Raw genomic sequence first — 144,179 nt, 5'->3', positions numbered from 1 at the left:
AGCTGTATGGTTGAGAAACTTTCTAATTGAACTGGAGGTTGTGGAGCATATAGATCTGCCTATGACGCTTCATTGCAATAATAGCGCGGCTATAGCCCAAACCAAGGACCCAAAATTCATAAAGGAACAAGACACATTTAGAGGAAATATCATGTGGTTCGTGATATAGTAAAGCGAGGAGATATACTTATGGCCAAGATTGCATCGGAACACAACCTTGCTGATCCATTCACAAAGGCTTTACTAATCAAGATGTTTGATCGTCATATGGAAAACATGGGAGTTAGATGTGATTCGAATTGGCTATAAAGGCAAATGGGAGCTATTGGGATATGTATGCCCTAGCATAGCAAATTCTTATTTGGATTGTAAAAGTCATGGTTTCTTATCTGAATATTATTATTAAGGCATTATACAATTGGTGAATGGAATGTATAATAATTATTATTATTATTTTCGATTCATTATGGAATTAATTGCGTCCACTTGATTACAAAATGTAATTTATATATGTATGTAATGGCAATTAATATTAAGTTATAAATTAGTAATCATAAATGGTTCAAAGTTAGTAATTATGGATGAACATTTAATTAATTAAGACTTGAACCAAGTGCACGATAGGTTGAGATATATTGCGAGAGCCGTCGTATGCAATTACTCTCTATCACAGTTGTGGCTTTTGACTCTCAAGCATGAGAGAAGTATAGACTTTTTTATTAATTAATAATTACTTTGATTTGTTCGGCGGATACTACGTGATCCTTATATTTATTTTGTATTGATTATGGTTGATCACAAAGTAAATTCGAAAGCCTTCGTATGTTTTAGACAAAATGTTTTCTATATATTTATTTAGTAAATTATTATTTTTGTCAAACAAATATTTTATTGTGATCAAGCCGAAAATAATCAAAGGTAACAAAATAATTATATTAATTATGTTGTCGGATTGATGGTTTTATTATCCGATAAATAATTATGCATAGAGGGGTTAAAGTGCAATATTGACTTAGAGGTTATTTACTATTTAATTGGAGTGCAATTAATTTCTTTTGGTTGAGTAGAAATTAATTTATGAATTAATTGAATTGGATCCATGGTTTAATGGACCAGACCAATTATTGATTTATAGTAGCCAAGAAAATAGTAAGCCTAAATGATTCTCATCCATAACCCAAGTTGATATTGGAGTCCTATTAGAATTGAGATATTTGAATTAGAGATGGAGAATGATTTATTATTTCCTTTTCTTATCTTTCTTTTGCCTATATATACATGGGTCCATGTATATTTTAGGTGTGACTTTTAGAAAAAGAAAAAAAATATATTTTCTCTCTCTAGTTTTTAGGGTTTGTTATTTTTTCTAAAGGAGGCTACTACAAGCCTTGACTCCAAGGTCATTCATCGAGGCATATTGATTATTCCTAAAGGGAAGATTACCATCAAGAAGAAGGAGAAATGATCTTGCTAAAGGATCTACAATAAGTGAGAATATACACTTTAGAGGAAAGATTTAAAGGTTTACTCAAACCTTTGATGTAAGTTCGATCTGTTAATTGAATGATATATCATATTTTATTTTTGTATAAAACTTGTCTATATGTGATGAATCAAGATCTATGTATGAAAATCCTTCAAAAAATTTTTAAAACTTACGCGTTTCCGAACCATATATATATAGTCCACTTTGAATATATATATATATATATATATATATATATATATATATAGTACTGTAAAATTAATTTGCACTAGCTGCCAACTTTGCATAAAAAAGCTGCAGCTTATTATTACAGTCACCTCATCATCAAAATTTGAAAGGCTCTCTCGTAGTCAACTTATTCAATTAAAGAGAGGAAGGGACAAGTCCCAACATATCAAGTCATTGTCATTAGAATTATATACAACTGTTATTACTACTCCATAATACTTCTCAAAATTTCACCACCAAATTACAATTTTCATCAAAACTCAAAGAGAACCATAAATGGTGGATAGGGATTTCATATCACACAAGCAGCTAATTAATAAAGTAGCCAAAAATGGCAAATTATTATTATTATTATTATTTTTCTAGTTGGTACTCACTTACACATACTTGTGTCTTCTGAAACTTGAACCCTGATTTTCTTTTAAGAAATAAGAGACTGACACCGCTAGGCTATTGACCTGACACAAATAATTATTAATAAAGAGATGATGAATTAAAACAAGATATAATGGGAGAGAACTTATCACGATGATCACCCATTTTGGCATTCAAATGGCCACCATTAATTACTCGCCGACTCTCATTTTTCACTGTCAAATGCTATTATTATCTTCACATTTTTAGTTACTGAGGGGAGTCCTGTGTTAAAGTTTTTGGCAACTTTTGTACCTACGATTGTGATGCCTAACAATTCTATGTGAGTCACGATTATCAAAGACGACATTAATTTTGAGACGCAGAAAGTATTAGTGTAACATTTTGATACAAAATAACACTATCAAATGACATTCGCTCATGATTAAATATATATATTTTTGTGTCAGATCGCAACAATTCGAAACAGAATCAATCTCTCTGTTAAAACTTAAGTCTATAGTCTCAAATGGCTAGTTTCCTTTGTAGTTCTCACCTCTATTTATAGGCAAAGGGCTTTACACAAATGTGTCACTGATCCAACACCTAGAAAATTCTGGAATATAATTTTATATAACACTCTCAAACAATATTTAAAATATCTCACTACAATATAAGATCAATTTTGAGAGTTCTCTAAACTACACTAAAAATCTATACAGCTCTAGATATTCCACAGAAGTGTAGAGAAGAATAGAATGTTTCAGTAGCAATTTTTATTTATTTATTCTGGGATGTGTAAATAAGAATTCTAACTATTTTCAGAGCCATTTTATAATGAATCTTTCTAATACTTTATTTCTAAATATATTAATTACAAGTGGACGTAATGAAGATTCGTTGCCACATCTAATTAGTGAGTGATTACATGGGGATCATTTTATAGTGAGGATGCGTTTATTTTATATTGAGGGTCGGCCCTGAGGCAATGCTAAAATTATCACAATTAGGAAAATGGGTTTAAAAAATTATTGACTCTTGTTTGTGTGCCATATTGTATATTTATTAAGAGCATGTATGAATATATAACGAATTTGTATAAGATATAGAGCCCAAAACCCAGAGATTTGAAAAACTCATAAAATTCAGTCTTCAACATTGTAAATGAAGATTCAGAGGCCTCCTTATGCCTTTTGAGTTGCTTGCCTTATGGAATCAAACGTATGTCCCTCTCTCATGTAGAACTAAGGGTAACAAATGAGCGGGCTCGGTCGAATTTGGGCATGGTTAAATATGGATTGGGTGAAAATGGGTTAGATCAACCTGTCTTGACCGGCTAACCCGTTTTAGGGAGAAAAAAAAAGTTATTATTTTAGATAATCTCATTATTATTATTATTTTTTAATTTTAGATGGATAAAAGCTTGAAAAAATATATATGGATAAATTGTAAATCCTCTAATTTATTTTGAAATTTTTTTAAATTTATATTATTTTATTTTGTGACTAGACATGCACGAAGATAAGTATTATATATATATATATATATACACATATATTATATGAAATAATCTGCTAAGCTTTTTATAGAATATATATATATATATATATATATATATATATATATATATATATATATACATATATTATATGAAATAATCTGTTAAGCTTTTTATAGAATAAATAATTAAATGAATAAATTAGGTCGTCCTATTTTGAAATACAAATGTAAACATAGGTTTCTTTCGCGTCGTAATATTACATACACGAGAAGTCCATGATGTAGAGAGAATTTTAAAAAGAGATAGTGGGAGAGAGAGAATTTAGGGTCACGTGAGAGAATTTTAGAAAGAAAAATATAAATTTGAGTCAAATAGAGGTTATGAAACTAGGTCCTTATATAATGGGTGAAATATGGGTCAAAATAGGTGACCCATATTCAACTTATTTAACCTTATATAAAAATGGGTTAAATATGAGTCATTTATTTTAACTCATATTTTAAAATGGTTCACCTATATCTATTTTAAAACGGACAGATGTGGACATGTTAGTGGGTCATGACCCACTTTGCCATCCCTAAGTAGAACATTTTGTAGGAACAATTGTGAAAATAGCAAGCTTAAAGACTCTGAATGGTTTTCACAAGAAAATTAGGTAGAACACTTTAAGGTTGGTTTAGTTAGACGTAAATTAATTATGGAGAGTGAAGGTGAAAGAAAGTGAAATGTAGAAAAAAAAAAAAAAAAAAAAAAAAAAAAAAAAAAAAAAAAAAAGAGAAAGTTTTCACCATACATTTAAATTAGAATGGAATTTTTTCAAAAAAATTCCAAGAAAATATATTTTGTTAGTTTGGATAGTAAAAAATGAAAAAGAAAATAATTATAGTTACCAAAAATATCCTTATATTGTCAAATATTAAATTAATAGATAAATTTGTGTTGGATCGGAGCATTGCTATCGTCGTTGCCGGTGATAATAGTATTCCTAGCTCATATAGGGCACTGAAATTCCTTTACTAAAAATTTTGTCATACAACACACTAGTAAAAACCACGGCAATCAAATTTTATTTTATAATTTTAATTAAAAATTATAGAGAATTATCAAAATAAAATTTATTTTTAAATAATTAATTAGCAACTTGTTTGAGTAATTACAATTTTAAATATTAATAAAATCAAATGTATTGTTTTTTTTTTTTTTGCATATTCATGAATCATGAACAACAAATACGATTCTAAAAGTAAAGATTAAAATTTAAGGAGTTACAAATTTTTACTAAAATATTTATTAACTATGATTTAAATACTAATTTTAGATAAATATAAAAATTCTTAGTTTTAAACAATTAATCATAATTGTAAATCATAATAGGTAAAACTTATTAATTATTAGGTTCACATATGAAGAACTTATATCCTAAAAATTATTTCAACTAAGTGTATAAAATAGTTCTAACTACATTTTTGACTTTGGGTGTGAAATTTTAATAGATTTTTTATTTTTTCACTTGGAGAAGGTAGCGCTAGCGGACTTTTTATCACAATATATGTTTAACAATGGAGTGATATTGGTGGTAATAATTTAAACCCACTATTTGTGAATGTTGAATTGTGAATAGCTGAAAAATATAGAGTGTGAGACAAATATTGTGAAAAAATCACAAATATAATTGAATTTGTGACTTTGTGTAGTTTGATTCCTACACATAAAATGTAATTAGGATAGTATGGTTTCTTTTTTGGTTAGGAAAGAATTCGATTTCAAATATAATTATTGATTAAAATTTTCATATAAACTATAAATATATCAAATTAAAAAAAAAAAGTTCCGACACAAAAAGTTTGAAGAATATTGAAAAGAAATATATTGATTTTAGTGAACTATATTTTATTTAGTGAGAGATTAAACTTGTAACAGTAGAAAATATCATTACTTTTTAGATTAAATTAAGTAAAATCATATAGAAATAAATAAAAACTTGTGTCATAGTTTAAAAATCTATATTTTCTTTTGAATAAAGTAAGTTTATATTAATTACTTGGTGAATGAAAAAATCAGTGGAAAAGAATATTTGAGAGATATCTAATATTTGAGATTGGCATGATTTATAGTAAAAAAATAAATAAAAAAACCTAAGAGGAAATTGAATATATTATTCGATCAAACTTTATGGTCTTGAGTACATAAATGATATGCCATATTGGTGGAAGGAATTCTCTTGTTTAAGAAGAGTTTCTTTAAGTAAAATTTGGGTTAAATTAATAGTTAAAAAAGGAATAATATTAGTTATCTTATGTAATTCATATAGACATTATAATAAATGAAGAATAGGTTGTTGGAAAAGTAAATCGTATTAGAGAAGAAAATTGGTAGGAAAAGAAGAAAGTTAGTAGGAAACTTTTAGAGAAGGAAATCAGAAGTTTCCGTGGAAGGAATTCTCTTTTTTAAGAGTTAAAAACTCATTATAATTAGGTATCTTTGTATACTAATAGTATAGATCGATTTATTTTAGTTAGACTTTGTTTATTGATATTTTCTTTAAATTATTTTATCAAATTAATTATAAATAAATGATTTGCAATTCTCTAACCCCCTTTACTTTTAAAAATAGTATATATATATATATACCGAACTCTCTAGCTAGCGCTTCTTTTTTTTTTTTTTTTTTTTTACCATACAAATTTATAATAAAATAATTTAATCAGAATCTTAGTCTAACCCTAGAAAGAGTTGAAATTTATAATAAAATAATATAATTAGGATCCTAGCCTAACCCTTCTATCTCTTTTATGTAATAAAAACTCTTTATTCTATATTTATTTATTTATTATTATTATTATTATTTTGTGAAATCTTATTCTAAACTTTGTCTCTTTTATGTGATAGAAATAATTTCTTTTTAATTTTTCTCTCTTTTATGTGTGTGTGTGCGCGCGCGCATGTGGTTGACAACTTTTCCATATATATCTGACAGCACATTTGCATTTTTCTATCCCATGTTATATGATCTGTTTCCCCCAAAACAGGAACTCTGTGGGGTTCGTTTTCGTAACACAATAAAATACATATAAATGGTGATATCATACATAAATCTGAGTGATTCAGACAATATAATAGAATTTGAAGTAGATTGAGAGAGGTGGAAGTACAGACAGACTCGAGAGAGAGGGTGAAGATGGCAGTGTAATAGTACACCATTAACTCCATTGATAAGGGCGCATTGAGAATGCAAGAGAAATTATTTACTCCTCCCCTTTTTGCAATACCTCCACTTGGTCCTAGAGCACATCCTTATATAAGCATATGACATCATATGTGGGACCCATTAACATTATAAAATAATGTTAATTAAGATGGATCTAAAATGTATGGGAGTCAAAATGTTATCTCTATCTCTCTACGAGTCAGGTCGAGTGTCGACTCGATGAGCCTTGAACTTCATATACCAAATCAAAAACCTTCTTGGATCCAAAGTAATCATGAGTCCTACTTCCAACTCAGGTCCTTAAGTCTTCGATTTTCTGTTCGAGGTATACTGACGTGATAAGTGTCACGTAATTTAGATCGTTTGACCATTTGTCTTGTGGGCCATCGTTTCTAATGTGGTATCGCTTGTTGACCATTTGACCAAACTTTTTGGGACATTATTGATGATGTGGCATAATCCTTCAGGTTTTATTTATTTATAAATACTATGCAAATTTATAATAAAATAATATAGTTAGGATCCTACTCTAACCCTTCTATCTCTTTTATGTAATAGAAACTCTTTATTATTTATTTATTATTATTTTATTTTTATGTAAAATGTATAAATTAGTTATGTATTAAATTATGGGAATAATTTATACAGAATTATATTAAACTTTAAAAGGAATTCAATTATTACACTTTTTAATAGAAATTCATTATTAAACTTTTTATATATTCCCTTATCTAATTAAATAAACTAAATTATTTATTTTCTTTATATAAGTCCTTACCTAATTCAGTCGCCTTTTATTAAAAAAACTCATAATAAATACGTGATTTGAGTTTTATAGAAATTCATATAAACACCTTATATTAATTAAAAAATAAAAACTAATAATAAATAGGTAATTTGTGTTAAAATTTTGAAGAGATAAAAATAATAATTATTAATTAAATCTTTTAATAGGAATTCAATTATTAAACTTTTTAATACGAATTCATTATTAAACGTTTTATATATTTCCTTGTCTAATTAGAGAAACTAAATAATTTATTTTTTGTATATAATTCCTTGTTTAATTAGGTTTCCTTTTATTAAAAAACTCATACTAAAAATTTCTTTAATTGTGAAAATTGAAATTTCTTTAACTTTGTGTCTCACTCTATATAATTTTTTGATACTAAGTTTTGATACTATATTTCTTTCTGATGCTCATTATTTTTGTCTTTTTTTAAAAAGTTAAAACAAATGTATGGATATAAAAAGTATAAAAAAATGTATAAAGGCAGGCCTTAACACCATTTTTCTCTTTCTTTTTTTCTTTTTTTTTAATCACAACTAAAAGCAGTTCGTTCAATTCATAGATGTGGCGCCCTTTGGTAATGGTCAACATAGCTGCATCCATGCATTCATAGTTTTTTGAATTTTTGGATGAAAAAATTATATGATTTAATAAGAATAATTTGATATTTTAAAATAATAATTTTGAGAGTATTTTAGACGTTAATAATGATTCTTGATGTATATGTAATTATTTTATTTAATTCAACTAAAGTGAAAAATAAAGTTTTAAAATTGACTAATTTGCTATTTAAGACTCGTAACTATACTTATGTGTAGTTTTCCAATAATGTAATACTGAAACTCTTTACACTTTTATCTCTTTTATGTAAAATATATACATTGGTTATGTATTAAATTATGGGAACAATTTATAAAGAATCATAATAATAATTTTAATAGTAATTCAATTATTAAATTTTTTAATAGGAATTCATTATTAAATTTTTATATATTTCCTTGCTAATTAGAGAAACTAAATTATTTAATGTCTTTATATATTTCATTGTCTAATTAGGTTTCCTTTTATTAAAAAAAACTCATAATAAATAGGTGACTTGAGTTTTATAGAAACTCTTATAAACATCTAATATTAATTAAAAAAATAAAAACTCATAATAAATAGGTAATTTGTGTTTGAGTGTTATTGAAACTCTTATAAAAATTCTTTTTATATTAATTAATAAATATTTTTATATTTAAGAATGAACCAAAAATAAAAAATGGGAAAAAAATAAAATTTTGTACATACCAACTAGACTCAAAACAAAAAATTATGATTGAACAAAAAAAATAATAATAATAAAAACTGAAAAATAAGTAACATATAAAAAAATTTCAGCAACAAATTCAATTCAAAATTAAGTCCAACCCAAACTCAAAAAACATTGAAACGACTCAAAATATTAAATTAAGAATGAACCAAAAAAAAAAAAAAAAAAAAAAAAAAAAAATTGGAAAAAAAAAATTATAATCCAAAGTAAACTTACAAAGAGTAAAATAAAAATAAAGACTAAAGAAAAAAGAAGAATGATACTTCTGAAAAATAAAAAGTAAAGAAAAAAATATCTCACAAAATAAATTGCAAAATAGTTCCTAAGGCGAAAAATAATTAAAAAACATAATTACACAAAGCACCACAAAATGCAAGAATGTTTCCAGAGAAACTATGCATCTATGCCCTTACGAGAAAAGTAAACAACTATCTTGTTTTTCTACAAAAGAAAAGATACGTATTTCTTTAAAATGACATGAAATAGATGCATGCAAAGTCGGAGTCAAATCCGAGCACAAAACCCTAACTCTGTTTCCTAAAACCCTAAGGCACGGGAAAGGAAACGATAAACCAAAAAGGTAGAAATAAAAGGAAGAGGAAGATGCCGGAAGATAGACGAAGATGATACCGTCATCCCAAGGACGAAACAAAAATCTAAAAGAAAGTCTCGGGAACTATTCCTGAGCACCCAAAATGACTCAAAGGAACAAAACTCGAACTCAAAAGAATAAAGTAACGGAAAAAGAAAACCAGCAAAAACAGGAAAAAGAACCGGTCATTACACTAAGTGTTTATGTAAAATAATATATTCAAATCACTTCTCTCTCTATACTTGAAGGGTACAGTATGTAGTGTCTTCTTTCACAAGAACGTGCTGGAAGAGTAATGATTTGGGACCTTACAGGCAAGGACTCACAATAAGACCAATGGGCGCCCCCACTCGATTTTTTATTTTTGCATTTTCATACTTCAAATTTATGAAGATGCTCAACTAAAATTACAATTTGCCCCCACGGGATATTTTTTCTTTTGCATTTTATACTTCAAATTTTTGAAAATTTATGAAGAAGCCCCCACTATAGTTATAATTTGCCTCCAATGATTTTTTTTTTTTCCTCACTGATTTTTTTTTTTTTTTTTTCATTTTCATACTTCAAATTTTTTAAAATTTATGAAGATACCCCACTAAAATTACAATTCACTCCTATGGGATATTTTTCTTTTGCATTTTATACTTTAAATTTTTAAAAATTTATAAAGAAGCCCCCACTAAAGTTACAATTTGCCCCCTATGAAATTTTTACCTTATATAGAAAACATAAACCATTTGATCTTCCATCAAAGATCTTTAGTTTTCCATCAAGAATTACATTCATTAAACTCTTTATTAAAAGGAGATTAACTCCAACTTCATAATAAAGTATTAATCACTTAGGAATTACACCTTTACATATATTTCTTTAAACTCTTCATTATGTGAACATAAACTCCAACTTTATAATGGAGTATTAATCACTTAGAGTATCTCCAACGGTTGTGTATATTTTTTTGTGTAAATCTGTTTTGTTATGATGGATTTATATAAAAATTTTGAATTATTTAATTTTAACTCCAACGGTTGTTTTATACCTTTTGTGTAAAAATATATCTTTCAATAACAATCAATCATGTGTCATGTCAGGACCCACAAAATTTTTACAAACTTACTTAATATGTGGTTGATTCTTTAATGGAATGAGAAAGAAGGATGAAAAAGGAAATATGTTGATTTGGCCGTGTAAAAAGGTTGTGTAAAATACACAACTCTTTTACACATTGGTGATGTGGCAATGTATCTTAACAGATTGCTGGAGATGGAAAAAATTTACACATTATAGGTGGCCGTGTATATTTTACACAAAAAAATATATTAACATAAGGCTAGAGATGCTCTTAAAATAGATGAAGAGTTTGTAACTCAACTTATACTAATAAGTTGGTACACTAAATAATTGGATTACTTTCCAATCAATTCCTTAAAATTATATTCATGGAATAATCTAGTACATAATATGTAAAATCATGTAAAGGTCACATTAACTCCAGAGGTATATTTCAATTATAATAACCAATAGAATTTTACATATACTATATGACAACGAAGTGATTTGCTTTTTGAATTCAACTAGAATTACAATATAAACAACTATTTAAAATATGGGTATATATAATAGGTATTTAAAATATGGATATAATAGGTATTTAAAATATAATCATATAACTTTCGTGAGAAATAAAATTTCCTTGCGTATTATGCGGGAATTGTTTCGTGGAAAATTGCAACTCGAGAAAAATTGCAACTCTTGGTAATCCTTGAAAAATTTTCTTTTCATCCTAAATAAATGTGCATAAATTTTAAATCTAGTTTCATTCTTTTCCTGTTACTTTCGTCTAACCAAACGTACTTTTAATTGTTTTTCTCTTTCAAAGTTTAATATAACCTATCATAATATAATCTCTTTTGAATTTTCAAAAAACAAAAAAAAATCGATAGAGGATAACACATTGATTAATTTTCTAACCAGATCAAATTAATTTTGTGTAGTAGTTGTTAGAGAGCTTGAAATACATTGTTGGCCTCATTCCTTAATTGTATCTTTTGGAGCAATTGGTTGTTGAACAAGATGGTTTTCAAGCCTTGATTTTGGGAGGTCTTGCATTCAAATCTACATCTTTTTTTCATTTTGTTCCACGATTTGGTGTGCAAGTTTGCACTTTTTATGAACTTCGTTTGATATGTATGCTTTTGGTAGAGTTTGACATACATTATTGAGCCACTCTTTCATATTTTAAACTTTTGAAATAATTAAGGCAAAAGATTAATACCCAGTGAAGTAAAATACCTCTCTGAACTAAAAAAAAGACGTAAGTAACTTTAGTCATGGTAGTTATGAAAGTAAGCATTTTGCCCCCTACAGACGTCGAAATCCTAGGTCATATGCTTTTGCACGTGATTCACTTAATTAGTTTAATTCCATAATTTTCCTCAATTATGACCATTATACCCTCTACTCTTATATATAAAGTTTTGGTCAATGAAACTCATTTCAGCCCCTCTGCTCCCTCTCTCTCCCCCAGGTCAGTATATATTTGTATTGCTATATATTGACATGTATATATGTTTGTATTGATATATATAGATAGAAATATATATTTGTATATATATATATATATATATATATATATATATATTTTATCTCTCTCTTTTCGGTGTCCATATTCATGCCTCCTAGTCTTAAATAGTATGAGGCATATATACAGGGCAACAACTCTCTATAATATATCATATATATATATACACACACACACACACATACAGAGATCAAATTGATCCAGCTGTTGGGATTTATATGCCCTGGCATAGCAAATTCCTATTTGGATAAAAGTGACATAAGTTCATGACGTTTCTGAAATATTTATGTTTTTATACAATTGGTGAATTCAATGTATTATGTTTCGATTCATTATAGAATTGATAGTGTCCACTTGATTACAAGAGATATTTATATATGTATGTGATGGCGATCAATACATGAATATAAATAGTAATCATAAATGGTTCATAGTCGGTAATTATGGATGGACTCATAATTAATTAAGACTTGAACTGGATCCGCGTTAGGTTGAGATATATTGCGAGAGCCGTCGTATGCAATTGCTCCCTATCACCGTCATGGCATTTGACTTTTAAGCATGAAAAAATTATAATATTTTATTAATTAATAATTACTTTGATTTATTAGGCGGATTCTTCGGGATCTTTAGACCGACACTTTGGATAGTTATGTAATTAATAGTTAGAGGGTTATATTTTCAATATTTGCATCATTGCTACTTGTATTTATTTTGTATTGATTATGGTTGATCACAAAGTAAATTCGAATGCCTTCGTATGTTTTTAGACAAAATGATTTATTATATATTTATTTATTTAAATTATTATTTTTGTCAAACAAATATTTTTATTGTGATCGAGTCAGAAATAATCAATGGTACGAAAATAAATATATTAATTAAGTAGTCGGATTGATGGCTTTATTTATCCGATAACTAATTAAGAATAGAGGGGTCAAAGTGCAATATTGACTTAGAGGTTATTTATTATTTAATTGGAATTCAATTAATTTCTTTTAGTGGAGTAAAAATTAATTTATGAATTAATTGAATTGGGTCCATGGACTAGGCCAATTATTAATTAATTGTAGCCAATAAAATAATAGGCCCAATGGATTCTCACTCATAGCCCAACTTGATATTGGAATCATATTAGATTTGAGACATATGAATTAGAGATTGAGAAGGATTTGTTGTTTCCTTTTCTTTATTTTTATGTTGCCTATAAATATACATGGTCTATGTATATTTTGGGGGTGATTTTTGGAAGAAGGAAAAATGAATAAATTTTCTCTCTCTAGAAAATTAGAGTTAGTGTTCTCATCTAATGGAGGCTCCCACCAGCCTAGTTTTCCAAGGTCATTCATGGAGGCTTATGAGTGATTCCTAAAGGCAAAACAATTACCAAAAAAGATGGAGATCCAAGGAGAAGGTATCTTGCTAAGGGATCTACAATAAGTGAGAACATTCACTTTAGAGGAAAGATTTAAAGATTTACTTAGACCTTTGATGTAAGTATTCAATTTGTTAATTGAATGATACATCATATTTTAGTTTTACATAAAACTTATCTCTATGTAATGAATTAAGATTTATGAATCAAAATCCCTCAAAAAGTTTTTAAAACTAACACGTTTCCCAACAGTGGTATCAGAGTATGGTTTGATTCATTACTAGAGATCATGTTTTTATGAAAACCATCATTCATGGATCCAAATTTATATATGCATATGTTTATATTATTATATGATTATGATGTATGTATAATTATGAATGAATGATGATGTATGTTTGGGCCATAGATGAAGCTTATAGGTTAATTGAATGTAATTTTATCTTTGGATGAATGTAATTAAGGCTTTGATTTAGCCGTTTGAAAGTTCAATGATGTAATTTAATTTTTTCCATTGTATTTCAAATTGTAAATATTTTTAAAGCCATGTAATTTTCATCAAAGGATGATATGAAGCTTCAAGAAGGTCCAAGAGGGTTAAATTAGGGTTCAGGAATTTTCTGAAATTTTTTTAGAATTTTTCGGAATTTTTCTGGAATTTTTAATGCCGGATTTAATTTCTGGAATTTTTTATTTAATTTCTGGTATTTTTCGGCACTTTTCCAGTGACCGGAGGCTCGCCGACGGCAAAAGGTACTGCCGGAATATGACAATGGATCAGGTGTGATGCGGTACACAGCCATACTATGCAACCTGATCTTTTACTGCTGACCAAGTCAAAGAGAAAAAAAAATAAAAATAAAAATAATAAATCTGGCGCGTGAGGAACACGCGCCAGAAGTGGCAGCAAGAAAGGGCATGCTGGCGCGTGTAAATTTGTCCCCACGCGTATGGAGGCACGTGTGGGCGCAACCCAGCCCGTGGGGGCGCGTGTCTTGCCCTGCAACCTGCTCCGGGCGTGTGCGAGCACGTGTGGGGTCCTCCGAGCGCGTTCCAAGCGGCGTTTTGCTTCTCCTAACGCGTACAAGTCTCCTGCAGGTGTTTACAAGCTGATTGAAGATTGTCGTGCAATTATTAGAGCAATTAAATGTTAAAAGCTTAATCCATTGGCCATTTAATTTGCTTTTGTCTGTTGTTTATTGATGTATGTGATGCATGGGATAGATAATTGTTGATTAATTATTATTCATGTATTGGATCTATGATATTTAATTCAATGACTTGATTTATATTATTAAATTATGAAAATTAATTGGATTTGATTACTAATAAATTTGAGAACACTTATTGGGAAACGAAAATTTATTTTTGTAAATTATTTTTAAAGTGTGCTTCAAATTAAATATTAGTGAATCATTTAAAGTCCAAATATTTTCTAAATTTAATTGGATTAAAATCAAGACGTTTAGCATGCATCATATCATGTATTTGAATAAAATAAAAACCCTAATTATGAATGATTAAAAATTGAGTGGGAGCGGGGATTTTTATCCATTGCCTCAGGGCCTTCGTTATTAACACCATTGTAATTAGATCTTCAAAAATAAGGCCCCACGCATGATTTGAAGAGTCTTAATATTACAAGAATGGTTGTCTCATGAAAATAATAATATTAAATGTTCATTGTAATTAGATCATTAAAAATAAGGCCCTACGCATGATTTAAAGAGTCTAGATTATAATGACAAGATATTTAATGTTTTATTTTTCATTAGAGCATTTATAACGTTATACACTCAATCTAAAATCAATAGTGTTAGCTCCCCAACGGAGTGGTCTACACTAAGTGATTTTAGAAAGGCTAAACATAATCGGGAATCATTTCATATAGATAGACAAGGCATTGTCTTAAGATATATGGAGATGATGGGATTTGCCCGCCAATAGTAATAATGAACTTCGTCAACCGAATAAGTTATTGGCGTATTGATTATCCGATTTTTCATGCAGTGGTTAAGGGACCCACATATTATTATTTTAATGGAAGTGCTCATCAAATAGCAAATGAATCCCAACAATAGTAATAATGAACTCCTCTATTAGGATAAGTTATTGACATATTGATTGGTTGATTTATTATACTACAGGGTTGAGGGACTCGCATTAATTAAAATGGATTGTTTACTAATAATGATAATGATCTCTTATTTTATTGAGATTTATTATATTATGTGGTTAACAAACTCATTTTAATTTTAAATATGCATTATAGTATTAATAATTTACCTTGCATATTGTATGAATGCATTTATATTCAGATATTATGTCTAGTCCATTTTATTTGCTTGCTTACATATTTAATGTATTTTGACTTATTTATATTGACTGGAAAAAGGAACTTAGATATTTTATTCACAACGTAAGGGTACAAAATGTATTTAATACTTCTATACCTCATTCCTTTACTTTAAGATACTTAATGAGATGTTTTAGTGAGATTAGATAGGGCGTATGCCTACGTACTATGTCAGACTTGAACACCATCAAGATAGCATAATGAACTCCAGTATGAAATTATATTTTGAAAATGATTATTTATTATTTAAAAATTAGTTGGAGATCAATAGGGCTAACTTGGGTGGTAAGTTTCAAGTTGACATGATTATTACCTTGTTACCAAACTCGTTCGACTCTTTTAGAGTGAACTAAATAAGGAATCAGTTTGAGTTCACACTCACTGATATTCTTATAGAATTGGTAACAAATAAAAGGATAATAAAAAAGTATTGGCATTCCTATCAATCTAACCTAGTCTACTTCTAGGCCCAAGTGGAAGGGCAAAGCAAAGAAGAAGGATGATAATAGGACTAGGCTGGCACAAAACATGGGTATCTAAAAGGTTAAACGGAATAAAGCAGTGTATGTTGAGGGCGAAGGAAATTTATTCTTTTGCCGCTAACTAAGACACTCAAGGACGGACTGTCTAAGCAATGACGTGGCATAGGAAAATATATATTTAATCATTGAGCCATGTTATGTGATTGTATCTATTAATTCCTGATGGATAGATTCTGGAGCTACTAAACATGTTTGCAATTCGTTGCAAATCCAGAAGCCTCGATGATATGAAATATATTTGTATTTGACCTAATGTCAAGATTATAGCTAAGTCAGTGGGAGTATTACATCTGAAATTAGAGAGTATGAGGATATTAGTATTAGAGAATTATGTTTATGCACAGAAGTTAGAAGCAATCTAATTCTTGTTTTACTTGTGGTTTATAAAAACTGTATTGTTATTTTGTAAAACTGGTTTTATAAAATTGAATAGATATGCGATTACTTCTAATGCACTGAAAGATGGTTAATGTATTATACTCACAAACTCTTAAGATTGCAGGATGTAGAAACTAATGTTGCATCTTCTAGATTGAATGTTAAGAGAAAAATTGTTATTCCTGACCCATTGTATTTTTAGTGTCTATTTTTGGGTTGTAATCAGTCAAAATGAGATTCAAAGATTGGTCAAAGAAGGTTAATTACCTAGTGAGGCAGAGGAGCCTAATCCAAACTTGTGAATCCTGTTTTGAAGGATAGATAACTCTAAAGGCTTAATCAGCCAGATGAAATAGACATAAAGGACAATTGGAGTCGGTACACACAGACACGTGTGGTCTTATGAACATCCAAGCAAGATTACTCACGTTTTGGATAAATTTATCTGATGCGACATAAGTCTTAAATTTTTGGTATATTCCGAAAGTGTCAAGACTGACGTGGAGCACAGATTAGGTAAACTTATCAAAACACTTCGATCTGATCGTGGATATGAGTATTTCTTGGGATAGTGCAAAGACTATATAGTCAATGAGGGTATTGTGTACTAGTTTTCTGCAATTGACGCTCAATGGACTGATGTGTCAAATAGGAATAACATAATTTCTACTTAACATGGTTAGATCTATGAACAGTTATGCTACATTGTCTCTTTCATTTAAGAGTTTAGCGTTAATGATGTCGATGCGTATTATGAATTGCATTCCATCTTAGTCTGTCTCAAGGATACCGTTTGAGCTGTGTTTTTTGACTAAATATTAGTTTGAATCACATGCACATATGGGGTAGTCTTGTACATGTGCGCTTGATATGGACAAGTAAGTTGGAAGCAAATCATAGGCATGCTAGATTTGATAGCTACTCTAAAGTCACTAGGATGGATTATTTTATGATCTCAAAGATAAAAGTTAATTGTTTTCACTCATTGTTTATCTATAGGAGAATCATATTATGAATCACATACCTAGTAGCATAATGTTAGAGAATTTGGTATGAGTACCCGATGTACCACATGTGAACACACTTATTATAGAGATTGTGAATAATATATGAATTCCCTATTGATGCGTTAGCATCATCTAGTACACAGATTCCTGCATTGGTACATTGATGTAGTGGGAGGATTATCATCCAATCCGACAAAATCATGTTTTTAGGTGAGACCATTATGGACATCCCTGTTAAACATGAGTTGGACCCAGTAAGCTACACGGAAGCGTGAACCGATATGGATACAGATCGTTTTGGCGAGTTACTATGAAATCAGAGTTGGAATCTATGTATTCTAATAAATTCTGGGATCTTGTAGAACTTTCTAGTAGGGTGATTCCTATGGAAGGCAAGTTAATCTACAAAAAGATACCAAAAGATTTATTAGTGAATAAATCATGAGTGTACAAGGGAATGTCATTATTTTTCTGATTCTATATATATTGATGACATCCTACTCATTTAGAACGATGTGGAAGTTTTGTCATCGATAAAGAGGTAGTTATTCAATTACTTTTAAATGAAGGATTTTCAAGATATAAGCTATATTCCTATGATCAAGCTTTTGCAAGATCAGGTTAAAAGGAAAATAGGCTTATCTTAATTATCCTACATTGATAAAGTTTTGACCAGGTTTGGTATGCATAACTCAAAGAATGAGTTCTTTCTTTATTGATATGGATTGCTCTCTCTAGTAAGTAGTTTTCCGAGACTAGCAGAGAAGATTGAGCAAATGAGACTGGAACTATATGCTTTGGCATATGGAAGTCTCATATATGCCATGGTCTATACCAAATAGGACATCCGCTACATAGTAGGGATAGTCAAAAGATATCAATCCAATCCTGGACTTAATAATTGGTCTGTTGTGAAAAATATCATTAAGTACCTAAGGAGGACCAAGGATATCATACTCATTTATGGATGTGATGATATGGTCCTAGTCAAGTATGCTAGTTCTGATTTTCAATCAGAAGTAGATACTATGAGGTTCATGACTTAGTGTATGTTCACTTAAGGGAAGGGAAATCAGTTGGTAGATTGTTAAGCAGATTTCAACTGCTGATTCAAATCTGCAGGTGGAATATATTGCAGCCTTAAAGGCGGCAAATGAAGCCTATTGGTTTGATATCACTGATTCAGAGGTTGTGGAGTATACTAGCTTGCCTATTGAGCTATGTTGTGACAATAGTGTAGAATTAGTCCAAACCAATGACCCAAGGTTCTATAGAGGAACAAGATACACTGAGAGGAAGTATCATGTTCTACATGATATTGTCCGGCAAGAAAATGTACTTGTAGCCAGAACATTGTATTGGAACACAACTTTGTTGATCCATTATCAAAGGTGTCATTGATCAATAATTTTAATCATCATCTGGATAACATTGGTGTTAGGTGCAATTTGAATTAGCTATGAGGGTAAGTGGGAGCTGTTGGGATTTATATGCCCTGGTATAGCAAATTCCTATTTGGATTAAAGTGACATAAGTTCATGACGTTTCTGAAATATTTATGTTTTTATACAATTGGTGAATTCAATGTATTATGTTTCGATTCATTATAGAATTGATAGTGTCCACTTGATTACAAGAGATATTTATATATGTATGTGATGGCGATCAATACATAAATATAAATAATAATCATAAATGGTTCATAGTCGGTAATTATGGATGGACTCATAATTAATTAAGACTTGAACTGGATCCGCGTTAGGTTGAGATATATTGCGAGAGCCGTCGTATGCAATTGCTCCCTATCACCGTCACGGCATTTGACTCTTAAGCATGAGAAAATTATAATCTTTTATTAATTAATAATTACTTTGATTTATTAGGCAGATTCTTCGGGATCTTTAGACCGATACTTTAGGTAGTTATGTAATTAATAGTCAGAGAATTATATTTTCAATATTTGCATCATTGCTACTTGTATTTATTTTGTATTGATTATGGTTGATCACAAAGTAAATTCGAAGGCCTTCGTATGTTTTTAGACAAAATGATTTATTATATATTTATTTATTTAAATTATTATTTTTGTCAAACAAATATTTTTATTGTGATCGAGTCAGAAATAATCAATGGTACGAAAATAAATATATTAATTAAGTAGTCGGATTGATGGATTTATTTATCCGATAACTAATTAAGAATAGAGGGGTCAAAGTGCAATATTGACTTAGAGGTTATTTATTATTTAATTGGAATTCAATTAATTTCTTTTAGTGGAGTAGAAATTAATTTATGAATTAATTGAATTGGGTCCATAGATCGGGTCAATTATTAATTCATTGTAGCCAATAAAATAATAGGCCCAATGGATTCTCACTCATAACCCAACTTGATATTGGAATCATATTAGATTTGAGACATATGAATTAGAGATTGAGAAGTATTTGTTGTTTTCTTTTCTTTATTTTTATGTTGCCTATAAATATACATGGTTTATGTATATTTTGGGGGTGATTTTTGGAAGAAGGAAAAAGGAATAAATTTTCTCTCTCTAAAAAATTAGGGTTAGTGTTCTCATCTAATGGAGGCTCCCACCAGCCTAGTTTTCCAAAGTCATTCATGGAGGTTATGAGTGATTCCTAAAGGCAAAACAATTACCAAAAAGATGGAGATTCAAGGAAAAGGTATCTTGCTAAGGGATTTACAATAAGTGAGAACATTCACTTTAGAGGAAAGATTTAAAGGTTTACTCAAACCTTTGATGTAAGTATTCAATTTGTTAATTGAATGATATATCATATTTTATTTTTACATAAAACTTATTTCTGTGTGATGAATCAAGATCTATGAATCAAAATCCCTCAAAATTTTTTTAAAGCTAACACATTTACCAACACCAGCAACGGGTTCCTTCACAAAAATTGTGAAAGCCCAGAAGTTCCTAGAGTGAACAAATGGACAAAGATTCAGCAACCAAACTAGCAAGGATTTTCAGCGACTCAGCCAATGTAGACCATATGTGTACTGATGTATGTTCACAATTTGAATTTAGGGGCTCTTATGTTTGTCTATACCATGTTGATTGAATGGGTATTGAGGGTCAACTTACAAAGCCGTAAAGTGGAAAAATACTTTTGCAAGAAGCTTCTCTCTCAAACGGCCTGCATTGCGTTTGCTTTATATATGGTGGCCATATATTGTTGCTGTTGAAGGCTGGCAGAGAGGAAAAAGACTCAAAAGTGTTTCATTCTTATTCTCTATAGTTGGGTCGTTATAAAATTGTCACTCTTAAATATGCATGGGTGCGATTGGGTTCGTCGAGGGTACGATTGGGCGGTGATATATATATATATATATACACACATGCATACAATACCTCTCAAACCCACAATTAGAAACCGCATATATATATATATATATATAGATAAATTGGGTTTGTCATGGGTTTGATTGAGATCATCATGCGATTGGTTCGTCGTGGGTCTCATTGGGTGGCAATGATGTGAGGTAGAAGTGGTGGAGTTGGCGGTGATGTGTGTGTGTGTGTGTGTGTGTATAGTACCTCATACATTGAGTTCAATTATTCGTGGGTTCGATTGAGAGGGGTAGGTGGTGGTGGCTGTTTGTATATCGTACCTCATACATTGAGCTGTTGCCCTTGCCTTCACTTAGTTGGATTGACATCCCTCAGTAAACTTTCCATTACATACATTAATAGGTTAACAAAAAAAAAATAGGCAAACATAAGTTTAGTCTTCAGGGGTATATAAGACATTTTACAATTACATGTTTTTTGGTTTTTTTTAAAACGTTAATGATACAGGTATTTATGTAATTACACATTCAAATTGGACCAGAAAGAGGATTCCTGTGCAGGGCAAAATGCTCACTTTCCTAAACTACTATAATTGAGTTGTCCACTTTTTTTAATTCAGGGGTATTTTGCTCATTTGCTCATTTACTGAAACCTAATGATGTATTTTACACTTTTGCAAATAATTAATTGGTAGTCTGACAGTGGTTAAGTTAATTACTGTGGTTGAACAGTATATTTTAGATTTTTTTTCCCAATAGGATCAGATATTCACTACTCTCTGGCTGTTAGAAATTTAATATATCATTATGCTCTAAATTGGTGGATGGTTGCTGATTTCATGACTATACAGCTTGTTAATTGAATGGGTAGAATCTCTAGTATTGACCTGATTTTGTGAGCAAATCACATTTTCTCCGGCAAACTTTCTAATGCCTAATATAATACGCTAGCAATGCTTATAATTATTATTATACTTCTTTATTGTGTTTTTTTTTTCAATGTTATTTAGTTATTTTTAGAGGCCAATTAGTTCAAATCATAACATAACACTTATATTTTTAGAGGTTAACGTCTAAGGTGCAGAAACAACTGTTCCACCGTGGTGGTAGGATTCGTACCGAACTGTCACTTTGATTCAATTATTTTATGATTTAGTTCCTAATTCTAAAATGAGGAACTGTTAATTTATAATTTTGATTCCGGTTCTCCATCTATTGAAATCCGAACTAAATCAAACCATAAATTTTATATATATATATATATATATATATATATATATATAATCAATAATTACTGAAAAAAATATTAATAAACAATAATTTAACATATGTTAACAACATAAAACAATACACAACAACATAATTTTTAGACTACACACAAAGATAAGAGTACTATCGAATGATTTTTTACTTCTTAATTTTGTATTTATTATAATTGTTCATTTGCTTTTAGATTACAAATATATTTTATTTCTTGGTTGAGAGATTTATTATTATCATTTGTTTAAAAATTTGTATTTGCTTTGATAAGTCAAATCCATGTTGTTAATTAACAATATAAAAAACAGTGGTTTGGAAGCAAACCAAATCGGTCTTTCGCGGTTAGATTACAAGCCTCAATGGTTGATTCTGATTTCAATTCCAATTTTAGATGAAACGTTAAAATCAATTCTATTTCGATTGAGTTAAGAACCGAAATGACTATATGCATCCCTAATAATTGACTCCTTAGGTCAAAATATATATAACAAACAATTGATGCATACGAAATTATTCATATACTGGTATTTATATGAATAAATAGTACTTTACTACTAATATTTGATATAGTGATGATTAAATTAAGAAATATATGTAGTAAAATGTATTTATATGATAAATAGTTTTTTTTTTTTTTGGTTAAAATTTTGTTGCATGACCATAACATTTTGTTCTACTCTACCCTTGTATAGAGTTATCTTGTTTATTAGAATTCTGTAGAGTGATTTAGTATTATCTTGAGATATCTTATAAATTTGTTCTTAGTGTTTTTTTAGAATTATGATATGACACCATTTCAAGGCGATTGACCTATAAATAGGGGTGGGAACTCCAAATGCAAATGGGATTGGAGAAGCAGAATTCCCACAAAAAGTGTAATAACATAATAGGCACTCACCTTGACTTTATCATTATCTTGATCCCAGCTGAAAGATCCAAGCGTAACATAGATTAATGATACATCACCTTTGTAGTTGAAATTGGATCAGGAGCTTGTGAGATTGTGGAGGTATATATATATATATATAGGATATAATTATGATATTGATTCTCTTTGACTGTGGGATAATGAGAGCTAGAGCCTCTCAAAATCTGATGATGACATGGCAATTATTTTTATTTAACAAACAATTGACGTGGCAATTATTTATATTATTCATATACAGTAATATTTATCATATAAATACATTTTACTACTCATTAAATTACGAAATATCTGTAATAAAATATATTTATATGATAAATAGTATTTTTTTTTGGTTAAATTTTTGTTGCATGACCATAACATTCTGTTCTACTCTACCCTTGTATAGAGTTATCTTGTATATTAGAATTCTGTAAAGTGATCTAGTTTTGTCTTGAGATATCTTATAAATTTGTTCCTAGAGACTTTTTAGAATTATCCGGCCTTTTGATACGACACTATTTCAAGGCATTGGCCTACAATTGCAAATGGGATTTTATTTTATTTTTATTTATTTATTTATTTTTACCCTGGCAAACATTTTGAACATTATAAAAATATAAAAACAATACAAGAGTCCGTCCTTGCTAAGGCAAGGCAGTGGACTAGATCACATTTTGATCCAAACATATAAGCACCCAGAGCAAACGCATTACATAATAAGAAACCCATATCGGTGCACCCTAGGGATGAAGATTCTAAACAGATCTACATTAAATACAACTAGTAATGATGCAAATATTGTGAATATAACTCTCTAACTATTAATTATATAGTTACCCAAAGTGTCGGTCATGGGATCCCGTAAATTCCGCAAAAACAAATTAAAGTAATTATTAATATGTATTGTCTTTTTTATATTTAACTGTGAGAAAATATGTAATGTCTTATTTTATTTTATTTATTTAATGGTTAGAAAATATGTTATTTATTTTTTATTTTATTTATGTAATTGTGAGAAAATATGTAATGTCTTTTTATTTATTTATTTATTTTCAACGCGGGAGCGAGGAATATGCTAAGGCTTATGTTATCACTGTGGTGTTGTTGCTGTCCAATAAAACCTTATTAGGTTTGATTAAGAAAAATTAAATGTGTGTACAAATTTTTAAAAATCCATTAGAAAATGATGAGTTTTAATTTTAATAATTAAAAGAAATAAATTAAAAATATATTAGAAACCTTCATTACCAAACATATTTTTTATTTTGCTTTCAATTTTTTTGCAACACTTGTAATTACAAAATATATTTCCAGTGTTTTATTTTCAAAATTCTTCCAACGCATTGATATTACCAAATAAGTTTTTATATTTTTATTTCAGAAATTCATGCAACAAAAATTACGTTATCAAATATATTTCCAAACACACCTCACATCAAAAACATTATTTCTGTTTCAAATAAAAACAGGAACGAAAGCAGCTGCCAAACTTTCATAAAGTAGCCTACTGAAAAATCAAAATGCTCTAAAATGGTTGATGGCTGGTTTCATGAAAATGACATTTTGTTAATTGAGTAGGTATAATATCTCAAGTATTGAGTCTATTGACCTGAATTTGTGATGACGAAGCACATCTTCTCCAGGCAAACTTTCTAATCACTAATCTAATTCTCCACCGGTGCTTATAATTATTATTATTTAATAATTTTTTATTATTTTTATTTATTATTATTTTTAAAAAAAATAATTTTGAATCAATCAAATGTTTTTTCATATTTCGCATATATGTATATTTTTGACACGTTCTAGAGAAACATAAAATGACAATATACATGGGGCATACCCGACGGACCCACAAAGGAACAAAAGGGCCACAAGCCCAAATGGTATAAGCCCAGTCCATTAAATATAAAAAGGCCCAAGAATAAGATGCATTATACATGACACAACTTATTTCTAATTAGTCATGAGGAGCTAAGCCCGCAAAAGAAAATTGAATATATATATAATATTTTTAAAAAACTACACCTTTTTTTTTTTTTTTTAATTGACGTGAAATCATGTACTCATTTATGGATTGGAACCTAATCTAAGCTATGAAACTTTCGTCAAAGCAAAATTAAAATTATATATATATATATATACACATGTTATGCATATGGTAGGGTTTGAATTTATTTAAGTGTGCAGGTTGCATCACAGATATGTTAACATGAAGGCATGCCTAGATCAGTACAAAATACATAAAAAGAAAAAATACACATGATTGTATAACTTTTTTTCCCACTTGCTTCAATTGTTGACCTTTGTACACAATATTTCCTTTGTAGTCATTTGAAAGAGAATTGAAACACCAAAGTATATATAAGATTGGGGTACTACTAAATTGAAAGTTATGCGGCAACTTGAGGGTACGTTTCCGATTATAAATTCATGAGATCTGTATAGTTGGGATTTGTAGGCTGAATTGGCTGACTATAGGTACATATACAATCACAAATACATGCATATATGATACTGTATATATGTATATATATAAGATAATATATGTAATTTATATAAAATTTTCATTCATGTCTTGGAACATGACCAGCCGTGCTCACAAGTCCAGTGAAGCAAAGCATATAAAAATAAAATGCTTCTTGTAATTTTCCCCACCAAAAAAAAAAAAAGTCTCACAGAAGTAATAAATTTTAAATAAATAAAGTATAATTTTTTATAAAAAAAAAAAATACAACATGACACATTTTTATGCTTGTTAGTTGTTACAAACAGCCGTACACTTAATAATGCAGTTTTTAAAAATTGTGTGTTGCAATGGTTGCTTGTTTAATTAGTAGCATTGCCAGCTTGCTAATCATATCTTTACTTACTTATCTTTTTCATTTTTAATCTTGAATATATATATATATATATATATATATATATATATATATATATATATTTGTTTGGCAAAACGAAATAAGGAGAGAAGAGAAAAGAGAATGAATGGATCAACCTTCACAAGTTTTCATTCCTTCAAATACCGATGGTAATAAAAAATAAAACAAAAAAAAAGAACTCAATCTCTTCTCCTTTCCATTCCTTCCGATTTAAGTATATATATGCAAACATATTTGTGAAAAATATGTGGCTTACTTTTACATCTAATAAAATATTCCAACCACCAAGCATGCTTTTGTTTAGTTTCATTTTTATTTATTTATTTAATTTTTTTTTACGATTTGTTTAGTTTCATTTGAAGTGATCTGATTGTGTGTATTTATTTAAATGTGTCTTCTAATTAATTAATCAGTTTCCTCTGTCATTGTTTTGTTTCAAGTGCTTATATATATTTGAAAAAAAAAAGTGCTTATACATATAAAGCCTGCCCCTCTGCTAGAGGGCAATTTATTTATTTATATGTCGTCTATATTAATAATTAATTACTCATGTACGCATGCGTGTTATATTACACATCACATAAATGAAAAGCGTTTAATTCTTAAAAACGATTGAGATCAATTCTCACACTATTATATAATATATATATATTTTAATAAAAATAAAAAATGCTTTGCATTTCATAATTATCTTAAAATATGTTCTTATAGTCCACAATTGAGTACTAATTATCTATGTTTTTTTATTATTATTTTGAAAGGTCAAATCAAGTGCGTATTTAAAGATCAAATAAATAATTTGATTAGGTTTAACGACTACGAAGTTTGCTTGTATATTGTAGATATTTATCTTTCAATGGTATGCAACAAGCGCTCATTAATGGTTGGGGGTAGGCCTTGGAATCTATATTTTTTCGCCATTAATTTGGTTGGAATCTTACCAACTAAAGAATATATATATATATGTATTTTTTTAATGATGTATATGTTGACATCAGAACTTAACAGTCACATCAAGTGATGATGTGGACGAACTAAAGGGCAACAAGTGGCTCCAAAACTTGGCAAGTGATGATGTGGACGAATTAAAGAGCAACAAGTGGCTTTGATATGTTGTAATAATATTGGCCACTTCATAAACAATGGAGAGCAATGAAATCACGACACATGTAATTTCCAAAATTTGAAGATGGAGCCGACAAGTTCTTAAAAGAGGTTGCCATTAAAGTTGACAAATTCAAATGAGAGGGGATGTGGTAAGCCCAAGTTAAGAGGAAGTAAAAGATAAAGGAGGATTATTTTGCTAAAAATTTTTTACCAAGGGAGGAAAGATTTTTCTAACAAAAAGTTAGGAAAAATAAATTGAAAGAGAAATCTATTAATAGAAGGAAGAGTTGTAATTATTTCCAAATCGTCTAGTATGTTCAATTTTTTTTATTTTTTTTTATTATTATTTTTTTTAATCATTGATAAAGAGCAGCCTAACGGCACTTACACAAAACAGCATACCATGCACAACAGCCCAACATAACCGAAACCACCAACCCAACAAAACCAATCACAAAAACCAAAAACAGAGCCACTACGCTCAATGGGTTGGAGAAGAATGAGGCACAGTAACGCCATCCACCAGCACCAGTTGATTCGCAAAAGATAGCGAGTGATCGTATACGGATGATGCGAATTCAGACGCGGTAACAACAGGACCCAAACCAGTCGGAACATGGCCAACCGATATTTTTGGCTTCTTACCCGCCACCTGCTGAGGCCGAGAAATAGAACCAACCAACAATGGACGTCTCTTACGAGTAGACCGGATCAAAGACGAGCCCGGTTCATTTGTGGATGACTCTTAGCCAGTATGTGAAACAACGACACCTGAACTTTTACGACCACGCCGTGAACGAGGCAAGACGTGCGTGGTATCCTGAGAAACAGAGGGCACGCACTGGATAGACTCTTCCATATGCACTGAAGCCACAAAACTCGGCGAAGGAGATCGTGGCACAGGGGGAGAATCCACCCTAGGCACAGCATCAATCAGAGACCTTGGAGACGGCGACATAAGCAACACACGTCCAACAACACCATCACTGTCCCCCCCAGCCGGATGAAAAAGACAATCCGCAGTCTTAGCACCAGCCATCCCTGAAGCGACCTCACCAACAGTAGAAAACATGCTCGGCACACCATGAAATGAAGCCATTGTGTCCGAAACAGACACAAAGCCATGAACAGAACCACCGTCACTTGAACCGACACCTCGATCAGCATCATCAGCCTCCACATAAATCCAACGCTTCCCGGCCCTATCCGCCAATGAACCACCCCGAGACCCAGCCAAATTCCAAAGATCCTTGCCCAGATACCCATTCCCCATAACCAAGGCCCATACTCCCACTTTCCGGGCGTAGTCAAAGAGGTGCCAAGAGAGCAAGACTTCCAACTGTGTCCAATAACCCCACATGCAAAACAAAAAGACGGGAGATTTTCATAGCGAACTTGAACCCATAACTCCACATCAAACGGTCCCTGTAACCGCACCTGCCGACGAAGAGGTTTGGTGACATCCAAAACCACCTTGAGACGAAGAACCCTGCTAGACATCAACAAATTTTCGGCACTCTCCAGCATACCCTTATCCCTAAGTTCAACGGACAAACACCGGCCAATAGAATTTCCAATCCGCATTCCAACACTGGCCGAAAGATAAGAGGCCAAAACATTGAGCAATTGAACCCAAAAAGAGGAGAAGTTAAAAGACTCCTCCGAAGACAATAAACCGTCCTCCCACTCCTGCAACACTAGTAAATTTCCATCAAACAGCCATGGACTACCCTGAAGAATCTGTTGCCTACTCGCCTTATCCGGAATAAATAGTTGAAACAGATTACGGGCCACTTTATAAATAGGCAGATGGGCTGAAGAAGAGTCAGAATTTGCCTTAGTCCACAACTTGTGAAACAAGCGTCCAAAAGTATACTTTGCCCCGGCCAAAGTAATAGTCTTCGAAGCCCAAACCTTGCCAAACAGACTATCACGGCAAACAGCTACGCCCTGAGCAGTATCACCATGCAAAAGAAGCACAGGTTCCGTCTCCTCCCTCGTAAGCGTAAGGCCATGCAATTGATCAATTAGCGGAACCTCCATAGCCCCAAAGAAAGTAACCAGAAAAAGAAAACTCACGAACCCACACAATCGCTGCTTATTAGAGAAGACAATAACAAAAGGACCATGGACAAACCAGCCGAAATATCCATATATATAACACCCAAAAATAGACCAACAGATCCACGTAGCACAAACAAGAACCAGATAGAAAAAGTACCAAAACAGACCACATGTTAACCAACCCCAAACCCAAGGTGGGACGATGAGGCCCGTAGAGAAAGCGTCTAGAGAAAGCATAGTGATCCCCACCATAAAATGGACACAAAACATAATGAGACCCATGTGGATACTCAGTACCACAAAAAACATACGAGATTGAGAACAATGGAAAAAGGGCAACCAGAAATGAGTGAGTCTCATAAGGGCCCACCACCCACCAACCAACCACGTACCCAAGCAAAAACGTAGACTCAACCCCATCCACCCACCTGGCCATCGGAACCAAAACGGAAGCCGCCGAGAAAACACAACCAGCGGCCTGCGAAACACCATTGAAAACCACCATCGCATGACGGAATCCACCGAGGCCAATCCGGAACCATAGACTCAAAAAAACGCCACCGATGAAACACCCACCAGAACCAGATCAAATAAAACATAACCACCCAACCCAAGAAAGCAAACTCAGAAAACAAGAATAAACCCACCAATCTACTCCTCGAACCACCCAGAGAACAACAAAGCCAAACACCAAACCCACTGACACAGCCCAAAAGAGAAAGAGAAATCACAACTTACACACTCTCACGTAAAGGAGAGAACTCTTACTAAGGAGAGAAAGAGAAAACAAAGATAATCCATAGTCCATACTTGAACAAATAAAAAAGGGCCACCTCTCTCGCTCGCTCGTATGTTCAATTCTTTTGAGTAATCTAAAGACTCTCTCATGCCGCAATATCAATCAATCGGGTGAACAAAATTAAACGCGGACTAAGATTTTGTAAACGGGTCGTGATGTACCCATTCTGTAATGAAAAAATGAATTTTTTTTAAAGGACTAAGATCCTCTGTTGTAAACAAGTCATGCTGTACCTGTACTGTAGTGAAAAAAAAGAATTTTTTTTAATCTGGTTAGTTTAGAGTCCGATCAAAAAATGAACGACGTTAAAAAAAAAAAATAGAAAGAAAAAAAGGAAAATAAAATATCATTTTCTACTTCAGCACCTCCCTACCAAAAATAAATAAATAAAAAGAAATAAAGAAAAAAAGGAAAACAAAATATCCTATTCTGCTTCAGCACCTCCTTTCCTCGTCACCATCCCGTACGCTATCTCCCTCTCTCGTCATGGTGTATCTCAAAATAGCATAGTTGTATTGGGTTGTTCAGGCATTACCTAAAAAAACAATAAGAAGGAAAAAAAAAAAAAAAAAAGGAAAATAAAATATTCTCAACATTCTTTTTTTTCCTGTTTCTCAACACATTTAATGTTTTTCTCAACTTATTTAATTTTGCTCTCAACACTTTTTAATCTTTTTATCAACACATTTTAATCTTATTCTCAACCGTTTTAATCTTATTCTCAACACTTTTTAATTTTTTTCTCAACACATTTAATGTTGTTATCAATACATTTAATCTTGTTTTGAACACTTTTGAAAAAACTTTTTAATCTTGTTTTCAAAAGTGTTGAGACAAAGATTAAAAGGTATTGAGGTAATTGTAATACCACTAATTTTAAAAAGGATATTCCTGATATTTAATGGTATTTAATTTATTATTTAAGTGCATTTTATTTGATTATGTGTCATTATATTTTTTATTAGGTGCTTAATTGTTTTCTTTTGTGGTGATTTAATTTATTTAAATGATATTTATTTTTAGTTATTTGATTGGAATTACTTGTTAGTGTTTTAATTTTTTAATTGGCATTAATGGTTTAAGTGTAATTGGTTTAGTTATTTGATTGGAATTACTTGTTAGTGTTTTAATTATTTAATTGGCATTAATGGTTTAAGTGTAATTGGTTTAATTATTCTATGTGTGTCTTATTTTATGTGTGTCTTATTTGGTTTAATTGGGTTTACTAATTATTATTTTGTTCAATTAGATTATTTGTTAAATATTTAATGGTGAATAGGGTAATTAGGTAAATACATCTAACTAGGGTTTTAATTACAGTATAAATTAGGGTTTTATATTATAGCCGTCGTAAGTTTCTACGTTAATTGGATGGGCCGGTTAGGATTGTGAGTTGGACTTAAATGAACCTAGGGTTTAGGAAAACTCTATAAGTATAAGGTAGACGTCTGTGTAGGGTTTTTTTTAAACAAAGCATACGTTTTGTGGATGTGGAGAAGGAAAAACGCAGTTTTTCACATTCTGCCAAGGTTTGATCAAAGCTCCGATCCCGCTTCGTCCGTGGTCCGATCGAGCTGAATTTTGGAGGAGAGGTTCACGACTCAGTGACGCACAATCTGAACGGTGAAGATCAGAGTTTGACCTCGGGAACAGTGATTCGTACTCGTGAACAGTAACTGGGTCGCACAGGTTTTTTCCATTCTGCCCAGATTTCATCAAACATCCGATCCTGCTTCGTCCGTGGTCCGATCGAGCTAAAATTTGGAGGATAGGTTCATGACTCAGTGTCGCACAATCTGAACGGTGGAGATCAGATTTTGAATTCTGGAATAGTGTTTCGTACCCGTGAACAGTAACAGGGTTTTGGAACTCGCCGGGATTTTTTTAAGAAGACGACGTTGAAACTTTGAACAAAAGTTTCTGAGGCAAGATTCTATCCTTACCCTTTCCCTTAGGCTTCATACTCTTTGCACTCTTAAATGATTCCAGGATTAATAAAGATTAAACCAAACTAAAATGATATCTGTTTTGCTATGAAACTGGTAGTTACAGTAGTGTTGTATGCTTGTTCAACCTAGACTAAGCATGTTTGTGGATGCATTGTAGTTCTGTGGTTCACGTTTTTCCTTACCACTGCTAGTATAAATTATTGGAAGGATGGGTCTAGATGATAGCTATCTTAACTTCTGTAATAGCAACTGTTGGAATTTAAATACTAGGAGGATTTGAGTTTAACACTAGATCGGTTTTGTGGAACACTATAATTTGAGCATGTCTACATACATACTGTGAATATTGTTTTGATGCTTACATTATCACAGTTAGTATCAACTGTGGAGGTTAGGATTTTGTGATACATACCCTACATATCTGTATGTCATTTGTAAGGTGTTAAATGGAAGTTTTAATTAATTCTGTCTTTATATCAGACTAAAGGGAACAACTTAAATTGGGCATGTATATGTTGTTGTTGTGACCCTGTTTATCAATGCTTATTTTATCACTGCTAACATTGAATGTTGGATGTTGGAATTTAGTTGATATATACTTGATTTATTGGTATTATTGACTACTGGAGGATTGGAAAGTAGGCACCGGTATGGGACGGTGGCATACTAAGGATGGGTTTGGTTTTTAAAACAATACCATTACCCACCTACTTGGAATAAGGACGGGATTAACTAAAAGTTAAGTCCCGTGGATTTGTATTGTCATGGCAACTACTTGTTGAGCGGCAATACCAGGGATTTTGGATGGATTTTATATATGTACTATTATGGTGCCTCGGTATGAGCTTGAGCCTCAGGACCGATGGCTAGGGAGCGTATATGCATCGGGATGTGTAGCTGGCTAGGATGGTTGGAGGTGTACCCTGTTTAGGTATAGGTACATATGCCCACTTCGTGTACGTTTTAGCATGTTACCTCTATTCAGGTTGAGACCGGCCTGTAGTCCAGTGAGAGTCCTTTAGTGTGACTATATATATATTTACGGACTATTAGTTATTGTTGAATTGTTTAAGATGCACATGCGTATCGGGCCTCTGTTTGGATTGTAGTAGTATAGAACTTGCGTGTGGGCCTGACCCACTTCTATTTTTCAGGTACACGACAGTTCCAGGCTTAGACGTGTTCGTGCTGAGCAGAGGTCTCTATTCACTCTTCCGACGATGTAGGGCTCTCTCTATAGTTTTATTTCTGGACGTTTATTACAGTTGTTCTATCTTCCGTTTGGATGTTTAATAGGGGTCCACTAGAGATGGATTCCCAAGTTGTAAACTGATGGAGTTTTGGAGTTTGGGTTTGATGGATTTTAATAATTATAATATTTTGCGGATTCTATTTTTAGTTCCTTCCAGCTTTAATTTCATTTCTTAATTTATTTTGTATTCCGTATTCATTATAAAATATTAATTGTTTGATATTCCCTCGGATTTGGGCCTGGGCCTGATCAACTCGTGTCTCGGATCCGAGGGGTATCTCAGTAATGATTAAAAGGTGTTGAGGTAGAGATTAAAAGTGTTGAAAATAAGAATAAATGGTGTTGAAAACAAGATTAAAAAGTATTGAAAATAAGATTAAATGTATTAATAACAAGATTAAAAGGTGTTGAGAAAAAAGATTATAGGTGTTGATAACAAGTTTAAAAGGTGTAGAGAATAAGATTAAATGGTGTTGAGAACAAGATTAAAGGTGTTGATAACTAGATTCAAAGGTGTTGAGAAAAAAGATAAAAAATAAAAATAAAAAAAAATATTGAAGGGGTTGAGAAAAAAATTAGAGGTGTTGATAGCAAGATTAAATAATGTTGAGAATAAGATTAAATGGTGTTGAGAACCAGATTAAATGTATTGAGGTAAAGATTAAAAGTGTTGAGAGAAAGATTAAAATGTATTGAGGTAATGATTAAAGGATGTTGAGCTACAGATTAAAGGTGCTGAAAATAAGATTAAATGGTGTTGAGAACAAAATTAAAGATGTTGAGAAAAAAAGATTAAAAAATGTTGAGAACAAGATTAAAGGTGTTGAGAAAAAAGATTAAAAAGTGTTGAGAATAAGATTAAAGGTATTGAGAATAAGATAAAAAAAAGTGTTGAGAACAAGATTAAAGAGTTTAAGAATATTATTAAAGGTGTTGAGAAAAAATGAAAAAAGGTATTGAAAAAAAAAAAAATTTAAAAAGTATTGAGAACAAAATTAAAGGTGCTAAGAAAAAAGATTAAAAAGTGTTGAAAGGTATTAAGGTAAAGATTAAAAGGTATTGAGACAAAGATTAAAAGTGTTGAGATAAAAATTAAAAAGGTATTGAGGTAATAATTAAAAAGTGTTGAGCTAGAGATTAAAGGTCGTGAAAACAAGATTAAACGGTGGTGAAAATAAGATTAAAGAGGTTTAGAATAAGATTAAAGGTGTTGAGAAAAAAGATTAAAAAGTGTTGAAAGGTAGTGAGGTAAAAATTAAAAGGTAGTGAGGTAAAGATTAAAAGTGTTTTAATAAAGATTAAAAGGTATTGAGGTAAAGATTAAAGTGTTGAAATAAAGATTAAAAGGTATGGAAGTAATAATTAAAAGGTGTTGAGTTAGAGATTAAAGGTGTTGAAAACAAGATTAAATGGTTTTGAGAACAAGATTAAGAAGTGTTGAAAACAAGATTAAAGGTATTAATAATAAGATTAAAAGGTGTTAAAAACAAGATTAAAAAGTGTTGAGAATAAGATTAAATGTATTGATAACAATATTAAATGTATTGAGAAAAAAAATTAAAAATTGCTGAGGACAAGAGTTAAGGTATTGAAAAAAAAATAAAAAAAGTGTTAAGAACAAGATTAAAATTGTTGAGAATAAGATTAAAAAGTATTGATAAAAAGATTAAAAAATGTTGAGAACAAAATGAAATAAGTTGAGAAAAATATTAAAGGTGTCGAGGGAAAAAAAAAAAGTGTTGAGAATATTTTATTTCCTTTTTTCTCTTTTTTACTTTCTATTTTATTTTTTAGGTGATGTCTGAACAACCCAGTACAACTATGCTATTTTGAAGTACACCGTGACGAGAGAGGGAGATGGTGTACGGGATTTGATGAGGGAGGGAGGTGCTGAAGCAGAAGAGGATTTTTTTTTTTTTTTTTTAAATTTTTTTTTTGGTAGGGAGGCACTGAAGCAGAAGAGGATATATATATATTTTTCTTTCTATTTTATTTTTTTTAATGCCGTTCATTTTTCGGTCGTACTTAAAGTTATCAATTTAAAAAAAAATTCATTTTTTCACTACAACATGGGTACAGCACGACCTGTTTACAGCAGAGAATCTTAGTACGACAGGTATGACCACTTAATTAATTATACAATATATTTTTTTACCTCAACAAGAAACTCACACCCATTATGCTTTATTAAGAACTCAACTTTTTATTATGAAATATGAGTAAATACCACTATATTGCGGTCTTTAATGATAATTAAGAAAAAGACTTAAATATTAGTTTAATTCATGTAGAACCCTTTAAGAGTTTCTTACTTTCCTGAGGAATAAAACATTTTCAGTGTACATGTATATATATCAAATACCATATAATAGAAATATTAGTTTAATTTATGTATACATAAAGTTTTAGGCTTCCTTTGTTTGGATATAAAATATTTTTCAGAAAATATTTTTTTATTTTTTTTGAAATTTGGTTATCGTAAAATATTTAAGAAGAAAAAAAATATTAAAATTTAACAAAACTAACTTATTTATCAATTTTCAAAAAGTTATTTTACATGTCTCGTTTGATGGATTCGATTTCAACGACTCAATCTCGACATAAAACTTTGTCAAATATTAAAACAATAAAAATAAAAAAATATTTTACGTCGAAATAAATTGAGTTATTATGTAACTTGTGTGATGCACAGGCACCGAGTTATTATGTAACTTGTGTGATGCACAAGCACCGTGGTGCTTGGACTTGGTCTCTAGGTATGCTAAAACCATATTTACTAATAGCAGGTTTCAGCATGTAGGTGAATTCACAATGCTCGAACTTGCTGAGACAGTAAAAGAGGTCCGGTTTGAAGTTGCTCGTGTTTCCATTTAACTTAAATAAATAAAAATTAACAAAAAACCAAAGGAAATGATTTTGCTTGTCAATTTGGTACGTGGGATTTGTTAAATATCTTTACGATTTATGTCTTGTATATGTGAACATTAGCATTTAGCCACTTACACAGAAAAGGGGAACCAAACATGACATTACTCTGGGCAAGAAGGTGGTATAAATGAAGATAAATATCAAGAAAACATGTGTAGAGAAGATTATCGGCAAAAGAAACAGCTGTATAACATATCTATATTGATGAAACTCTCCTGGGTAATTAAAATCTTGTACTTAAGGTTGGTTGTTACAGAAATTTATATATATATATATATATACACACACACACAAAATTAAAAGCGTATAAAATAGAAAAGGTACCTGAGTTGCTTTTCACGCTTCTATCTTCAACAAAGTTTTTCAGCTTCAACAATCTACCTTCAATGAAGTTTATAGCGTTGGCAAAAAAATCAATATAGTTGTTTAACGCGGTAGGGTTTTAACAAATTTTTAGAAAAGATAAAAATAAAAATTATTACAAATTTTGGTAGTTATCCTTTGTTTTCTCAACACTCTTTTCCCAAATCTGGGCGGATGGAAAAATACATATCAGAGGTAGATAAAACATCCTTCATTGATCCATTCCCTTCCCCAATCCATCCCTCTTACTAAACATAAAATAAATTTCGTTTTAATACTCCGAATAATTGGGATATATTTTTCAATCTCTACCACACAAAAGTCAATAAAAAAACATGGTTGACCATTTCGTGTCTAAATGGTTGAAGTTTGTGTTAATTGTGTTTGATTTGTTTTTGGCAATTGACCAGAAAACCCAACTTGCTTGACAAGCTCTTTGGAGTGTGACTCTTTCGACTTGCTTGACAAGCTACATCTGTAGAAACGAAGGTCAATGGGTCTTTGTAACATGTTACTCTCTCTCTCTCTCTCTCTCTCTATAGCTTCTGAGCTGCTTCATTTAGTGTTGGTGTGGTCCACTAACACTTTTTATTCATTATAAAACTTTTGATATAGTTAGTGGGCCCTACATTGTCACCACAACGAATAATGTGATTGTTATGTCGGATCATACATTTGTTGGGAAGATGAATTTGGACCGGGCGGCTCCACATAGTTGGAGGCCTAATAGGCGACTGCAACGTGTAACGGACGCATATGATAATTTACATGTGCGTAGTATACAGATTGGCTTGATATGCTGGTTGAATAATGTAACGGGTTGAAATAAAATTTTCTCCTGTAACTTGGTTGTGCGGACCGATCATTTTTGCATGTGTATTATATGAACGGTTCAGATTAGGGGCAGAGGGAAGGGGGGCTGACAGGGGCCATGGTCCTCCCTAATTTTTGGAATTTTTTTTTTTAGTATAGATAAAAAAAAAATAGTATAGAATATATCATACATATTCTTTCCATCACTTTTTTTTTTTTTTTTTAATTTTTTTTTATTGGAATGCTTTTATAAGAATTTTATAAGAAATTAATTTTTACAAAATCTAGAACAAAAATTTCATTTGAAGTTTTGAATATCAACAAAAATCGATGATTTAATAATTTAAATTCTTATTTTATTAATTTGTTTGTGTGTGTGTTTTTTTTTTTTTTTTTTTTTTTTTTTTTTTTTTTTTATCATTGTTATTGTTTTGCTAATTGTTTTATTTTTGTTATTTAATTGATTTTTTTTTTATAATTTTGGCATAAATCTTATTTGTGTTTGTTAAAAAGTTTGATAAAAAATTTCTTTAAATAACTAGTATTTTTTTTTTTTAAAGTTTAGATGGATATATTTTTATATGAATATAATAAATAGTAAAATATTTTTGCCTACGTAATATATATATATATTTTTTCAAAAATCTAGCTAAGTAATGTTATTTATAATTTTGGCCCCCCCCCCATCTCAAGATCTTGGCTCTGCCCCTGATTCAGATACGCTCGTTGTATGATGTAATTGGCTCAATCAAGTTTTTCTTTTCTAACCCCACACAAAAGATAAAATAAAATAAATAATAATAATTAAGATACCTTGAGAGTTGTCAATATGGGTGGTAACTTCTTGAAATTTGACTTTCGAATCATACTTATGACTTAAATGGTGCGTGTGCTTTAGGGATACACGTACTATATATATATAAAAGTTTCATAATCGCACTTATGTTTATAGTAATTCCAATTATCTTTCCTTTCAGGAGAGGTAAGTAGAATTTGCTCAAAAAATTATTACATGGTGTTGAAATCAATGATTGACGGACACACAAACAAATATGTTAATTTTATTTAATTTATGTGTTAAATAAAGCATACAATAATTTCTCATGACGTTTGTACTTTTTTTTTTTCTTTTTTTTTTTTTGGGTAAGTAAGTGAATATAATCTTGTAACATTGCCAACCTCTATCACCAAGCTAGCATATTGTACCGTAAACTTATAGTACAAAAAGTTCATACTCAAGTTACTTACATATTGAACCGTAAACTTATCGTATATTATCCTATTGCACAAAGTCACATTTAATCACTCCCTCCAAATATAGATTCACAATTCTAGTCTATTCTACATAAAAAATAAAAAATAAAATAAAATAAAATAAAACCAGAGAAATAGTAGAGACCTCTCTTTCTATTATTAAGTTTTATCATTGATGTAATTTAATATATTATTATTTTAATTCGTATAAAAATTTAAGAGATAATACATTTGATAAAAATATATATATACATGCAATACAATAAAACTCACATTAAAAATTAAAAGTTACTCGTAAAAGAAAAATAAAATAAAAAGTAACAAGAACCTTTTCTTCAAACTCGACCTTAGATGATCGCTTAAGTCGTCTAAAAATTAAACCGTTATCGATTTAGATCTCCTTTGTGTATTGAAGGGTTAATAGTATATAAACTTGAAGGTTTCTGTAATTGAAATTCAATATATAAAGATATTGGGAGTCTTTTGTTATCATCACAGGTGCATGCATGGAAGTTTCAATGACTTTGAATTTTCAAATATTAGAAGTAAAATAACAAATTTTGTCAATTCAAATATTCACCAGCTCATACTCGTCCACAAAGTCCACGTACTCACATACATCACCTAACTAACAATCATTCTAATAACGACAAATATACACACACACATATAAAATATACATACATATATATATATATATATATATATATGGTTATTGGTGTTAACTAAAAGCTTGCACGCTAAGCTACGTTACTAGTTACTTGGGGGTGGGAGAGCTTCCAAATGATGAAAGCAATGGCGATTGCAATTAGGTCAAGTCAATGTTCACTTGGATGAGAAATTGAAGACTACTAGAATTTGACTTTATCAGAGACTTATTAATAATTTATGAGAAAACTAACTTTAATGTTGTAATATTTTACTGTATCTCAAACGCAATGGTACAGTTATATATATATATATATATATATTAAGTTTTTAACAATGGTAATATATATAATTTTCTTGGGGAACACCCATGGAAATTAGGGCTGCTGACTCATTCTTTACCTAACCATACAAGTCTTGACCTACAAGTACGTAAATGGCATAGCATCTGTAATTCACCATCATCATTATTATTATTATTATTATTATTTTAAATTTGTGTTAAAGGAAAAAAATTATTAAAAAAAAGTAAGAGATACTTGATTTTCTCACGTCAAAACATGCGAGTCTTTTATCTTAAATTCTAATAACATCTCCAAAAGAATGTTAAAATATGTTTTTTATTTTTTGTTAAGATACACGATCACGTCACTAATGTATAAAATTATTGTATATTTTACACAGCCATATTAACATATTTCTTTTTCTCTTATTAATTTCTCATTCTATTAACTAATTAATTAAGTTTGTAAAAATTATGTGTGGTCTAGACATTTTACGCAAAATGTATAAAGTAACCATTCGAGCTAAAAATAAATAATACAAAATTTTTGTATAAATTTATTATGACACGTTATATTTACAAAAAAAAAAAATATACACAACAGTTGGAGATACTCTTATATTACTAACTTAGTTGCTTGAAATTTGTGCTTTAAAATTGTAACCAAAGAAATTAAATTTTAATAAATAATTTCATTTTAATCGTAATTTCAAAATATCAATTTCATACCATCAGATACAACATTATTGAAAAAAAATTTAACAAAGGAATTTGACCCTTTGACATAGCATCTCACTTGTATGTTTTGCCAGTTAGATTTGTGCTTCATCTAGGTAACTATGCTAGATTAAAAAAATAATAATAATAAATAAATAAAAAGAAAAAATTTCAAGATGTCATTTATTATTATTATTATTATAAATAAATAAAATTTTTACTGTCATCCCTTCCAAATTTACCTCTTCTCAAAGTCCATTCCACGTGCTTGAAGTCTCTGTCTGTAACTCACTCTCTTTCTCTCTCTAGACCACTCTCTGTCTTCCCCTTCTCCTTCCTATATAAAGCAAACCAAACGATGTCTTGTTGCCGTAAACTTGTCATAGCCTCAGCAAAGCGAAGCAAATCAAATTCTCTCTTCTCCATTCAATTCGGATTTTCAATCAATTTACACCCACCAATCTCTCTCTCTCTCTCTCCACACGGACTCACATTAAGGTAAAGTCTCTCCCCTTTCCAATTTTTTTCTGGGTTTTCTCCTGTTCATGTTATCTGATTTCTGCGCTATGGTAATTCTTTTTTTTTTTTCTTGACATTAATGTTTTCAATATCATCTTGTTGAAAATGGGTCTCTGGTGTTGTTTTAGAATCATTTTTGTTATTAATTTTAAATTTTGCAAATGGTTTTGTATATTTATGCTCTTTCCTTGACGGGTTTGTCTGCTGCATTTGATGTGAATCGTGTGGTTTGAAAGATTTTGCTCTTCACGTATTCGACGAATTGCTTCACTTGTTTATTTGATACATCTATCATATAAAAAAAAAATTAATAATTTGATGGAATTAAATCAACGGTTCTTCTAGCATTCTTATATTAATCTAATTTTTGGATTTTTTGTTTTGATTGTGTTATTATTATTAGTATTATTCTTTTAAAAATAATAATAATAAATTGGGATTTTTACATATGCAGATATTTTAAACATTTGATACAATCTCTGGTTGATAGACTCTGTTTTTCATTATAGACAGTATGTTGTTGCTTCACTTAGTTGATTTTCATGTACTCCATATTGATAACGGTATTCAGATTATATGAATTTTCTAGGATTCCTTTGAATAGATTTTGAATTTTTGATCACATTAAATTTATTTTCTTTTATATTATTTTGTTTTGTCTCTGTGTTTTTTTTTCTTTTTTTTCCTCTTTTTTGGTCGGTCCTTTTTGACCAGGTATTTTAGATTTTTGCTTCTTTTTATTGGATTATTTGCAGCATTTGATTTATAAATTATGAAAAATTCAACAACTCATCTGTTTTTTTTTTTTTTTTTTTTTGGTTTCATCCACACATTTACCATATATAGAGATGCTAGTCAGATGAATTGGGTTGTTGGAATTTCTGTATTTTGTTCACTCTTCATGCTAGATTGAGTGTGTTTGTTTAGTCTGGTTTTCCTTTTTCATGTCAAAAATTGTTTATTGCAAATGAGTCTTGTGGATATATTATACTTAATACTTTTTCTGCAACATTTGATCTATTATCCCATTTTTTTGGAATTCATTGACTTTAAAGCTTCGCTTTGTTGATGTGTTTACATTTAATTCCATCTAAATTTGTAAAATTAACTTGTATGTAATGGTTTGGCTTAACAGGGATCTGTATCACATTGGTTGCAAGAAATCCCCTTTGGAGTTGCATGGGAATTTTTCTTTCTTTTCCATTTTCGGGTTACAATGATTTAGAGAACGGCTTTGAATCTATTGTTTTAAAATTCTTTAGTTTCGGGGACAATGGAGTGAAAAATCCAGTGCAATCCAGCAGCTTCCATGGCCATGATTCAAAACCCACCATATTGCAATTATTGGTTACTGGAAAGATGACGATAGAAGGTCTTGTTAGCTATAAAACAAGACAATCTGAAACACCTTTCTTAAAAGAAACTCCTTTACTGGAAGAAAAGAAGAGCAAAGTGCTCGTAAATCAATCACCAAAATCAGATAACTTGACAGAGAAAATCACACAATTGCCTCATTGGGATGCTTACAACCCCAAACATGAGGCCGCAATTAAGTTGCAGAAAGTATACAAAAGCTTTCGAACAAGAAGAAAGCTAGCTGATTGTGCTGTTCTAGTCGAGCAGAGCTGGTATGTATGTTTTACTATTATTTGCAGCACTTTTCTTTCCTTTTTCCTCAATCTGTTAGAAAGTTTTGTCGCCCTAATATCGAAGTTTTAAATATTACAGGTGGAAGCTGTTAGATTTTGCAGAACTCAAACACAGTTCTATATCATTCTTTGATGTTGAGAAGCATGAGACTGCCATTTCACGTTGGTCAAGAGCAAGGACCCGAGCTGCCAAGGTAAATTTGGACTAGATTGATATGACATTATAACTTATTTAAATTTTCCTTTTGCAATTTGTCCAAGAAAATTAATTTTTTTTTTTCGTTTGCTATCATTTTGTAGGTTGGAAAAGGCTTGTCGAAGAATGGTAAAGCCCAAAAACTTGCTTTGCAACACTGGCTTGAAGCAGTAAGTGAATTATTGTAATGAATTTAGATTTATTTTTGCACTCAATTTTTTTGGTTACTGATTTAGACTTTTCATTCCTTGCATTGAAAAGATTGATCCAAGGCATCGTTATGGGCACAATCTCCACCTCTATTATGATAAGTGGCTTCACAGTCAAAGCAAAGAGCCCTTCTTCTACTGGTAATTCTCGACAATTTTGCTAGAAAACAAAACTTTCACTTCGTTAATAAATTTTACTGCTGAGTTTTAGAATTCAAATTACGATATTGACTGCTGATTCGAAAATGCAGGCTAGATATAGGCGAAGGAAAGGAGGTGAATCTCGTTGAAAAATGTCCTCGGTCAAAACTTCATCAGCAGTGCATCAAGTATCTTGGTCCGGTAAGCATCTTTTGTTTTATGATCATAGTTATTTAAAGTGTTTGTTTTTTGTTTTGTTATTTCTGTTTATAATTAGTTTGCTTTAGTTCTCGAAACCTTCGTGCTGATATTTCATTTTTCAAATATTTAATTTTTTCTTATCACAGATGGAAAGGAAAGCGTATGAAGTCGTACTGGAAAATGGGATGCTCTTCTACCAGCAAACAGGGGAGCTCATTGACACCACTGAACCCAAGGGTGCTAAGTGGATTTTTGTCCTCAGCACATCTTTTATCTTATATGTCGGCAAGAAGAAGAAAGGTTCTTTTCAGCATTCTAGCTTCTTGGCTGGAGGAGCCACATCCGCTGCTGGGAGATTAGTAGTTGAAAAGGGCATCCTAAAGGTATGGTTTAATCTATAAACAGAGGGAAATATGCATATATATTTGCACATATTCAATTGATTTTAAAGGCATTTTCGTCAAATATTTGCAGGCAGTTTGGCCTCACAGTGGCCATTATCGACCTACACCGGAAAATTTTCAGGTGTTACTTTCATTCCTCAGGAGGAACAATATAGATCTCACAAATGTGAAGGTAAAAAATTGGTTCATATTATTTTCTAGTGCTATGAAATTTCTTCCTAAGAGGTTGAAAATGAATTGCTGATTCCATCCTCTTTTATGTTATATGCAGATGGATCCAGTGGTTGAAGAAGAAGAAGAAGGATCACTTAGAAAACAACGCAATGTTTTCCTTCGACGCAATTCATCTGAAGAAGACTTGACTGAAAAGGATGACTTGGAGAAAACCAATTTAATAGAAGGGGAGACTCTTGCTGCAATGGTACAACCTAACTCAAGGCCACCTAGGAGCCTTACTGGAAAATTGACTGATCTTACAATACCAAACAAGGTTGATTTGTTTCAGAGATTCGAGGATGAGAATCAAGCTGTAGATTCAAGTATCAACAGATTTGAAGCAGAATCCTCATTGGATGGTTATGATACATCCGAAGAATCAGTTGCTTGTGATCAAGATCATATGCTTCTAAAGCAGAACTTGTCTGATGAAGAAGATAAAGAAGCCATAGAAGAGACTATTCCAGAAGAAGTTATTCTTCAAAGGATTAATTCACACAAAGGAATGAAATCATTTCAATTGGGGAAGCAGCTGTCTTGCAATTGGACCACCGGAGCCGGACCAAGGATAGGCTGTTTGAGGGACTACCCCTACGAGCTCCAATCCCGTGCTTTGGAGAAACTGAACTTGTCTCCAAGAAGTGCTAGCTTTCTCAGATCAGTATCTACACCGGCCAGTTACAGCGGAGAAACGCTGGCGGCCATCGTCTCACCTGTTCCCGAGAAGACGCAACATTTGCTTCGAAGAAACACTAGGCATTCCATAGCACCGTTATCCCCATTGTGTAAAGGAACCTCAGTAAATGCTACTCCCAAGTCATGAGGACTGGGTGAGAGCAAATTCTCTTTGATTAATTCATTCTTTTTGATTAATCCATTCATTTTTGGGAATTCATGAGGTGATAGGAATTCTTGTTGACATTCTTTTTTTTTCAACGTCAATCATGTACACATTATTTAACATGTAGAATATGAAATCTGTAAAATTTTGCAGTGTCTATACCCTTGTCATATAAAAGAGAGAATTCCATTTTCCTTCCAAAAGTTCTATTGTACTAGAACTGGTGAACTTGGTAACTTTCTAGTGTTCATCTAGGCATTGCATTGAGAGTAGAGTGGATTAATATTACCAGCAGGCCAGTGACCTAACGGTACCGACCCTTACTTCTTAAAGGGAGATTAGCATTTCTAGTATCGGTAAAGACATATAACGTGAGTACCAACTAAAAAAATAATAATAATAAGATTAATATTATCGTCGAACAAATCTTTGTTGAATGATTTGTTTGGGTGGGCTCAAGTTTGTGTGAGGAGGAAGTTTTAAAAAAATGAGAGGGACAGTCAAACAACATACCATTCAACTCTTGGCACCTATGAATAAGAACCAGGGATTTTTACCAATATATGGGCTTAAGGCCCAAATACTATAATATAATAAGGTCAAAGTCTTGATTCAACAAGAAAATGGGAGGACTACACATGCAAACTACTTCTTAAAAATGGAAGGACCACATGAACTATTTCTATAAAATGAACTTAATTTCTACTTTGGACTACAAAATAATCTATATTACTATAATGACCCAAACTATATATTATTATAACATAAAAGCCTTAAAACATGAAACAAATTTACGGAAAGATCTTTGAACAAACTATTTAATATTTTTCTAACTTTTTAATAAATTAAAATTTCACAGTAGATTAATATGGACTTATAGACTAAATTTTTTTAATGTCTTCATTATTTCCTTGTACTAGGTAAATGCTTTCTGGGTAGTTGATACTTAGATTCTGGATATTTATCGTTCAAATCATCTATTTCTAAATTATCAAAATCATATATGATTTTATCTAGAATTTCATCTTCTAGTTTATCATACAAGACATTAATTTATTCGGAAGATTCTATTTCAACTAAAGTAGTTATAAAATCTTCTTCGTTATTATTATCTATTAAATTATCTTGTCGTTTATAATTACTGAAACGTATACTAGCTTCTCCAGTATGTTTTACATATATTTTATTATTTTCGGGAATATTTTGGATTGTCTTATTAAGATTTGGTAATTCCCATTCAGTTTCTTTATAGGTTTCACTACTTACTTTTCTAGCTTCAATCATTTGAACATATTTACTACTAAATGGCTTAACTATTTCATCAAATTGTGCTTCAAACTTTAGGTTATATTGATTAACTGTTTTTCCCATAAATAAAGTATTAATTAGTTTATCATACAAGACATTAATTTCTTCGGGAGATTCTATTTCAACTAAAGTAGTTATAAAATCTTCTTCGTTATTATTATCTATTAAATTATCTTGTTGTTTATAATTACTGAAACGTATACTAGCTTCTCCAGTATGTTTTACATATATTTTATTATTTTGGGAAATATTTTGGATTGTCTTATTAAGATTTGGTAATTCCCATTCGGTTCCTTCGTAAGTTTCACTACTTATTTTTCTAGCTTCAATCATTTGAACATATTTACTACTAAATGGCTTAACTGTTTCATCAAATTGTGTTTTAAACTTTAGGTTATATTGATTAACTGTTTTTCCCATAAATAAAGTATTAATTAATAAGTTTTCATATTGGCCTGCCATATTATATCCTTTTGTTGATATTGTTATCTTAATATGTTTACTAAATTCTCTAGTAGTCATTCTGTAATTAGGAATACATCTTACAATAGTTGCGCTAACTGCTAAATCTACTTCTGCGCTGGCTATTTGTACTTATTGATGGTTAGTCCATTTATCATCATAAATATAAATGTGATACCCCTTGAATCTGAGACATGGGTTGATCAGGCCCAAGCTCAAACCCAAACCCGAGGGAATATCAAACAATTAATATATAAACGAACACAGAATATAAAAAATTTAAGAATAAAATAGTAAAGCTGGAGGAATTCAAAATATTAACTCCTCAAAAATAAAGATTAATATAATCCAACTCTCCAAAACCTCCAAGAGTACAACTCAGGAATCCATCTACTGGACCCCTAAATAAAATCCCAACTGAACATAAACAACTAGAAATAAAAACCAAATCTAAAACATAGAATGAAATCCTACGTCGTCGGTAGAATGAACGACCGTCTCTGCTCAGCCCGAACAAGCCCTAAGATTGGAACCGTCCAATACCTGAAAAATATAAGAGTGACTCAGACCCACGAACAAGTTCTAATCTAACTGCAATCCATACAGTGACCCGATATGCAGATTGTGATACCCCCTAATTTCGGAATACGGGTTGACCAAGTCCGCGCACAAAACCAGGGGATATCAAAACAATTAAAGTTTAAACAAGCACAGATTATAAAAATGAAATAAAGAATAAAATAATACGCTAAAGCAAACTAATAAATAGTAAATCCATTAATATCTCTCCAATGGTTACAACTCGGGAATCCTGTAACTCAAGGACCCCTTAAATAAAATTCATTATCCAGAAGTTCATTATTAAATACTAATATCAAATAAAATAATAATAATATCCTACTTTTAAATAAACCGAAAGAGTAGATAAGTCTTCCATATGCGGATCCTCAACCTTGAGACTTGAATTTCTAATAACCTGAAAAACAAATCGCGAGTTAAACATTATGAGCAAGTTCTCTCTACCAAACCTCTGAAAACCAATAATCAAACCATCTATACCAAAAATAATTAATAATTTCAATTATTTATATTACATAGCTAATACATAAGCTTTAACAATTAGTCCATGTCTCTACCAATATTATTTTAGTAATATAATAAAATAATAATTAACCTGTAGGTACTAGATTATTCTAATAAGAACATCCAATCCTAATCTAACTTATACACACAATATCCATAGATGTATTTTAAATCATCTACCACATAGCAATTTAAATATTCATTGGCAATTCAATCATGCCGTTATAAATATAGTTATTTATATATCAACAATTCAACCATGCTTCCTTAAGTATATTTATTTATACTTTTAATTAGCAATTCATTCATACTTCCTATATATGAAATTTATTCCTAAATAATAAGGCCATTTATTTAAGCCTTTAGCAACTCATCCATGCCTACAATTTAACCATGTACCAAACCTTAAAACCAATTTAACCATCAATCAAATCATACATAGGCATTCCATGCATATTATAAGCATATACTTAATTTAATAACCAACCTATCGAGATATACCAAATAATAATAACAATTTAATCATCTATATACATATACACATATACTATTGAATATAAATATATGTATAACACATTCCATAATAATCCTTGATTATTAAAATAATAGATATATACACATCAATACATATATATATATATATATATATATATATATACACACACACACTTCCTTCCATCCCCAACTACTAATTAAACATAGGTACGCACATTAAATACCATAGCGACACTCTATGGCTATCAAACCACCATGAGCGCATCCCTTAGTGGTTATTTTCAACCCTAATTGTTTAAAAATCAATTATGTGAAGACACTGGACCCCACAGAAACTTTCCGGGACCCCAAACACTGCTTCACGTGCCCCCACGCGCCACCCCACGCTCTTACACTTGCTGCACGCGTCTCCATGTGCCACCAGTCACTAGCTGCTGTCCTCACGTGCCTACACGCGCCTGATTTGGCCCTTTGCGCGTGCTGGCCTCTCCTCATTGGTTGCCTCACCTTGTCATGGTGAGCTCGTCCATACTAAATCTCCATCCACCCATTGATGGTATCCAATGGTTAGATCATGCAGGCGCACTATCTCTTCATGGACCGCACTGCCTCAGATCTTTTCGCTGTTGACTGGACCTTACCAATAGTCCAGATCTGTTGTGCACCCAAACTGTATGCGCCGCACCACACCACAATAACTTCTAATCATCAGGACCATCTAATGGTCCTGATTTAAGCCCACCAAGGTGTTGTACACCTTGCCGCACCGAATTCCAACCCCTTGTGAATGCTCTGATTCCCCATAATGCTCTAGTTATGAGTATTAACCCATATATTATATAAACATAATATATATCTTACCAAAAGTTATATAAAAATATTCTAAAAAAAAATTCCGAATCATATAAAATATTCAGAAAATTTAGCCAAACCCCAATATTTAATAATTAATATTTTAGGGCCACATTAACATATATTAATTTTACCTCCATGTAATATAAATAATCATGCTAAACATAATTAAAACAACCTTTTAAAAAATTAAGAAACTAAAAACAAAATATGCTGATAACAGATACACATATATATATGATTAAATCAACATATATGTAAATAATAAACGTGATCCTAAACATCCGGTTAATAAATTATTTTCGATCAACACTATAAAAAAAAAAAAATTATAATTTTAATAATCAAGGTGATAGTCTTATGAGTCCTAAGAGGAAAAGTAGAGAAGAACTCACCCGTCTCTTCTAAATCCGGTCTCCTCTTTCTCTGATCCAGCCTCCTCTTTGTTAGCCCTTATTTTCTCTCTCTGTCTCTCTTATTTTTTTAATGTGAAAAAAACTCATAACCCTAAAGTTTTATGCATATATTTATACACATTAAAATCCAAATCCTTATCCAATTGTGACTACTAAATAAAATAATAAAATATAATAATCTTTAAATAATAAATACATCTATACACCTATACACCTATATATATATATATATATATATAGAAAGATAATTATTTTAAAATTCTTCATAACCATGGACATTTAATAATTAACCCAACAAGGCTTCCTTCAAACCGAATACCACATTCGTTGGTCCAACTTCCCTTAAAGTCAATCCAAATAATTTAAATACATAAAATAATTAAATTAAATCTAATAGTTACCAATAATTAACAATAATCTTACACAAGTATAAAATCACACAAATCAAATAAACAATTCACTAATTAGCATTCCACAAATCAAATACCATATAAATTTAACAAATAAAATTACGAAATATAATTTAATTAAAACAAGACAATTAATCTACACACTTAATTAAATAAAACAACTCATTTAAAAATAAAATAAAAGCAATTAATCACAATTAAATCAAATAAATCATTTAAAAATAAAATAATAGTAATTACTTCCAATTAATAAATAAATGCTTTAAATTGTCAGGGTATTACACAGATACATACTAGATATCTCACAATATCTATCTAGTCCATATATATATATATATATATATATATATATATATATATATATATCCACACTAAGGGACATTCACTAGATTACAAATGGGGTCTCAACCTGAATAGAAAGTAACATACAAAAACGCACCCAAAGGTGGGCATGAGTACCTAGACCTAACAGGGTACACCTCAACCTATCATAGCCAGCTACGCATCCACTTCATATACGCGCCCTAACCAACAAGCCTGAAATTCAAGCTCATCTCGTGGTACTATAACCATATATTTAAAGTCCGTCCAAAACTAGAGTATGTCATTCAATTGTTCATTGACTTGACATACGATTTATAATCCAGTTAGTCACTCAACTTATTAAGTTGATATGACTTAACTACAAACAAAAATTAATCCATGTAGTCACTCAACTTACTCAGTTGATCTGACCTAAATATAAGTATGAGTCAATTTTTACAATCCATTCCCTTATTCCAATAGGGTAGGTCTTAGCGTTTTAAGTTAAACCATCCCTAGTATGCCACCGTCCCATACCGGTACATACAATTCACAACATCTAGATAATTGACAGAATTTAATATCACAATTCAGCAATTATAATCCAACACATAGATCCAGATAATTGACAGAATATAAGTTAATAAATCCTCAATTAAAGTCCAGGTTAACTTCCATGTAATTGACAGAATTTATGTTATTAATTCATCAATTAAATCCAGGAGAAGCATAACAAAATCTAATATGTATAAGACCCTATTATGCATCCAAAACAACTTTAAAAATCATACTTCAGTCATCTAGGTTGCTAAAATAAATGTAAGCAATTAAATATTTTATATTCGTCAACAGTGTGCGACATTACTTAAAACTTCCACACTGTGAATACCATTAGCATATAGAGATAAATTATACATTGTGGGTTCAATTTCAACATAATATCATGTTTATAGTTTATACTACAATCCGTTAAATTGTTAAAACAAGATTAAATAATTTAGTCATTCCTATCCGTTAACAGTGTGCAAAGTTGCTTATTTTTATACTGTTCATCCTATTTACACTACTGAACAAATTATGCAATTAAAGAGTTTAAAGTCTAATGAAATTACATTTAAAATTCTCAACACAGTCCTTGAAACAATCCAGAATACCAAACACGTCTAAAACAGTGCCCAAAACTGTTCCGGAATGCATCAAAACAAGGGAGCCTGCTCTCAAAACCACAGAGCAGGCTCAATGCACCATGGAGCTGGCTCCCTAGCCCTTGGACCCGTCTCTATGAAGAGGGGAGTCGGCTCCCAACCTTCTGGAGCCGGCTCTCTCCCTCTTTTAGAGCACTGATCCGCTTCTAATCCATTTCTGACCATCTGCTTCATCTCCGGCCTCTTCCTACCTTTCTATTCTTCCTTAAAATTGATCTTAACAGTTTAATATATATCCAGTATCATCCCAGTCCTTTGTTTATAACAGTGAGAATTAATAACCACAATTAATCAGCTACCGACTTGCTATGCCTTAAAAACAAACAACGAATCCCAATCTTATAAGAATTATTTCAGATAAAATTTAAACACATACAGATGTTCAATTTAGCATATATCACGCATGTAAGATTCAATTAACGTCCCATTAAATCCCTAGAGATCATCTAGGTATGCATAGAACACAGGCCAAGGAGAGAGAGAAAGAAAAGAACTTGCCTGTACAATTTTGGAATCAAAACCTTGTCGCCGTCTTCCTAAGCTTTCCGACGACGTCCGTTTACTATCCACTCAACTTCCTATTGCTTAACCTTCCCTCCTCCTAAGTTCGACCTTTAAGCCACAGCTGAAACCCTCATCGAACGTGCTTTGTTTTCTCAAAATCTCTCTGTGTTATGTCTCTACCTTCACTGTGCCGTGAATAGGGTTCTAAAACCCTAAGCAGACGTGTCATATATATTTATAGGCAATTACTAAACCTAAGTCCAATTAAAACCCTAAACTGAACCCTAGTCGGCCCATTCGTTAATTCTAATAGAGTAAACCTAATTTAAAAATTATAGCTATTACACTAATTTAATCCAATTAAAACAAGTAATTTCCAATAAAGAAAAATAAAAATACAATTAGTCAATTAAAGAAAATAAAAATACAATTAATCAATTAACAACCAATTAAACAAAAAATGTAATTAAATACAAAATTAAACAATTAAGTCAAATAAATAATAAAACAATTAAAAAATTTAGCAAATAATCAATTAATTAAACAAAAATGCAATAAAACCATAATTAAATACATAATTAAACAATTAAGTCAAATAAACAATTAAACAATTTAGCAAATAATCAATTAATTAAACAAAAATGCAATAAAACCATAATTAAACTGCCGAGACTATCCTTTTAAAATTAGGGGTATCACAATAAACAAGTACTTTGGTTTCTACATTTGATCTATTTAATCCTACTATGCTTTTCATTATAACACCTAAATGCATGAGATCTAATTTAGTTTTTTCTAATTCATGATAAGTTTCTGGCGTTACGAGATTTAATATTACTTGATTAGTAATTACACTAATTTTTCTTTGACTAAGATGATTATATATTTATTCAATAAAAAAAAAAAAAAAAAAAAAAAAAAAAAAAAAAAGATGATTATATATTTTACTCTAGAAATCTAACAAATTATTGGAATAAAGATTTGATGAAATAGTTAAGCTATTTGGTATAAAAGGTAAAAAAAAAATAAAGATAATAATAAAAAGGATAATAAAGATAAAAATGGTAATAAAGTTAACACATGAAAATATTCAAGAATTGCTAAAAGTTCTTCTTTAGATAAATTGTGCATAAAATAAACTTTAGGAGTGAAAATATAATTTTAACTTAATAAAGGGGTTCAAATAAAAAGTTTTTACTTTTGATTCATGATATAATAAATATATAAATTACTTTTGCTACCTCCACTTATATGTAAAAGTCCCCTGGAACTAAGTAAAATTTTCTTGTATGGAATCTTTCCTTTTTGTTTTTAATATGTGAAGAAAAGATTAGGTCATCTTTTTTCTTTCATGTTGTGTTAAAATATATATCTATATATATATATATATATATATATATATATATTATTTTTTAAATTTTTGTTGAGAATTGAACTTGGACTAAAACATATGTATGTCAGCTTATACCTTGATAACGACTAGATGGAGACAATGATTTTACCCAGAAATTAAGTAATATTTGCAATCAGGCAAGTTTATTAGCATACAATTTTATTCTTTGATAAATATAAACCAACATGTTATTTTTCGTAATTCTTCATTAAAACTTGTTTTAATTTTACAAAATGATTATCCTTTTGGCTATTATATATTACGGAGTACAAAAAAAAAAAAAAATCATATTTTGACTGAAAAAAAAAAAGTATATCAATTTTTGGTTTCACTCAAATTAAACATACCGCACGTCATATTGATAGTCCAATAACTATTTAAAGCACAAAATGTGAGTGCAAAAAATAATAATAAAAAAAACAAAAAAACACAAAACATACATATTTGGCAGATGCAATCAATCACCAAATAAAATTATTCAAAATTTGAACTGCGAGATATTCTTGAGTCACAATCATTCTGGGTGCCAATTATTGGTCTTGCGCAATCATTTTCACTTGACCAAAGGAGGCCGTGGCCTAAATTCATGCACTTTGTAGGCTTGTTACAAGTATATGGACTAAAATGTAGTTAGACGCTAAATTCTAGAATAAATATGTGAAAAAAGATATGGATTTGGTTAATTGTTAGTTTTGAAAACAGTTTTTAAGAATTAAAAAAAAAAAAATTATTTTTAAATAATTGTAAAAGATAATTTTTTTTAAAATTAAATCAAGCAGAATTTTAATATAATTTTTTAAAAATAAAAAGTTAGTTTTCAAAGTTACAAATTAAACGGACTTTACATTTTTCAAATTCAGAAATGTCTACCTAACATGATATGATGCCACATATGCCTCACTTGCAAACTATTTGACATCATCCCTATTCCAATAATGTATTATTATTCGGATTATATTTAAAGAGAGCTAAAAATTTCAAATGAGGACTAAATTGTAGTCGCATGCTTAATCCTATATATATATATATATAATCAAAGAGGAAGCATAGTCCGTGGTGGTGTTGGATTTTTTTTTAAATTCGATATGATCAACAGTTTATACTATTTTGTTCGAATTTGTTACATCGTAATCGCAACCAATCTTGCGATCATGACCGATACTCCAAATCATGTGAGGAACTAAAAATTCTAAATAAGGACCAACTTTAGTTATATGCTTAATCTAAAAAAAAAAGAAAAAAAAAAAGCTAAAAATTCTCTTTTTGTGACTAAACTGTAGTTAGTGGAAGAAAACCAAGATAAAGAATCTCGATGTCATCAAAAAGTAAATCAATTTTGTTTTTATCCACCACCACCATGTACCAAATCGTGTTCCAAAGATTCAAATTCAGTCACTCCTCTCTCCTAAAAAGGGCCACCCACAAATATATTCCTTTTTATCCACCTCAGAACTTCAAACAAACTCACCTCATCTACTCTGTCACACAACTAACATACCCGAAAAAGATTTTTGTGTGTTTTTTTCAGCTCAAATGTTTGTAGCTTCGCTTTGTGAGCTGGATAGTGAAATACCCATCAAAAGATTTCAAGGTAAGAGCTCTGGAAAACACAATTTTAGAAGATTTGGTTTTGCTTTGACTTTGGTGGTATTGTTGTTGGGTTTTGTTTTTTTTGGGTTTTGTGATGATGATTTTCCAATGGTTTCAGTGCCTCTTGGTTTTGAGATTTCTGGATTTGATAGGAGTAGAAATTGGGTGTCTGAAAATGGGGTTTTTGCATTTGGGTTCTTGGAGAAAGATGGTGATGATGTTGATGGGTTTGTTGTTGGTATTAGGTATAACTTAATTGAGCAGAAAGCTGCTACTGTCGTTCCTATTTGGACTGTTGGTGGGGGTATTAGGGTTTCTATGAACTCCACATTTAGGCTTTCCACTGATGGGAGGCTGCTCTTGTTTCAAAACCCTAATGGTTTGGTTGTTTGGAGTAGTAATACCTCCAGTTTTGGTGTTCAAAAGGCTAGTCTTTTGAACACTGGCAATCTAGTTCTTCTTGGTGTTGGAGATGAAGTGGTTTGGGAAAGCTTTAATTGTCCAACAAGTACTTTACTTCCCGGTCAATCTCTCCATTTCCCCCAAAACCTTAGAGCCCCTTCCACCAAATCAATTTCGAGTTACTACAATTTGGTGATTCGGCAGAATGGTGAGCTTGCCCTCGAATGGGAACGCAATGTAACCTATTGGAGGAGTCATTTGAGCTTCTCTGCTGTTGTCAGGGAAGCAAGGTTTGATTCTAATGGTGTTTTAGGACTCTATGATGATGTCAACAGGACGGTCTGGTTGGTATCAAGTAAGGATTCGGGAGATCCTTCTGTCGATTTGAGGCATCTTAGGATTGACCCGGATGGGAACTTGAGAATTTATTCATGGGATAGTAAGCTTCATAGTTGGAGAGTTGGGTGGCAAGCTGTTGAGGACCAGTGCAAAGTGTTCGGTTCTTGTGGCTTATATAGCTTATGTGGATATAATTCCACCGGACCTGTTTGCGATTGCTTGTACTCGAATTCCTTAGATTGGGGGACTGGTGCTCCAGCAATGGATTCAGGTGGTTCAGGGTGCAAGAAAATGGTGGATTTGGGGAACTGCAAGATGCGTACGAGTATGTTGGTTATGAAACAAACAGTTCTGTATGGTCTTTATCCCCCTGAAGATATTGATATCATGTTGAGTGAGGAAGCCTGCAAAGAGTACTGCTCCAACGACACTAGTTGCATTGCTGCAACATCAAAGAATGATGGTTCCGGTTACTGCACAATCAAAAGAACCATCTTTGTCAGCGGGTACAAGAATCCGTCTGTCCCTGCAACATCTTTCTTGAAGGTGTGTTTGGTTCCTCAGGCAGTTTCTGCTCAAGGAGCAAGTAATGCAGAATCAATTTCTTTGTTGTCCGGTAGATTCATAGCTCGAGGAGGCAGCTTAAAAAAATTTATAGGAGTTATTGCTTTAATAATTGTGGTGACAGTCTTGCTTATGTTGGCCGTGGAGATATCTGTCTTTTTGTTTGTTTACCGGAGAAGAAAATTTGAAGCTCAAACAAGGATTCCTTTTGGGAAGGATGCCCAAATGAACCCACATTACAGTGTTGTCATCAGACTATCTTTTGAAGAGATAAAAGAATTGACTGCCAACTTTTCGACCCAGCTTGGCCCATCTGTATTTAAGGGCATACTCCCTAACAAAACACCTGTAATTGCTAAGGTGTTGAATGATGTGATTGTCTCCGAGAAAGATTTCCGAGTGGCAGTTTCTACCTTGGGTGCCATGCACCACCGGAACCTTGTGCCTGTAAAAGGCTTCTGTTTTGAGTCAAAACAAAAGATTCTACTTTATGAGTACATCACTCGGGGATCTTTGGATAAGTGGCTATTTGGTGCCAAGCAGGACAAAAATGAAGGAAATTGGCAGCAAAGGCTTGATATTGCTCTTGGGGTGGTGCGAGCCCTCGCTTATTTACACTCCGAGTGTCCACAATGCATAGCTCATGGGAATCTGAAGCTCGAGAATGTCATGGTAGATGAGAAGTTGGTTCCGAAGTTGACTGATTTTGGACTTCGGAGCTTACTCCAAAAGGAAGCAGGTTCTTCGTTAGAGTCACCATGGGAGAGAGATATTTACATGCTTGGAGAAATGTTACTGCAAATTGTGACATGCAAGAGGAATATTGTAGGAGACAGTCCGCAGAATATAATCAACGAGTTGATTCAAGAACGAAAAATTGAGGCTAGTGAGGAGTGGATAGCAGTCGAAAGAGTGGTGAGGATAGCTTTGTGGTGTATGCAAAATAAACCCTTTCTAAGACCTTCAATCGCGGAAGTGGTTAAGGTGGTAGAAGGTACACTTTCAGTAGATAGGCCCCCGGCTGCTGTTGCTGTTAGAGACGAGACTCAGACGGACGAGAAACTCACAACCGACGTAGAGGTAGAATCCGAGAGGAAAAGTTTTGGAGGAATAAGAGAGTGCTAACATCAGACACCACCTCGAGGTTTAACCGGGAATGGGGCGAATTCTGGGAGTTCAAAGTTTTTGCTAGATTGAACCCTAGAACCTTGATATTCTACTGAGAAGTTTTTGGTTCTTGAAAACTTCTCATGGCATTAACAAGTTAGTGGCAGATGTTTGCTTGAAAAGTCCAACATCTTATTTTTGGTTCTTCATGGTGAGTTTTGAGTGACTTAAAACTTGTATCATTGTTGCTTTTCACAACCATGCCTGTGTAATTATGTTCTCAGTTATTCAAGTAACTGAGTAATTAAATGAATTACCACCAAGTTTACTGGCTACTAATGCTTTTATGTAAAGTTCTAAGTTTCTTATTCAATGACTAGAGATTAATTGTTTAGGCTTGGCCTTTGAAGTGTCATGCTAATTTTTATTGAAAAATCATGATGTCTTGTGGATTTTTTTATTTTATTTTTTATTTTTATTTTTATTTGTTATCTATGAGGTCCAACCCTTAAAATAAGATACTATGAGTCACAAAAAAGACAAAAAGGAAAAAGCTAGGAAACATGAATATATATTTTACCATGATTACGTTTGAAAATAAAGTTATTTTGTCAAACTCCAAATAATTATATGGGCCAAATATAGCAAGTGGTCCATCTTTGTTTTTTTTTTTTTTTTTAACAGGAATTCCGATTCACACCATTCACTTTGATAGCAGGGCCTGAGCTATACAAAAGGGATCTGCATTTATTACAAACTAGGTACTTGAGTTAATGCTATGCACGTTGTAATGCATGACCTCTGTTTTACGAATAAAGAAGCAAGATTGAGTTATTCCCCCAATCAGCAGTCATTTCCAAAAACCCCCATGGGTTGGTCCAGTGGTCATGGATAGGAATCTATTAAGTAGTCGAAACCGATCACCAATCGCAACAAGTCATACAAAAAGCGCACACATTTAGTTGCATAGGATTCCATCATTTAGTTGCATAGGAATCCATCTTCTTGCTCCCCTTTAACTGACGAATCCAATAAATTACATGAATCTACTTGTTTTGATATTATCCATCGCAAAGCATTCCAAAAGGCATTGGTACCTTTTGTGCTTTAAAATTCCTGACATCATGAACCATTTTGATCATATTTGCCTATACCACAGCGTAATAAGATAGATATATATATTTTCTACTCAAAATCTTAAAAACGAACCAATTGTATTTGAAATTTTTTTGAGTGTTTAATGATAAGTGAAATCTTTCTCACTGAAAATTCAACTCCATTTAAAGTGGAAGTAAGTGAAATATCTAAATTGCAATAGCAAGCACACTTAATTGAATCATCACTTCAAATTTTATACATTTTCTTGAGCCAAAAAATTATTAGTTTGAAACTAGTCTCATTATACACAATTCAATCTGAGTCTCACCTATTCTGGATTCGGAATTCAGCTGAGATGAGATGTGGTATTAAACAACCGTTCTCTGCATAAAAAAAAGTAGTGCCCAGTTGTCATTGGTGCCGAGGAACTTTCAAGGCAGCGAGAGCTGCAACACACTAACCTGAGAACGGATCAGATCACGTTTGTGGCAGACTAGCTTCCGATTTTGCATGGCGCGCCACAAATGACTCAACAATTGGGTTCACAAGATGGGGTGCCTCATCCTTCACACATACCAACAAATGATTGGATTCAGAGGTTATCTTCAACACAAATTATTAATAAGAGTGTACAAGGAATCGCACAGATGAATGATTTCTTCAGTTAATGATGCAGAAAGGACCCTTTCATTCACAGATAGCACTATGATGGCAACCAATTTTGAATTAAACAGTACCATAAGCCAGCGCATTATTACCATTTCCACCATGTTCCTGGCTCTCATTTCGATTTTTTTTATTTTTTATTTTATTTTTAATATACCAAGAAATTGAGATTCATTAAGGCCGAGGAGGCATACTAACCAACTAAACACAAACAAAACTTCAGCAAGAATGCAAAGGGGAAATACCCAGCAAACAAGGCGACAAAAGCAATACAGAAGGAAGACACCCAAAGCTTAGATTTGCGAATTTAGAAAGCAACAATACATACCCATGACCTTCTCTATTGATGAAACTCATTAGCTAAGGTACCAGAGCACAATTTATCTTTTATGCTTGGGGCGAGGCCCAGGGTTGGATGTCGATATGCGTCTAAGAGTTGGTTTTATCAAGTTCTCAAACCCAATGACATGGACATAGTTAAATGATCTTACATTTTGATATTCTTCCTTCATATTATGGAGTGAAATAGTGTTTTTACCTAACATATAGTATTTCAGGTGGACACTTCATTTTTTAGCAATTATGTAACAAAAGGAACACAATAAGAGAATTTTATATAAAGTTACGAAAGACGAGAATTATCAAATGTCATGCCATATGTATGTACATGTTAGACATAAAGCTATTAAGTGCCGTATGCTTGACATGGTACTTCAAGCAATTGTAGGAGTACGTAACCTAGCTAATTAGTTCCCTAAAAATCCGTACCCCCTTTCAAACCTTTTGCAAACTACTGCACCTCCCATTTTACTATATATCTTGCTTCCAAAAACATTCCAAAAACTTAAAATGCAGAATTCATGGTAACAACCCATATCTCAGAAAGGAAAAGACCCAGTAAGATGCAATCATATAACCACCAAATTGCCACCTCTTTGAAAGGTTAAAAGACCCACTAAGATGCAATAATATAATCAACTAATTGCAGACTCCGCATTTGTGTGTGTGTGAGTGAGTGTGAGAGTTTGTGTGTGCGGTGTGTGTGTGAGAGAGAGAGAGAGACAGAGAGAGAGAGAGAACCTGAGGGCAATGGCCTACGTCAGGGAGGACAATGAAGTCTTCTACACAATCAAAATTTCCAAAGGCTCTTCCAAGTTCAATGGGCTCCCAGGGATCCTTGTCACCCCATCCTACCAAAACGGGACACTGAAAAAAAAATTTTAAAAAAAAGTAAGGAAAAACATTATTGACAGGCGAGGATAGTACTTGAAATAGTAAATATCAGTTTAGAAATATGACCTTCACTTGAGGCAGTAGTTCCTCAGGAAGAGGCCCCCCTGAATAACAAATGAACTCAAGAAACACATCTGCAGCACCAGGCTCAAGTCCTGGAAGAAGGATAATCTGAACTAATTCATCTGTCACCTGGGAAGTGTCATGATAACACTGAAAGAGAATCCGTCAGAAGCAGGTCAACATAGAGCAGAGCATAAATGGATTCATTCTTCTATTCCCGAACACTAGTTAAGGGCAAGTGTTCAAGATCACATTTTTGTAACTACAGATTATGTTATTTTTAAAATTTTTGAACACTATTACACATAAAAGTAGGTCTAAATGTATGAGATAACAGTTACCTATGGTTATTAACCCTTTTAGACTACATTCTCATCTTTATTACAGTATTACTACACATTCATCTTGTGTAAAATAGATTTTTTGCTATCATTGTTGACTTATACTTAGCAAATTAGCTTATAGTCCATCGACATAATAAACATCTCATTCCAAAACAGTTAGAATTTTTTTTTTTTTTTTTTTCATAAGTCAAAACAGTTAGAATTTTAAATTTATTTATTTATTATATATATATATATATTTTACCTTGGCAATAAACTCACACACTTAAACCCTCGCCCTTAAGTGCAGTGTGGATAACTATGCAATCTACCACTTTCTTTTTCACCTATATTTCACTCTTATTAGAAGTATTTTTTTTCTTTCTTTCTTTTTCACTGCTTTCTTTTGTTCTTCTTGTTAATTTATGTATTTAAAACATTTAAATTTAATTTGACATTATTCAGAATAATAATGCCATTTTGCATTATTTTAGGGGAACGGTTTTCTTATGATCAACACGAACTATAGTTGAATTTTCAACCTTGGCCTTAGAATCTAGTTTTCCAACTTCAATATTTATTGTTTTGAGATTCAATTCCTACTTTTCTAACTTAATTTTCAGTTCTTCATCCAATTTCCTAGACCATGTTCTAATTCCAGAACTTTTACTTCGCTGATTAACACTCTTTCTTAAGTTTAGTCATCAAAATTGTTGAACTAGTAATTTCTAACTTAAGATTTTCTAATTTAACTTCTATTGCCTTTAATTTGTTAAAAAACACTCAGAATTCTCTACTTTCAGACTTAGCAAATCATTATGTAAGTAAAAACTAGCCTAAATATATCATCTTTATCATATTCAAAATTATGTTAATCGTGAGATTATATCTCTTTCAATTCATCATTAGAAGCCTCACAAATAGAATATTCCTTTAATAGATATAATTCTCTCCCACAATCACTAAAAGTAGTAGTATCAGATGAGCTAGAGTAATTGCTTTGATACCAATTATTAGATTGTTAATTCAATCATCATATACATAGAAGTAAAGTAAGACTATAGACATTTGATTTTTAGTAGAAAGCCCTAAAAAGGGAAAAACTATGAAACTTAGTCCAGCCAAGAACTCTAGATGATCATAGACTTAAAATCCTACCCTAGACAGACCATAACCCTATTTCATAACCAATATAGGTAGCCCGTACATTTTGGTACCTAAAATCTTTGTAGAGATCTGTTTAGATAGACTTTTAAAAAATATATAGTTCCCCAAGATTTGATTGATCGAGACTTTGATTGACACCCACTCGACAATCTTTGATAGACCAACACTTCGATTTATGCTCTTAGGTTTTCAACCATTCAGCTCAGACATCCCAACAATAGATCAACCATTCGATTGACACTCTCGGGACCTTACTTGATGGATCAAGCTCGACACTCTGTTTTTCAGCAAACATATAGTTTTAAAATATCTTGAAATCCTTTAATTTTGGAAAAATCATTTCCAAAAACACATTTGAAACAAAACTTTGAGCCTCTCCAAGATCAAACTAGGTCATTTAAGGCCTTTCTAAGATCAATTTACCCGTGTCCTAGATATATGATTGAGGATGTGGATACTTGCCGTGTTCTTCACGCCTTCACGGACTTTTGCTTGCATCGTCTTCAATGGTTGTACTTATATAACTCATAACACTTTAACACATTACAAAAAGAGTTTTGAATAGGACATTTGACTCTTATTCCTTAAATGGTTAAACCTCCCATTTATCTTTTCAGTTCACAAGGACGCAAAATTTTGTTGGCTAACCTAATTGATAGAAACAGAAGGAAGTTTCGATCCTTGAACAAATACAATTTATGGGTATGTTTATTAATCAGATTGACTCTGAATACTGAATCAGATGTTAAGAAGATTGATTTCAAATGGGACATATATTTTGGAAATCTGATACTACCTCCTTCCCATAAATAATGTCTCTTTCAACGATTCAAATTTTTTAGGGGTTTGAAAATTTCAAGACTAACCCTCAGTAGTTTAAAGATTAACACATAATTTGGAAGATTTTCAAAATCTAAGGATAATTTATTAAAGTTATGTTGTTGTTGCTTTTTTTTTTTTTTTCAATTGAATTTTCAAAAGGGGGCACTGATTTTAAGACATCCTAAAAAGTAAAGAGAGACATTTATCTTGGGACATAGGCACATAGCATAAATTATTGGATATTTTTTAAAATTGACTATTCAAAAGGGGACATTTATTTTAAGACACCCTAAAAAAGTAAGGACAGACATTTCTTCTGGGACATAGGCACGTAGCGAGTAAATTATTGGATCTGTTTGGGATTTTTTAACAGTTATACAACTTTCTTCCTGTGTAGCGCTTGACCTCACAAGCTTTACTGCCTAAGAAAAGTGACATATATCCATGTTGTTGGAGAGAAAAACCTGGCAAAGAATATTCCTCACTGACTCTGGTTTGGCAACCGTTCTAAAAAAAAATTTGCCAACAGCTGTATTCCTGAAACAAAGCATAACTATCTTAAACACTAAAATGTAAAGTTTAAAACTTTAGGCAAATAAAATGCACTAATAAATGCATATTACCTCAGGAGACTCTGGAATGATCTAATTAGAGGTCGTGCGAACCAAGGCTGTTTCTTAATATGAAGCATACGAAGAGATATATTTAGAAGGATTATGCCCTTACAGATCCGTGGCTCCATAACCACTGCTTGAAGACCAACAACTCCTACACAAGAAACATGAAATTTTTTTTAGTATGCATATTATGTCAATTTTACCTCAAGTTCTAAAAAATGCACCAAGGCATGTGGCCTAGTGGTGTCTCCTCTTCTTTCAGAGCAGAAGGTGGAGTATTCAGGTCTCCTCAAGAGCATTAGAGTTATTTGCCAGGAAAGAAAAAAAAAAAAAAAAAAATCTAAAATAGAAAGAATCAAAGGCCTTGTCAATTTTTATAGAAAATAGCACCAGGAAAGAGATTGCAGTGATGCTGTTTGAAAAGGATTATGTAACTGTGATGATGGAGTAGTATATATTACAGATGATGTAAAGCATACTCTAAGATGATATAGAGTGTGCCAGGCTGGCCAGCTTTCTTTCCAGAAACACTCCCCACAATAAATTAAAAATCCCAATAGGACCCAAGTAAATTTATTTTTGTGATTTTAAAAAGAAGTTATTTTCATCACGATCGCGAATCTAGGTGGCCTAATTTGACATCCCTATCAATTGCTTAACATACGCCTCATAAAAATATGCCATATAACGTGCTTCGTGTTTTCGTCAGTAACGCATCTCCGAGCAACAAGTACCAATAAAGCAAGAACAGAGGAAAACATACAAAAAAAGGAGACTAAGAAATTTTCATGATATGAAAAATATCATAATAATAAAATGAAAGACATTATCTGTAACATCGAAATTTATTACGATTACGATTAACAATTTTTATAGCCTGACATATCGTTCTGAATGAAGATTACAATGGACTCAGTCAAGACTCAGTACGACTCGAAGGGACTCAGGGAGACTTGGAGAGACTCAATTGAGTAGGCACTGTAACAGGCAAGTAGCCCTTTTGAGCTGTCAGACTCAATGCTGTTCATTCTTACCCAAACCATCTAAGTCTACTTTCTCTAACTTTCTCACCAATGGGTGCTACACCTAATTTTTCTAACACTTTCATTAGTGATCCTATCACTTCTAGTCACTCCACTTATCCATCTTAACATTCTCATGTCCACTACATGAAGGCGTTGTTCTTGTTTTTTTTTTCTTTTCTTCTGGTGTGACCTTACCTGCCGTGATCTGTGGTGTTTCCACTCTCTTCTATTTCTAGTTGCTCCTTTGTGGATTGTTATGCACTTCAATGCCTACCTAATAAAATTTAAATACTTATAAACACAGATCACACATTAACAAAAAAAAAAATCAGTATATTCCCCTTGCTTTTGTTGGCCATATTTGAGAGAACACCGTTAGTAGATAATTTTTATTACTTTTTGGATATATATTGGTGGACTGTAATTTTTGCTCAACAAATCTTTAAGGACTTCATCAACGAAACAATTGGATCATCCTAAATGGGCTTCAAACCTATATACTTTATAATAATCAAGATAGCATAGCTCCCATAATATATTCTCTAACATAAAAAGGGAAACCATCTATTAGTTGATTGGATATTTTCATCACAAAGTGTAAATTCCAGCCTAAAATACAATTTAATTTAAAAACTTGCGGTTGTTTTCCTAAATACAAACTATCAACTTATTGAGTGTGCACGGAAGTAGGGGAAATACATGACAAGGGATCATATTGTAATTTGAAATATTATTACCCACCTTATCTCTAATGGTTGAATATCTTGTGCTCTGCAAGTCCAGACACAGTTTTGTGTGATTTCCCTTCTTTCTTTCTTTCTTTTTATTATTATTATTATTATTATATATTTTTTTTTATCAATTTATCAAGCTGAACTTAGAAACTATACTAACTAAAGGAAAGAATTTATGAATGAATGAAAAAGCTAGAACACACCAGGTATCCCCCAAGAAATAAGAAAGCCTTGTTACGTTGTTCCTTTTCTCCCTACTAGGAAGGAGCATTGCACAGAAAGCAAATACAACACTTGAAGAAACTTTAATTAAGGACAAGAATGAAAGAACGTAAAAATGGATGAACAGTATAACATGGCATGCATCATCAGAGAAACAGCTAACTGTGGGTAAAGCAAACACAAAAAACGAGACAACTTCCCCATTTTTACTAACAGGCAAGATGAAGGAAAATGAGACAAGGAGAAACAAAAAGGAAAATATGGCACACGGCATACAACTTAGCATTATAATCTATCTCCCCTATCATTTGAAACATATTTGAAGACGTATAACCTAATTGATTAAATCAACCATTTTTTATTTTATTCTTCAAATGTACTTAAACTTAAGATCCTATATCCTATTTTCTCTCGACAACCATGTGTAAGTTGATCTAAAGATCCTAACTTAATTGCCAGTTATGCGGTTTAGCATTTCTTAAACTTCATATTGAAATTGAGAAACCTGAAATTATAATTAATCACAAACCATTCAATTAAGGATCAGTATATCACAAAGACTATAAACAACATATCTTCTATGTATATGGTAGAGAAGTGAAATCACGTCAGATGAAAAATTATAAAAAATGATAAATATTATATAATATTAAATAAAAAAATAGGTGCCAAAGTGAATAATAGTATGTTTAAGAACTTTCCAAGCTTTTAATAAACTCTTAATAAAACCTAGCTAAATTTAGAACGTTTCAGAGCTAAACTTGAGTTTGAATAATAGTATGAAATGCGTCCGACATGTGTAATTGGACATGCACTTAGAAAGCATATCCAAATGGTTCAAGTTGGTTATATAAATGTGTACAAGTCTCCTGTTATGTTCATTTTATTACATTATTGTTTGAAAATGAGTAAAAATACCTTTTTTCTTTTACCACAAAGGAAGAAAGTTTGTCCATTTTTCATGATTTTTGTTACATAAAAACACAATCTACCCAAGCTAGGAAAAGAAGAAGATAAACAAAATTTGAATAGTTGGCTTTCTATATGATTCCCTGGGTTTGGTATTTGATAAATCAAACGGTTAGACATATATTCGCACTTGATACATGTATGAAGTCCATATAACATAGTTTAACACTTCACTGGAACAATAATCAATGCTTGTGCAATATCAGAAGTTCAAAATCAAATACAGAAAATGAACAGAACTAAAAATAAGAATGACAGTTCTACAATGTTGCAGAACAATTTTCATATTGAGAATGTAATTTGATGCCTATTACAAATAAATAACTAAATTTCTGCCTAACTAATATGGACAGGTGCAACTACTCAGACGGCCACCAAAAAAAAAGAAAACAAAAAAGAAAAAAAGAAGGCCATATATATATATATAATATACATTTACAATTGAATAGTAAGATATAAAATAATCAAACATCAAAGCTAGAAACCAAGGAATAAACTAAAGCAACATTGAAAAATATGACATCACCTCCAATAGAATTGCATATAAAGAATGCATCGTCTTTCACCACGTCAATACAGAACTCATTTAGCTGTGTGGCCCATGTCTCAAATGTATAAAAGGAGTTCACTCCAAACTCACGAGGATTTGGTTTGTCTGAATAACCATAACCAATCAGATCAATTGAGAATACCCTATGTGACTGTGCCAGAACCAGAATATTTTTCCTCCAGTGGTCACTGTTAATAAAGACGAGTGAGTCTGATCTATATTTTAGATACATCAATAAATACAATTGAAACGATGAAAGAACAAAATGTTCAAAAATCAATAGTAAATATATTGTAGAAAATACATTACCTTGCAGATTTAGCATGCAAAATATTGAGTCACATTGCTTATAAAGTCCAAGCTTCTAGGTTGCAATACAATCAGAACCGTGCAGAAAAAAAATAATAATAATAATAATAATAAAAAAAAATAATAATAAAAAAAAAAAGAAAAGAAAGAAAAAGAAAAGAAAAGATCAGAAAATGTTAATAAGTAATGGACCATATTATGCAAAATAGTGTATCATCCGTTTCACATAAACCTGGGCCCTTTACATTAATATTTAGTAAGAAATACTTGGTTTCTGACACTTCATGAGAAGTCCAACATCCCCTCTCTCAGGACCACATCCTAGAAGAACTATTACAAATGCCAACCCCCATCACAATCATCTCTACATTGCTACCATCACCATCCACTCATCCAAAAAATAAAAATTGCCATCTGCACTTTCCAAACAATATAAGGCTATTTCGAACTGAACTTTTCTTCTAGATTTTCCAGTGACAAAATTCTTGGAACTCTTACTTCTGTTCTATTATCTTCTCCCACCTCCTTTCATCGACCAAAGTAAAAAAAAAAAAAAAAAGAAAAAAAAGGATAGTTGGGGCATATCTTCATGCTAAATAAAATTAAAGTGTTTCAAAAACCTTTAGTAACACATTTGTTTGAACAAACTAAAATTTATCTTCAATATTAGCAACTCAATGTGTTGTTAAAGGGTATGAAAAGAACATGGCTCCAAACAAAAAAATTAATTAATTAATTAAAAAAAAAAAAAAAAAAAAAAAAACTCCCTGATACGAGGACTGTGACTCATTAGTGCATTATAAATTAGGGACATGAACTAAAGGCTCCTCCTGCTAAATAAATTTGAAGTGTTATCCTTTAATAACACATTTGTTTGAAAAAACTAAAATCAATCTTCCATATTAGCAACTCAGTGTTGTTAAGAATATGAAAAAAAACATGGCTCCAAAAATATAAAATCCCTGGTACGAGGAACGTGACCCATTAGTGCATTACAAGGGACATGAACCATGCGCTCCTCTCCTTCCAAATGGAAGAAGGTTGAGGGCTAGAATCCCAATTGGACAACAATGGGGTGTGTGATGTACCTACAAAAAATGATAACAAATAAAAAAGAGGTTTCGCGGGGGGGAATGAACCTCACTATAACCTCCTGAGAAGCATTCGTTGTGCTTTTTCAGAAAACGATATTTGTTATTTACTGTGTAATCAATAAGATGCATGGATTAGTAAAAATGGCAGATATTTTACAGATCAACATTGAAATGATTGGCCAAGCTGGGTCTATAGTCCTATACACAAACAAAGTAAAATGAAACCTTGATGAAGCGACTTAACTTTTAGACACTTGTTTACTTTATTAATGATTTAATACATACTGCCAATACCAAGACATAATTGACACATCCACAAATATGCCACAACTAGGAGAATAACTAGAAATAATTTTCCCTTCTCACAATACCTGTATTAATATCTGACACCAACTCCATCCAGAAATAGTAATTTTGTACTGCTCCAAAAGAAAAGGAGAAAATACTCGACGCAACACAACAAAGCCTTTTTCCAATTACTTATGGTCGGCTACATGAATCATATTATTTATTTTTTTCACTATCTGAGGCCAGTTATCATATCTTTCTTTAGCCTATTTTTGTTAATTTTGGTCATCCCTATCTGCTAGCATTACTTTCAAAGTGGACCATGTCACTCTTCCTAACTGGTGCAATAGGAGAAGATATTTGAGCAAAAACAATTCAATGATCGGATTCTCATTGAATTAACATTCAACTTAGGAAAAACTCTCATCCAGAAATATTACGCAGGTAAACTAAATGAAAGATGTCAGAATGATGCAGGACACAAAGATCATAGTTAGTTTTCTATTATATTATTCAGCATCTCATATAATAGTGTGATAGATCAACATGGTAACACACCTATTGTCCAGTTTTTTATATTACATAACAAAACCGTAGATTTTTCCCTTTATTCTGAATGTTTGTTTTTTTTCATAGTAACATGTTTTGTACATTTGTCTTCCATATTGGAATATTAGCCGATATTTAATTGGATCAAAAACCAGATTGAATCATTGATCACAGATGCTGAAAGTCTTCAACCAATGTCAATGTTGAAAGCTGAAACAATGAATAACATGCTCTCTTTTCCTTTCACCTTCTGTCTTTTGCTCTGAAACAAGTTCATCCTTGATTATGTATTGAAATTAAGGAAAGGTAATTGATGATGGTGTAAATCATAACAGTTCTGTTTGTACAATTGACCAAGGAGAAAATAGTTGGAGTCAACAGAAAAAAACCTCACAGAGAAACAGAATTAATTCAATTTTACCTTTGTGTGAAATTGATCAATTATTAAAGCTCACTATAATCTAAAAAACTTGTTCAAAATTTTCCACTTCCTCTTATATGAAAGGAAAAAAAAAAAAAAATAGAAAAGTAAAAATACTTTGCCTTTCAAAATTATCTACTTCCATCTCTAATAAACGTCAACAAGTTTCTTCTACTCCTCTTATCAACAACAACAAAAATAAAAGAAAGAAATATAATCCTTTCCATAATGATTCAGCATTGACCAAAAGAATGCGTAAAACATTATATGAGTGATGCAAAGAGTTTGTTTAAGCTTCCAATAATTCAACCCAGTTCCATGGAAATGCAAGTTTAAACTTTAAACTATTGTTAAATTTTCAAATCATACATGCAGTCAAAAAACATGAAGATAGATTGTGCTTTTGAGCAAAGCAGTTTGTCCATTTTAATACCTATATCAATTAGTTGACGAGAAGCAATATATTAACGATGTAGACCTGTTTGCTCCAAAACCATGAACCAGTACTAAAGCAGGGCCACTTTTCCCAGAGTACTGATAACGGATAGAATAACCCTTCCAGTTCCACATGCTACAAGAAAATAAATTGAATTGAAGAATCAGATACACAACATATTGAAACAGTCAAAAAAAGATACTATATTTATAACCAACTGGTAGGCAACAAATAACATGAAAAAAGGCTGCATAACAACAAACTATCCATCCATTCTACAAACAAAGAGAACTCTAGGGCACTCAATCAACATTTTTTGAACACTTGATTATAAACCCGCTCATGTTGAACTTCATAACTTTTCAATTTCATGTTTATAAGTGTTAACAATAATACATAGGGAGGGGCAATCTTAGTCAAGGTTCGCTATCTCTCTCTCTCTCTCTCTCTCTCTCTCTCTCTCTCGTACACACACATACAAGATTCTCTCTCAATCTCCTTTATCCGCTTCATTGGCCCACTGACACGGTATTGTAGCAATTATTGACTGGTCCATCTTCCTTCCCATCCTATTTTATCCCTTCTTCTCAGGCTTTGAACTTTCACCGACATGGTACCAGGTAAGTTGTATATGCCAATGCCCTTGTTATCATCCTTTCAGCTTCAACAGCAGTAGAGTTTCAAACAAGATTCTCTCTCAATCTCCTTTATCCGCTTCATTGGCCCACTGACACGGTATTGTAGCAATTATTGACTGGTCCATCTTCCTTCCCATCCTATTTTATCCCTTCTTCTCAGGCTTTGAACTTTCACCGACATGGTACCAGGTAAGTTGTGTATGCCAATGCCCTTGTTATCATCCTTTCAGCTTCAACAGCAGTAGAGTTTCAAATTGTTGTTTTCTGGCCTTTTTTTTTTTTTTTTTTGTCCCGCTGATTGAGTTATTGTCCTTTTTTTAAAGTATGTTCTATTTATGACTTGAGGAATGAGTTGAATCAAGTTGGTAAATGTTTCGATAAGAACTTTTGATTGTGCTTGTAAAGATTGTTTTTCACACCCCATCTGTAATTTGTAATATCAACTTGGGTATTATTAGTTGCCAGTCCATAAAGGCTTATTGTTAAAAGGGGCTTGTCCCACATCAGATCCGGATAGAGAAGGATTTGGGCATATATGGGTGGATATGTAGCACAGCCCAACAGCTTAAGCTATTGAGTGAGAGGGCAAGTGCCAAACTGTTACACTTGTCCTATACTTGGAACTTGGTAAAATTCTTGGGTAAAGAAAGTTGTAATGTTGGTGCTCTAGTGCTTCGTTTGCTTTGAGGTTATTTGTGACAAGTTCTTATCTGAACTTAATTCCTCTTTTCACTCAATTAGAAGTGACTATTTGATGGGCGAAGAAAGGTAGATTAGGAGTAAAATTCCATGTAAATAATTATAAAAGCAATTAAATCATAACTGATATGATATTTTGTTGCAAAAAGCAAGTGGGTGAATATAATTACTTGCTGGAGAACAAAAACTGATAATGACTTCCACTCCTACTAGTCATTCAACATCATGAATTCAATTTTTTCTACACTAGTATCTATAATCACACAATGCAAAGGAAGTTCTTGTAATCAACCCAATAAACCCTTTTCACTCCCAACAAAATTAGGTTATGCATATCATACATTCACCATATTTTGACTCATGAATTAACATTACTTTACTGCAAATTTAGGTAACACAAACTCAAAGACAAAACCCACAGATAAGACTGCTACTCAATGAATCATCATTCGAAATCAATTGAAAAATAGAATGAGTTTAAGGTGGTGGTGTTAGTGTTACCAGGTTTTGACTTCAATTTGGGGGCTGTTTTCTTTGGTTGAACCATCGATCGAACAATCATTGAGACGAGAAACAATGAGGCCACCATTTGATTTTGATTTAGAGAGGAGGGGTTTTGATGTTGTGCGAGAAACAGTGAGTGTTTTGGGAAGAAGGGTTGGAGCAGAAGGAATTGGTGAGGAGAAGATTGCTGTTGTTGGGGTTGAGGAATACGAGAGGGGGAAGTGGTGTTTGGATAGAGGAAACGTGGAACAACTTGTACTCGCCATACCAAGTGATTCAGATGAACAGAGTGGTCACTTGCTAGCTTTATAACTGTATTTTCTTTTCTTTTCTTTTCTTTTTTCTTTTTTTCTTATATTTTTTAATAATAATAATAATAATAATAATAATTTTTTTTTATTTATTTTTATTTATTTATTTTTGTCCTGGCAAACAAAAAGCCAACAATCCACTGCAGGAATATCCAACAAACAAAACAAGTACATAACACGAACATATTAGAATCACAAAAAAAGCAAATCACACTACTTCAAATAAACTTAACGTGAAATTAAGACATGACAGCTTAAACAGGTTTTGCAGTAAGACCGAACATGACATGTGGCATGCTACAAGAAGAAAAGTTATTGCATGATCCGTGTTACATATGTCTCGGCCAATCACATGAAATAACATAACACAATATATATAGTCTCGTGTAATTAGTCCTGAATCATGTAATGTGAGACTCACAATACATGTATACGTCTTTGACACCAAGACCACATGTGGGGCTTAGAACACATTTATCAGTGTCATACCTCTATTGTCATCCACCGCTAACCAGGCTGTGTTTGACCAGGGTCGTAAATAATGTACTCTTGAAAAACTTTGCTCCTATTTTTGAAAAACTTTACATGGTTGCTCGGTTGCTCCTGTTTTTAAATCAATTTCATGACATAGAAATTAGTTTGTGACATGGTTGCTGTTTTTAAATCAATTTCATGACATAGAAATTAGTTTGTGACATGGTTGAGCAACCAAAATTAGTTTGTGACCTTGAATCTACTTGCTTCTTACATTTTAGACACGTGCCATCTAACAGACGGCGCCAAAGTGTAAGTGCAAAATTTCTCTCAACTAATAATAATTAAAAGAAAAAATACAACTCACGCAAAAAAATAATAATGAACAAGAACTGAATATAGATAAGCGTAAATTGCTCGATCCCTTTATTGGAGGTCTATGCCTCTATTTATATACAAAAATGTGGTAGAATTATGGTAGGACTCGCATTGCTTGTCCTCCAATTCTTTCTATACACAACATTCTTTACAAATGGAGTTCCTTCCTTTGTCTAATTCTTTCCATGTTAAATTTTCCTTGCACAGAACCTTCCTTCTGTGTTGAATCCTTTGCTTAATAGGACTGGACAATATTTAATTGTACTTGGGCTGGATGCAACTTGGTTTAAATGACTTGACCAATGGGCCAGAACTTCAACAGTGGTGATGTTGGGCTGATTAATGTTTTTACCTAGCCTTGGAGGTCCAATATAAATGATATTGGGTTAAAGAATAATGTAAATTGGGCTTGATCCGGATGGGCTTCTGAAATCTACCAAATGTAGATTTATATAATGATGCCGTGTTCAATTCTCATTGGAGGGGATTTTTTCCCTCCACACTTTGCCCCCAATTCCCTTTAGTTTGATGTGACAGTCATAACTAGAGGGAATTGAAAAATTGAGAAGTATGCCTTGAAGGTAGTGACTTATATTTGTCTTCTTAAAAAATACGAAGACCCAAAATTAAGGCTTCTGAGGAGGTTGTAGTTGAGGTGCCCCCATGCTCAAAGGTGACGTCTTATGTTGAGCCTTCTTCTGTTCAAGCTATTGGTGCTTTCATTTTTTCAGATTGACGGTGATCACTCTTGGCGATTAGCTTGGGTGACTAGCCTTAATGAATAATGATGGTGATCATTTTTAATGATCATCATGTGTAATACCCCCGATATTTTTAAAGGATTTATTAATTAGAATTAATTATTTTATTTTATTTTTCAATGATTTATTTTATTTTATTGAGTGTTAGATTAATTATTTTATTTTAATTAAGTTATATTTCGTGATTATGTATGATGATTGATTGTTTATGTGGTTGATTATTGATTGAATTATTGATGTATTAATTTTATTGGTATTGTGTTGATTTTATTGGATACAACCGAAACACAGTAGACAAGGCAAAGGCGGAAAGGTACTTTTTGAACACTTTCAGGGTGATTTTTTTGTATATATTTTTCTTTTAGAAAAATGAAGTTTAATACCATCTCAAATATATTATGGATTAATTAGAAAAATAATATAAAATTTAAAATAACAAATAGCTTTAACCTTCAAATTCTTAATTTATTTACGATTATATGGATAAAATGGTAAAATATATATTATTCACATGTATAATCATATTCATTATATATATCTTTTTTAACATATCCATGCAATACTCATATCTTATGTTTTTTGTGATATATATATATATATATATATATATATATATATATATGTATGTATATTTAAACATTTGTCGTATCGCAAGCATCCCAGGTTAGAAGCCTTGGCTGTCAATGCTATCACACATGCAGTAACAAAGTACATAATCTTTCTGCTTTGCCTAATCAGCAAGGCATAACTAAATCCGGCAAGTTCTTTTTGTTCTAATTTTGTAGTCATTTTCCAATAATTCAACATGTTTATTGTCTTAAGTCTTCAATTCAAAATACCACTACCCTCAACTATTTTTTCTTCTCTTCTAACTACTCATTTCCTTTTCTCTCTCCTGCTTATCTAACACACTGAAATACTGGTGTCTTATGGAAGGTGGTGCTAACAAACATATTTGCATGTCAGTAACTACTACTATAGTCTGAAATATACACGTTTCATGTCGAGCACACCGGCAACGACACCCCAAAATAAAATCTCAAGCAGTACGAATGCCAGGGTTCCCCACTTCTTCGAATGAAGCATGAACTGCAATAGTGATTCCGTGTTGTCAACCTGCATACCATACGCCAAATGAAACGATAAAGCAAATATCTATAATGAAAGCATTTTTTCATAAACATAATAAATAATTTATGGAAGGGGAGGCTGTATTAATTGTATCTTTCATGCCTTACACAGTGTAACTCGGCCATATCTACCGCGCTGAAGAATAATTACAGAAAATGAAGTCAAAATTCACACCAACAATGTGATTCTAATTACACATAGATCCGCCCTCCTAAATTATATCTTCCACTCATCTAAAGTCCTCTAATCTACCATCCTTCTCTACAATAGCAAATCTTCTATTAAATTTGTGATTTGAAGCCCCATCTTTTCATTTAAAACCCAATCATCCAAATGGGGCTTAATGAAAAATAAATAAATACTTTTTTCCATAATAATGAAAATAAATACAAAGATGGAAATGAGCTCTAATAAAGAATAAATGGTTCAAAAGGGAGATTAGACTTGAGAGCAAGTGGAATAATAAATAAAATTGATATTGCATGGGTCAATAATTTGTAGCCTACAGTTCATGATATCAAAGCACCATCCACTGAAAATGGCAAAAAACTCTAAATGGTCATAAAGGAAAATGCATTTCAGAGCCTTGTTTTAAGAGGACGGCCTATCCTATATCTAAGCAAGCAAGCCAAACACTAAATATCTAAGCACCCACGAACAAATAGTAGTTTCTAGGAACTAGGATGTTTTTGTATTAGATAACTCCTTACTAATCTAAATATTTTTAGCGTGTGTAATATACTACTCCCTCTATCCCATAAAAGAGTCATGTTTGGGGAACCGTGACTCACGGTTCCCCAAACATGACACTTTTTATGGGACGGAGGGAGTAAGTTTGTATTGAATAGAAGAAATTGCATGATAAAATGTCAATGACAGGAAAATGAGAAAATATTTTTCATAGAGAGATGGTAATAAAATAGAAACTTGTGATGCAGGAGAGAAATGAGGGAGCTACCAAGTTGTTTTCTGGTGAATGCCAATAGAAACCTTGTAGAGCTGCTGGAAAGAGGTCACAAGCAGCCAAAATATAAATAATGAGAGCATTCTTTCCCATCCATTGCAATAGCTTCGTTGGCTTTTCAATATGTTTGACATCAACCTGCATCAAATACACTTGAAATAAACACACAAAACTTGATTTGAACCATTTATTTTTTTTTCCTTTGGTAAGAATTAATGCAAAATCTTAGTTTATGCTGAGTAGAATGACAATTTTTGCAACCACGGTAATTCTAATTCCACTTCCAATACATTTGCGTCCGAGTTTTGAGTTCGACCAAAAGTGGCCGGAAAGCTGTCTTGCTGCTATAGCACCAGTCCTTAAACCATAAAGCAGAAAAAGCTGATTGGATAACAATCTTGATATGTTTTCTTTCCTTTCTCAACAATCTTGATATGTATTCTTTCCTTTCTCCCCCCCTGCCACCTCCAAAAAAAAACAAAGTAGCAGCATAGAATTCCCACATCCTTTTATTTATATTTACATTTGTATTAGAAAGAAATGATAATACCATGGTTTTATATTAAAAACCAAATTTTGTGATTTGTTAAATTTCATGGCAGAAGCAGCTTAACACTTAAATAAGAGTTATTGACCTACTTACGTTAGAAATGTACTGTGTTGTTAAAACTATAAAGAAAGCACAAAAATATGATTGAATATAAGATACTTCAGCATGGATAAAAGAAAATGTCTTCTATTTTTCCTCCAAAGTAATAGCATCTTCATTAGAAAAAGTGTGAGACTCCATTTAACATCTTTTTATGACTGGTTCGTTGAGAAGCTCAAGTTTATGAAAGAAATACAAAAAGATTAATTTAGACACTCAAATAAATCAGATATTTCTTGATTAGTGAAAGAAATAACCACGTAGAAGTCTTATTATTACGAAAAATACTAGTGTGTAAAAGAATGAGCTTACGATGTAAAAGATAATGGTTAAGAGGAATCCTGATGTTCCTGCCGTGATGCACATATAGCTCAATGTGTACAGTGGTTTGGAAAAAGGAACACCTAAACGGTCAAGCGCACAACGTAGCCATTGTTTAGAGGAGAGCAAATGAAACTTTGTAAGATATTATACTGCAAAATAGATGCTGACATAAAACAGTATACCTAGGACATTTAAGACATATCCCAAGATCAGTAGAGGAAAGGAAGACAGAGACCATAAAAACACCCTCTGCATGTTGCCCTGCAGTGAAAAGAACAAAATTAATAAACTCAAGATTAGGTGCCATTGGTTGATGCAATGTACAATTTCTGGGCTGTCAAGACTCATGAGTGAGAATGCTAATGTCAAATCTAGTCTGCCCTCTCAACACTCTGCATTGGCTACGCCAACACTAGGTAATGACCTTTAAGAAAAGACTTGAGAAGCAATTCCTGTTATAGAATATGTTAAGCGAAAAGAAAGAATTATAATACCTTAAAATGAAGAGCAATGTGTCCATATTGCAGTCCCACAAAACATGTAATGGCCGCCATCAACGAACTAGAGAATTTTTTAAAAAAGAAATGAGAAATTTCATAAGAGAACCTAGCTATGAGATTATAGAAACAATATTTTTTGAGACTAACTCTGCCTGTGTACATCAGGAAACAGAGGAAAATGCTTTTAAGTGTACCTTGATTATCCTAGATAACAATACAATAAACTAATATCAAGTTTAATAACCCACAAAAATCTTAGGAAAGGAGAAGCATGCCACTTCAGTAAATAAGACAATGTGTGCACATTAGATATTAATCCCCCAAAAAGGAATGGTCAATACTAATAATATGATTTGTCACTCTACATAGACTCACTTTATCTTACAATGCAAGACCTAGAGTGGGCTTTCTGTAGAGTGGCATGAGGTACAAGTTTAATGATCACTTTGTTACTAAAATCGATTAGTTATTACTCATTAGTGTACCTAAAGAGGATGACTTTTGTTATTTGTATTTTGTCTCGTTGAACAAACCCACTCAAACATATTAAATGGGAGAATAGAGGGGGTGGATAAGTATGCAGATGTACATGTGACCACGGAAATGATGTAAATGTGTAAAGGGATCGTGAAAGCTTCTACAGAATTCATGAAGTAAATGTGCTTTATGTGGGAGATAAACGTAGGTGTTTTTCTGGCATAAATCATAATAGAGAATTAGCCACTTAGGATGAAGATCCCAGAATCTTCTACTTTGCAGTATGTTCATATAACAGCTGACAGAGACAGACATCATCCATTACATCAAACGTTAATGTTGGTACTGTGATCTAGTTAATTTGAACATTACATGATAGGGAAATGAACTCGCTTAATGACATTTCTGAAATGTTCTATTGTCGGACTGAGATGGACATCATCCATTACATCAAACGTTAATGTTGGTACTGTGATCTTGTTTATTTTGAACATTACATGATAGGAAAATGAACATGCTTAATGTCATTTCTGAAATGTTCAATTGTCGGATAGAGACGGACATCATCCATTACATCAAACATTAATGTTGGTACCGTGATCTTCTTTATTTTGAACATTACATGATAGGGAAATCAACGTTCTTAATGTCATTTCTGAAATGTTCTATTGTCGGATTATAAGGATTGAGGTAGATTATTTACAAGGACCAAATACCTGCCCCATTGTGCATATAAAGTTGGCTTCTAATATTTTATCAGACCCCCATGGTGCCAACTATTAATAAATCTGGAATTGGAGTTGTAAATTGTAAACTTCTAAGCACACTTCAGCTCCTAAAACTGATTCCACTTGCCCAAAACACCACCTCATTTTGACATGTGTTTACTTTTTCCAGCCTCCAAGCTTACATTTTTCAAAATTTATAGTTTCAATGTCTATCAAATCAACGATAAAAAGCTTGAATTATCTTTCTCTAATATGATCACACATAGATGAAAGTATATAATCAATACACTAGCAAAGTCATGGAAAACAACTTGCAAATGTCATGGAAAAAACCTAATAGTATGCCTTAGATTTCTTACATTGACGAATTAATATACCATTCAAGATTCATTGTGGCCCTTAGATGAATAAGTAACAATGACAACATTCAAGATTTGTGGTGGATCATTATGGCATAAATTGATTCCCTCTAGTCAAACGGAGCAGGAAACATGTCAGATATAGTGGCAAGGTACATTTGTAGTTAGCTTCTCAATGCTAGTGGAGTAGAGCAGCAAAGCAATGGTCTTTCACAGCTTGTTCCCTAAGGCAAATTAATGGGAATTTCAAAGAAAAAATAGAACCATATTTCATGTTGAAGTCAGCTAAAAGGAGTATATAGTCAAGATAAAGGCCTTGGTTTTTGATTATCCACCTACTTGGGAAGCACCAAATAGATGGTATACAGCTGAAATACCTAGTACTGAGACAGATGAAAACCCACTCTCTTATTCTTTAAGGATTTTTCACTCTTACAAATAAAAATACAAAAAATAATAATAGTTGACAACATGGAAATATCAAGAGATTCAGGAAGAAAAAAAAAGGAAATATCAAGAGAAAAAAAAAGGCAGACAGTTAGCAGACCTTAAGATGCCCTCTGGATCAAATGGAGCAAGGCACCACTGAGGTGAAGTTGGTGGTAGAGGTCCATAATCAGGAGAATTGACACTGCATTCCTATAAACATGAGGAAGGTCACCTATACAAAGAACAGCAAAAGAGTTTTAAGATTTAAATACAGAAAAGACAGCAGTCATCAGAGAAGATTTTGAGCACCTTTGTTCTTCTGTACACAGGATGTTGATAAAGATGATGTTCACCAAGAAAATATCGATCAATTAAGCCTACTGCATTACAAGGAGGTTCAAGACTGCCCCTCACTCCACATTGCACCTAGTAAACAAGTTGATGGAGGAGAATTAGTTCTCTACACTGAAGCAGAAAATTTTAGTACAAAATGGGGAAGAAATTAAAAAAAATGAAAAGAAAGAAGCCTCAAATGACAAAATAATATGTTGAAATAAAACTTAACCAAAAATAAATAAATTTAACCAAACATTTGCAGATCAACAATAAAAAAGAAGCAACCTCCCAATTTCAGAAAAGGATTATCTAATACACAGGATGCAATGATTTTTCAGTACCAGTTTAACACAACAGGATACATCTAAAAATGTAAGTTACGCACTGAAACTATGTCTTCATAAGGTCCTTAAACTTAAGACTTGAGAATTCTTATCCAAAATGTAACTTGACATTCTAATAATTGTAAACCAGGAGTCAAACATTGGAATAAACTAACAACACCTCATAGCATCTTTAACATGAATCATATCACCACTTACAAAGGCAGAACTTCGATTTTGCTCACATAGCCAAATTGTCACAACCAATTTCACCTCATCTCAGAATCTCAAATGGTGCTAGCTCTTAAGTCTCTATCAATGATCCACAACCCCTCTACACAGGCAGAGCCAGGAATTTATCCCTAGGAGGCCAATATATATGTATACTATACAGAAAATATTGGATCAATAGAACAGATAGGCATAGAAAGTACTAGTGGGTCATTTTCAGTTGCAAGCCTCGCGTTAATGTCAGTGGTAAAGGATTATACACTAACAAATTTCTAGCGGTAGGTGTCAATTTCTGCACAACACTATATTATATGAAAGTTATTTCAATTTTAATATAAACAAAAACTTGCAAGGTTATGTAAAATTCATCATCAACAAAATTTATACTAGATACAAAAACAATTAAGACAATTTAACCAAATATTCAATAAAAAAAAGAAAAGAAGAAAGAGAACAGCAGACATTCTCCTTATAAATTTTATTTTCTTCACAGCAAAGTTACATAAAATTCTCAATTTCTCATGCATGGACACAATGTTGGGTTGTCATTTGAACTTTATAAGGTTGTGCCTAGTATGCAAAATTTAAAAAAAAAAAAATTTTTTGGGGGGGGGGGGGAGGATGTGGGGGGTGTAATACCTCATGTAGGGCTTTTAAAATATCAGGAAAGCCATGGCTATCCTTAGCCCTAACATAGATCAATCCCTGACTTTTCATCATTATGTAATGGACACCATGTTTCTTCACTTGATACAGCTGTTTTATTAAAACAAGTTATACCAGGGTGATAGCAACCAGAAACTTACTTACGCATTTCAAGAAACTAGAGGGAAAACAAACACAATTACACATTTTTTTCTTGAAATTTCTAACAAAAGTTTTTACATTGTTCTATTCATACTAGTCTCCACACATAATGTTTTTCAACTTACATAACGGAACAAACATTTTCTATGCACATTATGTGTGTACGTGTATATATATATATATATATATATATTCTCCTTAAAGAAAGATATTCATAATAATTTGTTCTTAATTTTCCTTAAATTGTTCTTAACCAACGCCACATAGAGAGACAAATAAGCACAATGGTGCTTTCCTTGCCTCTTTTATTTAGGGGTCATTTGTTGTCTTTCTTTCAAGCTCCTTCAAACAATCAAAGCAAATGCTAAATTGTCACCTACAGGGTGAGGAGTTAAAGGTTCACCCAACTGTTGTGTGATAAAACATATCGCTCCATTTCTTAGTTTGTTTGCAATCCAGGGGCCAAAAATCTTTCCAAAAGTGGGCAACTGTCAGCGGCAGAGCCAGGATGTTGTTGAAGAAGGAAAATTAATGGACACAAACTTGGAAAAAATAAATCTTTTGTTTTGTTAGTTAGCAATATTTAAATATATTGTAGCTAAGAGAAAAGAGCTATTAAAAAAGTAAAATTAATCATTCAACCTAACAGTAAGTATTATGATGTGTAACACTATTTATAATCATTATACAATTTACTTTAACATAAAAAATGGCTATAAAGTTGCTGTGATTTTGAACTCAAATGTGCTGGACAATGTTAAATTTATTGGCATGTGTAAGCCATCTAGTCACTGAGGAGTTAAATAAAGTTGAATACACCAATCATGTGCAACCATAATAATTCCCTCATCTCATTGCAAGAAACCAATCACATGCACCCAAAATACTCCCCTCAAGATTGATAAGGAGCTATATCATCATCATCATCATCCTTGCCTTATTCCCATATGAATGGGGTCAAACAATAAGGAGCTATATATGATTGGGGTAAATTTATATAGTCAATGTAATATAAGGCATTCAGTACGTGATTATCCCTTCAATTCAACGAAGCCTATTCCCAGAAAACGACAATTAAAATAGTCATATCAAATATCAACCCATTGTGAAGTGCGGAGTGAAATCAAGATGAAAGGAACAAAAAGTGTGAGAGAGAGAAGTCTTTTAATTTTATGAGGTCCAGGGAGCTTCCAACCTGTACATGTACAAAGGAGCACATAAAACAAAACATAGTACGCATTACACAATTACATAAATACATTTATAATTGATATTCTATATGTTTAAACTCACAATTTGAGTACCAGAATCATATCCTGACATTGATGAGGTCACGTTCACATTAGGAACTTCAAATTCCCAATTCGGAACATAAAGACCATACAGCAAGCCCATGTAAACTGAGCCTAGAATAATAGCAACCATCCTGCACATTAAGGAAGGATTACACTTTGCACATGAGAATACTATAAGCAAGAAAGAAAAATATTCTGTATACAAATTTCATCATTTCAGATCAATCAACAATGACTGATGAAAAGTACATGGTTTTTATTTTATGCCTAGATCTCATATTGACCTATCAGCTAAAATGATATGCTTAGCCCCTGAATGGTAAATAAATTCCTGCAATTATCTGAATCAATAAATTTAGGTTGAGGCTCTAACAAAGGAAGAAAGAAAATATGTGAATATATTAATCACACAATTAGTTGGTTGAGAATTTGTCTATTAGTTAACATCATTTGGTTTAAGAAATGAGTTTTTATTTTATTTTATTCTTTTCCCTGTTTTTCCCACAATCTAACAAATGATGTAAACTTCAAAAGAGCATGGTTTGAATTTGTGGTTCATAAAGAATATTACACGGAATGAAAGAGAACAGACAACAAAAATAACTAACAATTATAAAATAAAGTAAATTGCCTCAGTGAGAAAAATGAGCTCTGACTAACGTCACTAACCTAGTTAAATGTCTCCTGGTTCAGGATGGAAAGCAGCTTAAAGTAACTGATAATTTTAAGGGGTGGAGTGGATACAAACATAACGTTTGGCATTGTTTGCACAACGGGTTGCTCTCAGGATACTCTTTACGGTCCGAACATTTTACCAATGCACCAAGCAGTGACAGCTTGATGAACTTATCAATATTTAATTAAAATCCTCACAGAAGAAAATGCTTATACTTGCTAAAAACTGTGTACTGATTAATGGATGACTTCCTAAAAGAACCAATGAACCATTATCAAAGTAGATGGGAGTTAGAAAACTTCTGAAAACTTTAGTCTACCAACTTCCAATGTGCATTTCCCATCATCGGAAGCACACGAGCAATATAATTCTCCTACGGCACATGGTTCAATTAGTTTTCATTTAGACACATCCCAACATTCCCACTAAGAAAAGCTCTCTCACCGAGCTTCTGTTCAGGTTTCTGATAGTCCCCAAACCGTTAAATCGTATCACATTTTCCATGGTTGTCTTATAATGCATCATGCTTCCGTTTCTAATGTCATCAAACCTTCATGCATCTTGACCTGGTACAGTGGTTGCAAACTTGAACAAAACAAAAGATGAAATATAGACATAGGATTTGTAGGCTAGAATCGTTAATAAATAGTTATATCTAAAATTGAACACTCAAAAGGAGTCTGACTTCCATGTGCATTCGGATCTCAAAAGTCAAAGGACAAATTAAAAACAATAAGATAAGGTAAGATTGAATATGAATGACTTGAGAATTCTAAACGATAAAACTTACCACTGCAAGTAGTATTTCTTCATAAATGTAAGTGTTGAGTCAACCACAATATTGTTAACAAGCCAGATCTCGAGAACTGAAGCGAACAGATATCCAATTGAAATCCTCTGTATATTACAAAAGCGCAGATAATGATGAAGTATCCAGCACTGGTTAACATGCATAAATATAAACAAATTTATATATGGAACAACAAACTCTTTTAATTACAACTTAGAAGTCAGAACATGTTGTATCAATAACATAAAAAGACAATACCCATTGTATCATCTGATATTCATATCTTGATCAGATGATACTTGATGTTGTCTTGTTTCTCTGTAATGATGCATCCTTACAAATAATTAGGCATGCACTTAGAAGTCAGGACATGTTGTATCATTCAATGACCAGAAAGATCACAATAAAATCTATGAGGTCTTGTCACTTGTTTGCTAAGTTATAGTCTTAAATCACATCTCTAGAAATAATTAATCAATTTGTAAATGCTTATAAAAATTTAGAACTTTAGGAAATTTTTTTTTTTTTTGATAAGTAGAACTTTAGGAAATTTAACACTAGAACATCGACATTATTATACAAGCTCTTAGAATACGACTTCAGGTAATTTCATTTTATCTTTGTTCACTTAAAATTTCTTATTTTAGCAATTTATCCCTCAAAAATAACATCTAGTGCAAATATAAGAATTATTGCAAACTATACTAATCATTTTGAGAACTAAATATAAGACACAGACAAATGAAATCTCTGAGTTGAGGTTATGGTCTTGCTTCTAACCAAGGCTTTCAATTGTCGTCTAGAAGTTGATGGTTTTTTTTTCTTTTTTCCTAAATGGGTTTGTGTATTGAGAATAAACAATGAAGTACAAGAATTAAAGTGGGGGCATACCCAGCAGTCTAGAAGTTGGTGGTTACTTGGCAACTCCAAGAAGGACTTTTTTGTCAATTCCCATTAATAAATCTAAGCAGCTCAAGTAAATTCTCCCCAATCATCTCAAAAAAAATTGAATAGATTTCACATCTTCAATGCCGAAGATCAAAGAGAGAAAGAAAAGAGGGAGCTTTTCTCATAGGAAGATCAGTTCTGGATCTAGTATGTGATGCATATATGGTACAAACTTAATAGACCCATGTTAGCATGTTTTTAGGTTATGTATCTACATTGAGCACTCTAGTACATTTTAGCACAACTACTTGACTGACAGGAATTAAGCTGAAAATAATTTTCAGGTTCAAATGAATTTTCTTTACTTCTTACTTCAATAGCACACATGGCAACTTGATGGTGTTAGCTGACAGGTGGAAAGCCCTTCAAGCACCATGCATCAATGTGCAATGCTACTTAAAAGTGACATGCTGGCTAAGTAAATCAAGTGACACATTAGGTACTTACTGAAATTTTCCCAAACAGTGGTCTCCTTTGCTCTTTATGCCCACCTGAGGTTAGAGGCAGGGCCAGGTGAAACATTCCCTGAGGAACCAGTTCAGTGACCATGGTCCTACATCATACCACCAGATTTTAGGAACCGGTTCAGTGCCCATGTCCTACATCATACCACCAGATTCGGAATGTCCAAAGGCCCTTGGTTAGGTGGCTAGATTAGGGGCAAACTGATGTGGCCCCCTGTTCCATGCTTGTCAAATTATCCCCAAAAGAGTGGGGAACAATTTAGCCAGTTTGGAAGAGAGCAAGGGCTCTCAGGTCTCAAGTACACATGGTGCTCAGCTAGTTGCATAGGCCCTACTGGGATGACACCTGACAGCACCATGGTTGGATCCACGCTAATATGGCCCACTTCCTCAGTTTCAAGATCCTATAAATTCATCTAATGGTCCTATTTTAATGGACTAAGGTTGGAAAACGAAACCATGCATGCTCCAAGAGCTGTGGAAAGCATTCTTTTGGCTGGAATTCATGACCCCTTGGCCTGAGCGATAGCCTTAACACTCTCCACCACTATTCAGGCTGCTGGACTCTCACTCGAACTTGGTCTACCTAATTGTCTATTACAATGCCCACCTCCCAGAGCAAAGACCCCATCTCACAAAACATCTATTGTGCATCAGAATATTTCTTTTAGTCACACATCGTGACATCAGAGGATAAGAAAAGGCAAAAAACAAGCATGCTTAAATCCAAGCCCTCATATTACAGGTATGCAGCATGACACAAGACTGCAACAGCCATAGCAGCTACTAGTTATTAACTAAACCAAGTATTCCAAACTACTAGTGATCAACAGGCTCAAAAGCACAAGCATTGTAATATTAGGAATACTAACGAAATCAGAAACTGCATAACAATCACCCAAAAGAAAAAATAAGAAAATATAAAAGATAAAAAATAATAATAAATAAAAATCAGACAACAAACTATATGAATAAAATTGTAACATCTGAATAGAAATTGATACAGCCTGAAAATTACCTGTAGCACACCAAGCCAGCGTATGTTGCCAATATCAACACCATAAGTTAAATGGTTGCGTCCATGAAAATACCCACCTAAAAGTACATTTCAAAAGAGTTCACAATTTACAATAGTATCAGATCAGAGATCATATGTGCATTTAAAGTTGAATGATTCATTAATGCCTTTAAACTGTCCTCACTATCAAATTTCAGTTAGCTGCTAAATAACAATGCAAAATCATAACATCAAATGCTTCCTATTTCAATAGTCTTGGTGATGTTATGTCATCCTTCCTCATTTCTGATTGCCTATAAAAAATTTATTATCTATGAATTAAATTCACCATCTTTGTTATTAATTCACAACATATCAAAGATGAATTAATAAAATTAAATATTTAAACTGGCCTGCTATGTGTAGAGGTGTGCAGAAAATTGCTATGCACCCGCAGCCCCTTCTCAAATGCACATTTGTGGGAGGGAGGCTACCTATGCAGAAAATTTGGTTATGGAAATGGCAGACTCCTATATATATAGATATAGATATAATGATATATATATATATATATAGGGGAGGTTGTGGAATTTGTAGATACTTTGAGTGGTTAGGGACCTTATTTGGCCTTGCTTTTGTATAAGGGGTGCACTCCCCAGTTGAGTGTGCCTTTCTATGATAAAACTCTCACTTCAGGACTCTATATAAGGCGGGACAACAACATACCTTGGAGTAGCAGCCCGAAGATGAAGAGTTTAACTGTTCTCAGCATGACCTTTTTCGTTGCTGCCGGTTTACTAGATATTTTCTGCATGATGAAACAAGTAACAAACCATGACTACAGCACACTAAAAGGATACATTAAGCTTACTCTGGACATTCATTTAGTCTTTCTTCTTTTTCTTTTTTCTTTTTCTTTTTTTTTTTGTAAAAAAAAAAAAAAAAAAAGCATTTCTTTGCAAAACCAACAAAAATAGTGGCAACAAATAAAGTTAAAAAAGCAACAACATGTTCACCCAATATTTGATTCTTAAAAACAAGGTAAAAGTAATTCTGCAACAGAAAGGTAATGGTATACCTTGAATACCAAACTGATGGCAACACCAACAACAAAGAGGAAAAACGGCATCACAAAGTCTGCAAGCGTCACACCAAACCATGGAGAGTGATTTATTGACGGGAAAGCTCCTCCAGCATCATCTACTAAAATCATCAGCTGTCAACAAAACTACACAAACTCAGAATAAGGAAGAAAAGAATGCAATGCTCACAAAGAAAGAACTTGACGCAAGTTGGAATAATAAGGCACCCAGTTGAGATTATGTTTGGTTGCCGAGAAATCAATAGAAAAAGAGTTCCAAAACAAAGGCACCCAATTGAGATTATGTTTGGTTGCCGAGAAATCGGTGGAAAAATAGACGGGGAGAGAGGAAATTTGATGTGTTTGCCCCATTTTTATGCAGTATCTTGCAGAGAAAGAAAAGAAATAAGCTCTCCCTCCAATTCAAATGCAGGGTTAGACTCTAAACTATCGAACTCGAATTTCGGAATCTAAAAATCAATCAGAAAGAATTCAATGATAATTTCGTTATCAAAAGGTGATGAAATTTGGAAAGGACTTACAGCGACAGTGAGGCCTCTGAAGACGTCGAGAGAGACGAGCCGTTGATCGGGACTGATTGAATTAGGTCTGGATCCATCTGGTTCGTTCGACGACGGTGATGAAGGAACAATCTCTTCCTCTCTAACAATGGAATCACCGTTCGCAACGAGAGGTGATGGGTTCTGGAGAAGAGGTGTTCGTTCCTGGGCGTCATCTGTAACCACCACCACCACCGACGACATTTTCTCTCTCTTCTCTGTCTCTCCTTCTTGCCTCGCTTGATTCTAACTCTGAATTTTCCACCATACCGGGAGAGAAGGCTCTATATGGGGTTGGGGCGTATTTGGGTTCGTTTGTCAACCATATCAGTCGAGTTTGAGTTTGAGTTTGAGTTGAAATTAATCTTCTTAATTCTCGTAAATAGAATCATACAAGAGAAGTGGCTGTGATATAAGTTACAAAATAATAATTTTTTTTCTTTTTTCTTTTTTCTTTTTAACTTCAACTTCTAATTTATAGGAGTATAATTTTAGTATAAGAATTCTAAATTAATTAAAACAATTATTATTGTCCTCCTCAATAGACACTTAAATGAAAATTTTAAAAACTGCGCTGAAATTTTCAATAATAGTGATTAAGTTTTAAGTGTTATCTTAAAATGTTGGGAGACACATTTATTTTTAATAATTATTTAATTTATTCAGTTTTAACTGCTGAATCATGTTATTAACAGCACTAGGTCGGTGATTTGATTTTTCTATTTTTAGGCTTTGTTGTTGGTTCTCCAAAAATATGACACTTAAATAATAAATTTATTTATTTATTTATTCGTGCCACCGGAGTGTTCCAGATGGTACGAACCCTTAGGTCTCAACAACTCGACTAATTTTTGAAAATTTGGAAGGACACCTCCCCATCTTGGTCGGGTAATTCTCGATGGCTGCCTACGAGTGATGGTCTGGTTAAATGTAATGTTGCTGCGTCTTTTCTCTCTTCATCCCAAGTGGGGGTGGTGGCGTTGTCTTTCGCAATTCGTTGGGCCATATTTTGCAAGCGGTGATTTTTTCTCTCTTTTTTGCTGGAAGTGCAACTGTTGCTGAAGCTGTCTATCTTTGCAAAGTAGTTATTTGGGCTCTATCATCTTCACTCGTTCAAATGTGGTTTGAATGCAATTCTTTAGGTGTAGTTCAAGCTGTCAAGGGAGTTGCACTTGGGCTGACTGATATTCATCTAATTTGCTTTGATATTCAGGTGGCGTTTTGGTGATTTTCTTTCTCTCATCTTTGCCACGTCCGTAGAAATGGCAACGAGGTTGCTAACGCTCTGACGAAGCCCTCACATCCATACGGATACTGTTCTTGGTTTTATCCCTGTTGATATTCTTCACTTAGTGGCCAAAGATAGTTGTTGATGTTTGTTGTTTCTGTTTGCAAGGATAAATAAAAATAATAATAATAATAATAATAATAATAATAATAAATCAACAAGAAAAAAAGATGAATAAAAAAGAGTCACAAAACTCTGTGAGAGCGTGTATTTGAATAGATAAAAAGGTGGCCAAGGATAGTTGTTTTTTTTTTTTTTTTTGTTAAAAGGCCAAGGATAGTTGACGTTTGTTCTGTGGTTGTTTCTGTTTGCAAAGATAAATAAAAAAATAAAAAAAATAAACAAGAAAAAAAAGATGAATAAAAAAGAGTCACAAAACTCTGATTTGAATAGATAAAAAGGTGGTTGTCGAATTCGGAGCGGCTCATAAAGGCGTTAATGGGCTTGCGAGTAATAACCGGCCCGTTACCCTTCCACCGACAGGAGCGGGTAAGTGTTCGCTGCAACCAGCCTCACGCAGTACCCTCCAACTCTAGGAGCCCAGAGCGATGGGCCTTCGCCTCTAACTCAATGCCTAACTCCTTTCTTGAACAGGACGAGCCAGTATATAAACTCAACCGAGCCCTACCATCTGAACCAGACCAATCTCCAGCCACCTTTATGCCCTCACTTAAGTAACAGGCCGGGGTTTGTTAGTGACCTTCATGATCAATTATATATCTTGAAATTCTTCACTTCTTGAGCGATGTGGGATGGAGAAGTTGAGCATTACCTCAGTGCTACATGAGAATAGGAAAAAATTGGAAACTCAGTTTAGCTTCATTTCTTTTCTAGTTTCATATCACCAGCCATTTTCAAGTTCTGTCTTTTCCACTGTGCATCATATTTGGATAGAAATTTAGGATTAACAGACATTTACGACATTGCTCTTTTTCTTTCTTGATTTGGTTTGGTCGGAAATGACTTTATTTTTCAGCCCTTATATTGGAACATTTTACATGGTCGATTCTGGTTTACTAGTATCACAGTCAATATATATACTTAAATTTGCAAATCCTCCGCGTTCCACGAACAAAATTAAACATGACTAGGGCAGGCAATATGTAGGAGAGGGCTAGGTTGGGCCAATGTCACACCTACCCTGAAAACAATGTGTATAAAGTTTTGATTCATTCGAAAAAAATGACCAAATGCAATGCTCAAAGCTTACCAACAAAGATTGGTAGGTGCCTTACTTCAGAACAACTTTCTTTACAGCATCAAGATGATTGATTAAAACTATTTCCAGAAGCCCTATGCATAAATTAAACCTCTTTGTTTACAGAAGATTCAAAGAATATTAATTTCCGGAAATAAAAAAGATCAAGGAAAGAATCAGAGGTTAAGTCACAGTTTCAATGAAGAAATTTACTAGTGTCACTTCAAATGGAAGGTGAAGGTGATATATTGACTTTATATTCCCAAATTTTGAAACTTTTGTCCCTTCAGAGACCTCTGTTAGAATTGTGATACGTGCCCACATTATATCTAAAATGGATTTCTGCAATATGCTCTACAATAGGCCATTACAAAACATCTCAGTAATTAGATGTCATTCTTCATTCAACATCCCGAAACTTACTGAAAAATCAGAAATTCAACTCATCCAACATTTGAGTTTGATTGCATATGCAAATTATACAAAGAAGAAAACTAAAGATGAAGATACACTACATTACAGATTCCAGAAGAGGGGCAAAAAAGGGATTTTCTTTTTGGAGATGTGGGGGGTAAAAATACGTTTCTCCGAATCATAAAAAAAATAATAGCCTATTAGTACAGGAGCTGAAGTGATCGTTTCATGATCTTGATTTCACGTTGAAAGCTTACCTGTAGTTGAAAGCTTACCCTATGTTTTGCAAGTGAGTATTATGTTAACACCTAAAATATAATTCGAGGCAATCATGCCACGTGGTCAGAAATTACAAGGTCCGATCATCAGGGCGAAAGATTAATTTCTAATCATGGTGATCCGATTTAAGGCTGAGAATGAAGAAGAGTGGAATTTTTAGGCCATTAAGACTGATATGAGGTTTTGAGCTCATAACAGGCTATGATTGAGAGTCTCAGTCACTATGGTTATGACTCTCAGTTACTATGGTCATGATCATGAGTCTTAGGCCAAACCTTCTCAGTCACTATGGTTATGAGAGTCTCAGTCATCTTGATCATGAGAGTCTCAGTCATCATGATCATGAGAGTCTTAGGCCAAAGCCTTCTCAGTCATTTTGGTCATGAGAGTCTCAGTCTCATGGTCATGAGTCTTAGGCCAAAATACTCTCAGTCACAACTTTCTCAATCACAATGGTCATGGTCAGGAGACCCTCAGTTATAATGGTCACAATCCAAAGTCTCTCCAAAGACTCATAACCAGCCATGATCAAGAGTCTCGATCGTTATTTCTCTCGGTCACAATGATCATAAGACTCTCGGTCATAATGGTCATGATCATGAATCTTAACCAAGATTTCTAGTCACTATGGCCATGATCAAGACTTATGACCAAATATGGTCATGATCAGGGGTCTCGGGTCATTATCACTTGAGGAATCTTTGGGTAATTCAAATGAAGACCGGTTGTGAATCCCAATGTTTCAAGAACCCAACAAGTCAGGTCTAGAAGTTTGAAGAAAGCTTGAAATAGAAAAGGACAACTTGACAATGTCAGAAGTTCAGAACTACAGATGGAAGGTTCTCACCAACATCTGATGAGGGAAGTCAGGATTGTCAGTAATCAGATGACTCTAGGCTAATGTACAAATCAAGCCAGACATGACAGGTGCAGAGAGCTGAAAATGGCTTGAAGACCAAAATCATCAAGCATGAAAGAATAGGCACCATTTAGTCAAAAATACCATGTCAGACATACTTGTATCTGCCTATAGAGGGATGTGCAAGTTAGTCAACCTTTCCAGCTGGTGGTTAGGAAAAGTCACTTTCAGCTTACAACCAATCAATTTCTAGAGAAACGGTTGAAAGGGACAACACCAGGTGGAAGCCTCTATAAATACCCACTCAAGCATCACAAGGAAGAGGTCCAAGACCATTTCTGAAGTTCAACCTTTAGCATTCCTATCATTTAGCACTTAGCTTTTATTTCATCAAGCTCAGTTTAGCACTTAGCTTTTATTTCAGCAAGTTTAGCTTAACACTATTAGTTTAGTACTTAGTTCATCTTCCAGTATTTAATACTTTAGTTTCCATTTCAATCAAGAGTTTGTAATTCATTCATCATTGTAATCAGTCAAGTTCAACGAAGAAAGGTTTGCAGATTCAGGTATATTTATTGTCCAGTTAAGTTGCTTCTAATTCATGTTTATCTTGAGTGTTTAAAGTCCTTTCTTAAAGGCAATAGCAACCTTAAGTAGAGGGTCATTCCTACTCTCCAACTTTCGCCTGAATCACCTTAGGTCGGTGACCCGACCCGATAGGAATAGTTTGGCAAGAAATATTCGAGTCCATCAGGACTCTGGCACGCCCGCGTTCTAGGTCAGCCGTTCATTGGCTAGCGACCTCAGACCACTTTGTGAGCCAAACAACTTTGGCACGCCCGGTGGGACTTGTGTTTTATTTGTGAATGGTCGTCGAGACTAGGTCACAGACTCAGACTTCAGCTGGACAAGCTAACCCTCAAAGGGAAGATCAGGAAGAAAATCAGCCTGCTCCCATCATGCAAGATTCTGGGTCTGAGCATGAAGAGGGACATCAGGCCAGCCACCAAATGGCGGCCGAAAGTGTCAGCAATATGGTGACACGATTTGAAAATAGAGTGGAGGCTTCCCAACGCCAAGTCGCTTGGGAAATCAACAAAAATATGGAGCCATTGGTGGCTTCATCCCACATGACTAATACTCAGCTCCAACAGCTGAATGAGGTGATTAATGTCTTAGTGAATCGTATTGATAGGCAGGTTATTGCTCAGCCGCCTAGGTTAGAAAACCAGAATGATAGACCCGTGGACCAGTTTCTTCCTCAACAAGTTGGTCAACCAGAAAGAGGTGCCCAGCCACATCCTATGGTTAATGGTCCTCGACCAGTAGCTCCAATTCCACCACAAGTCCATCCAGTAGAGCAAGGAGTGAATGGTCACCAACAACCAAGATGGAGGAATCATGACCAACCTAATGGTCGACCTCCTCATTTTCAACCTCAAGTCTTGCCACCTAAGGCTGCGAACCCAGGGGGGCAAGAGGGACATAACCCTTGGCCCAATGTCCCTTTTCAGAACCAAGTCCCACCTATGGTCATGACTAGGGAGCAATTGTCTGAGGTCATACAAGAACAGTATGGACCAGCTTTAAAAAGGGCTACTCGACCTACTTTTAGGCACCCATTTCCTGACTGGATAGATCGGATGGATCTTCCCCAAAATTTTCGGGTGCCAAACTTTGCAACTTTCTCAGGAGAAGGCAACCAATCGACTCTTGAGCACATTGGCCGTTTCACATTAAAATGCGGGCCACTCAGCAACAACGATTGGTATAAAATGAAGCTATTCTCTAACACCCTCACTGAGACTGCCTTCAAGTGGTATCTAAACTTGCCACCAAATTCCATCCACACTTGGCAACAGATGCAGGATGTGTTCCATGATCAGTTCTATAGGACAGAACCAGAAGTCTCTATGTCTGACCTATCTAGGATCCATCAGTTGCCAAATGAGGATGTTGAGACATTTTTGGCTAGGTTTAAGAAGGCACGAAATAGGTGCCAACTTACTTTGCCTGAAGAAGAATTTGTCAACTTGGCCCTTAGCGGTTTAGACTTTGAATTACGAAAGAAGTTCGAGGGTACTCATTTTGGAGATTTGTTCCAATTAGCCGATAGGGTTACCAAGTATGAAAAAATCTTACGAGAGGAAAACGAGAGGAAAAACTCCTCTCGGGGGACCTATTATAAGGACCCTAATTATGAAATACACATGGTTGATACAGTATATGATGACCTAGAGGTCGATGCTGTTGAAATTGTTTCAAAAAAAACCATATGTATGTAAAGCTTTAGCTAAGCCCTTAGAGACTGTTAGCGGTGTTCAACCCTCATCATCTTCAGCCAAAAGGAATATCTTTGAGGCTGGCAAACAATATGCTTTCGATATAAGTAAAGCAGAGCAAATCTTTGACCACCTGTTGTCTGATAAAATTATCAAAGTCACTGGGGTACATAAAATACCTTCAGCTGATGAAATCAAGGGTCGAGAGTATTGCAAATATCATAACTCCTGGAATCATGCAACTAATAATTGTGTTGTCTTTCGTAATGTGATTCAGGCACAGATCGAGAAGGGGGCATGGAAGTTCCCGGAGAAGAAGAAAGAGGTGATGAGTGTTGACAGTGATCCATTCCCAGCCTTGGTCAGCAGTAACATGGTCGAAATCTCAATGGCCAGCAGGCCACGGAGAAGAATTGATTTTGAGGATACTTCAGCTAACAGAGAAAGCAAGGCTGAAGGAAAGAAGCCGATGGTTAAGGAAACTCAAAGGTCTAAGGATAACTTAGAAAAGGAGTTGCGGGAGGCTCAACTGGCGCTAATCAAGTAAGGATTATGCCCTAAATGCAAGATAGACATTGAAAGGGACCGAGAGAGGTTCCACAGCGACACTCGGGGACGTCCTGGAAGTTCACGTCATGAAGACAGACCTAGGTCACCCTCGTTTAGGGTGTCTGTGATAAGTCGATTAACATGGCCTGATAGAAGGTCTAATACCAATGAGCATCACAAGCGAAGGCGAGAAGTGAACTCCAACAGTCGGTCAAGGAATCTTACTCATGCTGTCTGGAAGCCGAGGGAGCATAACTCAAATGTGGCTCGCCAGGCTGAGACATCGGTTAACCACCCAAACCATAGGCAAAGGATGGTCAAGCCACCAGTCACTGACGACGGTCGATGGTCAAGGGTGAGTCATCCAAAGTTCTCTAGGGTCAGGGATATCCCGCCAGCATTCATGACTCGCACTCAAGTAAGATGGTGGCAGCGGATGAAAACTGAGTTAAAGAGAATGGAAGAAAAATATTCAGCTCCACAGCCAGGGAAGGTGACTTTGCTTAGGAGAGAACCTATCAAGCAAGATTCAAAAAGTGATCCGAAAGGAAAATCCAAGGAAGATAGTGCAGACGGAAATGGATGCACTGAAGAGAAATGTGCGTCTTCCTCCATGAAAGAAGCTGAAGATGAAGCAGGATTTGGTGATGATGAACTCGACCTGGATAACCAGGATGATGGTTCAAAAGGTATCAAATTCGGTTCATTTGAAGGAATTATGAATTGCAATATGGTTCTTACCTTGCCTCATATTTTTGAGGCTAAACCTGATCAACCCTCCGCTATGGAAGGAGATGTCGAGGTGATCGATGATGAAGGTCAGGAAGTTCCAGAGATTATTGAGAACCCATCTGAGTTGATCTCTGAAGATAAGAAACAGAAAGTCGCTGTGATAAGAGCTAAACCACGAGATGATGAGTCAGTAACTATTGGGAGAGATCAGGCGGCTAGGGTGATTTTTGAGAAGCCTTCTGCGGCAATGTCTCAACACCTGAAACCACTCTATATCAGAGTATTCCTAGAAGGGATGCCAGTGTCTCGGGCACTGATAGATAATGGATCTGCAGTTAATATCCTTCCGATGAACACCATGAGGTTGCTGCAAAAAATGGAAGATGACTTGATTCCCACTGACTTGACAGTCAGTAATTTCACAGGGGGCAGAGCCAGGACCAGAGGGGTAGTCACCTTGGAAATGACAGTTGGAAGATGTAAGACCATGACTGCATTCTTCGTGGTCGACGCAAGGGCGGCTTACAACGCTTTGATTGGGCGTGATTGGTTACACCCACATTTTTGCATTCCTTCTACCCTCCACCAGTTTATGATTTTCTGGGATGGGGATGAAATCCAAGTCATATGGGGAGATAATAAGCCTTTCGAAGCTCGGGTCCATGTGGCTGATGCAGTTTTATATGAGGTGGAAATGGGTCCTGTGAGGCTTATTGGTTGTGACAAGTATGGCAAGCCTGAGAAGGCGACGATGAGGAAAAATCTGACAGACGGGGACTTATCCGATTTATTCAAGGAACTATCGAGGCCAAGTGTTATCTGCGAGCCAAGGCCGATAGTTGAAGTTAATGAACAACAGGTTGTTAATGGACCAAGCCCAAAAGGAGAAGGAGAAAATGCTAGCATTTAAAGCTAGCATGGCACGGCTGAGAGCATATCTCGCTGAAAGACGGGCAATGTTGTGGAGTGATATGTCGGCCAATATGGCCAAAATCATAGAAGAAGGTGAGTCAGGGGATTGTCGAGATGTTATTCAGCTAGGAGAGCTAGATGCAGCTCCAGCTAAGTTAGAGGATCTGAAAGCCGATGTTCAGGATCCCTTGTTGGAGATCAATTTGGGAGCAGAAGAAGAGCCTCGGCCAACCTACATAAGTGATCTTCTAGAACCTAACTTTAAAGCTGAACTGATCTCGTTGCTTAGAGAATATAAGGATTGTTTTGCTTGGAATTACACTGAGATGCCAGGATTACCAAGGCAGCTAGTTGAGCATCGACTACCTATAAAAGAAGGTTTCAGACCGTTCAAGCAAGCGCCTAGACGTATGTCAACAGAAGTGACTATGAAAGTGAAGGAGGAAATTGAGAGGTTACTCAAAGCAGGATTCATCCGGACCACAAGGTATTGTGATTGGCTATCTAATATCGTTCCCATGGTTAAGAAGAATGGAAAGATTAGGGTGTGCGTAGACTTCAGGAATTTAAATTTAGCTACTCCAAAAGATGAGTATCCAATGCCCATGGCCGATCAATTGATTGATGCGGCCGCCAAGAATGAGATTCTGTCATTCATGGACGGTCACTCAGGATACAACCAGATATTCATAGCAGAGGATGATGTTAACAAGACGGCATTTAGATGTCCGGGAGCCATAGGCACTTTCGAATGGGTGGTGATGCCCTTTGGTTTGAAGAATGCCGGAGCCACTTATCAACGAGCTATGAATGCAATCTTCCATGACATGATTGGGAAATTTATGGAAATATATATTGACGACGTAGTGGTGAAATCAGCGACAAAGGCGAAACATCTGGCCGACTTGAGGAGATCATTTGAGAGAATGAGAACCCATGGTTTGAAGATGAACCCACTTAAATGCGCCTTTGGAGTGACAGCTAGGAATTTTCTAGGGTTCTTGGTGCATCGGAGGGGTATCGAGGTCGACAAGAATAAAGCTAGGTCAATCATCGAAGCTCAACCACCTCGCAACAAGAAGGAGTTACAAAGACTAATTGGTCAAATCACATACTTGGGAAGATTTATTTCAAATCGTGCTGGAAAGATCCATACCTTTTCTCCGCTCTTAAAGCTCAAATCAGAGGAAGACTTTCGATGGGAAAAGCATCACCAACATGTGTTTGAATCAATCAAGGAATATCTTGCTAACCCTCCTGTCCTTATGCCACCTAGGAAGAAACAGCCGCTGAAGTTATATATTTCAGCTGCGGATGAGTCAATCGGAAGTTTGTTAGCCCAGGATAACGAAGTAGGGAAAGAACAGGCGGTGTATTACCTTAGTCGTATTTTGACACCGGTTGAGCGTCGATATACGCCAATCGAAAAAATGTGTCTTGCTTTGTATTTTGCTGCTCACAAACTGAGAATATATATGCTACCTGTTTTAGTTTATGTGATTTGTGCCACTGACTTGATTAAGTATATGCTTTCTCGTCCAATAATTTCTGGACGAATAGGCAAGTGGTCCTTGGCCCTTATGGAATTCAGTTTCCAATATGTGCCTCAAAGGGCCGTAAAGGGCCAAGCACTTGCTGATTTCCTAGCTGACCATCCATGCTTGGATGTTGATCCGGGAGTTTATGATGCAATGGAGTTATGTGCTATTCAACTAACTCCTTGGACTCTAATTTTTGACGGATCCAGCGCAAATGATGTCGGGGGAGCTGGAGTTGTAATAATTGCACCAAATGGCAGGAAAACAACATATTCTTTCTTTCTAGATTTCAAATGTTCTAACAATCAAGCAGAATATGAAGCTCTGATTATTGGTCTTGAAATACTCTTAGAGATGGGGGCACAGACCGTTGAGATCATAGGTGATTCAAGTTTGGTGATCGGTCAGTTGTCCAGCAATTTCAGGTGCCAAAGTTGGCACCTCAAACCATTCCACTCTATAGCCATGCAATTACTACAAGAATTTGCAGAGGTAAAGGTCAAGCATGTTTATAGATTGCATAATAAAGAGGCCAATGATTTGGCTCAAATAGCATCTGGCGTTAGGGTGCCAGAAGGAATAATGGAGAATTTGATCAGAATAAAGAGAAGGTCATTACCCTCAGTTAAGGCGAGGGAAGAATTGTTGGCGGAGGTCTTTGCAATCGAGGTGGAAGACGATATGGAAGAGAATGATTGGAGAACACCGATCGTCGATTTTCTCAAAAATCCAGACCCTAAGGCTGACAAGAAGCTAAAGATCAAAGCTCTTAAGTTTGTGATGATTGATGGAGACCTATTCAGGAAAAGCATCAAAGATGACCTACTCCTAAGGTGTGTCAGTAAAAAAGAAGCCATGAAAGTAATGGGAGAGACCCATGAAGGGGTATGTGGTGCTCACCAAGCTGGAATAAAAATGAAGTGGCTGATTAGAAGGTACGCTTATTACTGGCCCGGGATGCTTAAAGACTGTATCACATACGCCAAAGGATGTCAAGCGTGTCAAAGGCATGGGCCAATCCATAGAGCCCCTGCGATTGAATTGCAACCAATCATAAAACCATGGCCTTTTAGAGGATGGGCTATGGATTTGATAGGGAAAGTTTATCCACTTTCTTCTAAACAACATTATTTTATCATTGTGGTAATTGACTACTTTACCAAGTGGGTCGAAGCGGTGCCCATGAAGTCAGTGCACCAAGAAGATGTGATTCGGTTTATCAAACAACATGTTATTCATAGATTTGGGATCCCAGAATCAATCACAACTGATCGAGGTTCAGCCCTTGTTGCCAAAGAAGTGCAGGCATTTGCAGCAGAGTACGGGATCAAGCTCCTAAACTCAACCCCTCACTTTGCACAAGGAAATGGTCAAGCCGAGTCGTCTAATAAGACGCTAAAAGGCATCATTGAAAAAATGGTGGAAGATAACCCTAGGGTGTGGCATGAACTGTTATCAGAAGCACTTTGGGCATATAGGACTTCTCAACGGTCAAGCACAGGTGTGACTCCATTCATGCTCACCTATGGTCATGATGCAGTTTTGCCTATGGAAGTGACTGTGCGGTCAATGAGATTCGCATTGCAAAACAATTTGACCCTTGCTGAATATAATGAGTCTATGTTGGTCGAATTGGAGGACCTAGACGAAGTAAGGTTAAGGGCTCTTAACCACATACAAGTTCAGAAGAGGCGAGTAGCAAGGGCATATAACAAGCGTGTTAGGGCCAAAATCTTCGGTGAAGGTGACTTGGTTTGGAAGACTGTCCTCCCAATGGGTGTGAATGATCGAAAATATGGAAAATGGTCACAAAATTGGGAAGGTCCATTTGTGGTTTACAAAGTCTTAAAAGGAGGCGCATATCATTTGCAAGATCTTGACGGGGAAATACACCCTCGACCAATTAATGGCCGATACTTAAAAACTTATTATCCTATAATGTGGGAGACAATGGAGAATAAAACCAAAGATGGTTAAATAACTAGAAGCCATAGAAACATGCATTTCATTCGTTGTTTTCATTGAGTACAAAAGTTTATAAGAGTCGTTACCTATCATTTTCTTTGCAGATAAACAAAATGACTCCTGAGCTCATCCCACCCTTTCTTAGACATGGCCATTTTTTCATCCTCTTTGGCCTTCTCAGCCCTCAGTTAAGGAATTTCTTTTCAGACCGATTCTCTCTGCTGATCAATTTCCACATTCTTTTGATAAATCTCCTTCATCTGAATAGCGAGTCCTTCTTTTGACCGGGCAGTTCCAGTCAACTCCATCTTGAGACGTTCTATCTCTCGTTCGATCTCTGCTGCTCTTTGGCTTTCCCTAACATGAGTTAATTTTAAGGTCCGAAAATGGGAAACATTGTCTTTCTCTTGTTGAATCAAAGATTCTTGCTCCTGCAGCTTTTCATGGATCGTAGACGACAGCTCACTAGCCTTCTGAGAGGAGAGCTGAAAATCAGAGACGAGAGTCGGGAATCGACTCTGGACAGATTGAAGATGGTTTATCTGTTCTTGATTTAAGTCATGATGATCTATCAAGATGGACATGGCATCAGTCACATCAGCAGCCAAACTTGGCATCTCAGAGAGGTCTCGGGACACGACGGCGACTAGTAATCTTTTTGCCCCCTCAATATCTGGTGGACGACTGGAAGACGTAGGCACAACAACTGGCTCACTCATCAAGGGATCTAGATCAAACCCAGCCACTATCTCAGAAAAGTAGGCATCAAAGTCATCGATCGTGCTATAAGTTTGAAGGGGCGGTTGGGACTGAGAATTTGAGCCAGCCTGCGAATGAAAGGAATTTGGTAAAACAAGTCAAGGCTTGAATGAGAGAATAAGTCATAAATACTCACACCAACTGGTGAAGGCCGAGTCACGTGGCCAAAGGTGCGTCTGGTAGCAAACGCTGGTGCAGAGTAAGGGCTTGGAACTCTTGGTTGTGTGCCCGGGGCAACCTGCAAGAGAAGAATGTTTCTGAATGCCTAACTTTGATAAAGACATATGGGAGATGTACTGAAAGATCATCTTGAAAATCACCTCAGCCCCATCAAACTGATGAAAGACAGTGTTTGGTTGAGTAGTGGCTTGTTGACACTCGACTCCACTAGTGCGAGGGTGATCAGCATTCGCAATGTCATCACAAATGTTGATCCTATCTCTTGACAACGACCTGTCCGAGTGTGAGGAAACCTGTCCATAAAGATGCCATTAGAATCGGCAAGGTACATTGGTACTGAAAGTAAAAACAAAGCATAGTTACCTCACGGCTGGTAGAGATATTTGTCTCAACTGAGAAAGTCGATGGCATCAAGGGATCAGGATTTTCTTCCTCCTCTTCATCGATCAGAGGTAAAGGGTTGGTGGTCCTAACTGAGGTAACCTGTTTTTTTCCTTTCCCTGCCCTGGTCACCTGGAATACCATTGAGGTTAAAAAAGAGGTATTAGGTGGTACATATAAGTAAGCTAAAGTTCTAAGAGATTATGCTTTGAAGAATTCATAAGGAAAACCTTAGGCCTCTTGGGGAGCACCACGTTTTCCCCGTTAGCCTCAGGCATTTCCGCCTCATGATCAGAAACTCCTAATGGGTCATAGAAGTCAACAGCTGCATAAAGGAAAAGATATTCTTATGATCCAAGGCATAGAACTTGGTATTTATATATATGTAAGTGTGAGTGTGTACCTTCTTTGGACGACTTTGATTTTTTCGTCCTACTGGGAGAACCAGGATTAGCTACACTGATCCCTTTTGATGGCTTGGTCGAGGCTCCTTGGGGTTTAATAAAAATGGAGGCAATCCTATTTGTTATAGTGCGAGAATCCTCCACCATAACCTCCGCAATATGGTTTCCCCACCAGTAGTCAAAGGATGGAGAAGTATTAGGATTTTCCAAAAATGGCTGCAAAGAGAACTTGTTACAGAGACGGTTAAACCGGGAGGATACTCTATCCACCGTTTCTTTTGAGGTGAAGACTACTCGTTCCAAGAAAGAAGTATTGAAAGATCGAAAAGGCGGAAGTGGAACGAGTTGGGTGAGACCAAATTGTCTAGCAAATTGTGGGGGATTATAATACTCCACCCCACACTTACTATTTGGAGAGCCCATTCTTGAACATCCATAGGAGATGTCCCTAGCAATCAAGAAACTGGCCCAGGTTTGTGTATGTTCGTCTTGGCAACTCGGTGGAGCCTGGGCAGGGGGATAGGAAAGCCACAAAGGTCGCCTCGGTCTAGGAGAGAATGGCAAGAAAAGATGACTGGCCCGGTATGCAGGGAGTTTGTAAAAAAAGGAGAACATGGTTTTGAACGATCTTTTTCCTGGTTGAATATGTGCATAATGATAGCTGGGAACAGGAACAACGGTCGACAAGTCGAGATCGGGGTAAAGCTCAGGGAAATATGCGTATTCCCAAAGTTGTAATAGCCAGAATGGCCCAAAACAGGTTTTGAAGTTGGAAGCAACATATTCCCCGATGCCACGGTAAAGATAAGAAAGCAAAAAAGGAGCGAGAACAAGTTTCTCGCCCGAGTGAAGAGCAAGGGCCAATTGAGTAAATTCCTTAGTGACTGTGAGCGAAGAAACGCAAAATAAGAACCTGTTCAGCCAGTACACCAAGAAAGAATTATGCTCAGCGATGGAAACCGAAGTTCCTTTACCTTTGCTGGCTTTAATAAAAGGGCCATGGGTAGTAATGCGCTCAGAAGCGTCAGGTTTCTTTGGATATTCATAAGTTACTTCAGGAACGGTGAGAAGTGAATTTATTTCTGTACCGTGAGGCCTGAGCCCGGTAAGAAAACAGATATCTTGCACCGTCGGGCCAATCATACCACACCGAAGATGAAAAGCATTGGTGGAACTCAACCAGAAAAAGAGTAATGAGACGAGAGCCTCCTTATCGATAGAGATTCGATTTTTTAAAAGAATGATGGCATCATAAATGCCGACCTCCTTCCATAATGCTCCGTAGTGAGGTTCAACCCGATCAACCCAATCAATCCAGTCACTTTGAGGTATCGGGCAATTTTTGAAAAGGTTGGAAGAATCCACAAGATTAGAGAACTCGCGCTGAAATGGGAGTTGCTCCTCAGCTAAAGGACAGTAGGGAAGAAGTGAGGTTGGTGGACTATCTCTGAAGGCTGGAGCAAAGCCGATTCTAGGTGAGGAGTCAGCACCTAGGACACTGGCTAACACTTCACTAGTGCTGAAAATATCGGTAGCAATGATCTCGTTGACGAGATTTTGAACAATCCCAGCCCGACTGGAAGATTTATTACTGGCCGGAATTGCCGTGTTCTCAGCGACAATCGTTGTGTTCTTATTACCACCCATTGGCTGAAGGCAAGGAAAGAATGAAATTAGAGAATAACCAGTGAAAAGGTTAATGGAAGCCAAAATTTTGGTTTACTGACGAAGAGGAAATTTCATTTCAAAATCTCACTGGTCCACTGGCCGGAGCCGATGTATTTGCGGCGGCAATTGTTGAATTTCTTTTGATTCCAGTTATCTAGAATCTGGCAAGAGGGGTGGCAGAAAAACGGGAGCCTGATTGAGTGCATAACAGATCAAAGTTTATTCAAGGTCAAATGAGCAACTCCTCTGATGGTGGGTTTTTTCTTCATCACCTCAAGGATTACAGAACTATCAGTGTCTCGCGAACAGATGTGCTCACTAAGAATTTGAGAAGAAAGAGGAACAATCGTTCTGTGGTGAAAGAATTTCTTATATACTGTGGAAGCTGTATTTGGATGAAATGGAGTAGCAATAATGAGTTTTTTTTTGAACTCATTAACATAAACTTATAATGGGAGCAGGTAGCCGGTGATAAATGAAAACTGTTGGGACAGTAATTGACAGTTAAATGACCGGTCACGTGGGAAATACAAGCTAAGTATTATTGGGACTTGAAGTTGTAGGCGTTGATGTTTGCCTATAGAGAAGTACGACAGCAGGGAAAGGGTTCCTAGCCACTCCAGCAATTTATTAGCTTCAACTGATAGAGCAGTTGTGCTTTGTACGGTATATATATACTTAATTTTGGTTTCAGAATAAAAAAATCAATACTCATATGAAGGTATTAATGTTAAGCACGTGGATTTGAGCAAACCACCATGTCTGCATTAGTCGCGTGTTGTACACAACTACATCCAAAAAGATATGCATCGAGCTCCCAAACAGCCAGCCGATTGAGATGAGACACCAAGGACCATTCACGTGCTCAAGTACATGATAGCACCTACCTCTGACTAGTAACTTAATTTAAAATATGGTCAACACCCATTAAAAAATGGGTTTGCTGGGCACATGATATTGCATCATGCATATGTGTTGTATAAAATAAAAATTTATACATATATGTATGTGTATATTTATGCTCATATTGCAGATGTATATATCTACAAAAAGCATAATAGCATTGAAAACGTACCCAGTTTCAACATGTCTCCCTCGAATCCGGCGAAAGCCGAACTACCACCGGTCGCCGTCCTCGCTTTGCAATCATTTTTGACGCCGGCGAAACTCTGTGATCAAGGCTCCGAAGTCCAGCTCAGTTAATGAAATGGGTCGCCGTCGCCGTCGCTGGAGGAGCTGCATGGCCGGAAGCTAGATCATGGTTCGGTCATGGGTTTATTTGTCATAGAGCTCGCCAATGTCACCAATGAGAATGGTTGTTGCGACAAGGAGTTCATGTTTCAGTCACTTCCATTTTGCCCACCCAAGTCGAGAGTTTCATCTGGAAATACACCAGTGCACCGTTTTCTCCATGATCGACGCCTATTTAGGGACAAACAAGTACACAGCTTGCAACCATCACCTGAGAGTTGTAGTTTTGCAAAATAGACCCATCACCGGCAAAGCACAGTCAACCACACAGTTTGCAGAGCTCGTCGTCGTCACCACAATATGAGCAAAGAACAACGGTGTGCATGGGTGGGTGTCATTTTGATCGGCGGCACCAGTTCGTAGTCACCACGTGGGTCAGTTTGAAGCTCACTGAAACCCAAAACCGCGAGGAGCCAGACAGGAAGGTTGGAAATGGTTTGAACGTGATTATCGCCATTTGCAGGTTTGATGACAACAAAGGTGGCTGCTGTAGTTATTATAACAGAAGATGGGCGATGACGGTGAGGGTGACAACGTTGTGCTTGCATGGAGACCTGCATGTTTTTCTCCGGCGGCGAATCTATCTGCAGCAGTGGGTTCAGCGGCAACGACATCATGAAGAAACCCACTAGTGTGATGCACTTCACGGCCAACACCGGTTTGGGGATGAATGGTCGAAGTCTTTTGGAGCGTGAGGACACCGGCAGCCCGTTTGTAATACAGACCCGTCGCCGGAGGAGTCCCTTATGCAGTTCCAGGAGGTTCGCCCACTTTTGGCTGGAATGAACTGCGTTTCTCGCCAGATTTAATGGCGTCAAAACTTACTGTTCTTTACCAACGTGTGGGACGATTAAAGTTCACCCAAAACCCAAAGCTATTGGGTATGATGATGGACGACGGCGTAAGTACCATCTCCGGCGGTGACGTCGCCAAAGAGAATGACGGCGTTGTATTTGCAATGGAGCTCACATGTTTTCCAGTACTGAGTCTATCCACGGTGATAGGTTCAGCAGCGGTGACTTCATGAATAAGATAACCGATGCGACGATCTCTTCTTGGCCGGCGACGGTCCATGGCAAACACGTTGCGATGCTTGGCAGTATGAACCATGAATCATGTTCATTCCTTGGTTGGTCAGTGCCCATTAAAAAATGGGTTTGCATGTTAATGGTTGGGTGGATGCTACAGCATCATGCATAGATCGGCTCACGCAGTTCCTAGAAGCTCGCCAACTTTTGGTCTTTCTTCACCAACGTTCTCAAAAGATCAGTTTTGAAACTTACCTAAAATGGCAAAGCCCAAAACTGTTAGGTACACGTACGGGTAATGGAAAATGGTGGGAGCATCGTCTCCGGTGACGTCGTCGCCGGTGGGGGTGACAATGTTGATGCTTGCAATGAAAACTTGCATGTTTCTTGGGCGGCAAGTATGATCCACACTTCGTCAAATTTCCTATGGGACTTGCTTTTATTTTGAGACAGACGTGAAGCTGCTGCATAGTTCATTTATCTCTCTCTTTTGGATTAAATGGATATTTTTGAAGCTTGAGCAGGTTGGATGCTTCAATATGGCCTAGGTACAAAGGGCCATTGTAAATAAGAAATGAAATTGTACACTTCTCTTTTCTTGTTAATATTTGGGTTTAATTATCCATACATTAAAGGCAAAATTAGCTTTGATTGGTCCCGGGCCGAACACAAAAAACTGGCCTAAATAAATACAACTCTACAAAAATTCGGTATGAACCCATTTTCATAGAGTTGGGGGGCAGTTGTTAACACCTAAAATATAATTCGAGGCAATCATGTCACGTGGTCAGAAATTACAAGGTCCGATCATCAGGGCGAAAGATTAATTTCTAATCATGGTGATCCGATTTAAGGCTGAGCATGAAGAAGAGTGGAATTTTTAGGCCATTAAGACTGATATGAGGTTTTGAGCTCATAACAGGCTATGATTGAGAGTCTCAGTCACTATGGTTATGACTCTCAGTTACTATGGTCATGATCATGAGTCTTAGGCCAAACCTTCTCAGTCACTATGGTTATGAGAGTCTCAGTCATCTTGATCATGAGAGTCTCAGTCATTATGATCATGAGAGTCTTAGGCCAAAGCCTTCTCAGTCATCTTGGTCATGAGAGTCTCAGTCTCATGGTCATAAGTTTTAGGTCAAAACCCTTCTCGGTCGCTATGGTTATGAGAGTCTCAGTCATCATGATCATGAGTCTTAGGCCAAAATACTCTCAGTCACAACTTTCTCAATCACAATGGTCATGGTCAGGAGACCCTCAGTTATAATGGTCACAATCCAAAGTCTCTCCAAAGACTCATAACCAGCCATGATCAAGAGTCTCGATCGTTATTTCTCTCGGTCACAATGATCATAAGACTCTCGGTCATAATGTCATGATCATGAATCTTAACCAAGATTTCTAGTCACTATGGCCATGATCAAGACTTATGACCAAATATGGTCATGATCAGGGGTCTCGGGTCATTATCACTTGAGGAATCTTTGGGGTAATTCAAATGAAGACCGGTTGTGAATCCCAATGTTTCAAGAACCCAACAAGTCAGGTCTAGAAGTTTGAAGAAAGCTTGAAATAGAAAAGGACAACTTGACAATGTCAGAAGTTCAGAACTACAGATGGAAGGTTCTCACCAACATCTGATGAGGGAAGTCAGGATTGTCAGTAATCAGATGACTCCAGGCTAATGTACAAATCAAGCCAGACATGACAGGTGCAGAGAGCTGAAAATGGCTTGAAGACCAAAATCATCAAGCATGAAAGAATAGGCACCATTTAGTCAAAAATACCATGTCAGACATACTTGTATCTGCCTATAGAGGGATGTGCAAGTTAGTCAACCTTTCCAGCTGGTGGTTAGGAAAAGTCACTTTCAGCTTACAACCAATCAATTTCTAGAGAAACGGTTGAAAGGGACAACACCAGGTGGAAGCCTCTATAAATACCCACTCAAGCATCATAAGGAAGAGGTCCAAGACCATTTCTGAAGTTCAACCTTTAGCATTCCTATCATTTAGCACTTAGCTTTTATTTCATCAAGCTCAGTTTAGCACTTAGCTTTTATTTCAGCAAGTTTAGCTTAACACTATCAGTTTAGTACTTAGTTCATCTTCCAGCATTTAATACTTTAGTTTCCATTTCAATCAAGAGTTTGTAATTCATTCATCATTGTAATCAGTCAAGTTCAACGAAGAAAGGTTTGCAGATTCAGGTATATTTATTGTCCAGTTAAGTTGCTTCTAATTCATGTTTATCTTGAGTGTTTAAAGTCCTTTCTTAAAGGCAATAGCAACCTTAAGGAGAGGGTCATTCCTACTCTCCAACTTTCGCCTGAATCACCTTAGGTCGGTGACCCGACCCGATAGGAATAGTTTGGCAAGAAATATTCGAGTCCATCAGGACTCTGGCACGCCCGCGTTCTAGGTCAGCCGTTCATTGGCTAGCGACCTCAGACCACTTTGTGAGCCAAACATATTAATGGTGATTGTAAGGGTCTCTATTCGATGAATGTGCATCAAACATTTGTATTGGTTAGACAGCACAAGTTTACTTTCCCATTGGTTAGATTTATTATTTATGTTAGGCATTTTTTGACTTTTCATTCTGTCAATACAAAATATTTCCAGGAGTGTCCTCAAATGGTGGTTATAAGTTTACGAGAAAGCTTTATTCATATTTCGTTTCGTACTCAGCAGCTTTGACTTGAAGTCTTGCCAAACTTGAGGTTGGATGACCTGACATGACGCTAGGGTTTTCTTTAGATTCTAGAATTGTATCTTTGAGGTCTGACGACTTTACATGAGAGTTGCACTTTCGAGATTTGATGACCTGACATGACGTCAAGATTTTCTTTGGACTTGAGAGTTGAAACTACACTTTATTTTGACTTTTCAAAGAGTTTCGTGACTGCTTTTTTGAATTATCTTGGTGCCATTTTGCCATTCCTCTTTTTTTGTTTTTTTGGTTGAATGTCTTGACAATACTTGCTCGACTTTTCAGTGCGACACCTACAATTGGTGATACGCCCCCTTAAAATAGTGCATACCATGTTTGTTCTGCGTGTGTGTTTGTGAGATGTATGGTCGGGTGTTTTTAGTACCAAAATATAACTCTGCATATCTGAAGATGCAAATTATTTAATTGTTTGCACATTGACTGGCATGCAGACTTACCCATATTCAAAATCATGCTTAAAATCATGTTTTTAGGCGTCTTCCACTCTTGAGTCCAACAATTTTTTTTTTTTTTGTAAGTGAGACTAAAATAAATAAAGGAAAAATAATTGCGCGGCATACCCCAAGAGACATTATGGGCCAGAAGCCCATAAGCCAGATAAAAAACAAAGACATAACAAAAAAAAAAAAAAAAAAAATGAAGCCCACATGATGGCCTAGAATTCATATTGTCAAAAATAATTGGCCCAATGTAGATACCACTTAATCCTCAAAACTCAAGATTCAAAATCATGCTTAATATGGTTTTGAGGTGTTTTTCATTCGAGTCTAACCGTTTAGCTTTCTCTCGTTGTCTACAGATTATTAGATAGTTTTGAATTATATGGTTCCATCAATTAAAACTCAACACATGAAAATTTAATACAATATTTATAAAAAAAAAAAAAAAATTGAACATGAATTTTTATTGAAGGAGTTTGAGTTTTGATTACAAAGAAATCTCATTGTTATGACAAAAAAACGCAAAGTAGTGATACTCACACCGAATACTTGCAGTAAATTATATAACCTAATAATTTTTAATAGGTTATTTATACCTAATACATATAAATACAACTAAGTAGATCCTTATTTGTTACATAATTGACCAATTAAAAAAGTAAGCCTAACAATTCCCTGCAAAAATCATTTTCCGAAAACATATTTTCAACCGTTGGATTGACAAGGTATTGAAACACCAAAACACACTTTATCCGGTAATGTGAACGTAAACAATGGTGAAAGGGTATATGTGTAATTCAAAAACCTATTGGATAAGCTTGAAAGTGCTAGGAAACTTCCTCTACCAATCGAGTGTTTCTCTTTAAAGAAGCAAGATGGTAGTTACATGCACAAGCCATGCACAGGACACTCCTTAAAAAAGTAGTTAGTTAGCTATGGCCACCATCTCTAGGGACAATTTGGTAGTACCAAAGACAGAGATGAAAGATATCCAAACATCTCTCAACAGTGAAGAGGACACCACCACAGTGGTGGACCATCGGTGGTGGAGATCGGCGGCCAAGTTCGAGGAATGTGCGAACTTCAATAAGCTGGAGATACCGAACATGTCGAAGATCACACCGAGGCTCAAACTTCTGAGAGAAATGGAGAGGTTGGTCTCACTTGGGGAGGAAGTTCTTGACCAACTCCGGCACAAGCTGTTCACGTACCGACCGGGGGACTTTTGGGTGCCCACCGGAGGTGTCAAGAAGGAGGAGATGGACATTCCTCGTGCGAATACCATTCTCTTGGTTGGTTTCCATAATTCTGGCAAGAGCTCACTTGTGAACCTCATGTACAGTGTTTTAGGGCGCTCTGGACTTGTACCATTTGCTCAAACCTCTTCAGGTTAGCTATGTTCAATTCTTGTGTTTGGCTTTGAAATGTTTAATCTGGAAATAGTGTTCAAAAACAGTGAAATCTTCTAAATTTGGTTCTTTTGTAGGTCTCCATGATCCTGAATTAGGAGTTCGATCATGAGCCTGTTTGGTTTGTTACTCAGAAATTCTCAAGAATTCACAAAACATAAAACTATTTTCAGATTACTATGAAATACGTACTTTCTTTGAAAACGTGCACTTTTTTTTTATAATTGAGCATTCAAAAAAAAGAATCGAACAGAGTTTTGTACAATTTTCTGATTCTGGTTTCGAGAATAAAAAACTATTTTCAACTGTTTTCTGAGTGACAATCCAAATTGACCCATAGTTTCTCTCTTTTTTGTTTTTCCTTTTCTTTTTCTTTTTTGTAAAATAAAAGCATGAAACATAGTTTGAACTCACAATTGAAAATTTTGATCTTAGAATACAGAAAAAGTGTGTTACTAGAAGCAATAAAAAACATTTTTTTATATTTACTTCAAAAACTTGAATGCAGGATTTAGTTATGACTATGATTGTACCACAGAAGTGATAATTTTTTTATCTAATATACTCTGTTTTATTATTATTATTTTTTCTGCCAGGATGTGCTTCTAACTGCACAACCTTGATCATGGAGGAACACAACGTGTTGCGATCGCTGAACAACGGGTTCTGCGTGTACGATACGAGGGGATTCGATTACGATCGGTTAGATGAGAGCCTCGAAGAATTGTCAGAATGGAAGAGCAATGGAGTTCACCATAAGCAGCTCTGCTTGAGAACAGGGGACCCTGTTCTGAGTGAAGATGAATTGGGGAGTCCTCAGCTGAGGTCTAGTTGGAAGTTTGTGAACAGAAGAGTGAATTGTGTGATGGTGGTGGTTAATGTTGCAGAGATCTATAAAGCTTTGAAAGCTGGTGACAAGAAGCCATTGGAGGCCATAAAACACCTCTTCTGCTCACCACCATTAAGAAATTCCAGTAAGTTATTTTTATTTTATTTTTTTCAAAAATTCAAACAAACGCGTACACAATATTGCCCGCAAAATTAGTAAGTTTGTTTTCACCTTTTCATCATATTTATTTTATTATTGTTATATATATATATATATATGTATATATATATTTTGAGGCATTCATTCAACATGTAACCTTCTGCACTATCACACCTATATATAGACAATAAAATATGGTAGTGATTTAATCATCATTCTATCATCCAAGAGTAAAAAGTATTGTTAATTTCTGAAATTATAGCATATAAAAACCAATTCCAAGGCCCTCCTTAAAAAGGATGAAAACAAATAGGTACATTTGCAGTTCAGGTCAGCTAATTGGAGAAGAGTTTTTTTTCGGAGAATAATTGGAGAAGAGTTTGAATCACAAAGCTGCTATGTGTCGTCTAAAAAGTTGACAATTCAATTCCAAAAATTCATTTCAAAGACAGACATAATTCTCTCATATTGGAAGCTAATAAATCTTTCTAGTTTTTCCTAAGTTGATAGAATTCCAAATTAAAATTTCCATATCACAGTGGTTTAGTGTAACAAGTCGGCGCTTGCCGCTAATCAAAAAGCTTAAGATATTAGATAGTACTGTATACTCACCCATTTATAGTCATTTTACTTCTCATTCAGATCCGACGTGGGACACCTTTAACATTCTCCCCCTCCCGAACTCACAACGTCCTAGTTGCAGTTGGACCACCTTGCCCACCCAGGGTGCAACTCAGACACTCACCTCTAACATTTTCCATCACCTGAACTCGCAACGCCCTTGTTGCGGTCGGGTCACCCTACCTACTCAGGGTGACAACTTAGACACTTCTGGACCGGACGCTTGACGTGGCATCAGATCAAGAACTAAGTCTGACTCTGATATCAATTATAACGGGTAGACACTTGCCCGCTGACCAAAAAACATAAATTATTGAGTAGTGCTATTTATTTTATACCAATTTCCCTTCTCATTCGGATCCAACGTGAGACTCCTCTAACACTTAGCATACAAATTGAGAGCCAAACTCTACTAGAAAATTATCTCAATACCATCTTAATACTACTCCATAACTCAAATGAAGGAACAATAAGCACAACAATAATGAGTAGTCATTTCATAGGAATGTAAATAAACTTGAAGAATAATGCTATAAATTTTTGGAGTACTTTCTGAAGTTAAGGTACTTTGGTCATTCAATTTTACATTTTTATGCTTCATACAATGATTGTGCCATTTTAGGTCCTTGGTCAATGCAATGATCAATAACTAAACTTTCTAAATTAATCCATGCATTAAATAAGATAAAACAAGCTAAATAAGTTAAAACTGGGCACTTATCTGCTCCAACTGTACGTGCCTGCAGATGAGAACCCCATCTTGATACTAACACATGGTGACAAGTTATCGACGGAGGACAGAATCGATAGCCGGCTCAAAATCTGTGAACATCTCGGTGTTTCAGAGAGCAATGGAGTGTATGACATTGTCTGCTTCACCGAGTATGGGTTCCTTGCTGATGAATCAGATCCTGTTACGACTTACGCCCTAACAGAAGCAGTTTACCGGGCAATGCTCATCTCAGACAGGGGACACCTTCCTAAAAGAAACCTTAAGGACTGGGCAGTGCTCTTGTTGTCATGGCTCATGTGTTTTGTTGGTGCTATCTTTGCTTTTCTTGGCCAGTTCTTCTCTACACTGGGTCAGAGGGATTTGCCCAAATTGTAACAGTGTGTGTGAGTGGTGTATTTGGAGTAATAAGTGGCATTTGTGGTCGTGTACAATAGTGATTTGCTTCTACACTATATGTTATGTTTCATTTGAGCTTTGGGGATCGATTTGCTAGTCCACTGACTTTATATATATATATATAATCTAGTTGATGACTGTTGGAACTTGGATGTGATCAAGGTAGTTATAATCGATGCATATTATTCATGGTCATGCACTTTTTGATCTTGACATCATAACAGAGTAATCTTACCGTTAAGTCATGCCCCCTTATCGTTATTTATTTTCGTTAAGTATTCAAGTTTTTATTTTTTCCCAAAAAATGAAAAAATCACTAGCTCACTGGTGTGTGTCCCTTCTGTACAACTTTGATGAATTACTAAATTCATCTGATTATGTTTTTATTAGATAATATGTAGTTTTATCAATAATAAAACTTGTTGGGATTTGTGTCTCAAGTTCTTAATTATGTTTCTATTTTAGAGTTGTTGAGACTTGTGAATTTGAGAGAGATGTAGTCTCCTGAGGGAGATGATGGGTAGATGAAATATGCAGGTTGGTAGAGTAGGAAAAACACTGATAGCATTGGTAGCGAAAACATATGCTCGTAGAGTAGTACATGGTGAGAAGACATGTACGTGGTGTTGGTATCCTATTATTGTAATATTTTTATGAATTATAGTGAAATCTCTTCTCATCCATGGAAGTAGGTCGGTTTTGGCTTAACCATGTATATCTTGTGTTTTTGTGTAATTGCTTTGTTGGCTTTCATTGGATTTATGTATCCATGCGCTTCTGTTGCTTCAACAAAACTAAGTTCTTAAGCAATTATTTTCTTGAAATTTCTGAAATAACTGTTTCGATGCCGGTACCTCTAGGATGAGATTGCCAATTTATTTATTATTTATCCTGCCAATAATAGTTAATTGGGAGAGGGGGGCCCTAACCTAGAATCAATAGGGTGGGGGCACTCTAGGCCTGACCTTTTGAAAATTGGATGATACCCCCACACCTGAAATTTCCAATTTCTTTGTAGGACAGAGATTTGAATATAATAAACCCCTTTCTTTGCAGGAACATTATAAATATAATAATTATTGTTGGAAAATTTAACCAAATACATGAACCAACTTAAGTGTGGAATACATGAATTAACCAACTCATATGTGGAATACATGAATTGTCTCATTGGGAGATGAAACACTTGTGTTAAAGTTAGTGTTTTATTTATTGTCTTGTATTTTGTGTCTTTTTAGAGTCATGTAATGGTGCCTATAAATACATGTTCTTGAATTCTTTTGTAAGTAAGAAGTGAGAAAGAATATATCATAATTTGTGAGTTTTATATACAAGTTGTGTGTATTTTCCTTCTTCATATTGAATGCCTCCTATAAATTGGCATCAGAACAAAATAATATCTGAATCGTGAATGATTCTATGAATCCGAAAGTTGGAATGGTGTAGGGATTTTGAAGCGTGAAGCAAAATAATATCTGGCTCGTGAAAAATCAATTCAAAGAAGATTCAAGGAGCTGATTTTGGCCCCGAAAAATGAATGAAAAATTAGTTCTCTCAAATTATGCATATTGGAGCAATATAATTTCTATTTATCTTAAAGCATTTGATTTATGGCGCGATGTCATAAAAAATTCAAAAAGTTGTCAGCAAAACAAAGTTCCGGAAAAGAAAGAAGAAGTGGTACTCAAGATATTGAAGAATGCAATTCATGAAGAAGTTTGGAACACATGTTGAAAATTTGAATTCTCCAAGTCAGATATAGCAAAAGCTTGAATTTATGTCTTCATCTAATTATAAATTCAAATTAGTATCCACTGAATATTGGTTCCCAAATTACAATGAAGATGGATTTTTTGAAAAAATTCTTTGCGAAGATGAAAATGAAGAAAATTTTGATGAGATGGAAGAAAAAGAAGATTTAGAAAAAGTAGAATTTGATGAGAAAATTAAGTAGAAAGATGGAAGATGAGAAAATTTTGGAAGTGGAGTTTAAAATAGAAGTAAAAGGAGTTAATGGTGATGAAGAAAAACTTTTGAGAGAAGAAAGAGGGAAAAAAAAGAATAAGTAAATACTAATGGTGAAGTACTCAAAGAGGTAGAACTCGAAAAAAATCAACTTAAAGAAGGTAGGAAAGAAATAAATAGTGAAGTGTTCACAAAAGAAGAAATTATCAGAGTTGAATTTGGTGGAGGAATTGAAAATCTTGATGAAGAAAACAAAAGGTTTGAAATTCCACATGAAGTAATATATTCAATTTCTAAAGAAAATGAGTATGTTCAATTGGATGATTTTATTGTTGAAGAAAACTTGAGGAATTTTTCTATACGATATTTCTCAAGTGATACAATATGGGTGAACATGGAAACATTATTTAATTCAAGTAAGCAAGTCATCAGTAAATTCATGAAGTTTGTAAATTTCAAGCCAAGCTTAAGAACCATAGTGGAGATCAACTTCTAGTTTGGGTGAAGAAAAAGAATATATAGACTCGTGAAGAAGACAAGATGCAAAGTTTGCACAGCAAAGGAGATTGCAAAAAATATTTTTGCATTTGAAAGCATTGAAAATTTGATGTACTTAACAGCTAAAAGGCCGAATATAATGTTTGTTGTAAGTTTGGGTAGCTGATTCATGGAGAAACCACATTCAAGTCATTAGGAGGCTGCAAAAATAATTTTGAAGTATATAAAAGAAACCATTGATTATGGTATTTTTTCTCAAGCAAATGTTCTGGTTAAACTTGTTGGCTACACGAATAATGACTTGGCGTGAAGTATTGATGATAGTAAGAGTACATCCGGCTATGTCTTTAATCTTGGAAGCGGTGCAATTTCATGGAGTTCAAAGAAGCAAACTATTGTGGCTCTTTCTACAATGGAAGCGGAGTATATTGTTGTCTCACTTGCCGATTGTCAAATCATTTGGTTGCAAGGTATTTTGGAAAATCTCAAGTACAAGCAAAAAGGGCCAATTTGCAACAACATTATTTTTTGACAATAGTTCAACTATCTCTGTTACAAAAGACCCAGTTCTATATGGAAGGACAAAGCATATTCTCATCCGTTATCATTTCTTAAGGGAGCTTGTCAATGAAGGAATAATTCAAGTAATATTGCAAGACGGATGAACAATTGGTAGATTTATTCACAAAGCCCCTTGGTGGATTTTTATTCAAAAAGAATCTTGCAAAGTTGGGAATGAAAAACAAATTTGGTTTATGGGAGGCATTGTTAGAAAATTAAACCAAATATATGAACCAACTCAAGTGTAGAATACATGAACCAACTCATATGTGGAATACATGAACTATTTCAATGGTATCTATAAATACATGTCCTTAAATTCTTTTATAAGTAAGGAGTGAGAAAAAATATATTCAAATTTGTAAGTTCTATATAAAAATTATGTATGTTCTTCTTTTTCATATTGAGTGCCTCCTATAATTATAAATAATTAGATATTACTTAATAAACTTAGTTAACAGAGGGTTTAACTCCGAACGAATATGTTGTGTCCTCCTCCTACTAATGTTTGGTATGCATGGGCCGTGTTGAATCTTGTTGCAACTTTATCTCCGTAGTTGCATTATAAATTGCCCCTACACTTTCTTTTGTCATTATAAATTGCAACTTTACTCCTTGCAGATGTCTCAATAGTCTAGTAATTAGTATTTTCAGTAAATTTGGGGAATACTAATCTAACTTCTAAACCTTCTTATCGTTAAAAATAATAATAATAATAATAATAATAATAATAATAATACCCCAAGAACCTTTATTCTGGTTGGTAAGAGAAATAATATTGAGAAACAGCTAGAATCTTGAGACGTGAGAAGCTGTTAATATATATATATATATAGAACTATTTTATTATATTAACAGCTTCTCACTTCTCAAGATTCTAGCTGTTTCTCAATATTATTTCTCTTACCAACCATAATAAAGGTTCTTGGGGTATTATTATTATTATTATTATTATTATTTTTAACGATAAGAAGGTTTAGAAGTTAGATTAGTATACCCAAAATTCACTGAAAATACTAATTACTAGACTATTGAGACATCTGCAAAGAGTTACCACATACCAGCTACTCATCCTTCCCATCATTTGCAATTCTATATTTGCTTATTTATTTATTTATCTATTATTATTATTATTATTATTACATATTTATTTTTTTGGTGTGACTAGAGGATTTTCTCTCTCTTTTGGTGAGACTACTCCTTTTTACTGCTTCTGTTCTTGATACGTGGATATACTCAATGCATAATAAATTTTAATTCAAGAAAAATTTCTCTAGGGTTAGACTTGATGGAAGCCATTGAACTTAAATCCTCCATTTTATTATTATTATATATATTATTTAACCAAAAGGCAAAAACTTCTTCCATCTTTTAGGTATTATTTTTTACCAACTTTCCTACTATCTTGAGGTTTATTTGCATTGAGTATTAGTCCATAATTTTTCAGTCAATCAAAATATTTACTTACTCTCTAATATATATATATATATAGAGAGAGAGAGAGAGAGATCCGTCTACTTTTGAATTTAAACAGATTTTACATCTACCCAAATTTGACAAATTGTAACTCTACAAATAAAAAAAAAAAAGGGCGGAAAACAAGACACGTAAGGTAGAATAATGAGACACGTAGGATAAATGAAGCTTCTATAACGGACGTGTGTCTTCCTTGAATCATGAGGTGGCATTAGGCGTCTTCCTGGAGCTTCTGAAGGATTCTAGAAGAAGGTCAAGAAGCCACTGGAAACTACTGCCACGTACACAAACCCACTCTCTCTCACTTATCCCCTTATATTTTGTTCTTTTGAAGAAGAATTATAGTAGAGTATTTCTCATTAATTTACATCGATAGATCAATTATTAGTTGGAAATTAATAAAAGAAATGCAATCAAGATTAGCAGCAACCGTTTGGAGATCAAGTACTCGACTCCTCATTTCTGAGTCCCCAACTAGTCCACGAAAATTTGCCTCACCACCAATCCCAACTCGTCTCCCAGCTGATCCTGCCATTTATTCTGGTGACCCTCAAGTAAGCAACAATACATATATTTTTACACACACATATATGTAAGGGTTTGTTAGTATATATGAATATCTTAGGTCTTGTTTTACTTACAAATAAATAATATTCAGGTTTTATTATGTGTAGTTTTTTTTTTTTAAATAGTTCTTATTTCTTCTCTATAACATAAAAAAGAAAAAGAAAATTAAAAAAAAAAAAAGCAAAATGAAATTCTTTAAAATTAAGTATTTTTTAAGGTAACGCGCGCGTGTGTGTATATATATATAAAACAGTTCTATATATTCTTCGAATTGAAACAAATTAGAGTTATATATGTCCATTTGCTCCCATGGTCATTTTTGTTAAGAAGGGTATTTTTAATATTTTATTTATATATATATATATATATATATATATATATATGTGTGTGTGTGTGATTTTTTTTTTTTTTTTAAAGGGTAAATGTTAGGGGTTAGTTAGGTGCCGAGTCTCGAACGTGTACGCTCCAACGGGAGACATCTTACCAGCTAGGCTAGAAGATTTTGTCTGTGATTTTTAGCTTGGTTAAACAATTTTCAATCTATTTGGTTTTTCAATGAATCTAAAACCAAAAAATAAAAAATCAGTATATATATTGTTTTTATTTAGTTGGTGACAAACTCGCACACCTAATATCAAACAGCTAGGGTTTTAGTTGAGTTTTAGTTAGATTTTTAGTCAGTGTGATTGGGATGATGGTGGATGTGAAATTCAAACTCAAATCTTCGATGTTAAATGTGATGTTTGACATTAGAAATCACAATCTCACAAAAATTGACACTCATGATTGGGGCATAAGTTACAGGTACAGCTTGTTGCTCTTGATATATTAGGGCATGGGCTGATACATACATATTGACATTATTGCAGGGCAAAGAGGGTGTAAAGGCTCAATGTGAAGAGAAGAAAGAAATAGAGCGCAAACTCCGCAAAGAATTAAACGACCCATATGTCCCACCAAAACCACCACACTCACCATCTCCAAAGCTAAAGCACACTGAGCTGAACCAACCCATAGATCCAACCACCCAACAAAAGCGCCGCAACACCACCACTAGCAGTGCCAACACAGGCCAGCTCCAAGACATGAGCTGCACGGGTTTCTTCCCGTGGGTAGAGGACAGAGAGGAGCAGGGGAGGGAACAAGAGGAGGATGACAAGGAGTACTTTAAGCACCACAAAGCATCGCCGTTGTCGGAGATAGAGTTGGTGGACACGAGGAAGCCGGTCAGTCGGGCCATGGACGGGTTTGCAGATTATTACTACAGAGGAGAACGTGTGGTGCTGTGGAGGCCGGAGCAGCTTGACACTGCTGAGGAGGCGCTCATGAGGGCTACTCAGATATGGAAGCAGAATGCAATGAGGGGTGATCCGGATTCTCCACATGGTAGGGTTCTCAGAGCCCTTCGTGGTGAAGATTGGTGATATATATATATATATATATATATTCTACTGAGTTTGGAGTGGGGCTTTACTGATTTAATTATCGAGGGTGGTTGTAAAGTGCTCCTCGATTCAAACAGTCCTCAAAGCTGCATCATTGTACCATTCAAAAAAAAGCTGCATCATTGCCATTTGGGAAGATATTAACTTTCTGCTTTTTCAGTTCAAATGGGCATCCTTGAATTGGGTTGGTAGAAATGCTAATTCTGTTGCTCATGTATTGAGTCACTTAGATTTAAAAGAGAAGAGTGATATAATATTTGATCTTGCTATTCGTGATTCAAGAAGCAGTCTTGGTGGACTACCAAAATATGTATTGTGTTTTCCTTTGAATCAATGAAATCATCTTTTTTGCCTTTGAAAAAAAATATATATACATATATATTCTACTGAGTTTTTTTCTTTTTCTGAATTGCTGATCTTCTTGTACCATAGAATGTAATACATCTATGGCTCCCTGATTCCTTCTTGTGTTTAGTTGTACCAGTAGAATGCGTATGAATGATGAGATGATTGTTGTTATTGAGTGTATTTATTTAGAACAGGTAAAAGGACTTCCATGCCCCTCGGGTGATAACTTCTATATCGGTCTTGTTAGTCACTGGTTAGTATTAATTTGTTATATTATGTATTCCCTCCGTCCTTATTATGGGACAAAATGAGTAATCGATACTATTGAGTAATATAAAATATTTATGAGGAATAAAAAATTAAAGAATTCTATTATATGGGTAGAAGCTTAAGTAGTAGGTTTATTTGGGGAATATGGTTATAGATTATAGGGCTGGCAATTGGGTTGATAATAAATGAGGGAGTGAGTGAGGTTAATTAATTTATTATCACTTCTTTTAAGGTTATTTAATTTATTATCATTTCATTTATGATTTATCATAAAATGGACGAGTCATTTACATCTAATTTGAATATTTTTAAACATAAATTATTAAATTATTTTGGTTGTGAAATATTTAAAATATATATATATATATATAATAAAAATATTATGGCAGCAGTTTTTTTATTCATTTTTTGGTCTCTTTTGTTTAAAACTATACGAAAAAAACAAAACAAAAGCTCCTTCACAGATTTACAGTATCAACCATGGATTTAGAAAACAAAGATCTAAAGAATCACAAACATCAAGCACTCCGATACCATTAATATGCTTATTCAATGAGCCAAAGGCTTCTTGTCTTTGCACTAATTAATTAAATAAATTAGATAAAAAATATCCCTAGAAGAAGTCATAGTTGCTTGAAGGAGCAATTAAATTTGAACCCCAACATAGCCTGAAGTATACAAAAAGTGGTGGCATAAACAAAAAGTAGTAATTGAAGGGACGAAAACAGGAAATTAAGGAAACCGCAAATGATATATCAGTGGCTTAATTCATGAGAGAGTAGCTATATAGCAAGTAGTAATTCAATCATCAGTGGTATTCTCCTAGTACAAGCAAAAGGTGCCATCCAATACAAGGTTGAATCCTTAGCTATAATTTTCATGGCCATAGGAGGACACTCGATCCACTCACCGGGATGAAGAGTGTCGATGCGATACACCTGGTTGGTGCGGAGGTCGTCATAAGTACTGTCAGGTGGGTCTATGAATATATGGGTCAAAGGGAATTAAGTTACCATCCTCGTCGTGATTTCTGTCGGAGAGATCATAGCCACCAATAACGTATATCAACGACCCCAAGCCCACAACACAGGCGCCGCTCGCTGGAAGCGAATTTATAATTCGGCTGCATATCGGAGATGACAGGATACAGAAATTCTTTTGGCTTTGTGTGGTTGTTGTTTACGAACCAGCGGTATACAAAGTCGTCATTCATTCTTGCGCTAATGTATATGTGGAATGGGTATGGATCTTCTTCTTCTTCTTTTATTCCTTCTCCAACAGAAACAACATTGTCGGTGTCCATCTTCGTCATCCATTAAAATTCTCTTCTCCTCCGTGCCCCTGCGTCGTTCCTCTTCCTTCCTTCTTCACCTTACACCACCTACTAACTCCACCACAAAACTAAAGAGGAGACGATTGAGGTTAGGGTTTTCATCTTATTCCTTGAGAGCAATCCAACGGCTGAGATCTATTATGTAAGCTTATGGGCTTCTGCCTATTGGGATATTGATTGGACCTAATGGAACAACATGGCCTAGAATTTAAATATACACTATAAAATTTTCAAGTGTAATGGGCTATTTAAGTAGACCAGTTTGGCCTCATTTGTTAAACGGGTCTTAAAGGTTAAAATTGTTTGAGTTTGACTCGTTTATCTAAAAATAAATCTTGAACAAAAGCTACTCATGCATAAATATTTGCGACTCTACATATGTTTTGTGACGGCCTAAGTATTATAAACCCATTGCTTTCGTGATGACCAAAAGTTGATCCGAAAATGGATCCGAAATGTGGAAACGAAATAAGTAAAATGGCCTCTAGAGATGTACGTCATTCATAAGGCATCAAAATGACCCCCCATGAAGCCACGGAACTCAAATGAGTCAAGTACTGAAGCAAGGATTTCAAACCAGATAAGAAATAAACCAAGGGTAAAATGGTTATTTCAAACTGAAATGGGTGCCACCGTGCACACCATTGGAAAGATAATGAAAAATGAATGAAGTTAGACTCAAGAATCGCCTGATTCGGACTCCGAACGGAAATGATATGAAAATAGAACAAAGTAGCATCCTCCGTTTAAGAGATACCACGACCCTATCTCACTAACATTATAATAACTCTCACTACGGTTGGAGTTTTGGTGTGTGGTTAGTACCATTGGAAAGCTAACTTCAAGTTCTTGACTTTAGACTCAAGAATGACCTGATTTGGATTTAAAACGAGTCAGATATGACCCTCTGAAGTTGGTGTAAGAAAGCTATCTAAGAAAAACTGAAAAGGGAAGGCTCTAGGGAGGATCAGCCGACCGAAACTCAATCATCAGCCGGTTGATGGCAAGGATTAGCTGGCCGAAATGACCTTTTACACTTACAAACTCACTAGAATTGGTCTCGAATGGCTGTCAGCCGGCTGATATCAGTTGTCAGCCGACCGATGCACCTGATATCAGTAAAATTTGCTACTGTCAAGTGTGTGGAAGGTGATCGATCCAAGTCTAATGCTATTCATGCATCCCATATGCCTCGAAACGAGTTTAAAAACATTCCTTAGCCTCATACAAACATACATAACATGCTAGATAAAAAGGGAACTTCAAATCAAACTCCAATGCATGAATTTTGCATAAAAAATCATAAATCATCCAAAAATAGTTCTAAAGTCGAAACTTAAGAGTTTTGTGAGATGTGAATATACACGCAAACGTAAAATGATATAGTAGAAGTGCTACAATGGCCTACGGCCTCATTACAATCCATTTACAAATTTTGACATACTAAACCTCCAATTTTCACAAAATAGGCTATTATGGCAATACTTGAGTTTTAAAATATACTTGCGAACTTTAAGTTAATGGCCCTTGGCCTCATGTCGTACATACAAATAAGCATGAAAAAGTGTACTTAGGTACACATTACACATCAAGCAAGCCACCATAGCTCCTAAAATACTATACATCCATGGTATACTAAAATATAACATCAAAAGTAAAGCATGCTAAACATTTGCATGGCAATATACAAAAATGTTCTAAATTGCTCATAAGTCCCTAAGGATGATGAATATCCAAGGGTCTAGTCTCCTTACCTGTAAAATAACTTAAACAACTAGGGTGGGTAATCAAGTTACTCGTAGGAAAAAACATATGTATATACCCTAAAGTTTCAATATCATTGCAAGAGTAATATAGACGAATACAAGAGATTATTCCACTTAACGTCTATGTTCAAGGTATTATAAAGGATCATCTTAAACTATCACAATGATTCTATAATATCACAATATACACATCAATGTACTCAACGACATCAAATCACCAATAACCAAAATTGCAAGTCACAATTAAACATTGATTGTCAATTTGGAATTGAATGTGAAATCAATTAGTGGAAAACTTGGACATCAAGTCCTGGAGTAAACCATGACCTAAACGGTTATTCCGGGCATTAACCCGCTGGGAATACTGTAATAATACCCCTAACTTTCAAAAGAATATAATTGAAATTTAATTTTTATTTCTTGTGCATTTTAATGGAATATGTGGCTATGTGCTTATGTGGCTATGCATTTCTATTTACTTAATTGTTTATTTGAAATACGTGATTTAATTGTGTGTTTTATTTTGCGTGATAGTGTAAGGTTGTTTGATTCGTTGGATGTAATTATTTGTTATGAGATGATGTGGTCGTTTAAATGTAATTTTATTTGTATGATTAAGTATGTATTTTATTTTAATTTTAATTTAAAAATGGAGTTAGATTGGATAGTAGTAGTGGACCAAATAAATGGGTCACATGGACTACTTGAATGGACTTACATGGGTAAGGGTTACGACTCATGGGTAGTGGAGGTTATTATTATTATTTTTCTAATTAATAATGATAAGGAGGATTCGGTTATATATATATATATATAATCATATTATATTTATAAATGGTTACATATATATGTACATACGTAATAGTACATGATAGTATTAGTAATACTATATAGTAGTGTTATGATTTTTATACATACATTTATTTTATTTTAGATTTTCTTTTCTTTTCTCTTTTTCGCCTCATCTTAAAATTGGAATTAGGGTTTTATAAACCTATATATTTATTTTATTTTAGATTTTCTTTTCTTTTCTCTCCTATTCATGCCACCTTATAGAAGAGAGTGGTAGCAGAGAATTGAGAGAGAGAACTGTGAGGAGAGAAGGGAGAACTAAGGGGGAAAAGGAACAGTGTTTGCTTGCGGGTTAAAACTAGAGAGGTCGGAGGCTTGACGGTAATCTGAAGTTGCCGGAAAAACTAGGAAGAAGAAGTTAAGGTTTCAACTCGAAACCTAGAGGCAAGTTCTATTTCTTGCTCTTTCCCTTTGACCTGTGTTCTGTGCATGCCTAAATAATCTCCAGGATTAAATCGGACTTTAAAAAGTGATATTGTATACATGTTAATTTAGACTTTAAACCTTTTTATATGTTGATTAAGTGAAATTGATTTGTCGTTCAAATTGTTTCATATTATGTTTTAATTCTTGTAACGATGCGTACTGAGTTTATATGATTTTTCTGGATGAGTGGGACTTAGTCTGACGTCTAGGAACTTAAAATAAAGATTTCAGAGGGATTTTAAGATCGTCGGAGACGAAAACGACGACATAAAGTAGGGACAGAGCCGGCTCCCAAGGGGATGGAGCTGTCTCGTTATTTTTCTTTGCCCAGGGCTCTCTGTGAGAAAGAGAGCCGACTCCATGGTGAAGGGAGCCAGCTCCCTAAGGCACAGAGCTGGCTCCAAGGGTAGAGGAGTCGGCTCTCATTAGTGTAAACCTGGCTCTTAACTTTTGAGAGCAAGCTCTCTTGCTTTAGTGTGTACTGGAAGGGGTTTAGGCAATGTTTGGATATTTTGGGGTTTAAGAACTGTTTTGGGTTAATATGGAGGATTATAAATATTATTTCATGTTGTATTAAAACCCCATATTGTATAATTAATGTCTATATGCTAATGGATTGAACAGTATGAAAGCTTAAACAATTTTGCATACTGTTAACGAATATAAAAGATTTAATTACTTAGTCTTATTTTAGTAATTTAAATGACTGGAATATGATTTTTAAATCTTGTATTGGATGCATAATATGGTCATATATATATTAGACTTTATATATGCTTATTTTGGAGTATAATTGATGAGCTACTTATTTCTGTTTTATCAATTATTAGGTTATTTTGTATATTTTAATTGATGTTTAAATTTATCATTTATTGCATCAATTATTAGATTTGTGGATTTATTTGATGTATTAATTTGAATGTTGCATCATTTATGAATTTTGAGGATTATATGCACCAATATGGGACGGTGGCATATTAGAGATGGATTAGATCAAAACGCTAATTCCTACCTATTCATGCATAACGGAATGGATTTATCAAAAATGTAAATCTTACATATTTTCATGTCAGGTTAACTAAAACAGTTGAATGACATATTGGATGTTTGTTTGTTTGTTTGTTTTTATTTATTTATTTATTATTATTTTTTTATGATCTGTATTAGGATGGATTATATTTATATAAATATATAATTATGGTACTGCGATATGAGCTTGAGTCTCAGAGTCGCTAGTTAGGGCGCGTATATGTAGTGGGATGCATAACTGGCTATGATAGGTTGAGGTATACCCTGTTAGGCTTAGGTACACATGTCCACTTCAGGTGCGTTTTGCATGTTACCTTCTATTTAGGTTGAGACTTCATTTGTAGTCCAGTGAGAGTCCTTTAGTGTGTATATATATTTATTTATTGTTATAGACTATATACCTATTGTTGGGGTTATCTAGGATGTATCTGCGTATCGGGTCTCTGCTTGGACTGTAATAGGGTAGAACTTGTTTGTGGGCTTGACCCATCATCATTTTTTAGGTATTCGTCAGGAGTAGGGATTGTTTGTGCTGAGCAAGGATCGTCTACTTCATTCTTCCGGATTATTTACCTAGAAGTTTCTTTATGTTTCAGTGTTCTGATGTAGTCACTTGTTCAGTTGAGATTTTCTAGGGGTCCACATGCTATGGATTCCCAAATTGTATTAGTATGGAAGGATTGGATGTACCAGAATATTTTCTTATTTATAAAAAATTTATTCTGAGAATTTCATTATTGGATTATTGTTTTAGTTTTCTTTCAGCCATTTTAATTATTCCTATTTATCATATTTGTATTATGTGTTCGATTATTGCCATTTGTTTTGATATCCTCAGGTATTCGGGCATGGGCTTGGCCAACCCACATCTGGAAATCCGGGGGTATCTCAAATACTACCCTAGTGCGCACTATAAAATGGGGAGAATTCATACCTCCCGCACTAGAGCCAAACTCTAGCCATGTCTTTGTAACAATGTCCCAAGAGAATTCAAATTCATAATTAAGTTCAAAACTTCATATACGATAATTAAGGCATGTAAACCACCTTCCATGCATAAGAAATTTCAAATCACACAGACCATGTCTTAGGGTTCTAAGTCTAAAATAGCATACCAAATGACAAGTCTCTATCATGATATAATGTACAATATAATACTATCAACTTATCTATTTAAATCATGTCTCAAAAATAAGCTTTATATATTAGATTACAACATTGTAGTAATAGGTTTCTAAAATAATTACTAATACTAATCAACAAGAATATAGAATTATCACCACAATAAATATAGCAATTCAAGTCAATAAGAATTGTATATAACATTAATAATTCTACACAGATAAATACATATCAGACATGCTTAAATCAATAAATCCTAAGTTAAATGTAAGGATTTCCTACAATATGTAAGACTAAAAGTATGTACACAATATATATTAAACCCCAAAGGGACATGAAACACTTAAAGTATAAACATACTACCACCCTACCTTAATAGAGAACTGAATCTCTATAATCCAAAGCAACCAAGCTTAAAATGAAAAACTAAATTAGGGTTTTGTAGAGGAGAGTGAGAGGAAACTTTTACTTCCCAAGGTTAAAGGTCTAAGGTGAGTGGAAGGAGGCCAAAATGCAATGATAAGCCCTAAGCCAAGCTTTTCTTCAATGGTGGCTAGGTTAGGGTTTTGAGAGTAAAGGGAGTGAGGAAGATGAAATGAAATGTGGTGAGTGGAGGATTTAGTATTCCTCCACTCACTATGTGCTCTTACACTACCTCTCACACACACACGCTAATGCAAGACTTAATTTGGAATCTACATTTGTCACTAATCCATAACTTCTTTTAAGACTTAATCCTACACCTACACTTATCAACTATCCAAGCCAACATGTGCACCTATCATAGGCCAACAAGTGGGTAAATCTCCACCCTCCACATGTCAAAAGATTAAGCTTCCAAGTAACTCCACCCCAATGCCAACAAGTGGTTCCATGAGAGTGTGACACTTGTCACACTTCTCGAAAATTACAAAAAGGTCTTTTTTCAAAATATCTTCCAAATTAAATTATAAAATGGTCCTTAAGACGAAAAATAATTATTTTACATAATTACACTAAAATCTCAAAAATCAAGAATATTTTCAAGAAATTATGCGTCCATGCCCTTTATGAAAAAAGTAAGCAACTAACATGTTTTCCTATGAAAGTAAAAATACAAATATCTTAGAAATCAAATATTATGGATGCATGCAAAGCTATGATCAAATCCAAGCATAAAAAGTGTTGTTATGCAAAGGAAAACGATAAATGGGAAAAAGATGAAATAAGGAAAAAGATGAAAAAAGAAATTATCGAAAAAAAAGAAAGGAATGAAAATGACTGGGTCATTACATGTTTACTTATGCTAAACATTCAATGACATTAGGCTATGTTTCGTTCAAGGAATAGAATAGACTAAAATAATTATTTCTCATATTCTACTATTTGGTCACAAACATGAAATTATATATATATATATATATATATATATGTATATGTATATTAAAAAGACGTAGAAGAAGAAATGAAATGGATATATTTTAAGTAGAGTGGAGTTATTGGGGTTATAAAACAGAGAGATAGAATGGAGAATATGAATTAAAAGATATATTCAAAGTTAGAAAATTGAGGGTAAAATTAAAAAAAAAAAAAAAATTTAATTCGATCAATAAAAGTAATTTTAATTCTTTATTTTGGGTCCAAGTCGGTTGAAAGCTTTTAGGTTCCTTTGGATTGAAGTATTCTAAAAGAAGGGGTGTGGGTTCAATGTTGTAATAAATATAGTTTGATGAATTTCAAATGAATGGATATTAAGATAATTACACGTTTGGCTATCAAATAGTATGGTGCTTATAAAGAGTTTATTTGAAAATCATGTTAGCTAATTTCCACAGCCAACCTTTTTATGTAAACTCAAATTGTTTGATTTCAAATCTATTAAATTATCCACTGTGTGTCCTTACAATGCTGAAACATTACGAATGGATTAAAAATTTGTCTCAAAAGGAAAGACGGACAACTAAATTGGGACAGAGGGAGTACCTGTTAAACTCCCCAAAGTTGTTCACCAATGGTTTTATGCCAGTTGGTTTAAACTTTTGATTAACTTCACTAATCAAAAGTTCTTTGTGTTTTGAAAAGATATAGGTCGTTTATTATTAAAGTATAAGGCATGCTTTATTTATGATGGCGAACGTGATACTAGGTTGTTGATTTTTACACTGATAATTATTTAATTACATGCATAATAAGTAGAAAAGGTTTTAAGCGTATAAGAAATATTTCAAATGACTCAATGAAAGTAAAAATTCATACTAATTTGATTGCAGGTTTTTGTCATTGTCAAATTATATTTCTTTTGAGAATCGGGATTTTATCTTAATTTTGTATGTGAGTATATGGCTGAAACATTATGCCTTAGGTCTTTTAGTGTTGAAAGAAGGTTTAGGATTTCGATTTCAATTGAGTCTCAAAGGGCCGCTGTTACAAAATTTGGATTAAACCTTTTTTGAATGTGGTGCATGAAAAACTCCTATAAAAGCATTATGAGGAGTTATTGTTTATTTAGAATAATGGTTGAGTTACGATAATTCAATTGATAATGATTCTTAGATAATTATAGCTAGGTTTATATGCATAATCCAATATTTATCTAATTCATTTTAGTAATCTGTTGCGCATACTGATTGCCAGCCTATATTTCCTTGTTTATTAAATATTATATATTTCCTTGTAAATATCTCCACACACCATCCTTAGATTTTCTGCTCTCCTCTTGGACTAAATTAGTTCTATCTTCTTGGAAGTCTTACTCATGAAAAGAACAATCTCGTGTTGGAGATCTAGAGAGTAACTTTTGGAAATGATAATTCAAGAAGTCTCATGGCACATATGTTGATCCTGGTAGTTTTAGCTTTCCATTATATGTGAAGCTTTGGGGATTGATTCGAGATGCCCCAACATTTCTTGCACGTTACGTATTAAGTGAATTGCATTGCACGTTTATTATATTAATTTTGTTCCTTGGGTGATATGAATTAGTTTACTGTTTTGCATCATACTGTTGGAGTGCTTTATACATGTAACCATAATAGTTTATAAATTTAAATCCTAAATTCCTAATTATATCAAGTGTAGTAAGCCTAGGGGCATCGGGCTTAATATAGGTACAAACAACCTATATGGCTATATCTTATTGAATGAATCTTGGGGTGAAGGAACAAATATGTTGAGCGATGCTTATTCTTTATAATATGATTTGCCATTTTGAGCCAAAAGTTATTTACATCATCGTTCCAATCCCATTGCTTTCCTTATAAGGCTTATTCTTTAAACATGGTTGTATTTACTACCTTTTAATTCTTTCCACTTAACGTTTATATATCCCTTTTTATACTAAAACCTTTCAATTAATATGTCTAAAGTTAATAAGCGATGTTGGTTTGTGAGTACTCCCCCGAGAATTATTATGCAATCTTTATATGTGGCCCATTCCCTTCTTTTATACAAGCTTGCGCTATATATGTTTCACTTTCAAATGTTATTAAATGTTCTTTTCTTTTTTAAAAAAGTGTTTGCTATCGCTAACTTGCATGTTTTTGCAAATTCTAAAAGTGTTTCACCTATCTCATTACGTTCCCGAAAACAATATCCTCCATGGATACATATAGATCATATCCTATCCACACCTCATTGTCCATTAAAATCACCCTTTACAAATGTGTTTTCATGATTAGGTAGAGATTATATAAATTCATCTAACGAGTCCTAAATAGTTTCTTTGTGTTGTCATCTAATGCTCCTTGAGGCACTTACGCACTTAATGTATTCAAGATATTTTCATCTAAGACAATTTTAATAGTTATTTATTCATTTGCTTGTCTTCTCACATCTACTACTTTATCCCTCGTGTAATTACCTACTATTATACCTACTATGTTTTGTTGGTTATCTTTCCCTTCCGAGTAAAAAAGTTTTTATCATTTCCCTATTTCCCAAGCATTTTCACCTTTCCATTATGCTTCATTCTATAGGAAGGGAAAAAATTGGATGGAGGGAGCGAATAATGGATAGATGAGACATCCGTAGAGAAGAGATTGTGTCCTTCACTCTTTCCCCCTTTTTGTTGCGTTGGATGGAAGAGAAGAGAGTAAACTGGATTGACTGTGTTTGTTAGGAAAAAAGGGAAGGGAGAGTTCTAATTTACCCATAGATCCAACCACCCAAGAAAAGCGCCGCAACACCACCACCACCACTACCACTAGCAGTGCCAACATAGGCCAGCTCCAAGACATGAGATGCACGGGTTTCATCCAGTGGGTAGAGGATAGAGAGGAGCAGGGGAGGGAACAAGAGGAGGATGACAAGGAGTACTTTAAGTACCACAAAGCATTGCCGTTGTCGGAGATAGAGTTGGTGGACACGAGGAAGCCGGTCACTCGGGCCATGGATGGGTTTGCAGATTATTACTATAGAGGAGAACGTGTGGTGCTATGGAGGCCGGAGCAGCTTGACACTGCTGAGGAGGCGCTCATGAGGGCTACTCAGATATGGAAGCAGGATGAAATGAGGGGAGATCCGGATTCTCCACATGGTTGGGTTCTCAGAGCCCTTCATGGTGAAGATTGGTGATATATATATATATATATATATATATATATATATATATATATATATATATATTCTACTGAGTTTGGAGTGGGGCTTTACTAATTTGATTTAATTATCGAGTGTGATTGTAAAGTGCTCCTTGATTCAAAGAGTCCTCAAAGTTGCATCGCTGCTATTTGGGAAGATATTAGCTTTTTGCTTTCTCAGTTCGAATGGGCATCCTTAAATTGGGTTGGTAGAAATGATAATTCTGTTGCTCATGTATTGAGTCATCTGGATTTAAAATTGAGCCATCTGGATTTAAAAGAGAAAAGTGATATAATGCTTGATTTTGCTATCCCTACGGTGATTCAAGAACGGCCTTGGTGAACTGCCAAAATATGTATTGTGTTTTCCTTTTGAATCAATGAAATCAACTTTTTTGCCTTTGAAAAAAAAAATATTTATATATTCTACTGAGTTTTTTTCTTTTTCTGAATTGCTGATCTTCTTGTACCATATAATGTAATACATCTATGGGTCCCTAATTCCTTATTGTGTTTAGTTGTACCGGTAGAATGGGTATGAATGACGAGATGATTATTGTTATAGAGTGTATTTATTTAGAATAGGTAAAAGGACTTCCTTGCCCCTCGGGTGATAACTTCTTTATCGGTCTTATAACCGCGGGTTAGTGTTAATTTATTATATTATGTATTCCCTCCGTCCTTATTATGGGACAAAAGGAGTAATCGATACTATCGAGTAATATAAAATATTTATGAGGAATAAAAAATTAAAGAATGCTGTTATATGGGTAGAAGCTTAAGTAATAGGTTTATTTGGGGAATATGTTCTAGAATAGGGCTGGCAATTGAGTTGATAATGAATAAGGGAGTGAGTGAGGTTAATTAATTTATTATCACTTTGTTTAAGGTTATTTAATTTATTATCACTTCATTTATGATTTATGATGAATATTAAATGGACGAGTCAATTTACATCTAATTTGAATATTTTTAAACATAAATTATTAAATTATTTTGGTTGTGAAATATTAAAAATATATATATATATATATATAATAAAAATATTATGGCAATAGTTTGTTTATTCATTTTTTGGTCTCTTTCGTTTAAAACTATACGAAAAAAACAAAACAAGACAAAACAAAAGCTCCTTCACAGATTTACAGTATCAACCATGGATTTAGAAAACAAAAGTATTAACCATGGATTTAGAAAACAAAGATCTAAGAAACGCAAACATCAAGAACTCCAATACCATTAATAAGCTTATTCAATGAGCCAAAGGTTTCTTGTCTTGGTGTATTCAACACTCCTCCAACTCACCGATTTGGGTCATTTGACTATGTGTGATACCGACTTATCCAATGGTATTACTTGTATTATTTCTTATTGACTGAACTAATTTCTTCAATGATATTTAAGTTGATTCAGGTTTTTAGCTGAATTTTGTTAAGGAAGTGATGTTAAGCGTAGAATAAATCTCACAAACTCTTATGTTGCGTTTGGAAAGATCGAAATCTCGCAAACTCTTATGTTGCGAATCGGTGGCTTTAGAATAGGAATTGAGGAATATTTAGTTCAAAATAGGTATTGAAGAATATTTAGTTCAAAATAGTCTTCAATTCCACATTTAAGGAGCGGTTATTTCGATACTCCCAAAAATAAGCTGAAACAAGAATAAGGTCAATGTCTATTTACACTGGGAAATTTGAAACACAAAAGTCACAACTAATTAGGATTCATGTATTTTTCAAATAAACTTCAATACCATGTTCATTCTGAATATATATATATATATATATATATATATATATATATATATATATATTACATAAACATTCGAGAGGAGCACCAAATTATGAGAAATGGCCTTCTGTCGTTGGGATCTTTGCACTAATTAATTAATTAAATTAGGAAAAAAAATATTCCTAGAAGAAGGGGTAATTTACACAGACCTCCCCTATGGTTTGCCATAATTACAGGCACTACTTGAACCTCCCCTACTTTTTAAAATATCCTACATGGACCTCCCTTCTGTTACGGTCAACGCCAGTCAACGACGGAAAATGATGACGTCAGCTACTATTTTTTTTGAAATATCGCAAATACCCTTGGGTATATGATATTATATATATATATATATATATACACACACACACACACACACATACATATAAGACCCATTTTGTAACCGTTATGCTACAAAACGGGTCTCTTAGGGCTGAAGAGAAGAAGAAGACGAAACTGCTGCCGTTGTGAGAAGTTGCTGCTCTACAAAGGTTGTGTTGTGCAAATCAAGTGTTGGGAGCTTTGGAGAGGAAGAAGAAGAAGAAGATTGTTCTGGAATTTGAAGAAAAACGATGAAGAAGAAGATTATTCTTCTGTCTGCAACTTAGGGCTCTATTTGGGTAAGTTATGTTCATCTAGAAATTAAAGGCTGAATTCTTAGCTTCGATTTGTTATCTTCAAAACAAATATCTGGATTTTCAATTTGGTTATTCAAAAATCTGAAAATTTAATTTTTGTGGGTTACGATTTGTTTTTCAAAAATTTGGAGAATAGCGAAGGTCTTGTGGGTTACGAGTTGTTCTTCAAATATCTGGATTTTCGTTTCTTTTTGGAAACATGTCTACTAGTTCAAAGGGAAAAGCTTCAAGCTTGGGTGATTTAAGGTACATGGATCTGTATTGCAAATGTAAATCAAAAACAAAATGTGTAATTAAGGTAATAGGTTCTAATGATTATAACAATAATGGGAAGTTGTATTATGTTTGTCCAACTAGAAGTTGTGGTGTTTGGGAATGGTGTAATCCAATAACTTGCATTACAGAGGATATGATGGACTTTGCTACAACATGTAATGAAGAAGATGTATTTCCTGAGATTATGACAAATGTTGCTGAGATAAGTTCTGAGATTGGTAAGCTAAGGTCTAAAATTTGTGAGATAAGGTCTGAAATTGGTGTACTAAGGTCTGAGATTGGTGAGATAATGTGTGAAATTGGTAAGATAAGGTCTCAATTTGCAATGTTTGAAAAACCCCTTGGATTCATAAAGCTGCTTATCAATGCAAGTTTATTTCTTGCATTTTTCTCAGTTGTATTCATTTTTTTGTCAGTTGTATATTGAAGGTGGTATGCCTTCAGTAATTATGTTTTATAATGAATGATGTTCAGTTCTTAATGGAGTTCTTAATGAATGATGGAGTTCTTTTGTAATGAATGAAGCTGCTATATGTTTTGCTTTGACAAACTCTGCATTGACAAACTGCATTGACAAAAAATTCAGACCTATATGAGAAACAACCCATAAATATGAACAATTTATACAAACAACCAATTGTCCACAAAACATACCATATAAACAACTGAGTTACCCATAAACATACCATATCATTTACCAATAAAATTCAGAGTTGTCCAAAAGCTATAACAAAAGTCAGTTGTCCAAAAGCTATACCATATATCTGTCTATTCTTTTTGCACAACTGAGTTACCCACAAAGTAGATAAACAACAAAAGTTTCATAAATTGTCCACAAAAAAAATATAGTTAACTGTATTATGGCTGTATTTTCAACTGCCTTCTTCTCCATCTTCAAGTGTCCCTTCCAGATTGGCTGCTTCTTCCAGTAGCTCTTCGAACTGCAAATTTGATAGCATTGGGTCTTCTTGGTTGATTTGATGTTGCAGAGCCTTGTCCAGGTTGGTTAGTGCTTGCAATGCCTTTTCCTGCTTGATTTGACCTTGAGCTTGCATACCCTCTTCCAGTTTGGTTGGTGCTTTTTGATTGATTTGAGGTTGCACACCATCTTCCAACTTGGTTGGTGCTTGCAGTGGCTTTTCTACCTACATTCCTCATTGAGCTTTGACACCCAAATTGAGTAGCTGATGTAGGCCTCATCATCTGTGATTACAATTAAAATAGTCTATTTAAGAAAAATAGAAAAAAAGTTAAACTTTTTTTTTTTATTTAAAAAAGTTATACCTCTTCTGTTAAACTGGTAAAACTTGAACTTCCACTTCCAACTTGACTTCTTCTTGGTGTACTTGTATGTCCCTGCAAGTTTCTATATACTGTCAAATAATGTCACAAGTTAAAGGGCATTAACTCTTCAGTTAATATTAAAAAATTTATAAGTGATTTACCTGGTTGGGTTGACCTACTTTGCATGTTCTCTTGTTGTGCCCAAATTCTTCACACTATGAGCATTGTAGGGATTTGCTCTTTCTAGCATCATTAGTTGCAGGTGTAGGCTCATCTGCATCTCTAGTCCTGGCTTTTTTTGGTCTGCCAGGCTTTTTCCTTGGAACTGGAGGTTCCACAGGGTTACAATGCACAGGAGTCCACATTCTCTGATCAGGTACTGGGTGAATCATACTAGAATGAGTTCTCATGTATGTTTCATTATAGAAACATGGATCACAGTACTGTTCAATATCTGTTCTTTTGTGTGTTATGGTTACAGTTGCATGTTTGCATGGGAGGCCAGAAATCTGCCATCCTCTACAATCACATGACCTTGATCTAAGCTTCACTATATGTTTTCCTTCCTCATGTATGACTTCATACTCATCTTGCCCTGCTGGGGTAACATTATATGATCTAGACTCGTTGATCAGCTTATTCAATTTTTTCCTAATGTTTGGGGTTACCAATCCTACCCAAGTACTGGCCTTTTCAGCCCTCATTAGGAGTCTGCTCATCAATTTGCTCCTAATACCATCAAGCAGCCCTAAAATATGTTTAGACCTAAGCTTCCCAACCCAATTGTTGAATGACTCACTAAAATTATTAGTGACATGGTCACTCTTCACCTGGTCAGAAAATGCATGCCTTGACCACTTGCACACATCTATTCTTAAGACCCAATTATAAGCCTCTCTTGACACTTCCCTCATTTGCCTCATTGCCTCATTAAATGTGTAATCATTATAGGCTCTAGCTGCCTTCCAGAAAAAAGACTGCAAAAACAATCCTGGATACTTCTTTTTGAAGTTGTTATATAGATGTCTGCAACATAGCCTATGGGTTGCATGTAGGAAAACAATCCTCATTGCTTGTTCAAGACCCTAAGCACAAGTAAAGCATAAATTAGATATATAAATTTCATGTAATTTATTAGATATAGAAATTACATGTAATAAATGAAGTTTTTACCTTTTGCTGATTTGACATGAAGCATATATGTCTATCTTGACCAAGTTCAACAAATGTTTGCAATTCTTGAAGGAAGAATTTCCACCTTTCTTTCCCTTCATTCTCTACCACAGCCACAGCCAGTGGAAAAAGGCCATTATTCCCATTAAGGGCTATAACAGACAAGAGCACACCACCATAAGGGTCTTTAGGTGACAATCATCCAATCCAATGAACCCCCTGTAACCATTCTTGAATCCATATTGCATAGCTTCTAAAGATATAAAAATTCTTTTAAATGTCATACTAGGTAAGTCCCTCTCAAGCTTCATGATACTACTAGGATTAGATTTGAAAATTTCATTAGCATACTTAGGAAGCAAAGTGTATGCTTCCCCATGGTTTCCCTCTAACTCATCCATAACTTTCCTTTTAGCTCTGTATAGTTGCATGGGTCTTGCATCAACTTTGAATTGGCTCATCACTGTTGCATGCAATGCATCAAGTGGAACCCCTGGATTGTCTTTTATATTCTGCCCAAGCTTTTTAGCAATCCATGTGGATGTTGCATCCCTCACAGTGCCACTCCTCACACAATTGTGTGGACCTCTAATTGTCTTGACTTGATAAGTTACTCTATCTACCAAACGGGAAGCATGTACCCTCCATGGACACCCCTCAACTGCACATCTTACAGTGACTCTTTGCTTATCATTTTTTACTCTTTTTATATTACATCCCTCTTGGACACAAAAATCAACCAAAATATCCCTAAAATGGTTCACATTGACAAATAGATGACCTTTTTCTAACTTAATCTTTCCATCAACACCTCTCTTAGATGGAATTCCCTTTAAACAGCTTGCATAGTACCTACCCCTTGCTGTTTTAGTTTTCTATTGTTCAACATTTATCTCACACTCTTCTTCTTCCACATACATGTCATTATCAGATTCAGTACCAGGTTCATCTCCTGATTCATAGTTTGACATACCATCCTCACTATGGTTCTTTTCTTCCTCCACATTCTTATTCACATCATCATTGTGAACTGGATTCTTACCCTTCCCATTATTTTCCCATTCCTCATCTTTAGAATTAAACCCAAATACATCATTATCATCTTCCAAATCATACTCATCCTCAGGCTGTCCTTCATTGTTCTCATTTACATTGGTCTAATTGTCTCTGACATTAGTGTCATTATTGTCATTGACATTACTGTCATCATTGTCATTCACATTACTGTCATCATTGTCATTCACATTATTGTCATCAAATGTCCTATCATCAAACTCCCTATAATCAAACTTAAACTCCATATCATCAAACTCCATGCTCTAAATTGAGGCAAATTCAGGACTTATATTAGTTACAACCTTATTAATATACAAGTCTATCAATCTCTTACCAGCATTTACTTTAAACATCTCTAGCACATCTTTATCACTATCCACATTCATTCTAGCAGAAGACCTAGGAACAACACAAGACAAAAACAGAAACAAAGGGACAGTAGTTGGAATATGAGATAAAGCTAGCTGTTACATCTTTAACAAGATCAATGATGCTATAAAAATCCGGATCCACACCAGTTATAAGAATTAGGTTCCACTTGTAGTGAACAACAATATCATGAATTGATTCCATCGCTGTAACAATTAAAATTATAACAAAAATATAAATTATAAACACAAATTAACTAAATTTAACACAATCAATACAATGGAACAACTACTCCCAAATTACACATAATTTCAATTATAAAAGCCTTATTTGCCTATATAGAGTTAACAATAAATAGAAAACAAAACCCTAAACAAATATATATAGAGTAATAAAAAACATATACCTTAAACTAAATACAGAATTATTCAAAAATACACACACCCAAAAAATAAAGTATAAATTTTTAACATAACCTAAACTAAATAGAGAGTAATCAAAAACAGAAACCCTCAATATTGATTACAAAATTCTTTTCACACACCTCAGACCACTTCAGATTCACATATACGCAAACCCTAACTCGTTCTTTGCAAATACGAACTTGGATTTGTTGCCAAATATGGAAAGCGAACTCCTATGTTGATAAGATCTTTGGTTAATCCTTCACATGCAATAACCCTTACCCTTTGTTCTTTCGTTCTCTCTCTCTCTCTCTATCTCTCTCAGAGTGTTCACAATACACAGCACCACTTTGGTAAGGCAGATGAAAAGACCTGCGTTGGGAAACAGACACAATTAATGCAAGTTTTCCCTCCAAATGAATTAATAGTCGTGTAACTGAGAAACTGATGTCATGGGAGGTAGTTTCGTCATTTCAGATGGCAAGGAGAGGGTATTTTAGTAATTTCGACAGCTCTGTTAGTCGATTTAACAGTCCGTCATAGATAAGGGAGGTCCGTGTAGGATATTTTAAAAAGTAGGGGAGGTTCGAGTAATTTTCGGAACAGGAAGGGTGCCGCCTGTAATTATGGCAAACCATAGGGGAGGTCTGTGTAAATTACCCTAGAAGAAGTCATAGTTGGTGCGGAAGTCATCATACATACTGTAAGGTGGGTCTATAAATATATGGGTCAAAGGGAATCAAGTTACCATCCTCGTCGTGATTTATGTTGGAGAGATCATAGCCACCAATAACGTATATCAACGATCCCAAGCCCACAACACAGGCGCAGCTGGAAGCGAATTTATAATTTGGCTGCAAATCGGAGATGACAGGATACAGAAATTCTTTTGGCTTTGTGTGGTTGTTGATTACGAACCAGCGGTATACAAAGTCGTCATTCATTCTTGCACTAATGTATATGTGGAATGGGTATGGATCTTCTTCTTCTTCTTCTTTTATTCCTTCTCCAACAGAAACAACATTGTCGGTGTCCATCTTCGTCATCCATTAAAATTCTCTTCTCCTCCGTGCCCCTGCGTCATTCCTCTTCCTTCCTTCTTCACCTTGCACCACCTATTAACTCCACCACAAAACTAAAGAGGAGAGGATTGAGGTTAGGGTTTTCATCTTATTCCTTGAAAGCAATCCAACAGCTGAGATCTATTATGTAAAGCTTATGGGCTACTGCCTATTGGGATATTGATTGGACCAAATGGAACTACATGGCCTAGAATTTAAATATACAGTATAAAGTTTTCAAGTGTAATGGGCTATTTAAGTAGACCAGTTTGGCCTCATTTGTTAAACGGGTGTTAAAAGTTAAAAGTGTTCGAGTTTGACTCGTTAATCTAAAAATAAATCTTGAACAAAAGCTACTCATGCATAATTATTTGCGACTCTACATATGTTTTGTGATGGCCTAAGTATTATAAACCCGATGCGTCCGTGATGACCAAAAGTTGACCCGAAAACGGATCTGAAATGTGGAAGCGAAAGAAGTAAAATGGCCTCTAGAGATGTACATCATCCCTAAGGCACCAAAATGACCCCCCATGAAGCTAGCCACGGAACTCAAATGAGTCAAGTACTGAAGCAAGGATTTTAAACCAGATAAGAAATAAACTAAGGGTAAAATGGTCATTTCAAACTGAAATGGGTGCCACCGCGCACACCATGGGAAAGATAATGAAAAATGGATAAAGTTAGACTCAAAAATCGCCTGATTTGGACTCTGGACGGAAATGATATGAAAATAGAATAAAGTAGCATCCTCCGTTTAAGAGATACCACTCTATCTCACTAAAACTATAATAACTCTCACTACAGTTAGAGTTTTGGTGTGTAGTTGGTACCATTGGAAAGATAACTTCAAGTTCTTGAATTTATACTCAAGAATGACTTGATTTGGATTTAAAACGAGTGAGATATGACCCTCTGAAGTTGGTGTAAAAAAGCTGTCCAAGAAAAACTGAAAAGGGAAGGCTCTAGGGAGGATCAGCCGACCAATGGCAAGGACCAGCCGGCTGAAATTCAATCATCAGCCGGCTGATGGCAAGGATTAGTTGGCCGAAACGACCTTTTACACTTGCAAACTCACTAGAATTGGTCTCCAATGGCTGTTAGCCGGCTGATATCAGTTGTCAGCCGATCGATGCACTTGATATCAGTAAAATTTGCTACTGTCAAGTGTGTGGAAGGTGCTCGGTCCAAGTCTAATGCTATTCATGCATCCCATATGGCCCAAAACGAGTTTAAAAACATTCCCTAGCTTTATACAAGCATACATAACATGCTAGATAAAAAAGGGAATTTCAAATCAAACTCTAATGCATGAACTTTGCATAAAAATTCATAAATCATCCAAAAATAGTTTTAAAGTCGAAACTTAAGAGTTTTGTGAGATGTGAATATACACGCAAACGTAAAATGATATAGTAGAAGCGCTACAATGGCCTACAGCCTCATTACAATCCATTTACAAATTTTGACATACCAAACCTCCAATTCTCACAAAATAGGCTATTATGGCAATACTTGAGTTTTAAAACATACTTGTGAACTTTAAAGTTAATGGCCCTTGGCCTCATGTCGTACATACAAATAAGCATAAAAAAGTGTACTTAGGTACACATTACACATCAAGAAAGCCACCATAGCTTCTAAAATATTATACATCTATGGTATACCAAAATATAACATCAAAAGTAAATCATGCTAAACATTTGCATAGCAATATACAAAAATATTCTAAATTGCTCATAAGTCCCTAAGGATGATGAGCATCCAAGGGCATAGTCTCCTTACCTGTAAAATAACCCAAACAACTAGGGTGAGTAATCAAGTTACTCGTAGGAAGAAGCATATGCGTATACCCTAAAGTTTCAATATCATTGCAAGAGTAATATAGACAAATACAAGGGATCATTCCACTTAACGTCTATGTTCAAGGTGTTATAAAGGATCATCTTAAACTATCACAATGATTCTATAACATCACAATATACACATCAATGTACTCAATGACATCAAATCGCCAATAACTAAAATTACAAGTCACAATTAAACATTGATTGTCAATTTGGAATTGAATGCGAAATCAATTAGTGGAAAACTTGGACATCAAGTCTCGGAGTAAACCACGACCTAAACGGTTATTCTGGGCATTAACCCGTTGGGGATACTGTAATATCCCTAGTTTTCAAAAGGATATAATTGGAATTTAATTTTTATTTCTTGTGCATTTTAATGGAATATGTGGCTATGTGCTTATGTGACTATGCGTTTCTATTTACTTAATTATTTATTTGAAATACGTGATTTAGTTGTGTGTTTTATTTTATGTGATAGTGTAAGGTTGTTTGATTCGTTGGATGTAATTATTTGTTATGAGATGATATGGTCGTTTAAATGTAATTTTATTTGCAGGATTAAGTGTGTATTTTATTTTTATTTTAATTTAAAAATGGAGTTGGATTGGATAGTAGTAGTGGACCAGATAAATGGGTCACATAGACTATTTGGATGGATTTACATGGGTAAGGGTTATGATCCATGGATAGTGGAGGTTATTATTATTATTTTTGTAATTAATAATGATAAGGAGGATTCGGTTATATCTATATTTATATAATCATATTATATTTATAAATGGTTATATATATATGTACATACATAATAGTACAGGATAATATTAGTAATACTATATAGTAGTGTTATGATTTATATACATGTATTTATTTTATTTTAGATTTTCTTTTCTTTTCTCTTTTTTGTCTTCTCTTAAAATTGGAATTAGGGTTTTATAAACCTATATGTATACATTATGTTGTCTGCCTTAAGGTTCATAAAAACCCTATTCACGCCACCTTATAGAAGATAGTGGTAACAGAGAATTAAGAGAGAGAACTGTGAGGAGAGAAGGGAGAACTAAAGGGGAAAAGGAACGGTGTCTGCTTGCGGGTTATAACCAAAGCGGTCGGAGGCTTGACGGTAATCTGAAGTCGCCGAAAAAACTAGGAAGAAGAAGTTAAGGTTTTAATTCGAAACCTAGAGGCAAGTTCTATTTCTTGCTCTTTCCCTTTGATTTGTGTTCTATGCATGCCTAAATAATCTCCAGGATTAAATTAGGCTTTAAAAAGTGATATTGTATGCATGTTAATTCAGACTTCAAACCTTTTTATGTGTTGATTAAGTGAAATTGATTTGTCATTCAAACTGTTTTATATTCTGTTTTAATTATTGTAACGATGCGTACTGAGTTTATATGATTTTTTTGGATGATTGGGACTTTGTCGGACCTTTAGGAACTTAAACTAAAGATTTCAGAGGGATTTTAACATCGTCGGAGATGAAGGCGATGACAGAAAGCAAGGACAGAGCCGGCTCCCAAGGGGATGGAGCCGTTTCCCTATTTTTCTTTACCCAGGGCTCTCTATGAGAGAGAGAGCCGGCTCCATGGTGAAGGGAGCCGGCTCCCTAAGGCATAGAGCTGGCTCCAAGGGTAGGGGAGCCGGCTCTCATTGGTGCAGACCTGGCTCTCAACTTTTAAGAGCAAGCTCTCTTGCTTTAGTGTGTACTAGAAGGGGTTTTAGGCACTGTTTGGATATTTTGGGGTTCCTGAATTGTTTTGAGTTAATATAGAGGATTCTAAATATTATTTCATGTTGTATTAAAACCCCATATTGTATAATTAATGTCTATATGCTAATGAATTGAACAGTATGAAAGCTTAAACAATTTTGCATGCTGTTAACGAATATAAAAGATTTAATTTCTTAGTCTTATTTTAGCAATTTAAATGACTGGAACATGATTTTTAAATCTTGTATTGGATGCATAATATGGTCATATAAATATTAGACTTTATTTAAGCTTATTTTGGAGTATAATTGATGAACTACTTATTTCTATTTTATCAATTATTTGGCTATTTTGTAGATTTTAATTGATGTTTAAATTTATCATTTATTGCATTAATTATTGGATTTGTGAATTTATTTGATGTATTACTTTGAATGTTGCATTAGTTATGAATTTTGAGGATTTTATGCACCGGTATGGGATTGTGGCATATTAGAGATGGATTAGATCAAAACGCTAATTCCTACCTATTCATGCATAATGGAATGGATTTACCAAAAATGTAAATCCTACATATTTTCATGTCAGGTTAACTAAAATAGTTGAATGACCTATTGGATGTTTGTTTGTTTTTTATTTTTTATTTTATTTTTTTATTTTCTATGTTCTGTATTAGGATGGATTATAAATATATAATTATAGTACCGCGATATGAACTTGAGTCTCAGAGTCGCTGGTTAGTGTACATATATGCAGTGGGATGCATAACTAGCTATGATAGGTTGAGGTATACCCTGTTAGGCTTAGGCACATATACCCACTTCAAGTACGTTTTGCATGTTGCCTTTTATTCAGGTTGAGACCCCCTTTGTAGTCTAGTAAGAGTCCTTTAGTATGGATATATATGTATATTTATTGTTATGGACTATATAGCTATTGTTGGGGTTATCTAGGTTATATCTGCGTATCGGGTCTCTACTTGGACTGTAGTATAGTAGAACTTGTTTATGGGCCTGACCTACTATCATTTTTCAGGTATTCGTCAGGAGTAAGGATTGTCTGTGTTGAGCAGTAATCGTCTACTTCACTCTTTTGGATTATTTACCTAGAAGTTTCTTTATGTTTCAGTGTTCTGATGTAGTCACTTGTTCAGTTGAGATTTTCTAGGGGTCCACATAGTATGGATTCCCGAGTTGTATTATGTAATACCCCTAATTTTAAAAAGGATAGTCCTGGTATTTTGGTTAATTATATTATTGCATTTTTAATAATTTAATAATTTAAAATGTTTAATTGCTTGTGTATTTGAATATTTGAATTTATTTGAAATTATTTTTTTATTTGCTTGATATTTGACTTAATTGTGACTTGTTTGAATTATGGTGTTTAATTTATTTAATTGTTTAGTTAATTGTATTTTTGTATTTTAAGTCTTTTAAATGCATAATTGGTTTACATTAAGGTTTACTTAACGTTTAATTTAGGGTTTTGTTTTAGAAGTCAAGTCTTGGTAGCCGACGTAGATTTAATTAGGATTTTCTATGGGCTGGCTAGATTCATTGTAGGGTTTGGATTGAATTTAGGTTTTGTATAAACTTATAAATATACGTAATAAGTTCTGCCTAGGATTTTTAGAAAACCTTATTCACGACAGTGGAGGCAGAAAAGGAACAGAGGAGGATTACAGTAGTTCGCCTGAGAAATTTAAGAAGACGACGTTGGGATTTTTAACCGAAATCTCAAAGGCAAGTTCTAATCCTATCTCTATTCCTTAGGCTCGTGTTCTTTGCATCTCTAATACAATTCCAGGATTATATAAAGTTTAAAATTTAACTGGTATGCATGTTTGAGTTTTTTTTTTAAACTAGACGCGGTTGCAAGAT

General features: G+C 34.0%; 9 protein-coding genes across 12 annotated transcripts in view; 7 read left to right on the top strand and 2 right to left on the bottom strand.

The window, feature by feature from the left end:
* Positions 1 to 169, top strand: part of LOC132309141 (secreted RxLR effector protein 161-like) — a 552-nt gene extending 383 nt beyond the window's left edge. Inside the window, exon 1 of the mRNA XM_059807488.1 lies at positions 1 to 169. This exon is cut by the window's left edge and continues 383 nt beyond it. Within this exon, the coding sequence (XP_059663471.1) occupies positions 1 to 169 (169 nt within the window).
* Positions 170 to 40,627: 40,458 nt separating this feature from the next.
* Positions 40,628 to 44,786, top strand: LOC132306285 (IQ domain-containing protein IQM2-like). The gene is made up of 9 exons (XM_059803627.1): positions 40,628 to 40,749; positions 41,906 to 42,398; positions 42,499 to 42,613; positions 42,720 to 42,785; positions 42,877 to 42,965; positions 43,076 to 43,166; positions 43,313 to 43,549; positions 43,641 to 43,742; positions 43,842 to 44,786. The coding sequence occupies exons 2-9, from the start codon at positions 41,950 to 41,952 to the stop codon at positions 44,607 to 44,609; spliced, it is 1,917 nt and encodes a 638-aa protein (XP_059659610.1). The 5' UTR covers positions 40,628 to 40,749; positions 41,906 to 41,949; the 3' UTR covers positions 44,610 to 44,786.
* A 9,394-nt stretch (positions 44,787 to 54,180) lies between these two features.
* On the top strand, positions 54,181 to 57,595 carry LOC132306283 (G-type lectin S-receptor-like serine/threonine-protein kinase SD3-1). 2 transcript variants are annotated; one of them, XM_059803625.1, is made up of 2 exons: positions 54,181 to 54,649; positions 54,767 to 57,595. In XM_059803625.1, exons 1-2 carry the CDS (start codon positions 54,592 to 54,594, stop codon positions 57,076 to 57,078), a joined length of 2,370 nt encoding a protein of 789 aa, XP_059659608.1. In that variant the 5' UTR covers positions 54,181 to 54,591; the 3' UTR covers positions 57,079 to 57,595. The 2 variants fall into 2 exon arrangements, with proteins under 2 accessions (XP_059659608.1, XP_059659607.1); XM_059803624.1 differs by having other exon boundaries at positions 54,182 to 57,595.
* Positions 57,596 to 58,361: 766 nt separating this feature from the next.
* Positions 58,362 to 71,788, bottom strand: LOC132306284 (pheophytinase, chloroplastic). Its single transcript, XM_059803626.1, has 9 exons — positions 71,485 to 71,788; positions 69,689 to 69,781; positions 66,526 to 66,737; positions 63,056 to 63,200; positions 62,897 to 62,969; positions 60,124 to 60,270; positions 59,905 to 60,030; positions 58,620 to 58,722; positions 58,362 to 58,541 (listed from the first exon to the last, which is right to left on the bottom strand). Exons 1-8 carry the CDS (start codon positions 71,751 to 71,753, stop codon positions 58,636 to 58,638), a joined length of 1,152 nt encoding a protein of 383 aa, XP_059659609.1. The 5' UTR covers positions 71,754 to 71,788; the 3' UTR covers positions 58,362 to 58,541; positions 58,620 to 58,635.
* A 2,324-nt stretch (positions 71,789 to 74,112) lies between these two features.
* Positions 74,113 to 87,863, bottom strand: LOC132306282 (uncharacterized). 3 transcript variants are annotated; one of them, XM_059803621.1, is made up of 13 exons: positions 87,463 to 87,856; positions 86,918 to 87,055; positions 86,566 to 86,647; positions 85,861 to 85,937; positions 83,431 to 83,579; positions 81,963 to 82,095; positions 79,282 to 79,398; positions 79,091 to 79,182; positions 76,974 to 77,040; positions 76,662 to 76,740; positions 76,468 to 76,559; positions 75,501 to 75,644; positions 74,113 to 74,527 (listed from the first exon to the last, which is right to left on the bottom strand). In XM_059803621.1, the coding sequence occupies exons 1-13, from the start codon at positions 87,682 to 87,684 to the stop codon at positions 74,387 to 74,389; spliced, it is 1,533 nt and encodes a 510-aa protein (XP_059659604.1). In that variant the 5' UTR covers positions 87,685 to 87,856; the 3' UTR covers positions 74,113 to 74,386. The 3 variants fall into 3 exon arrangements, 2 of the variants coding, with proteins under 2 accessions (XP_059659604.1, XP_059659606.1); XM_059803623.1 differs by having other exon boundaries at positions 83,431 to 83,537; positions 87,463 to 87,855; XR_009481893.1 differs by lacking the exon at positions 74,113 to 74,527 and adding an exon at positions 75,797 to 75,964 and having other exon boundaries at positions 75,507 to 75,644; positions 87,463 to 87,863.
* Positions 87,864 to 95,998: 8,135 nt separating this feature from the next.
* Positions 95,999 to 99,508, top strand: LOC132309140 (uncharacterized). The gene has a single exon (XM_059807487.1). It carries the CDS (start codon positions 95,999 to 96,001, stop codon positions 99,506 to 99,508), a length of 3,510 nt encoding a protein of 1,169 aa, XP_059663470.1.
* Positions 99,509 to 109,226: 9,718 nt separating this feature from the next.
* On the top strand, positions 109,227 to 112,661 carry LOC132310109 (uncharacterized). Its single transcript, XM_059808335.1, has 3 exons — positions 109,227 to 109,732; positions 110,349 to 110,726; positions 112,108 to 112,661. The coding sequence occupies exons 1-3, from the start codon at positions 109,279 to 109,281 to the stop codon at positions 112,467 to 112,469; spliced, it is 1,194 nt and encodes a 397-aa protein (XP_059664318.1). The 5' UTR covers positions 109,227 to 109,278; the 3' UTR covers positions 112,470 to 112,661.
* A 4,686-nt stretch (positions 112,662 to 117,347) lies between these two features.
* LOC132310108 (uncharacterized) lies at positions 117,348 to 119,334 on the top strand. Its single transcript, XM_059808334.1, has 2 exons — positions 117,348 to 117,544; positions 118,427 to 119,334. The coding sequence occupies exons 1-2, from the start codon at positions 117,398 to 117,400 to the stop codon at positions 118,979 to 118,981; spliced, it is 702 nt and encodes a 233-aa protein (XP_059664317.1). The 5' UTR covers positions 117,348 to 117,397; the 3' UTR covers positions 118,982 to 119,334.
* Positions 119,335 to 130,360: 11,026 nt separating this feature from the next.
* LOC132309139 (uncharacterized) lies at positions 130,361 to 130,699 on the top strand. The gene has a single exon (XM_059807486.1). The coding sequence runs from the start codon at positions 130,361 to 130,363 to the stop codon at positions 130,697 to 130,699; it is 339 nt and encodes a 112-aa protein (XP_059663469.1).
* The last annotated feature ends 13,480 nt before the right edge of the window (positions 130,700 to 144,179 follow it).

This window comes from Cornus florida, unplaced genomic scaffold, assembly GCF_030987335.1.
Source record: "Cornus florida cultivar Cherokee Brave unplaced genomic scaffold, ASM3098733v1 CherokeeBrave_3.0.0_Hap2_Chr05, whole genome shotgun sequence".
In the NCBI taxonomy this organism is placed as follows: domain Eukaryota; kingdom Viridiplantae; phylum Streptophyta; class Magnoliopsida; order Cornales; family Cornaceae; genus Cornus; species Cornus florida.
Note: the sequence above shows the minus strand (reverse complement) of the source record. Positions and strands in the feature narration are given on the sequence as shown.

Bases quoted from the DNA above. Each gene is read 5' to 3' on its own strand.
- LOC132309139 (XM_059807486.1), top strand. From the start codon at position 130,361: ATGAGATGCACGGGTTTCATCCAGTGGGTAGAGGATAGAGAGGAGCAG.
- LOC132310108 (XM_059808334.1), top strand. From the start codon at position 117,398: ATGCAATCAAGATTAGCAGCAACCGTTTGGAGATCAAGTACTCGACTC. The intron at 117,545-118,426 runs GTAAGCAACAAT...ACATTATTGCAG, and splicing joins TTTATTCTGGTGACCCTCAA to GGCAAAGAGGGTGTAAAGGC.
- LOC132306284 (XM_059803626.1), bottom strand. From the start codon at position 71,753: ATGGCGAGTACAAGTTGTTCCACGTTTCCTCTATCCAAACACCACTTC. The intron at 69,782-71,484 runs GTAACACTAACA...ATTTTCTTGTAG, and splicing joins CAAATTGAAGTCAAAACCTG to CATGTGGAACTGGAAGGGTT. The intron at 66,738-69,688 runs GTCTACATCGTT...CTTTATTAACAG, and splicing joins CATGGTTTTGGAGCAAACAG to TGACCACTGGAGGAAAAATA.
- LOC132306282 (XM_059803621.1), bottom strand. From the start codon at position 87,684: ATGTCGTCGGTGGTGGTGGTGGTTACAGATGACGCCCAGGAACGAACA. The intron at 82,096-83,430 runs GTAAGTTTTATC...CTTAATGTGCAG, and splicing joins AAGAAATACTACTTGCAGTG to GATGGTTGCTATTATTCTAG. The intron at 75,645-76,467 runs GTAAGCTCATTC...TATTTGATGCAG, and splicing joins TAACCATTATCTTTTACATC to GTTGATGTCAAACATATTGA.
- LOC132306283 (XM_059803624.1), top strand. From the start codon at position 54,592: ATGTTTGTAGCTTCGCTTTGTGAGCTGGATAGTGAAATACCCATCAAA.
- LOC132310109 (XM_059808335.1), top strand. From the start codon at position 109,279: ATGGCCACCATCTCTAGGGACAATTTGGTAGTACCAAAGACAGAGATG. The intron at 109,733-110,348 runs GTTAGCTATGTT...TTTTTCTGCCAG, and splicing joins ATTTGCTCAAACCTCTTCAG to GATGTGCTTCTAACTGCACA. The intron at 110,727-112,107 runs GTAAGTTATTTT...ACGTGCCTGCAG, and splicing joins ACCACCATTAAGAAATTCCA to ATGAGAACCCCATCTTGATA.
- LOC132306285 (XM_059803627.1), top strand. From the start codon at position 41,950: ATGGGAATTTTTCTTTCTTTTCCATTTTCGGGTTACAATGATTTAGAG. The intron at 42,786-42,876 runs GTAAGTGAATTA...TGCATTGAAAAG, and splicing joins TGCAACACTGGCTTGAAGCA to ATTGATCCAAGGCATCGTTA. The intron at 42,966-43,075 runs GTAATTCTCGAC...TCGAAAATGCAG, and splicing joins AAAGAGCCCTTCTTCTACTG to GCTAGATATAGGCGAAGGAA.
- LOC132309140 (XM_059807487.1), top strand. From the start codon at position 95,999: ATGGCACGGCTGAGAGCATATCTCGCTGAAAGACGGGCAATGTTGTGG.